The 132,500-nt window shown below is 42.0% G+C and overlaps 4 protein-coding genes across 4 annotated transcripts in view; 2 read left to right on the top strand and 2 right to left on the bottom strand.

Moving 5' to 3' along the window:
• smarcc1a (SWI/SNF related BAF chromatin remodeling complex subunit C1a) overlaps window positions 1-28,576 on the bottom strand; it is a 32,404-nt gene extending 3,828 nt beyond the window's left edge. Inside the window, exons 1-26 of the mRNA XM_071529496.1 lie at window positions 28,355-28,576; window positions 26,183-26,302; window positions 25,879-25,964; window positions 25,210-25,291; window positions 24,574-24,666; window positions 24,331-24,400; window positions 23,572-23,641; window positions 22,764-22,839; window positions 21,988-22,113; window positions 20,190-20,308; window positions 19,144-19,274; window positions 17,563-17,622; window positions 17,357-17,394; window positions 15,890-16,011; window positions 14,523-14,594; window positions 13,263-13,376; window positions 11,761-11,914; window positions 11,367-11,477; window positions 10,871-10,930; window positions 9,979-10,237; window positions 9,146-9,307; window positions 7,242-7,297; window positions 5,536-5,689; window positions 4,203-4,381; window positions 2,896-3,030; window positions 297-630 (exon numbers count right to left, since the gene is read on the bottom strand). Of these exons, the coding sequence (XP_071385597.1) occupies window positions 297-630; window positions 2,896-3,030; window positions 4,203-4,381; window positions 5,536-5,689; window positions 7,242-7,297; window positions 9,146-9,307; window positions 9,979-10,237; window positions 10,871-10,930; window positions 11,367-11,477; window positions 11,761-11,914; window positions 13,263-13,376; window positions 14,523-14,594; window positions 15,890-16,011; window positions 17,357-17,394; window positions 17,563-17,622; window positions 19,144-19,274; window positions 20,190-20,308; window positions 21,988-22,113; window positions 22,764-22,839; window positions 23,572-23,641; window positions 24,331-24,400; window positions 24,574-24,666; window positions 25,210-25,291; window positions 25,879-25,964; window positions 26,183-26,302; window positions 28,355-28,540 (3,169 nt within the window). The 5' untranslated portion in view covers window positions 28,541-28,576. The remainder of the gene's footprint in view (window positions 1-296; window positions 631-2,895; window positions 3,031-4,202; window positions 4,382-5,535; window positions 5,690-7,241; window positions 7,298-9,145; window positions 9,308-9,978; window positions 10,238-10,870; window positions 10,931-11,366; window positions 11,478-11,760; window positions 11,915-13,262; window positions 13,377-14,522; window positions 14,595-15,889; window positions 16,012-17,356; window positions 17,395-17,562; window positions 17,623-19,143; window positions 19,275-20,189; window positions 20,309-21,987; window positions 22,114-22,763; window positions 22,840-23,571; window positions 23,642-24,330; window positions 24,401-24,573; window positions 24,667-25,209; window positions 25,292-25,878; window positions 25,965-26,182; window positions 26,303-28,354) is intronic.
• Window positions 28,577-49,951: 21,375 nt separating this feature from the next.
• Window positions 49,952-55,688, top strand: LOC139652422 (fucolectin-1-like). Its single transcript, XM_071529499.1, has 5 exons — window positions 49,952-50,018; window positions 51,386-51,680; window positions 54,073-54,227; window positions 54,678-54,957; window positions 55,538-55,688. The coding sequence occupies exons 1-5, from the start codon at window positions 49,952-49,954 to the stop codon at window positions 55,686-55,688; spliced, it is 948 nt and encodes a 315-aa protein (XP_071385600.1).
• An 11,111-nt stretch (window positions 55,689-66,799) lies between these two features.
• Window positions 66,800-73,337, top strand: LOC139652421 (uncharacterized). The gene is made up of 5 exons (XM_071529498.1): window positions 66,800-66,866; window positions 68,468-68,762; window positions 70,290-70,444; window positions 70,889-71,168; window positions 73,187-73,337. The coding sequence occupies exons 1-5, from the start codon at window positions 66,800-66,802 to the stop codon at window positions 73,335-73,337; spliced, it is 948 nt and encodes a 315-aa protein (XP_071385599.1).
• A 6,460-nt stretch (window positions 73,338-79,797) lies between these two features.
• On the bottom strand, window positions 79,798-100,649 carry dpy19l1l (dpy-19-like 1, like (H. sapiens)). Its single transcript, XM_071529502.1, has 22 exons — window positions 100,360-100,649; window positions 99,849-99,873; window positions 99,640-99,727; window positions 98,879-99,016; window positions 98,082-98,202; window positions 95,905-95,998; window positions 95,468-95,525; window positions 94,468-94,559; window positions 93,096-93,195; window positions 90,546-90,623; window positions 88,730-88,816; window positions 88,310-88,369; window positions 87,770-87,850; window positions 86,782-86,883; window positions 86,160-86,231; window positions 84,491-84,570; window positions 83,471-83,495; window positions 82,264-82,383; window positions 81,461-81,635; window positions 81,202-81,305; window positions 80,384-80,505; window positions 79,798-80,200 (listed from the first exon to the last, which is right to left on the bottom strand). Exons 1-22 carry the CDS (start codon window positions 100,580-100,582, stop codon window positions 80,023-80,025), a joined length of 2,223 nt encoding a protein of 740 aa, XP_071385603.1. The 5' UTR covers window positions 100,583-100,649; the 3' UTR covers window positions 79,798-80,022.
• Between the last annotated feature and the right edge of the window lie 31,851 nt (window positions 100,650-132,500).

Genomic DNA, 132,500 nt, shown 5'->3' on the forward strand with positions numbered 1-132,500 from the left:
ACTGATCAGCACACCTTCAAACTGCTAAAACTAATCAGTGTAACCTGGTGTGTTTTTGTGTCTTTGGTTGGAATGAAAACCAGCAGACTCCCAGCCCTCCATGGCACACGATCGAGATATATGAGACCACAGATTTAAAATGTCATTACATACAAACATAAGACTAACAGTCACCAATGAAAGGTGTCGATACAGAGTTTCTGGCAGGCAGCAGAAGACAAAATCATCATCACCGTCATCTCTATCTCTTCTTCACCTCTCCACCTATATTTATGAACATCTCCCATCTCTCTCACCTGTCTGTCCTGGGTGGTGAGGGCCCATGGGGTGGTGGCCCATCGGGGGGTAGCCGGGGTGCAAGGCGGCGCCGGGCGGGGGTCCTCCGTGGTGGGGCGGGGGCCCTCCGTGGTGCATGCCCGGGGGAGGGGGCCCGTGGTGGGGTCCGGGGCCGGCGGCCTGTCCCTGTCCCTGTCCTTGTCCCTGTCCCTGTCCCTGGGCCTGGGCGGCGGCGGCAGCAGCGGCGGCGGCTTGCTGCTCCATCTGCTGCCTCGCCTTCATCTCGGCGTACTTCAGCTGCTCCATGTGGAACGCCTGCCGCTCCGTCAGCAGCTGCTGCCTCTGTAGCTCCAACTGGACAGAGGGAGGGAGGGAGGGACAGACAGGAGTTATTCAAAAGGTGAAATGAAAGAAAACAGAAAAACTGGTAATCACCCATTAATGGCGGGTGAGGTCAGTTTTGTGAAACAGTGGTTCCTAAAGAGGGTCTTTAGCAAAATGAAAGTTTAATGTCACAAGAGCTGCAACGATTAATCGATTAGTTGTCAACTATTAAATTAATCGCCAACTATTTTGATAATCGATTAATCGGTTTGAGTAATTGTTTAAGAAAATTAAGTCAAAATTCTCTGATTCCAGCTTCTTAAATGTGAATATTTTCTGGTTTCTTTACTCCTCTATGACAGTAAACTGAATATCTTTGGGTTGTGGACAAAACAAGACATTTGAGGACGTCATCTTGGGCTTTGGGAAACACTGATTGATATTTTTCACCATTTTCTGACATTTTATAGACCAAACAACTAATCGATTAATCGAGAAAATAATCTTCAGATTAATCGACAATGAAAATAATCGTTAGTTGCAGCCCTAAATGTCACCATTTCCACTATTTCATCCTCTAAAAGTTAGTACAATAACAGAATGTAGAAGAATGACGACTTTGATCATAGGTTTCACTCCATTCACTGTTATCTCCTTCAATCATAAGACGGTAAGTATTTCTTCTCTATGTCAGCAGTAACAAGAAAATATGTGGGATAAAATCTTATCATATGGGAGTGGAGATGAATGTAGTAACAATATTAATATTTGGGTGGCCCGCTTAGGTTAATTAATAGTCATCAATGTTTTTGTTAGGTTCGTTTTGGGTGCTTTGATGCACCAAGGTGGCATTCAAACATGAGTGTGAGTTACTGTTGTTCATTCTTTTTTTCTTCCTCCTTGAACTTAACTCCCATTGGCCGTTGCCAGGGTCTCTTCCACTTCTCAGTACTGGACCGACCAAATCAACGCATTTGAAAAAATACTGTTTGGCTCCAATTGATCTCCAGCCCGTTAACACTAAAGGATAGTCCAGTGGGTCGTAGACTCAGCGTTAAAAATCGCCTGGTGTCACCTAGCCTTTTGTGTGTGTTTGTGTTTTAGAAACCCGGTGTAGCAGCAGAAGCTCGGTCTCTCTCTCTCCAGTCTTCAGGCGGCTTATGTAAACCAAGGCCCTTTTCATACACTATTTACAGCTGTGAAACTGGGCTACATTCCCGATGCCTCCACCTCAAACACAGTTTTACACTCTCATTGGCATCTCCAAGGGCTGACCAGGGGCAGGGTACACACACACACACACACACACACACACAGCGCTGAGGGCTATTCAGTTGCCCTGTGGAGGCAGGTTAACTGTTTCACTTCCCTGACAACACAACTGCTTTGCTCTGGAAACTGTTTTATTTGCGCTACAACTCTTAGCGCCCTAAAAAGAATTAATTCTGTGTCTCCTCGCCCAGAAGGTCTATGTCAAGTCTCTGTGGAAAAGACTTGGACCAGGCTGGGAAACTAACTTCCTTGTCCACCGGCCAACAGTGGCTGATGGATTCAAAACATTTATCAACCACTTATGTCAGTTTACCAACCGCAGAACTAGGACTGGGTGACACTGATCACTGGTTTTGGATGCCAATCCCAAAACACCATCATACTTCAGTTCAAAAATGGATTTGTATGATTAAAAAACTGCACTTTTTTGGTGTCTTTCTTTGTTGAATCAAAGCACCTTTCACAATGTGATGATGCAAATCATTCTCTGTAACATTAATACACCCCAACTTTCATTTCCAAAAAGTGTTTAATTCTAAAATGAGATATCCATCATTTTAAAAAATCTCTTATCTAGCCTCGCAAAATGACTGCCGCCATGCAAGAAAAACTTAATATAGAAGTTATTAACTATCATGACCACTTAACTAACAAATTCGTATCATCTGAGAGGATGAATTCATATGGGATTTTTAAATATTGAGCAAGACATCAGGTGACTTTCTCCCTCAAATGGATATTGATTACCCATAATCTAACAGAGAAATTGACTTCTCATTTTAAGAATCCAACTTTGTGAAGCTTCCTTATACCTTTTGATACCTTTAACAGTACCAAAAATTGGTATTGAATCAGTAAGGCATTGTTGTGATGCACAGCTCTACACAGTCTTTACCATACAATGTTAATATTTGGGCGGTCAGCCCGGTAAATGGTGTGCAGGGTCGATGCTGGCCATTTACATTCCCGAACCAGTCTGCGACTCCATTTCCCATGGTGCATGACTCTTTCCCTTTGACTTACGGCCTCTTTCTCGCGGTCCATGATGGTCTCCAGCTCCTCAAAGTGCCTCAGCTTGATCTCCAGCTTCTTCATCTGCGTCTCCACCAGCAGAGCCACCAGGGACTTGATCTTCCTTTCCTCCACCGCCGCCAAGTGCTGGGAGGACAGAGGGAGGGGAGAGAGAGACCGAGACAGACAGTCAACATTTGGAAAAAAGGAAAAATCCACCCTCGGACACTGTTAAACTGCAAGGTATTAGGGACACACCAATACCATTTTAGGTAGCATATAGGTATATGCATAACCTACAGTATTGGCTCTCTTGGAACACTTCACCAAGTACTTACATTTTAGCCAACCCTACAAGATATCATCAATTTCAGTGCATTCCAGGAGTTTTGTATAGTAGTGTTGTAATGTACTTTTTTGGTGCATGCACTTTCCCTCAACCTGCACTGTCTACTCCAACTTCAGTTAGTGATTTCTAACATTTCCCAGAACAACTTTCAGCAACCAGAGAACAGGCCCCGAGCGCCAACGATACCCGAGTGACAGATTTTCTAGCTGAGACAAAGTAAGAGTCATGCCCCTTACTCACAGGATTTCTTCTAAGTGCATTGCATTATGGTCTATTGAGGCTACTGAAACTGGTATCTCTGCCTCCTCTACAATGGATTTCTCCCTGTAGGATTGTTGAAAAAATATTCTGCTATCCAACTCCACTGTAGCTGTGATGGAAATATCTTGAAGTGATGTCACGTTGTCTATGTTTGACCAGTTATCCGTGGAAATCAGAAAAATACACCACCAAACAACAAAATGGGCCCAGAAATGCAACGTACATCACCAATAGCTGTGTTTTAACAGAGTTTAAGTGTGTTAGGGTGGTTTTTTACTTTAAGGAGTAGCTTTTTTTCTCAGCGAGTGGGCAGTCCACTCACATGCAGTATTTCTTTTCTATATTTAAACAGTCGTAAAGCAGAGAGGGAGACAGTATGGCAAGCTGGTGGGATTTGATCCTCGGCCAGGGGGGAATATGCATTTCCAGAGGTGGGCGACTATAAACTACTGAGTAGCTTTTAATCCAAAATTATTCAAGACTGTACTGAAGCTTTGTGCTCCTCTTTTGGTGGTAATCTACTGACACCAAATAGGATCAAATCTATGTATTACAGGAAAATTATTAAAACGACAACCGAGGTAATTAACTCAATATCTGGTGGGTTTAACAGGCATTAGGTTTGCTTTAGTGTGTTTTGGATCAAGCCACTACTGCAACATTCCCCCGCTCTGCCCCACCACCGGGCCAATCAGTACTGGAGCCTCACCTTGGCCTTGGTGGCAGCAGATGCCAGGGCGGCGGCGGCCGCGGTGGCGATGTTTCCCTCTCCGACGTCAAGCTCCAGCTTCTTCCTCTTGTCGTCTCCCTCCTCTGTAGCTCCCTTCTCCTCCTTCTCCTTCTCCTGCTCCGAGGACGACGTCTCCATGGCCTCCTCCTTGTCTTTATCTGACGGGGAGGGGGGGAAGAGGGGAATTTAACAACCATGGGGGGAAAATAGAGTGATGCCCCGAGCACGCAAATTACTTGCACACACTGGAAAGTTTACTTATCCACAGCAGAGAAGGAAAACACTCACATACTGCATGACAACTAACACAGGTACTGAAAATAAAGACTTCTGATCTGAAAAATGACTTTAACACTAGAGGACAACAGCAAAAAAAATGTGCACAGACTTCAATTTCTATCATTGTGAGTGTCATTTTTTCAGTCCCTGTGCTTATTGTCATCCAGTGTTTGAGTGTTTTCCTTAGTGGCTGAGCAATGACTCAACTAGGCCACTCTGTTCTATAGCTGAAGATTATTCTTCACAAAAACAAATACCACAATATGTGGTGAAATGTTATTGGGTCTACAGCTGTATAAAATCTGTGATCGCGTGTATTGGCACTAAAGTTTTGTACAATTCCCAAACTTTCAGACCTTTTCAGAACCTGCCTAAGAACCCTGGTTTAGTCTCACTGCCTGGGCTGAAGACTGTGAATTCAAGTGTTGTGATAAGTGACCAATAAAAATGGCTTTTAGTGGGACAGGGGTGCCTGATAAAAATAATCAAATCTGCATATAAAATAATAATAAATCCGCCATGGTAGGAAGTAGCACGATATGTTTGAAATATCATATAAAAATATCGTGAAATATCATATATCATGATAATCATATGTTTTTCTTTCAATATCGATGTATATCACAATACGGCTTACATATGCAAAATCAAATTGATGTTCATCACATTGAACCGCATGGTAATGTTAGGTGTGACGTCAAACCAAAGTCTGAACTCTTGGTGTATGTTTTATACCTCAATTTGTCAGAGTTTTTAAATACAATTGTCTTGTTCTCATCAATTTAAACATAATTGTGTATCACGATATCATAACATCACCATATCATCACGATATTATTCCACTGAAAGACGATACATGATAATATTGAATTATCATACAGCCCAAGGAGGAAGACAGCAACTCCCAAGAAAGGACTGCAACCACAATCTTCTTTTCTAATGCGTAGAGTTCACTTTCAGCTCTGACAAGGAGACCGTGTTGGCAGTCTGCTCTTGGGAGTTTCTGTGTGTGTGTGATGAACCCCGGTGTTACCTGCTGCGGCCGTCTTGGCCTCGCCTCCCTCGGCGTCTCCCTCCTCGCGCTCCGACGGCTCCGCTCCCTCCTTCTTCACCTTCTCCCCTCCCTCCGTCTTCTCGCTCTTCTCTGCAGACTCGCTGGGCTTCTCTGCCTCGTCTTTAGACTCCGCCTGAAGGACGAGGACACACACACCCCCAATGACAAGAGGCCCAAGTCAATACCAGGGGCAGTAAGAATGAGAGTTGTGTTTTAATGAACTATGAGTTGAAGAGAGTTAAGTCTAGCTTTGACAATTACAGTTTTGTTGTATTAAAATGGGCAAAATAGGGGTTGGAAAAAGAGGAAAATGAGAAATTAAGGTTTGCAGGCTCTATAAAAGAGAAAAAATAAGAAAATTAGGGTTGCAGGCTCTATAATACAGAACTAAGAAAAGACACAAAAGGGACTTTACACCAGAAGCATAACACATCTAAAACAGCTAAATGTGGCTGGCAAGTTTTGTTACAATTGATCATTGGTTACTCTACTTTAAAAATCTAGCTGGCCAATAAAAAAGCTGGTGAATGTTGTGATGCACTAGGCACTGTGGGCAATGGAAAAATATTTAGTTTCCTGTCCTGCTCCTGTTCCACGAGTCACTTTTTGGGGACAATCAGTGATTTGTAGGAACTGTGTGGAACTAGCTAATGGACGCTAATGAAGAAGCAATCAGCCAGCACACCGGCCCAGTGGAGCGTGGTCAACGTTAATGATAGCCAACGTGTTACATTCGCCCCCCAGGCTTTCCCAAAACATGGGACATGGACGGACCAAATGTGGATGAGTGGAAAAATAAACTTGGAACAGAGAGAGGAAGAGAGAGGGGGAGGGAAGGAGGGAGGAGGAGAAACACAGCAGGAGTGAACACCGAAAGGATGAATGGTGGAATAAAAAAAAAAAGAGAGCTCCTATACTGTTTTGGTCACATTTTTGTCAGTATCAAAATATGTGAAATAATAGTGGGTCATGCGCATCTGGAGTGAACAACAATCATTTTCCCTCGTACAGTTTCACTCTGTTAGAAAATTATTTTCCTGGACATAATTGGACAAACTGGTTGATATATTCAAGCTCAACACTTTTATCGTTTCCACACACACATGCAGTCGTTTCAACTCCGAGACAAAGCTATAGTGACACAGCCATCCACAATATAGGACTGATGCTTAATATATTTAAATGCATTTTCTAACTGTTGATCCATCTGGAGAGCTCAGTTTTTTTCCCCCTCATTTCTGGTAGGATGCACAATTATGGCAAAAATGATAACTGTGATTATTTTGCTACATATTATCATCACAATGACTAATAACGATTATTAGTCTTGATGATTTCAGGGAAAAGGTCTGAGCTATTTTCAGCTACGGTGGAAGTTGTCAATGAAATTAAATTCTTCAATTCGTGCTGTTATGTCAAAATTAAATTCTTAATTAATGGAAAATTGTGCTATCTGATTATACATGATTAAGTGGCAATCATTTCTGTTGAAGAGGGGCATCTGACTTTCTGATGTTCAAGGAGTTATCAAAAGTCTCAGACAGACATTTCATTTCATTTCCTTCCTTTCCATGTCTCCTTTTTTCACAAATGTAAATGAAGGTAAAATCATCAGGGTGTGTGAGATCCCTGAAGAGCAGCACACATATGACCTTTGACCTTTCCTTTTCGGGTGGGGGCCTTACCTTATCGCCCTGCTGGGAGTCGGAGTCTGTGTCCATCTTCTCTGGCTCTGTGGTTTCTGCGAGTGACAGACAGGGTGACATCAGAGACATCAGAAACTGTCAGACTGAAACACTGATTACAGTGTTACAACCTCAGTTGTCATTGCAACTTTTAATTCACTGATGAAATGTTTCCGTTGCAGAAAAAATCCCCCCACCAGCAAAAATCGAGGCAAGACAACGTTTGGTTTAGCGCATGCATGCATGCATGCATAATCGACACACAAGCGGAATAAATCCAATACATTCAACACTTGCAAAGCTGCATGAGGCAGCAGTGACAGATTCTCCCATTTGAAATGAATTATATTTATGGATTCTCAGAAGTAAACACCATCAAAATGAGTGTTTGAGGGAGGGAAGTCAGGTAAAAAAGCTTTTTAAGTGAATAGCCCCACAGGGAGGGGTGTTAAGTGTGTGTGTGTTGAGTGTGTGTGTGTGTGTGTGTGTGCACGCGCTCACAAATGTGCACGTGACCGGGTGAATACATGTGTACGCTGAGTGTTAAAGCATGTCATGGGTGCAGTTGTGCGTGTGCTGAGTGTTTGAATATTGATTGCAGGATGTGTGTTGGCCGAGTGCTTCAGGGCGGGCGCTGAATGCATTTAAGCTTATTGATCGTGACTGTGGCTCTAGAACGCATTAATTCAGGTATAATAGATGTTTGTAGGAGTGAAGTGTGTGTGTGTGTGTGTGTGTGTGGGAGTGAGAGAGTGAGCAACAGTGAAAGAGAAGGTGAGACAAACAGCAAAAGAGAGAACAGAGCAAAATAGAGAGAGAGAGAGCGGCAGGGTAGTGTGCGATGACCCAGTTTTGAGCCCCTCCCCTCCTCCCCCTCCCTTGCCCCATCTGCCACCGCTGTTTTAATCCACTGGTTACCACGGTAGCGCACGCACACACACACACACCAACAATGTTGTATCGCCCGCCCGCCGGCCAAACCAAGAGGTGTATAGCCTTTAAATGCCAAGATGGGGCGCAATCATCTCTTGGCTTGATATTCAGGTGAGAACAGGCAGTCATCTTTATTCATGTTCAGAAGAAATCAACATAAAGATGAGAAATACGCCTCGCCCTGCCTGTTGGCTAGAAGACTATACTGCTGCCATCTGCTGCCCCCCAGTGGCTGCACACACAGTAACACACACACGTGAGTGGGTCAGAGCAAATTTTTACAGGTTTACAGGTTGTGGAGTGCATACCCCACTTTTGAATCCAATTAGGGCTGCAACTAACAATTATTTTCATTGTCGATTAATCTGTCGATTATTTTCTCGATTAATCGATTAGTTGTTTGGTCTATAAAATGTCAGAAAATGGTGAAAAACGTTGATCAGTGTTTCCCAAAGCCCAAGATGACGTCCTCAAATGTCTTGTTTTGTCCACAACCCAAAGATATTCAGTTTACTGTCATAGAGGAGTAAAGAAACCAGAAAATGTTCACATTTAAGAAGCTGGAATCAGAGAATTTTGAGTTATTTTTCTTTTAAAAAATTACTCAAACTGATTATCAAAATAGTTGGCGATTAATTTAATAGTTGACAACTAATCGATTAATCGATTAATCATTGCAGCTCTAAATCCAACTACCTGTCAAATAAAAGTGAGTCTGATTCAGAGTTGGTTATATAACATTTATATCACATTAGATAATTTTTTTAAAACCTTTATTTATCCAGGAAAAGTTAACTGAGCACACTTTTTTCCCCCAGCAAAGCCCTGTTTCACATTCACACAGTTACAGCCTTTCAAACCTGTGGTACTCCGCAGAGTACTAATCTGAGGATTTGAACCGGCGACCTTCCAGTCTCAAGCCCACTTCTCAAACGTCTATACTCCACCACCTGTTTTCACACATTACTCACCGGTCTTTTCGGGCTCCTCGGGGGCGGTCCCGGCGATGCCGCTGCTCTCCAGGCCGAAGGCGGGGTCCACCTTGCCGGTGCTCCTGGCCGCCTCCTGCACCTTCTTCACGTGCGCCTCCACCAGCTCTGCCGGCACCTCCTCACGCACACGGGAGAACTCCTCTGCAGGTGGGGACAGTGCGCTCTACTTTTACAATTTTGACATTGAGCTGTCATGCTTAACCAGAGTGACTTACAATGAGTGAGCAAGTAGGAGTTTTTACAATTAATTGTAGAATATTGGCATGTCAGCAATACTGAAATGTTTAATTTAGAGCTATCCCTAACTCAGTGTAGTTGAAAATAGTCAAGATGTTGATATGTCAAAAGTGCAATAAAATCATTTTGTTCCTCAAATTGTCAAGATTACGTATGTGATCACAATATCTATCAAAATAATTGTGATTATCATTGTAGCGCTAATCGTGCGGCCCTACCTAGCTGTTGCAGGGATTGAACCTGTGACTTTACATTTTCTTTCCTACATTTACAGGAGGATTTGTAACTACTAAGTCACAATGGCATCATACAGTAACACACACACTGGTGTATGTTGTTACACATTTTAGCGAGGACCAAGTGTGGTCCTAATGTTTATCATGAATACATTGATATTATCATGAAATGTCATCATAAAATACCTCATAAAAAAAACAGTACTGCAACCTGTACTAGAACCAAACCTAGCACCAAACAAAACAATGATGAACATGTAACCAAAAGTAAAAATGACCCCAAAGCCACTCTATAATTTCAAGAGAAAACACAGTCTCAGTCTCCCCCTCTGTCCTCACCCAGGGCCGCCTTGGCAGCGGCAGACGCCACTCTGGGGTCGACCACGGAGGCCAGGAAGGCCACGGTGCTCATGACGGGGTTGCCGGACTGGCTGAAGGGTACGGGCTGGTAGGCCAGCGGGCCCAGGGTGGCCTCGGTGCTCTCCAGGTAGGGATCCTCGATGGGCAGCCGCAGGAAGTGCAGGATGCACTCGTCTTGGGTCCGCGAGCCCACGTGCTCCGACACCTTGTTCCAGTCGTCTTTGTACATCTCCAGGGCCTGGTGGGGGGAGAGATGACATAAGTCTCACCTAATGTGCTTAACATTACCAGGACCGGAAACATTTGGGAATCGAACCCCTAACCCGTCAGTGTGAGCACCATTCATGGAGGAGTACAGGAACACAGCAGAGATGGAGGGGTGGAGGGACAGAGGTAGAGATGAAAGAGGTATGGGATGGGAAAAATGGAGGAATGAGGGGAGAGAGGGAGAGATGAAGGGATGAAGGGGAGGAAGAGATTTGAGCTGGGACAGAGGGAAGAAGGAGCGATTGGAAGGAGGCAGGCTAAAGAGGAAGGATGGGAAGAGATGGTAGTGAGGAAGAGAGAGATGGAAGAAAGGTTGGAGGGAGGGACGAGGGGAGAAGGAAAAGATGGGAGGATGGGTGGAGGAAAGAAGGAAGAGATAGATGATAGAGGGAGGAAAGGAAAGACATGGGGGACAGACAGAGGGACGGCGGGAGAGATGGAGGGGATGAAACGATGTGGCAACCATCTTGTATTGCCACCAGTATTTATGACCGCTGGATGAAGGAACAGACTTGAGTTTCTTCGCTCCATAAACCAAGCAAAACCACAATCCACAGCAGTCGTATTAAAAGGCTCCTGCTGTCCCGCGGCCGGTGGGACTCACCTCCAGCAGCAGCAGAGTCTCCTGCTCGGTCCATTCCCTAGTGGAGGTCGCCCCTTTAGCCTGTAGGGAACCAAAAACAGTCTAGTTTATGACAAGTCTATTTGTAGCTGGGGGACAATGTTTGTTCAGTAATCTATCACAGTATTCTCCCACCCCCAAAACAAAGTGCTGCCTTCTCACAACCTCTGTGTTGCAGGCATAAATGCACAAAATGTTGAACTTTGACACCAAATTATGATTTTTATTTTCCCTTTTTAGACTATTTTTCTTGAGTAATTACTGTAAGCAGCACAGAGGCTGCACGTATTCACTATTTCACAAGAATAAGCCATAATACATTTTTATTGGAGATCTTTTTCTTTTTACATTTACTATTCTGGCAACGCTCAAAAATCATCTTGTTTTGTGAACAACGGGTTGAGAACCACTGGTCAGAAAAACAAAAACTGAAACGGGGAAAATGTATGAAGGAAGACTGGGTGAGCTGTGTGCTGACCTTGGGGTTTTTCTTGTTGTAGAGGTCGGTGCGCAGGCCGAAGTTCTGCAGGTCGGTGGGCTTTTCTTTGCCTTTCTCTGGGAAGTTGAGCATCTGCTGAGGAGGGGGGATCTGGAGGGATGAAACACATGACATCAATCAACAACTCTTAATGGCTTTTATTTAGTATTGCTTTAATATCTGTAAAGCACTTTGTATCGGTTTTACGAATGAAGGTTATTATGAAAATACTACATGGGCATTTGCTGGGCTGGGGGGAATCTAGAGAGAAGTAGCACATTACATTATTGTACAATCATGATTTTCTCTCTCTCATTTCCCTTTGTCTTTTGTGTCTCCCTCTTTCTCTCTCTCTCCCTCCATCTCTCTCCCTGGTGATCTTATCTGTCTTTACCTGTGCAGGTCGGTGGTGTAGTGGCATGAGGCCGGAGGGCGTGTCGGCCAGCACGTTGAAGTGGGGGGTGGGTGGGGGGCCCATGGGTAACGGGCGACTCTCTGAGTCAACCTGGTAGTTCACCAAACCCCACTGCTCCAGGAATGCATGAACCCTAGAGACAGAGAGAGAGAGAAAGAGACACAGAGTGAGAGAGAGAGAGGTAAAGAGTAAGAAAAAGAAAAAGAGGGAGACAGAGACAAGACAACTTCCGTGAACTCTCATGCCAATAAAGCACATTGAATTGACAAGACAATTAGGAACATGGCAACAATAAACGTGTTATCCCCCAAGCAGGATGCCGTCCTCCTCTGGGCCAATCAGCAACCAATATGTCACTTAGTTTTGACTTTTACTTGTAGCGCCCTCCTTGGGACAAACAGTGTAATTTTAAAAATGCCACAACGCAGCGGTGTGATGCATAATTTCCTGAAGTTTTGTCAAAATCCGATCAGCGGTGTCTGAGATATTGTGTGTGACAGATTAACGGATGGACGAAACAATCCATAATCCTGACATATTTCTACCTTAATTTCATTTAACCAGGTAGTTCCACTGAGATTGAGAAATCTTTTTTTACAAGACAAACCTGGCCAAGAAAGCAAAACAAACCTTCAAGTTGCATTCAACAACATACAAAAATGTCAATTAGCAAAAATAAAACCAAAATCAAATAAGCAGCAGTTTGGTGAAAAGTGCTACTTCAGCAGTTAAAAGGTGGTAGTTACACAAATCTACATAATGACATCAGTATAAATGTAAATGCATAGGTTTGTCTCAGCTGTTGATCTGTCAAGATGTGATTAATATACAAAGCAAAAAGTGCTTGAACCCGCATTTCATCAAGAAAGAGTCTAGTTGCATCACATTCAGAGAGGAATGGATGATATGAAGCAATGTGATCAGAAACACAGAGCAGGAAAAATGCAAGAAAACGGTAATCTATTGGAAATGCACAAAAAAATAAATAAATAAATAAATAAATCATATTCCTGTAGGGCTGAACAATTATGGCAAAAATTATAATCTAAACTAATTTGCCAAATTTTGTGGTCACAATTTGCATCCATGTTTCTTACCTTGTTTTTATATTCTGGGGTGAGATGTTTAAATAAGCTCTTCGGTAAGTTATTTTCTTCTCTTTTTTTTTAACCAGCATTTTTATGATTTGTTTTTATCATTTGTGTATAAACCACCAACCACCAATAAAAATCAAAAACCTGTCATTCATGTAATACTCCAGCCAATCTGAGCTAGCCGATGGAGTTTCAGTAGTAGGCGGGACATATAGCAACACTAGAATGTGATTGGCTGGGTGATTGGATGACACTGTCTTCCAGTGACTAGTTCATCAAGTTGGTGATGGCACGTATGCATTGTGAGGTCCTTTGGATAACAGCACCCACTAAATGGCATGTTATGCAATGTGACCGGTTGAACTCTGACCCCGCCCCCCAGCTCACCTCATGACGGCGCAGACATCCCCGGTCAGGTTCCTGCGGCAGGAGGTGGAGGTGAGGTACTCCTGGGGGTTTAGCCGATACGTGTCGATCATGAAGTTACGGTAGGCCAGGTATCTGACGGAGAGTCGGGAAGAAGCACCAGAAGGTTAGCAGGGCAGGAAACTAACTTTTAGCCTGATGGGTACTGCACCGTATACAGTAACCTGCCTGGTGGCTGACAGAATGAAGAAATGTCATCATTATCAGAATCTGAATTATTAAATTCACCAAGTACAATGATTTATACTTGTTTTTTCTTTCTATTACCTCTTCTCTTTATTATCGTCTGTATTTATTTTTCCCTGGTACTGTTCTGCCAGTTGCTGCTGTGGCACCCGAATTTCCCCAAGGGGATTAATAAAGTGATATCTTATCTTATTGTTGCAGGCATGTCGACAATTAACTAACAGTTACTTTACATACTGGCACACTGTACAGATTAATCAGCAGCTCACATTCAGTGAAAAGGGGCAGTGTTAAGACATACACTCACCGAGCACTTTATTAGGAAGGCCTTACTAATACTGGGTAGATATCAACTTTTAGCTCAATGTAAACCGGCTACCAAAGTGACATCCGCCTCTAAGGTTCGATGTGTTGTGCATTCTGAGACGCTTTTCTGCTCACCACAGTAGTAAAGAGGTTATCTGAGTTACTGTAGCCTTTCTGTCAGCTCCAACCAGTCTGGCCGTTCTCCTCTGACCTCTCTCATCAGCAGAACTGCCACTCACTGGATGTTTTTTGTTTTTCGCACCATTCTGTGTAAACTCCAGAGACTGCTGTGCGTGAAAATCCCAGGAGATCAGCAGGTTCAGAAATACTCAAACCAGCCCGTCTGGCACCAACAGCCACGCCACGGTCAAAGTCGCTGAGATCACATTTTTTCCCCGTTCTGATGTTTGATGTGAACATGAACTGAAGCTGCTGACCTGTATCTGCATGATCTTATGCATTGCACTGCTGCCACATGATTGTCTGATTGGATAATTGCATGAATATGAATGGTGTACAGGTGTTCCTAATAAAGTGCATGTACAATACATATCAAATCAACATTATATACAGAGTTTCAGCTGTAGAAAGAGATGGTGAGTGTCCGGCTGGCCAATGGATCAGTGAATCATGGGACAGATGGGAGTTGGATGACAAGAGAGCAATAGATACTCGTCCAGTGTAATATGTAGGCATGCATGGACAGTTTGTGTGCGTGTGTAGACTCACATCTCTGGAGATTTGGACTTGTTCTTTCCGTTGAAGAACTCGGGCAGGGCTCGTCTCTCAATCTCATGGATACTAGGAAATTAGCAAATACAAATCATCATAATCAAAGCAGTAAATTACCAGCAACCACTTCAAATACTGGAAAATGGTGACTGTGGCTCTTTCGTTTATCTACTCTACCAGCCTCTTTGGCAAGTCATCAGACATTGTTCAAAGGTACAATGGAATCTAAAAGTCAGGCTTGACTGGCAAAGTAGCTCAAGCTTAATCTTCCAAATCTGCCATTGTGGCCAGTGGATGGAAAACCTATTTTCCTGCTCTGATAATTATATTACCTGGATTTGTACACCACCTTTCACATCACAAGTGTATCTCATCTCATCTAAAATAACTAGATGAAATAAAAAAATAAAAAACTCCTCAGCTCTTATTTCCTTTCCTTGCATTTGTCGACCACAAACGATGATCATTCTACGGTCACAGGAATATTTTGTTGCATCTATTGCAGGGAACTGTAGCTCTGACCCTGGTACTCCTGAAGTTTAATGCTTAAAATTTAAAGCGCAACTTAAAATAGAAAATAGATAGATCCTCCCGCTCCACACATGCAGGTCAGTTCTAGGACGCTCCAGTGTTTTTTAATCTTCATTTACTCAAGAAGGTCACTTGAGACGCTCATTGTCTGTCCGCTGTCTGTATGAGTGTGTATGTGGCTGAATCTATCCGCTTCGAGTGTGTGGGTTATGCTTAGTACGGCTGTGTGTGTGTGTGTGTGTGTGTGTTGCTGTCTCTTCCAGACACGTTGCACACAGTGATTTCATGTGGAAGAGATTTTACCTGGCAGCGGACGCCAGCGTTGGCCTAGCTGGCCGAAGTCCCATCTTTCTGCCTCATCATGTTTCTTTGTGTCCTATTTGTTTTCTTATCTCATTGTCTATGTTATTGTCTATATTATTATTTTGTCCTGGGACCTATCATACGCTCAGCCGACCTGTCCCTCTTTGCCGTCCAAGGGTTCTTCCATTTTGTCCTAGTAAGGTTTTCTTGGGAGTTTTTCCTCGTCTTCACTGAGGAAAGGCTCGGCTCTGGTAGGTTAGGTAGGCTTGTTATGTCTTTCCAACTACTATTTTGTGTCTTGTGCTTTGTTTCTTTGCATTTTGTTTTGCTGCATACTGTAGTGTATCAGTTTGCTTTGTGATTGATTGTTGATCAGTTAGATCTAGGTAGGCTCGCTCTCTGTAACGTCCTTTGAGACAGACTCTGTGATGGCCGGCTACATAAATAAACTTGACTTGAAAATAAACTTGACTGAGCAGATATGGGGTTTTTTTTAGCAACAGTCTGCTTCACATTCGTACAGCTCTTACCAGTTGTAGTCGAACCAGGCGGCGTAGCTGGGGATGATGATGTGGTGGGTCTGCTCTGTCACATTGTCCTCACCAGAGTCTATCAGCCGGTTGACTTCAGCCTTGCCCTGTTCCTCCTCGTCCTGCAGAGAGAGACAACAGGTCGGAGAGGCTGACTTGACTGTATGCACAGTTCTGTGTGCTCTGGTATGCATGAATTAAGAAATGAAAGGGCCCAATTTCCCAATAGCTGCTCAGCACTAAGAATGTCTTTGCCTGGTATGACGCTAAGATCATCTTGCAGATATTTCACTTTGGAAAAATTATTTTCACTTTTTAGCACGCATGCTTGACTAGGAGCTCAGGAGCATTCACCTCCAACACTAGCTGCCCTGCTGTCACTTCTTGCTAAATGGCTAAAGCCGCTAAAGTCAACAAACACAGATCCTGTAGAGACCCACGGCACGTATCCAATTAATTAGATTAAATTACCTAATCCCACTTACGTTACTTAAATACCAAAAGGTAACATTGAGGCACCTATCGTTAAAGTCTGTAGGGCAGCGAAGACAAGTTACTGTCTGCAAATCCCCGTTACTGACTGTGGAATGTTAAGTTTCACTTTTGTTTTCATACCGGGAGAATCTGTGGATTGAGTTCAATGCTGCTGGTCCGCTGTCTGTACATTACAGACAGGATGCGATGCGCACATCAGGCACATTAGAGATCAATTCAGATCCATTTATATACAGCGACCAACTTTTGATTTTTGTGCCTCAGCTGCGCCGTGGGGAAAAAAGGCAAAATTTCCTCTTGAAAACGGCAATCAAGGACAGAGGTTCCCAAACGTTTTCATGTGAAGGCAGCAGACACAGACCGAATTTAATACGATTCTGCCCGAGAGAAATTAATTCCTCATCCTGCGGGGACCCCCTGGAAGCCCTTAAGGACCTGTGGGGGCCCCCGGGCTGCGTTTTGGGAACCACTGATCTAGGATAAAGAATGACATTAACTAAACCCGTCTTTTCCTAATTTGTTGATGTGTTAGAAACACACTTTTTACAATAGGGTTTCAAACCGATTAAAGAAGCAGTGTTGACTACAGGCGCCCAGAATGGCTAATTTTGTTTGTTGTACACCAAGGAACTCATATAAAGCAAAGGGCGCTGAAGAAAAACAACTGTTCTGCAAATGTGAACCACTGATTTGAGACTAATTTCTGTAGTCAAGTCAAGGGGAGCTGATGTTAAATTTTTGCATTAGCAATAGAGGTATAATGACATTGTAGTTTGCTTGTAGTACAAGACTCAAGTGTGTTTAGGTTTAGCCTATGTGTTTGTATCTATCCGTCCGTGTGTGTGTGTGTGGGTCTCTCTCTCTTACACACACACACACACACACACACACACACGCACACACACGCACACACACGCACGCACACAGTGTACAGTTTCAAGAGGAGTGAGAGTTGGCCATCTATCATCTTACCTTGCCACCAGACAGCACAGAGTCATCCTCCATGTCATCTGGTAGAAATAAAACAAATGTCAGTTGAGATATACTATATTGTGACATGGCTTATATTCAAAAGCTATTTGGATCCTGATCAAAATTGGAGCATTTCTGATTGGCGGATTAACGTAATAAACACACAACTAAACAGATGAAGTCTAAATTCAGTCACAGGCACATACCCAAGTCAGCCACATTCCCTCCTTTTACCGGGGTATTCTCGCTGTCTTTCTTTGAATTCGCTGTGTATGGAAAAAAAGAAAAGAAAATGGTGATGAAGAGTGCAGTACTGAGAGAGAAGAAAAAAAATCAAAGAAAATACAAAGGCAGTTTTATTCAGCCGTGGGCAGGGAGGCATCATCCGGCACTCTGGTTTGCAAAAGAGGACACTAAAATAGATCGTGGGATGTGCGTGTGTGTGTGCGTGTGTGTGCGTGTGTGTGCGTGTGTGTGCGTGCGTGTGTGCGTGCGTGTGTGTGCGTGTGTGTGCGTGTGTGTGCGTGTGTGTGCGTGTGTGTTGGGGGAAAAGAGGGGTTGATAAAAGTGGGACATTGCAGATGGGACTTGGTCTAAAAAGAGAATTTTTACTCAGGATTGTGTTTTTGGTTTTAGAGAAATCTTTTAGGAGAATCAAGCTGGAGCTCCATTTAACTCTGGTTGCTAAAGAACACAACCTCAGGCTGTTCTCCTGCTTTTCATACTGGAACATGGAGTGTGTGTGTGTGTGTGTGTGTGTGTACACTGCATTATGTTTGTGGAGCGGAGTGGATTTTCTTGTCAGCCTAATGCCCCGGTGTACGATAAATACACAGAGAGACAAAGAAAGCCCACTAAAACATTTTTATTAAAATTAAAAATGAGCTCACAAACTGCATTTCTGTGACTCATTTGGTGTACAGCATGCCAGGGGAAAGAAAGCGGCACAAATTTGGCAGAGCAAATGGCAGGAAAGTGAGAGTGAAGAGGACAAAAAGGAAGAGAAATCAATATAAAAGATAAAGATAAAAAAATAATGTGTATTGGGAATAGGCTGATCAATTGATATTCATGTTTGTAAGGCTGAAACTGAAGAGTTTGTATCAAAATAGATACATACTCCAACAAAATAGTTAGTAGCACAAACATGAAAACAAATGATTACACTTTTTAATAAGTAGTAGGTAATTTGAGTAATTGATTGACAAAAGAAAAAACTATTTTCAAAAGATATCGAATGATGAACTTTCAGGTCATGATTTTTTCCCCTGAACATGGATCCATTGTTTTGGAAAACAACTTGTGCTACTTGTGATGGCAACTGACTCTTTTGCTGAATTCATATAAAATGAGAATTTAAACGCCTTAGTTTGATTGTCTTAATCAGACAGTGGGCAATGTGACCCAAAATTAATATCACGACATTTTTGGACAGTAATGGCAATCATGTCGTTGTTTATCTGGTAATGTAAAACATTTTTTATGACTACAAGAACCCTGTAGTAGGGCTGGGCGATAATTCAATATTATCGTTTATCGTCTTTCATTGGAATCATATCGTGATGATATGAAGATATTTTGATATCGTGACACACATTTCTTCTGTCTAAATTGAACATGACAAGCAAATTTTACTTAAAAACTCTGATAAAATGAGGTATGGTAGGAATATTATTTGAATATTTCTGTTTTGTTTGACACCACACCTTATCGCCCAGCTCTACCCTGTAGGAAAGCCTGTTTTTTGAAAGGACAAGCCCAGCTAAGCTCCGCCCCTCAGGTCATACCGTTCTTGGTCATGCTGCCCTCCTCCATGCCGGCTCCAGCCGAGGAGTCGTCCATGTCTTTGCTCAGGTCCTCCTCTGTGTCCTCCTCCTCGCCTCTGTGGCCCCGCCGCTTCCAGTAAGGCCCTGGGTTCCTGCCATGGAGAGGAGCGGGTCAGGGGTCAGATACACAAATGAGATGCAACCATCAATAATAAAAAAAAAAAAAAGATTCCATGATTTCTCCATGGCTTTAAAGACGTCTTTCAAGAATAAAATTTGTCAGTGTTCATGTTGTAACAGAGCTGCACAATCGATCAAAAAATATCCAAAATATCAAAATCAAATACTGCAAATCCCATAAATCCAAATCACACGTGGCTCTATCTTGGATGGACAGGTGTTTCAGACAGCTTCCTAAAGTTCTGGTGCTGTGGAGAATCGCTGGTCATCAATTTAAGTCACATTTTCAGAGAAGTGATGAAATTGTCTGTCAGCAGAGTCAGTGTGTTAGGACTTGATGAATTTTGCTGTTACCATTTTCCTCCTTGTGTTGTTGTGCTTTAGTTTCTGTTATCCAATTCAGTTACATCTTTCTTGGTTTGTTTGGGGGTTTTGCTTGTTTCTTTTAAAATGTGAGATATTAAAGTGAGAAAGCCTTACAGTAAGGTTGGTTCTTAAAATACTGGAGTACTAAGTAAAGACTAAAGCCCCACTTTTTACATAATGGATGGATTTATTGGTTAAAACAAGTTAATATGAAATTATGTTAACTAGGTTAGAGAATTATGATAAAGAAACAAGAAAGACATGGAAAAACTTGGCACATAAAGGGCCGTTTTCTTTTGTTGTTGTCGTCTGTCTTTATTGTCATGTATTTTGTATTGTATTTGTGTTTACTGTCATGTATTGTGTACTTACATATACTTATATGTTGTGCATATGATGGAAAATGAAAAGGCCTCTTGGGATTTTCCATCCCACCTGCACAAATATGTAACATTTTCCTCCTCCCCCTGCCTTTTAATAACCACATTTCTGTGTTTTACATAAGAACTCGGCTCCCTTACCCCTTCTTGCCTCCCTTCTTGCGGGACTCGACGGGGGTGCTGGGCGGCGAGGGCGAGCGCCTCCTCTTCTTGCCGGCGGAGTTGGCCTTGCGCTCCTTGCGATCGGGTGTACGGGAAGACTGATCAGACAAACCCCGTGCGGCGCAGGGAGTGAGGGATGGAGGATGAGAGAAAGAGCCGGAGAATGAGAGGATGGAACGGTTGCACACACAAGGAGGGGAAGCGGCGGGAGACGGAGGGAGGGAGGGAGGGAGGGGAGGAAGGATGCCGTGGTGGAGGAGGAGAAGACCAGGGTTCCTACACATTGTCCACTGTCAAAACTGCCATTTTCATTTTCTTTCACCCAAACATTCATTTCTTCATTTTAGTTGTTGTGCAATGTGTTGCAGGGTATGAAATGAACATCTGCCAAGCCACAAACGCTGATTAAATTTGTCTTTGTTCGATAAATCAGTAAGCGTCAACTAAATGATTTTTACTGAAAAAAACTTAACAGATGTATGTTATAGACACCAGGTAATTATATCAAATTGCTGAAAAAGCGAATGATACCCCTCCTTTAAATGAAGCTTAAAAGATATTCCCATGTGGGGACTCATAGCAGGTGTGAGGCCAGCTGTGTGTAAATTTGAGGTAACGCTTCTTTACAATGGCCTTATTCCAGTTATTAACCTATGAAAAAGTATTGTTGCAAGTACATTATGTATTAGGGAGATTTTCATCCACTACCTACACAGTAATATTGTGTACTTACAATACTTTTCCATAGGTTAATACACAAGTTAATACACTGGAATAAGGCCACTGTAAAGAAAGTGTTACCAAAAATGTAGTCCAAGACAAAAAAAAGATTGATTTAAAATGAAAACTTAATCTACTCTTGCCTCTTTACTGAATGTTTCACACAGCATGGAAAAGCATTTGGCCGGTAAAAACTATTTGGGGCAGGTAATCGTATCTTAGTTTACCAGCCCATGCCAGGTGAGCCAAAAAGTGAAATTTAGACACTGATGTGGTGTATGCTGATTGCGTGTACTAGGTCAACTAGGTCGTATCACTGTATAAACCTCAAGAGAAGTTCCTCTCCACACCAAATACAACAATACACGGAAATGGGTGTACAACTGAACAACATTTGCGACCATTTCATGTATATTTTGTCCGATTTCCAAACTTTTCAATGACCTGGTAACGATCAAATTCATTTTACAGACTTTACAGACCTACACAGGAACCCTGGAATATAGTAGAAGGAGAGACGGAGAGTGGAAAGAGTTTGGAAAGGATGGGTAACGGACAGATACAGGCCAGACGGCGACGGAGGAGGACAAAGCACATTCCACAGGGCATAACCACGCACAACAAATAGGAACTTGCAGCAAAAACAAACGCACACACGCCAGGATTCCCACACATTTTGTCCAGATCTTTCATGACCAAATTTTCCATATAGCACAATAGTCATGACTAATATTTCACCGCGCCTTATGTTCATACCTTACATTTTTTGCTGAATAGTTCATTTGAACATTCAAGGTCTTTTGTTGGTTAGCTACAGCTATCATTTGGGACTCATTTAATTTGGAAAACTGTTATCTGGAGCTACCAACAGCCAAGCCTGATCTGGAGCTACCAACAGCCAAGCCTGATCTGGAGCTACCAACAGCCAAGCCTGATGCTAAACATGGCTTCAAACAGTAAAGTGTTCCTGAACAAACTTCCATGAAATGTCTTAAACATGGAAGTTTTTAGGACACACACACACACACACACACGTACACAGTCACACATCACCTACCTCCTCCTCCCTGGGGAAGATCCTCTGGCGGAAGTTGACTGGCTTCTTGTTCTCGTCCACCTCGTAATCTTCCTCGTTCATCCACTCGTTGAAGGCATCTGTGTCCAAAACCCACTTAGCATGAACCTGAGAAAGAGAGAAAGAGAGAGAGAAATAAGGCAGGGGGGAAAGAGACGGAGCTTGTTCTCAGATTGGGTACATGTTTACCATTTTCTTAGCTTAGCCTACTAGTCGCCCTGGAAGCTCTCCTTACAGTGCTGACCTGATTTTTCCTCATCATTTTCCCAATGGAAAGGACTCGCTGTTGCATGTTCAATGCTGAGAAGTAGTGTATTTTTTAACATGGACAGCCCCAATGGCTAGAATTTTTAAAATATTTCAACTTTTAGCAAACAAACGCTGCAAATCACTTCTTAAAACCCGTTTTTATAGACTTGCTTTTATGTGATGTCAACTTTTTATCATCTTTTTATCTTATTTTATCCTTAGTATTTAGTATATTGCAGTTGTCCTAGTATTGGTCTGAACGTTGCTCTTCTCCACTTCTGTCCTCTCCTCCTCATTTCTCATTCACTCTGTCCTCACTTCTCTCATTTCCTCCTTCATGTAATCCCCGTTTCACAATGTTGCTTTTTGCTTTTTTTTAAAGCAAGGGAACATTGTAGTAGGGGAATAACTTTCTTTTCCCATGTCCATTCAAAGGATAAAGAAGTTGAGCGTTCCACCAGTAACCGCTACTTCTACATTGGTAAAGCTAAACTCAGGTCATCGCTCACCTTCCAAGGCCTCTCAGCACTCGGTGGCTCCTCCACGTCTCCGTCCACCTCGCTGGCCGACACCCAGGTGTCATAGCTAGCCGTGCAGAGAACAGCCATGGGTTAGCGCTCAGTACAACATGAATGAAAGTTACCTAGAGACTAGAGCAGGAGACGAGACTAGAGCAGGAGTCCCCCAAATGTCTTCATGTCAAGGACCCGCAAAACAGATAGGAATCAGGCCACGAACCCACGTTTGACAAGATTTTGTCTCACATACCCCTTATCTGAGAAGGCTTTTGTAATTAGACATGACTTACAAAAGAATTACACAACTGTTATAACATTATATAACAGTGGAGAGTAAAATCTATCATCAAAGCAGTCATTTTTATACATTCTCTCATTATACTAACTGTTAGTGAATACATTAATCCCACAACGACCCTTTCAAGGACCGTAGACCACACTTTGGGAAGCACTGGACTAACAGGAACAGCATCAGTGTCCCAACGGCCCTCCCTCTTCCAACCAGTTTCCCAAAGTTACACATTTCAACCATTTTGACGCAGAGACAGCCAAATATGTAAATGTGTACATCGGTGACATCATGACAGACTTAGAAACAAACAAAAGTAGATGTTTAGAGGTTGTTCACAATCTAAACTCACGTGGTTTGATTGGGAATCTACGAGTGGAGGGGGGGCAAGTGTGTACCCTCTTAGGACGATTTATGCTTTTCCTGCTTTGCCCGGCCTCTTCATGTCTATCTACCTCTCCTTGTCCATCTATTGGTCGTATTAAAGTTGCCGTCCTCCTCTCTGCTCACCTGTCTGGGTACAGACCCCAGTGCACCAGCACCTGCTTGTCCTTCCTCATGACAGGACGCAGCCACTCATCTGCAACACACACACCAACAATTACTGATATATATACACACACATCGACCAGTCATTATCAAGTACTATTGAGTATCATTTTAACAAAGTGACCCCCACTCTTATAAAATGATTGACAGCACCGATCATTATCCGATTCAGGCAAGTCTTTGCTTGTCATCTTGATTTGTTGGGTTTCTTTTTGTGTATGTTTTTAGGTGATTAATCGTCAATAAAATGACAAAAATAATGACAAATGCCCATCACAAGTGACCGGAGCCCAAAGTGATGGCTTACAGCAAGCAATTCATGGGATTTGTGAAGCTGTAACCACAAAATGTTTTGTATTTATACCTGATAAATGACTAAAGCAATTAGTTGATTATCATTTCAACTAAACGATTAATCAACTAATCGTTTCAGCACTAGGCAATTTTATTTTTAGTTTGTTTTGTTTTTAAATCTCACCTGTTCAATTTAGCCATTTCACCTTTGCGTTTTTAATCAATTTAGGTTTTATCATTGTGACAATAAATACAACAAATTCTGGTACTTTTAGAGCATAGCAGTAGACTTCCACACCCTCTATGTATTAGAGATAGTGAATGTGGGACTTCAGGTAATGATTTTTTTCCCCCATAACTGGATATAGAGTGTTTTGAAATAGACAGTCTCATATGCTCTGGGAGTCAAACAGCAGACTAACTTACCGTTGTCCTGTTGGGATGGAGAAGGGTAGATGTGGTGGGTGGCCTTTGACTTATCCTCAGTGATGGAGCCCTGAAGAGGGGGAAGGAAGAAAGGAAAGACAAAAAAATTAAACAACCAAAAAGGGAGCCACAGAGAGAAACAAAGAGACAGAGTTTACAGTGACAGACAAGCCTGCTCTACTTGAATGACAGCAGAGACAAATCCTGTCATTGGCCGGTCTGTCCTAGCAGGGCGGGACTCACCTGGTGCCTCTTGATGATGTCTTTGAGCTTATTGGCCTGTTTCTGCTCGATGTCCGCTGACAGGAAGACAGTGGGCCGAGTCAGACAGTTATTCTGGAAACAAAGAAACATTAGGTCAGACTGGGCCACAGGTAGCATTTCACCCCAAGGATTAATAAAAAATGTTGCCTAGGACTTTACATTTAAAATGTATACATTTAACCTTTTACCACACAGGTGTATTATATCGATACAATATATTGAAATTCAATATATCGCAATACAAAAATGTATCATGGGTCAGAAAAATAAATTGCAATATTAGCTACATTTTAGTAATCACAAATGAGATGATTTGGCCATCACAATTTCACAAACTCTCCATCCAAATTAGATTATCTGTACTTTGTAATGACATTTTTAAATTGTTGTTTACAATCTGGTAAATCAATCTGGCTCAGAAATAAACACAATTCTGCACAATAAGATTATGTTGTCTTTGAAGTTTTATTTATTACATCATATCATGGTTGTCTCGAATCATGAACCCCATATCACATATCGAATCATATTGTGAGATAAGCATATCGTCCCACCCCTAACTAAAGGTTATATAATGCTGAAAATAGAACTTAAGTGTATTTTGCAGATTCATACCTGGACCAGGGTCTTCTCTACATTTAAAAACATCTCAACGTTCCGGTCCATCCTGGACGGGTTCTGGAGGTCGAACCGACGCCTGGGGATGGAGGAGAGAAAGCAAACGCTCAGATGTGGTTGCAGGTTTCTGCTGATCAAATCCCATGACGTTCCCACAATTTTAAGCAAAATTTCCATCACCAGTACTTGCAAGCATCTGTGTTTAAATGTTCAATTTTTGGTTAAATAATGGAATTTAAGATGCCAAGTCTTGTTTTGGCTTGTTACAACTATCATTTGGGACCGACATAATCAGGAAAATTATTATTTAGGTTATTATTCTTTCCAAGCCAGACCTGACAACATAAATAAAAAGTATTATTACTACTAATATTATTACCACTACTGCTACCACTACTATAAAAATTCTGAACAAACTTCTATGACATTTCCAAAATGTTTTGGATATTTTTTCATTATTTTCCAGAACCATTCCTGCCGTGAATACCAAAGTCTTCAAATTCTATGACTTTTCCTGCTTTTATAAGAGCGTGACAACTCTGTAGCAAGAGGAGCAGCTACTGAGCCGTGACAGAGCCTGTTTGTTGACATGTCAGGAGTGTGTGAGGGAGTAAGTGAATGCCAACACCAGCCCTGTCTACGCAAGTTAAACACAACCCGACTCACCAGCCCTGCTCGCTCTTGAACTTGTAGACCGACCCCAGGATGTGACAGAGAGCACCTCCTGCCTTGAAATCCAGGAAACTCTTGGCCTGAGGAGAGGAAAGGGAACATCAAGCATTCAGTGTAAAAATAATTTAACTAATTATGAAAAGGTGTACAAGCGATAAGTTTCAATGAAAATCAGAAAGTATAAATGTTGTAGAGGACAAACACCACAAACCAAGACATTTCTAAATACTGTTATGTCACAAGTATGATGTGTGTGTGCGTGTGTGTGTGTGTATGTGGGTGTATCTAATGTCCTTACAGGTAGCTTGGTGAGAGCAGGGTTGTTGACCCTGCGTCCGAAGGCGTCCTCCTGGAACTGAAGCAGCTGTACCACCAGCCCACCCAGGGACTTACTGGAGGGGGAGTCGTTCTGGACATACTGGGACCAGACAGAGAGAACAGCATTAACACAGAGCAATGAACACAGTTACACACACATCTAGTCTGGGGCTGCCTTTTAATTAGTCCGATTTATCACAATTTTAGTTTGCACAACTGAAGGAAAGTTCGATCTACACTGTTAGATACCATCAATTAATGATATTCAAAGCATTCCGGGAGTTATTTTGTGGTGAAGCGTTATTTACTTTTTTGGTGAACTCACTTTCAATGCAACCTCTGCTTCTACTTCAGTTAGTGACTTTCTGCGTTTCTCAGAATGACTTTCGCCAACCCCGAGACAATGGGCCTGAACTTGCTGCATTCAGCTGTGTGTTTTACGTGTAGGTAGAGATGGCAAAATAGTGATGGCAGTAGCACAGGAAGACCAAGAGAGCGAGAGGTTTTCCAGCGGAGAAAAGGTCGGCCACGGTCCTCACTCAAACCACAACACTGTGTTACAGCTGCACTGCATTATGGTCTATTGAAGCTACTGTTGGTGGAGGAATTTGGTATCTCTGCCTCTTCAACGATGGATTTCTCCCTCTATGATTATTGAACATCAGTTCAAAATCACAGGAATAAGAAAAATACACCACCAAACAACAGAATGGACCCACTTTTTTAGGGTGGATTTTTCCTTGAATGTTGGCGTTATTGGCAATACTGAAGCATTTCATTTAGGCTGTCTGCTGTAGCTGAAATTAATCCCCCGAGCCCCTTCCACAGGGAGGTCAGAGGTCAGAGGTCAGGGCCAGCTACAGAACAGCACCCCTGGAGCTGTTAGGGTCTTGCTCAAGGACACTTCAGCAGGACGGATGCTTGCTGTCACAAGGCCTTTCAGTTGAAGGACCATCTCCCTGATCACTACACCACCCTGCTTCCCAATGATAATTTGGCTGCAGATAATTTTTCCTCCTCCTCTGGCACAGAGCTAGAATAACGTAAGTCTGGCTATGTGAAAATAGAACAGGCCACACTGAGGAAAAAAGGCTCACACACTAGTCTATTTATAACGAGGACAATATCAAGGAGACCCACTTCTAGCCTTGAACACACCCACACACAAACACACACACCTCTTACTGAAAGAATAAAAGGTTCACACACGCAGTTAGCGCCCTTCCAGCCACATGGCTTGATTCTATTTATATCCAGCCTCAGTAACTGAAACAGCTAGCCATGCTGGATAGGTAAACAATATACTTCCTAATTCCATCCAAGACACAGCGTTTATGCTAATTTTATTATAATTGATTACAGTCTCTTTTCTTCAACGTCACTTATACGAACATTAACGGACAGACAGAGGGCCAAAGTGTTTCAGAGACTTTGTAGTGAGAATGAAAACACAGTTAGCCAAGGATCATTCTTTGTTTGGCTAGTGGGCGAGAGTAGGCTGCACACTGTCTGGTATGCTGCTGTGTTGACAATACTCAACATTGCCTACTCCTCAGCAAAAATACACACTCCCCTTGCAAAACACACAGAGTTACGTTTTTTTTTAATCCGAACGGGACTGTAAACAGAAGCTATATATATTATAATAGTCGTTTAACTGCTTGGTGTCTCGTGACTAACGTTAAGCTACATCCATGGATTTTCCCTGGCCTCGGGCAATGCTCATAACTTAACCCACAGGGAAATTTCGCTGAAATTGTGCGCATTAAATAATGTTAAAATCTTTTATGTTGGATAACTACAGCCACTCTGAGCTGGCCCGCTCGTTTGTAAACATTACCCTAACATGTATTGGTGTCCTCGGCCCGTAACGTTACTGAATGGGCAGCTAGCTAACAGTTAGCTGACTGCTAGCTAACCAGGTTCACCCCGGTGATGTTTGAGCCCTTCAATTTTGTGATATTTCTTTACATGGATATGCACTTGCTTCATATCAGCGATCCCCCACAAACAAAACCACCCGTCTGAACCAACAACCAAGACATATAATTTGATTTGGCTAGCTGAGGCTAGCTAAGATAACAGCGCTCCATTGTGCCAGGGGACGCGGGCCTTCATAGAAATCAATGGAGGACCAGTGCTGCTTGCTAACCTTTTTGTAGTGCTTCCCGATCCACAACCGCACCGTCTCCAGTTGAGATACCGTTTCTGAACTCTCCCAGAATTTCGAGGACGGGCCCCCGTCTTTCTTGCGTCCCACTGCGGTACCGGCACCGACTGGGCCGGTTGCCGGTCCGCCTGAGCCCGTTCCGCCTGCTGTAGTCGCCGCTGTCGCCATTGTGTTTTGTCCGCTGCGTTTTCTTTCTCCTCAACGGCGTCCCTCACCGTGCAAGTTTTCGAATGATATTGCGCAGCCGCAAATGTGTTGATATTTTTCAACTCTCGCGATAAAAATGTGCTTATGGGAAAGGTAGTTTCTGTAGTCTCTAAAACCTCCTTGCTCTAAGCTCATCAAGCAAACCAAAGTAACCAAAGTAAGTTTTGTCATGTCTTTAATATTTCTACCTGCCACATTCTCGCCCTCTTTTTTCTCTGAACACACACATATGCACACACCCTCCCACTTATGTTTTTGTTATTTATGTTTTTATTGCTCTGTGCTCTTATTGAGTTTCTGAGGGATTTTTTCCCCAATTCACATCTCTCTTTGTCATCTTGATTTTGTTTTTGTTCTTAGACATTTTCATAAGCCTCTTGCAGTTTCTTTGTGTCATTCCACAGTTTGTAGTTTCTAGGTTTCTTATGTCCTTTTAAGCGTTTTATACTGTATCTGGATGTGCAAGTGAACTAAATCTATTAAACCTCTGGGCAGAGGGCAAGGTGTGGCAGCTGCAGCAGATTCATCCGGTGGGTCAGGTGTCAAATCTGTTGTATCTGTTTGTTGGCACTATTCACTCATCCTGGCTCAGTTCCACTGGGCTGCTTGCATCCAGTGATTGTCCTCATCTGGCTCCACACTTCATTAATGTTGTGCTGATGTGTTTTCCTTTTCAGCTTCATTGGTACATTCCTCAGTAGCCTCTGTCCTTGTCAGTGTCCCTGAAGGCTATTTATGCTTTATGCAGTGTCTGCACAATATGTCAAGGCCTTTGTATGAAGGGTTACAGTGCATGTCTGATAAAAAAAACAAACAAACAAACATCTAAAACATTTCTAGTTCCTGGTTGGCACGTCCTTTTCAGGAAATATAAATAACATTATTGTAGGTTCCCCACACTGTATCATTTATTGGGGCAATATTTATAATTGAAATTTCATAGGTTATCTTTAAGCGGATTAGGATCGAATATGTTCAGAAAGGGCATGTCATTGGGTCTATCTAATATAAACTGCACAGTTAACTACTTTCTTGGAATGACCTGAGCAACTCATGCAGCTTGTATGTGTTATTCGTCTTCATAATTATTGTGTGAATATTATCAGCTGGCGGTGACACAAGGATATTGATTTTTTTACCCATAATTCTTTCAACTAAGCATCAGTTGCAATAAAATGTAATGTTAGATGATCATAGGTAACTGAAAAGTTCCAGCAAGACTGACGAAACAACATGGTTTGAGCAATGGAAATTATTTAGAACAATGGAAATAATACTAAAAATGCTAGGGGTAAAGGTATTATGCACAGTATTGCATGGGTAATATCAAAAACAGTGTGCTCAAGACTGAATAAGGTGTGTACCACTGTATATAGAAAATCAATAGAAAAACTGAAAGATGTCTGACACTCACTCTTGTTACTGCAGAATATTTAATTGATCAGCATGAGGTTACAGATGTTTCAGCCTAAAGCTTTCAGTGTAAAGGTGAGAAGAGGCAACAACCTCTATGTGTAGAATCAGTTACACTCCTGATAATTGCCAGTCAGTGGAATAATGTATTGCATTGACTGATCCGGCAATCGTTGCATTTTTGGTTGCTACATGCCGCCATGTTGGAAGCGTGACAACAAAACAAAAGACAACAAAACTCCTTGAAAAACAAAGAATTATTGTTAGCATTGTTGGATTGTTTTTAGCATTGTACCGTCACACAGAAATTAGATATTTTCTTTGGTCAGGGATATGATTTACCTGGCACCTTATCATGCTCAGGTAATATACTATTCTCTATAATCTATCATAGTTTATCTTTATGATTATTGGGTGATCCGATCAGGAAGTGCATTGTGAAATGACTTGAGGATTTGAGTCTTATCTGTTGCCAACAACAGTCAGCACGTGAGACACGTTTCTCCAAACAAGAATAACACAAAAATAGCAGCCGTTTGCATGCTCAACTAACCTTACCTGTATAAATAAAGGTTTGCACACAGTGAAATGTTATTATTTAGTAAGGCTCACTTCTAACATACACAACCAAATAATATTTCTTGTTTCCTGGAGTCATATTTTGGTTTTGGAACTACAGTCTGTGTCAATGCTGGTAAACTGACAACCTCAGATTCATACCTACAACCTCACAGAAGTATTCAAAAAGTTAGTGTGATTCTGGGTAGTGACAGAAATGATCTGCAAATTTCTAATACATACAGCGCATGTAAAACAAAAAACACAAATTGTTTTGACTTTGGCAACACTGCTGAAAACAGCAAAGAAATGTATCAGTGCTAATTCTTGTAATTATTTCCTTTTGGCAGGAGAGAACCTGGCACTCCAAGGAAAAACCACACAGTCGTCACTGAAGGGAGTCGTGTCAGCAAATGGGCACGGGCCTCCTGCACTCACACACAAAGTGACGACAACCCCTGGTGGGGACTGGACCTGCACAAAACCCATAACGTTTTTTTACCATTTGCATAACAAACATTGCTGTTGCACCACAACAACTCAATGGATCTGAGATCCGCATTGGAAATTCCCTTGAAAACAATGGCAACACCAATCCCAGGTAGTTTATGGGTTTACACTGTCTGTGTTTACACTACATAGACATGTGAGACATCAAAACGTGTGGCTTATTGAGGGGAAGTGTGCTATTACTTTTCTAAGAGATTCGTCATGTAGTTTTTGCGATATTCGCGATTAAGTGCAATATTTTTGCCCCATTGACTTACATGGGATTTTGCATAAAAGTAGCTGTAGCTCAGAAACCATAAGAGCTACAGTTCCCAAACTGGGTAGATAGGTAAGTATCCCCTTCTACTCTGGTCTAAAAAACTACACCAATTGACCTAATGGTGGCGCTATAACAGCCCTCTTTATGTTTTGGTCCATAACTTTTGAACCGTAGTGTGTAGAATCAAAATTCCAATCAAAATTTTCCCTGGATTCCCTGGGTCATTACGCATCTACTCATATAGGCCATGCCCATTTCCGCCCAACTAGATTTTCCGCCATTTAGAATTTTGTCCAAAACAGTTTTTTCGCTACTCTTCCTACAAATTTTGTCCAATCTTCACCAAATGTGCCACACAACATGGCTGGACCATCCTGCACAAATGTGCCGATTTGTTTTTTGATATTCCGTAACCGTTTTGATGTTATTGGCTTCCAAAATTTGATCAAAAGTTGTAGGCGGGGCCTATGTTTTAAAAAATTGGTATAACTCATGAACGCATTATGCTATCCCATCTAAATTTGGTGCAATTGTGCACGTATCATGTCTCAGCCAACGTGTAAACTTTGGTGTCATTTTGCCAATTGGGGGCGCTACAGCAACCTTTTAAAATATAGCCGCAAGCGGCAATTGCAGGGTCCAAGCACAATTTGAAAAGACAGACAAAACAGAAGGTAGAAAGACACACAAAAGCTGACAGGTTGTGAAGATCGGACACACTATTAGTTAAGGCTTAGCACCAGCTTTTGTGTTGGCCTGTGACTTACGTAAAATTTCATTGCAATTTCGTGCAATTTCATTGCAACCACATTGTTGAAGTTATTCACAATGGCCAGACTTTCTATTAGAACACATACCGCTTGTTCTTGACAACTAATGACTTCAGAAAGGACAAGCCCACAACTTTGAACCCACAACTTTCCACACAAGAGGCAGACACTTTACTTACTGAGCTAATCTCCTGTTACAGGGTTACTGAGGAGAAAATAACTAAAGGGAGTGATAAAGTATTGTGATACTGCAGCCTATGATTGACAGCGCCTATCACTTTATAAAACATTGTAGTACTCTCCATTAACGAATAAAAGAATACTAAGTCACATGGGCCAGAAAGCCGCTGTTGCACTGATCTCTATGGGTTGAAAGGTCTGGCTACACCCCAATCAGTGATGCCAATCAGGTATTTTGCCATTTTGTCAACGCCTACACTCTCAAAATAAAAGTGACATAACTACTCCTCTGTGGTGCATTAATGTTCCTCACAGTACAACTTGAGTTGTTTAGGGATCAATAAGCAAAACTAGATAACTGTGTTCACTTACCCATAGTTAAACCCTAGTACACGCAGCAGGACAGGCCAACCGGACGAATAATAACCGAGGTGCTGTAGCAGTTTAAACTGCCGAGCTGCAACTGGACCGCAACAAGTCCGGATACGCAAACGGAGCGCGTGCTGCGGAGCTCTGGGGTGACTGTGCTGTCTGTCCAGCAGAGGAGTGACCAAGTCAACTTTGCTCGACTCCCAAGTCGACTCTCATGTTTTGAGGCACAAGTCTCAAGTCAAGTCCCAAGTCTAAATGTAGATTACCAAGTCAAGTCCAAGTCAAATCCATGTCATTAATGTCAAGTCTCAAGTCTAAATGTAGAACAGCAAGTCAAGTCAGAACAAATCAAGAGTCCAGTATCAATTTAATATCTTAAAGAAAACTAAATATCTAGGACTTTTCAATGCAATATGGTTTTAATAGGATAAAAACTTGGTAAGAGCATCATGAGTTTGATTTCTATAATCAGTTTCAACTTCAATAAATTCAATCATTCCATACAAATTCAGAAAACAGAATTTAAATTCAGTCGTCTGCTGGAACAAATCTCATCACTTTCAATCTAAGTCATTTACACAAATACAAGATCTCAAGTCAAGACTTTAGAAACCTTTTCAAGTCATCAAAGTACAAGTCTACGGAAGAGGATTAGGGCCACGTGAAAAATGTATTTGAGTTCTGACGTTAATCTCAGAATTCTGACTTTATTCTCAGAATTCTGACTTTAATCTCAGAATTCTGACTTTATTCTCAGAATTCTGACTTTAAACTCAGAACTCAAATAAATTTTTCACGTGGCCCTAATCCTCTTCCGTACAAGTCAGAGTCAAGTCCCAAGTCACCAGAACCCATGTTAAGTCAAGTCTCAAGTCTTCTCTTCATGCATCAAGTCAAGTCTTAAGCAATTCAAACTATGTGAGTCTGACTTGAGTCCAAGTCGTGTGACTCAAGTCCCCACCTCTGCTGTCCAGGACTTTACATGCCCCGTTTTTCCTGCTAGCTAAAGTTTGCTTCAGCAGCTGAGGCTTGTTGGTGATTTCCAGAAAACCTCACCATGCCACTTTGCTGTCAGGCTGCTCTGCACAGGATCGTCTTTTACAGATTTGGGGTGAAAAGTGCTGAGTGGGTGATAATTTGCTGTGATGTAGCTCATCATCTACAGAACACAAACAGTACGGCAAATCTTTAATGCTCAAACATTTCACAGAAGAAAAATCAATGTTGTCCTTTACAGAGATATCAAAATATAAATCATCATTATAAAGGAAACAGATTTGAATGATGAACCTATATGGCTATGCTGCAGGGAGTATGAGTGAGTTAAGGAGTGAGTGTGTGTGTGTACGTGTGTGTGTACATGTTCATGTGTGTGTGCGTGTTCCACAAATTGTGCAACATTCTAGCATCTACATTCAAGCAGAGAAATCAAAGATACATGTGATGATGTCATCAGTTAGTTGCAGGGTCCTTCGCTCACGACCGTAACGGGTTCGCCTGTCTCCCTGCAGAGAAATTACACACAACATATATATCAGTTGATGTGGATTCACTACAACTGTGTTTACATGTTATATGTAATGTAATTATGTAATATAATTTAGATATAGTTCAAGTTCAATACTTTATTGCCATTTCAACTTGGTTAAAACACTTAATACACATAGAACACAAAGCCATGAGGTAGAAGCAATACAATACCATAAGCAAAATAAAACACCACGACTAAAATACCATAAAAAGAGAAATATGTACCATGGGGACTAAAACACCCACTATACCCGTCATATTGCACACTCCCTTAGATCTGACAAACCGTCTGTAGTGCCTCAGTAGAAAAGTTCAGGAGGCGGACAGCCTCTGGGTAAGTGCTATTTCGGGGGAGCGTATCTATGTTCCCAGGGTCCTATGTTCCCCAGTTCAATATTCTGTTAACACACATTAACCCTCCTATTGTGTTCAGGTCAAATTTGACAAGTTAAAATATTTCAAAAATATTATCCAGTTTTTTTTATTGGAACAAGGTTTCAAAACAGCTATATAAACACAACAAAACCAATGGTTATCATTTTATTTGATTTTTAAGGTCTCTAACCCTAACCCTAGAACTGGGGAACAGAGGACCCTTTGTCATGTTCCCATTATGTGCCGTATAAATCTGGGGAACATAGGATCCTGGGAACATAGGACCCTGGGAACATAGGAATGACTCCCTATTGGGAAACCTACAAGTTCTGGTCTTAATGCTACTGAGTCTTTTAACCAATAACAGTGTCGCAGGACTTCAGTGCATAGGATTGAATTGAAGTGAATTGAATTGAACTGAATTGAATTGAACACGTGCCATGGGTGTGTACAGGATCTGTGCTTGTTGAGCATTGGCCCTGAGTCACACGGGCACAACAGCTCCTCTTGCATGCCCATATATTTATAGAGGATTGGAATGAAAAAAAAAATCCATTAACACCAAAAACCAAGCCGAGGACACTAAGGACGTTTTCACACCAAGTTTCAGCAGCTTTTCATTTTTTTTTTAAACCAGCTTGGCTCCTTTGCTGTTTAAAAGCGGCCTTCACCCCCTCCCACTCCTGAAAAAACCTCTCATAATGGCGATGAAGCTACCTTGTGAGTGAGAGCAGTGAATGATCTTAGTTATATCTAAGAGTTATATCTATCAGAAGAGAGTTAATAGAAAGCTCAGGATATTCTTCAGGACCCCCTGCACCTTCTCTTTTCTTCTCTCTCCCTGCTTCAGGTTCAGGTTCAGGCTCCCTAAACGTTGCAGTAACAGATTTCGGCGCTCTTTTATCCCTGAGGCAAATTCAGATTACATCTGTAACTGCAGTTTGGTGTGTGGAACAAGGGCCTGTTCCCTGCTTATGCATACTGAGGGGGAGGATGTAGGCCTACAGCTTTTTGTTGGATATAAACTGATATTGTGTGATACTGTCTGTGTTTTGTAATATGTGGATATGTTCCCTTGATGTTTCCGTGTATTGTAACTGCTTGCTGCGAATGGAATTGCCCCATTGGGGATAATAAAGATTTCTCTACTCTACACTTCTGCTGGACCAGCTTTGTCCGCTCAGCCTAGTCTTGTCCACTCTGGTCCATCATCCAAAATGCTCCAACATCCATTTCTCTTGGAGGCAGGAGTCTGTTTGAGTCTGCATGGAGTTTTTAGGCGAAAGAATTTAAGATGAACAATGGACTTTTCTATGTAAACAGTGTGGATTTGTTTACATTCATAATTTCACTTGTACAGACAGAATGTATGTTGTTAGACCCCAGTGACTCTGATGAATACTGTGAAAAGGCTTCTCCCCTACCTTTTCACCTGACCCTATTTTCCCCCAAATTACTGCATTCTAATGTAATATGTCCCCTTACCTGTGCAGAGTCTTACCTGTTCCTTGGGCTGGTTAGAGTAAAAGGGAGAGTGTGTGTCTGCATCCCTGTATTTAAGGTGTGGCCTGGGCCATACCAAGTCAATGGGGGAGGGACTTTCCCTGGCTAAAGCGTAATGTGGAAGTTAAATTGCCCACATAGAATGGTGACTGTTTATTGTTTTATTTAGATAGTCATCCTATATAATGTTTGAAAATATATGTTTCATTTATATTTTAAGAACATTTATGATAACCTCCTCTTGTATAGCCTACCCTATGTTTACCTAGGATAATAGTTCAGTCCAATCAAGGTGGGGCTGGGGAGGGTATATAAGCTGGTCATTCTGACCTTGGTAGAGAGAGTGTAACAGCTTGCTGTGAGGCTGTGGAAGTGTTTGATTTGAGTTGATATTTGTAGCATCCCGGGGCTGCGTCTTTTTGTTTCCTGATTTTTGGCTTATCATTTTTGGTTAATAAAACCACAACCTCGTTTGCATTATACCTCTGCCTCATGACTCCCTTCTTCAGCATATCAACATCTTTTTTTGAAGTTTTTCCAGTGCCAGTCAGCCACACTAGCATCCCTTTTAAGTAGTGGTACAAGCGGTAACTCTACAAGTGGTGGCAGCGGTGGGATGTTTTTGCGTCATTGACACTGGAGAGAAAAAAGAAGCAGGGGCGCTACAACACCAGGAGTGTGCAGAAGGCCATGCAGAGTGACGAGGAGAGAGCCTTCCACTATGACCCCGGTGCTCCGAGTAACCAGGGTGACATCGGATACCAGGCAACAGGAGGAACAGCCGGAGGAATCCCAAGGGGTCCAGACAATGGAGGATATGATCAACTGTATGCATTGATTACGAAGCAGATGCAGATCCAGGAGAGGGAGGCTTACAAGCAGGAGCAACGATGGAGGAGTGTCCAAGTGCAGCTGAACCAGGTCCGGGATGATATGGAAGCAGACCGACGGGACACCGGCAGGGGCAGGTTGGAGCCAGGCGGCAGCGAGGAGAGGGGTCCAGGACCAATGGCTCACCCGGAGGCAGCGTCCCCACCCCCTGGCCTGAACCTGTATGCTGGAGCTGGAACCTGGGCCAGAGCCACTATTCCTAAGTTAGAAGAGGGAGACGATATTGAACAATATCTGACAACATTCGAGCGACTGGCCACAGCTTATAGGTGGCCCAGAGCGGAATGGGCAGTGCATCTAGTACCTTATCTGACCGGTAAGGCAAGGAGTGCCTATGTAGCAATGGACATAGATGAGTCAATGGACTATGAACAGGTTAAAGAAGCTATTTTAGCTAAATATGAAATAAATGAAGAAGTCTATCGTCAAAGGTTCCGGGAGCCAGACCTCCGCCCAGGAGAGACCCCCCGCGAGCTTTACAACCGTCTTAAAGACCTCTACAGAAAGTGGCTGAGACCAGCAGAGAAGACAGTGGAAGAAGTGGGAGAAGTACTGATCTTGGAGCAGTACCTCCGAACTCTGTCTCCTGAAGTGAGAGTGTGGGTGAAGGAACACAACCCTCAGACAGGCCATCAGGCGGCAGAGTTGGTGGAGGCCTTCATCTCAGCTCGGAGGGGACCAAAGACCTTCCGATATGACAAGAGCTACCGGCCCTCCATGATGAAGGGTAAATCAGTTGGGTTTGGTGAGGGAGGTGGTCCAAGTTCTAGTGAGAGGGGTAGAAGTTCAGGTGTGAGGACATTTATATCTAGGCCCCCTGAGAGGCCAGCAGAAAGAGCAGAGAAAGCCCCACCGGTGTGTTATTTTTGTGGAAAGGAAGGTCACATAAAGCCAGAATGTCCAGCTTTTAAAGCTAAAGGAGCTAATACCATGTGTTGTGTGCCAAGACCCATTAGACACAGGGTGGGAGATCAGGAAGTTAGGGGTAAGATGCAAACCACCACCATTTCAGTGAATGGTACCCCTGTCACAGCTCTGCTAGACTCTGCCAGCACCCAAACCTTAGTCATGCCCTACCTCGTTGAGAATCCAAATCAGTTTGGGAATGGGGTTGTAGATGTTTGGTGTGTCCACGGGGACAAACGGCCTTATCCCACAGCCCATGTGTATCTAGAGGTGGAGGGCCAGACCTACTTTTTGGAAGTTGGAGTGGTGCCAGGCTTAACTCATCCAGTACTGTTGGGCCAGGATGTACCCATACTTCCGGAGTTGTTGCAGGCCAGTAAGCCAGTTAATATGGTTGTTACACGGTCGCAGGATAGAGATAAGGTCAGTCAGACTCCTAGTGTCTCCCCTCACTCCCAGTGGCTACAGCACCTGCCCTTCAGCCAGACTGAGCTTACAAGCGAGGGTAATGGCAAGGTTAAAAAGAGCAAGCAACAAAGGAGGAGGGAGAAATTAAAGGGCACAGCCAGAAAGGAGCAGTCTCAGTCACCAGAGCCAGGGAAATCAGACGAGGACACTTGGTGGGAGGTGCCAGGAGACTTGAGCAAGTTACAGAGTGAGGATTCAACTCTGCAAACCTCCTTCAGCAAGGTCACTGAGGTAGAGGGAGCGAAGACAGGGGTAGCCCCCTCCTTAACTGGGGAAAGTTACGTTGTACAGGATGGACTGCTATATCATCAGCCAGAAGGGGGTGCAGCTGAGCAGCTGGTAGTTCCACAGAGCCTAAGAGGGAAAGTCTTAACCCTGGGCCACAGCATTCCCTGGGCAGGTCACCTTGGTAGTGTTAAAACGTTAGATCGCATTGCCAGCAGATTCTTTTGGCCAGGATTGTACACAGATGTGCAAGAATTTTGCAAATCCTGTCCTGAGTGCCAGTTGACCAGTCAGAAGAGAGTCCAGAAGTTCCCTTTGCAGCCTATGCCCATTATTGATGTGCCCTTTTTAAGGATTGGCATGGACATTGTAGGGCCCTTAGAGAGAACCCAGTCGGGCTATAGGTATATACTGGTGGTGTGTGATTATGCTACTCGTTATCCAGAGGCTTTTCCCTTGCGTCGAATCACTGCCCGGGCCATAGCAAATGTCCTCCTACAGCTCTTCTCCAGGCTAGGGATTCCCCAGGAAATAGTCACTGACCAGGGTACAGCCTTTCTATCTCAGACCTTACGTCAGGTGTATAGTTTGCTAGGGATTAAGGGTATTAGGACCACCCCTTACCACCCACAAACTGATGGATTGGTGGAACGATACAACCAAACCCTGAAGGGCATGCTGAAGAAGTTTGTGGCTGAAAATGGAAAAGACTGGGATCGTTGGCTGCCATACTTGCTGTTCTCTTACAGAGAGGTGCCCCAAGCTTCAACCGGATATTCACCATTTGAACTCTTATATGGAAGGCAAGTGAGGGGACCCCTTGATGTACTGAGAGACACCTGGGAGAAGCCGAAGACCGCACAGCCTATCTCTGTCCTTCAGTATGTCCTACAGATGAGAGAGAAAATGGAGCGGATGTCGGAGCTGGTACGTGGGAACATGGAGCAAGCGCAGAAAAGGCAAAAAGACTGTTTTGACAAGAAAGCCAAGAACAGAACCTTCCAGCCAGGACAAGAGGTCCTGTTGCTCCTCCCTACCTCCGAGAGCAAGCTGTTAGCCCGATGGCAGGGGCCCTTTAAAGTCCTAAGAAAGATGGGGCCTGCCACTTATGAGATTGACACACCTCAGCACCGAAAGAAAAAACAGACTTTCCATGTGAACTTGCTTAAAGAATGGCAGTCCACAGCTGACTTAGCCAGTCAACAGCTCTTGGTGAGATCAGTCAAGACGGAAGAAGACCAAACTGACCAGTTCTTTCCCACCAAGGCAGGCGACACTCCTATCCACCTAGACCTGTCCCATTTGTCCCCAGAGATGCAGGGAGAGTTGCTGGCCATTGTTCCTCCAGATTTATGTCAAGATAAACCGGGTTATACCACCTTAGTGGAGCATCACATCCCACTCAAAGATCCTACTCCAGTTCGCCAGAGAATGTACAGGATCCCTGAGCGGCTGCTTCCTGCTCTGAAAGAGGAGCTGGAGCTCATGAAGTCTCTGGGAATCATCGAAAGGTCACACAGTGAGTGGAGTAATCCGGTAGTCCTTGTACTTAAGAAGGATGGCAGCATCAGATTTTGCATAGACTTCCGGAAGGTTAACTCCCAGTCAAGGTTCGATGCCTATCCCGCTCCCAGACTCGACGACCTCATTGAACGGGTTGGCAAGGCCCAGTACATCAGCACTCTTGACTTATGTAAAGGGTATTGGCAGGTACCCCTAGCTCCTGAAGCCAAGCAGTGCACCGCCTTTCGAACTCCTCAAGGCCTGTTCCAGTTTACAGTCATGCCTTTTGGTCTGCAGGGCGCACCAGCCACTTTCCAAAGACTTATGGATCAGGTCCTAGAAGGCATGGAGGCCTTTTCAGCGGCGTACCTAGATGATATCGTCATCTACAGTCTCACTTGGAAAGATCACCTGCAGCATCTTGGAGAAGTTCTACAGCGCCTTCACCAGGCAGGTCTGACTGTCCAGCCCAAGAAGTGTTCCCTGGCTAAGCAGGAGGCAAAGTATTTGGGCTATCTACTGGGCCGTGGAGTGATACGGCCCCAACAGAACAAAGTACAGGCAGTGAGGGACTGTCCTCGTCCCCTCACTAAGTCAAAGCTCAAGTCCTTCCTTGGTCTTGCTGGGTGGTACCGAAGATTCGTCCCCCATTTTGCCACACGTGCTGCCCCGTTGACTGATCTGACACGGAAATCAGCGCCCAACAAGTTGCCATGGAATGAAGAGCATGAAAAGGCATTCCTTGACTTGAAAAGGGCTCTCTGTAATGATCCAGTGGTGCAGAGCCCAGACTTTGACAAACCTTTTACCGTGCAGACAGATGCCTCAGGGGTGGGCCTGGGGGCTGTCTTGCTTCAGGGTGAAGAGGATGACCAGAAACCAGTGGCGTATGTCAGTCGGAAGTTATGGCCACGGGAGACCCGCTATTCTGCCGTCGAGTTGGAATGCTTGGCGGTGAGGTGGGCCTTGGAGACTTTCAAGTACTACCTACTGGGCAGAGACTTCGTCCTGGAAACAGACCACCGGGGTCTGCAATGGCTCCACAAGATGGGAGACGCCAACAACCGAATATCCAGATGGGTGCTGGAGATGCAGCCGTTCCGGTTCCAGGTCCGGTATCGAGCCGGAAAAATGAACACTGTGGCTGACTTCCTGTCTCGCCATCCAGAGGGCGAGCTTTCAGGGGAGGGGGAAATGTGAAAAGGCTTCTCCCCTACCTTTTCACCTGACCCTATTTTCCCCCAAATTACTGCATTCTAATGTAATATGTCCCCTTACCTGTGCAGAGTCTTACCTGTTCCTTGGGCTGGTTAGAGTAAAAGGGAGAGTGTGTGTCTGCATCCCTGTATTTAAGGTGTGGCCTGGGCCATACCAAGTCAATGGGGGAGGGACTTTCCCTGGCTAAAGCGTAATGTGGAAGTTAAATTGCCCACATAGAATGGTGACTGTTTATTGTTTTATTTAGATAGTCATCCTATATAATGTTTGAAAATATATGTTTCATTTATATTTTAAGAACATTTATGATAACCTCCTCTTGTATAGCCTACCCTATGTTTACCTAGGATAATAGTTCAGTCCAATCAAGGTGGGGCTGGGGAGGGTATATAAGCTGGTCATTCTGACCTTGGTAGAGAGAGTGTAACAGCTTGCTGTGAGGCTGTGGAAGTGTTTGATTTGAGTTGATATTTGTAGCATCCCGGGGCTGCGTCTTTTTGTTTCCTGATTTTTGGCTTATCATTTTTGGTTAATAAAACCACAACCTCGTTTGCATTATACCTCTGCCTCATGACTCCCTTCTTCAGCATATCAACATCTTTTTTTGAAGTTTTTCCAGTGCCAGTCAGCCACACTAGCATCCCTTTTAAGTAGTGGTACAAGCGGTAACTCTACAAATACATTTATTACCATCAAAAAAGTTCAGAAAGTCTTCATTTTTAATGTTTACAAGGCTACAATGTTTACATTACAGTGCAGCGGCTTGGAGAGGAAGCTCCGCCTTTTCATTTGATTGACAGTCAAAGTTGCAGCGTTTCAGGTAAACATAACAGCTGCTTCACCCATCAGCATCATTTACGAGAATTTCCAGCTCAATGTAGTAACATTGCTAGACTAGCTAGCAAGCTAACGTACCAGTTGAGTAAAAAAATGCCACAGAATATTTCCTCTGACTTCACTTTTCTCCACCGATCCAAAGCTTCTCCATTATTATACACTCTCCTTTATCCAGGAGTTTTCTCCACTCAACGTTACCATCGGGTTTTCCTTTCTCAGCTGTGTCTCTTTCTTCTGCCACTTCACCAGCTCTACTGGTGGCCAAAAACTCTGTTGTTCATTTTTAAGGATTTATCTAAGATTCTTCTTTGCTAAGAGTGAGCAATATGAACCGAATTATCACTGTAATGTTCCTTCATCTTCTCATGATTTCCCCTCAAATTTGGTTAATTCTAGTGGTCAGTTACTACTCAGTTGTATTCCCAGTCTCAGTAGTATACTTCCAGAACCAATTATCTGTCAGACTGAACCCTGCTCATTTTCCTAACCATTAACCATCTTACTGCTGTAACAGTAGTTGAAATGCTCTCTGTATTTGGTTTGGCTGCTCTACACAGGATCATGTTTTACAGATTTGGGGTGAAAAGTGCTGAGTGGGTGATAATCTGCTGTGATGTAGCTCAACATCTACAGAACACAAACAGTACGGCAAATCTTTAATGCTCAAAGATTTCACAGAAGAAAAATCAATATTGTCCTTTACAGAGATATCAAAAAATAAATCATTATATAAAGGAAATAGATTTCACTTATGAACCTATATGGCTATGCTGCAGTGAATATGAGTGAGTTAACAAGTGAGTGTGTATGTGTACATGTTCAGGTGTGTGTGTGTGTGTGTTCCACAAACCGCACTACATTCTAACATCTACATTCAAACAGAGAAATCAAAGATACATGTGATGATGTCATCAGCAATCCTCACAGGGTCCCTCTCTCACGATGGTAACATCGTTCCCCCTGCAGAGAAATTATACACAACATATCAGTTCTAAACAAGTTACAACAGGTCACAACGTCGAAGGACAGTGCAATGTTTTCTGTTGCTGGAGTGGAGTTTTTGGAGCCACACCCCACCAGGAGCCTCTGACCCCCAGGAGCCTCTGACCACCAGGAGCCCCTGACCCCCACAAGCCACTGACCACCAGGAGCCTCTGACCCCCCAGGAGCCTCTGACCCCCAGAAGCCTCTGACCCCCAGGAGCTTCTGACCCCCATGAGCCTCTGACCACCAGGGGCCTCTGACCCCCATGAGCTTCTGACCCCCAGGAGCCTCTGACCCCAGGGTCCACCGGGTCTCGCCCTCGGCCCCTGGGCACCGGGCAAATATGACTTATCTAAAATGCATGTGTATACAGTATGTAGCACTTGAATGAATGAAAGCACAAAGTGAAATAAATAAGGAATGTTGGGCTTGGTTCAGGCCACGAAGCGTAGCTTGCTTCCTTTCGAGCCGTGTTAATGTTAACTGGACTGTTCACACCGATCCGCATTCTGCATCAATAGTTTCGGCGTCTTGTCTATTTTCGCCGCACCCAAATTTCAGGGGAAAACACCATGGAAATACACTGTAGAAGATGATCAAATCTCCATTACATCACCACAGAAGCACAAAAATTAAATGATCAACTTACCAGTGTTGTACCACTGTTGTTCTTGATTAATCCATGAGCACTGATGCAAGTTTTAAATGCAACTTTATCTTATCTAGTTTTCAATTATCACTTGCTTTTTGAAAATTGGGTGTGTTATTGAATTGACACAAAAATAAGCAATAATACATGTTTAGGTTTGTTTATTTATAGGCTATGTAATTTATTTAAATAGAGAGAGAGAGTCCTATAGGTCCCATAGGCTCTCCTAACAATTGCCTGATCACAAGTCATGACTTTGTGAAGAAAGACAAAGTGAAGAAGATGGACGATAGAAAGTTAAGTTAGGGACTACAGATGTGAATTAGCTTGCAGCTATAATCTGGTACGGTGCATCAAATGGTGACATTTATGTTTGAACTGTACATTGTCCCTTTTAAATAAATAAAATAAATAAATAATCCCTGATGTGGAAACCTCAGCATTGTGTCTACATGGATAACAGTAAAACAGATGAGGTTTGGGATGTTGGAGCACAATGTTAGTAGCCTACAGCCTGTTTCCACTGGGTATTTCTTGGGAGGGGAGGGGAGGCTCAGTGGTCCAAGGCATGACATCCTGGGTTCGAATCCGGCCTGGGACCTTTGTCACATGTCATCCCCCTCTCTCTCTCCCAGTCTTTCTATACTTTCATCTGTCAAATAAAGGCAAATATGCAAAAAAAAAAAAAAAAATCTTTATTCACTTGCTCTGCCCAAATTTCCCCGGCTGGTCAGGGCTACAAACCGGTGACTTTCTGGTCGAGGGCCAGTTCTTGAACCTGCAGGCTGCCAACAGCCCATTGATCTGTCTGATGATAAGCACATACAGGTATGATTTCAGGTGCAGATGAATATAATATCCTGCTTGTACTCACTGGTTCTGGGCATTCAGATGACATGTGTTGGAGTAGGTGACTCCGTCGCTGCCGCACACCGGCTCGTAGAAGTCAGGGCAGAAAATGGCGGAGGGCTAGAAAACAACCAGTTACAATACACTCTCTATTACTGCAGTCACAACATTCAAGTTACCATAAATCAACAGATTCCACATGAATGTTCAACTTTGCAGATGAACTGCACTAGAAAGACATTTGTATGAAGGTTTCTTACCTCCATGTCCTCTGCAGCTGCAAGAGTGAGAGTAAAGTGTTAAAGGTCAGAGGAGCTCACCATGAACACTAATGCATTTCACTGTTATATCTGACAGTAGGATTCAGTGCGGAGCTTACCCACAGAGAGGAAAACCGCCACACACAGCAGCAGAACAGTCTTCCCAGTCATGCTGAGAGAAGCGGAGTTCAAAGCAGAGAGAAGAGAAGAGGCTGAAGTCTGCCGGTGTGTTTCTGCTCGGGCTGCGAAGCGTCTTGTGTCCTGTGTGTCTGTGCTGCCGCTCGGCGCTGTGGCGTCCTCATATACTGTAGAGGACGGAGCCCCTATTGTCGTCTCAAATAATGTGACCCTGATATCAATACAGCAGTTTTTTTTGGCTGTGATTTTGGCCGGGTCGCTCTATTGTTTCTTTCATAGGATCTCCCGACAGTGATCAACAGACTGCGCTCATATTCCATCACACAGCACTGGGCAACATGAGGAGATTTTGTGAAGAAGGAATCTGTTTACAGCCTCATTGTGACAACAATTTGTATCAATGAGAGGAAAGAACACTGTGTCTATCTATCTTTCTAGCTATCTATTTCAATTCAAAGGGGCTTTATTGGCATGGGAAACATACTATGAAGGTATTATTGGAGCAAAACAACTGAGCACCTGTGACAGTGGAATCACACGTGTATCAGTAAATTTGAAGTCACATAGAAAAATGCTTTAGGAGTTGCAAACTTGTAGAATTTTTTTCTCTCCCACAAACACAACAGTCTTCTCAGATTCTTCATTTACAGGTGCACAAATCCTATTCTACAAATCACAAATTAAGAAACCCATACGCTCACATTTTTGCTACAGTTGCTGCAGTGAATACGGTGCAAAACACATTCACACACCCGTAATGTGAAGTCATGGACAAAATTTGCACATCCGCAAATCAGTATGTGCAAATCATGCAATGAGAGCTGCACACCTGTAAAACTACTTTTCTTGGATATTTTTCTAGCACAAACACAAGTCAGTAACTACAACTACTTGAATCTGTCGCTACGAGTCTCAAATGCTGTTTTTTTGCTCACAAATGACAAGTTCTGTGCGCTCTGACTTTTGCACCATATATCTCAGTGAAATGTGGTACCTGTAGAGCCAGGGGCGGGCACTGTTCAGAGATCACAGAACCCTTTTGGCCAATCAAAGGAGCTCGTTTGGGCACCTGCGCAGTAGTGTCTTTCTTGGCCCCGCCTGGCCCACGTGAACGAGTCTTTTTTTTTTTTTTTTTTCACTTTCTTTATTGTACACAAGTTCATATACAAAGGTACAAACAGGTACATAGACAATAGAGACAAAGATAAAAAAAAAAAATAACAAAAAAAAGCAAACACATTTTACAATGCCAGAGTTTATGTTATTATATTCGCTTAATAACTTTAAGGTCTTAATAGCTTTTTTGTTTTTAACATTAGATAAAATGGTGCTATATTGTTTAAATTCATTAATAAAGTGCAGGAAAGTTGGCTTGGTTCCTGACCATTTTTTCTTATGAATATGGAATTTTCCAAAAATAATAAATAGTTGTATGATATACAGCATGTTATTTCCAATCTTATCCTGACTAAAATATAGCATTACATCAAACATATCTATTTCAACATTCATCTTAAGTTTCTTTTTTAGAAAGTTGGTCACATCAATCCAGAACATTCTTGTATATATACAGTGAAAAAATAGATGGGAAATACTCTCTTTTTCTAGTCCACAAAAATCACATTTATAATCAATATCCAGTTTGAATCTTTCTCTCGTAGCGACCTCGACGACGGCGCGTTCATCTGCAGCTTTCTAGGTTCTGATTGGCTGTTGCTGCTGCAGACTCGGCTCTTTGGGGAAACCATCGTCCAGGTATGACTCTATCATTTATTCAATCACAGAACATTTGCTTTATTTGTATAAATCTTACATCCGATGTGAAGTGATTCAGTCTGGATAAAATTGAGCTAAGCTAACGTTGGTAATAACGGTTAGCATAAGGAGACGGAGTCAGCTAACACATCCATGGGTTAACATCAGACAAGTTAACTTAAAGATAGAAATGTTCGCTAGATCATAGACTAAACTTTGCATTTGTGAATTATGCTCCACTCGTGTTGCTCCACTTGTTGTGTTGAACGTAGTCTTGTGTTTCTCACAGGAAGTCAAGTTCATGCCACACATCGCTAGCCAGGTCCATGTCAAGGGTTTACTCGTGCTTAACCAGGTGAGGAGATTTATTTTGGTATTTTCAGTGTGAGATGGTTCACATCGGTCACAGATAGTAATGACTTGGTAGCACCTTTTTCACCTCTACTGGAGCCAGTGCTTCACAAATTAAGTACTTTTCACCCTGTGCTGTAATCATCATCATGATGTATGCTAACTGTTTTCTGTCAGACACTGAGCCACAGATACTTACTGCAGTTTCTTCTGTTACAGAAACTCCTGCTCTTCAAGAACCACTGACACTTCTCTGAAACTTCTCTGGATTTTTTTTTTTAGGTAAAACACTACATGCTATTTACAATTTGCTGAGCTATGAATACTATTTCATTTAACAGGGAGCCAACAATGGTAGTGATAATGATGCTGTGCATGTATACAGTAGCCTTCTTGTGTTTGTTTGATTTATGTTTTTGTTCTGATGCTGCTGTCAAGTTGTCTTTTGATTAAGTTGACGATTTCTGTTTTTAATATTGAGCTTATCATTGTTCCTACACACTGTCTGCTGCGCAATAATATTTCATCTTCGCTGAAATAAAATACAATCATTAAAAGAGCCCGCCATGTTGTCCTTTTCATATCATATTGGTCTGGATCATAAATTGGAGCCATGTTTTTTGTCCTCAATAATGATTGTGCTTTATCTAAAAGAGCTGCAGATTTGCTTTAAATCTACAGTAGTTTGAATCTTTCACAATTACTGATTGAAAGGTTACCACTGCACAAGACTGAATAAGGTGTGTACCACTGTACAGAATGAAAATCTTGGTAAAAAATAAAGGCTTTACACACTAAAAGATGACTGACTATTGTGATTGAAGAATATTGATCAGCATGAGGGTGAGAAGAGCCAATATATATTCTATGTATAGAATCTAGTGTTACACTCCTTATATTTGCCAGTCAATGCAATAATGTATTGCATTATTATTATTACGTCTTAAGATGTTATTACATTATCCAGCAACAATTATATTAACAGGTTTATTTAAATTTGAACTCCTTTAGAGGGAGATTGTATTACATTTTGACTGATTATTACATTACCTGACTATTATAAAATTTTTGGTTGCTACATGCCACCATGTTGGAAAAGTGACAACAAAGCAAAAGACAACAAAACTCTTTCAAAAACAAAGAAAATGAACTAATTTTATGTGCAGTGCTGTGCTGGGTATTCATTGTAATGCTCCTCTTCCCTCTTTTATAGCATTGTTTTTAGCAGTGTACCATCACACAGGGATGTAGCGCCTTTACCTGGCACCTAATCATGTTCAGGTAATATTACTACTCTCAATCATAACTTATCTTTATGATTATTGGGTGATCTGATCAGGAAGTGCATTCTGAAATTACTTTTTTACTACTTCAGATTTTCAATACTGAGTCTTATCTGTTGTCACCAACAGCACGTGAGACACGTTTCTCCAAACAAGAAGTATAAGGCAAAAATACATTTGACATAAAGACATATTGAAAGTGTTTGTACCTTATATTGTTGCACTGTACATTGTACCAATGCCATATTGTACTGTGGGCAGAATAGCTTTCCTCTCGTTTGCTTGAGATGATATGGGACAAAAGATTGTTCTGCCTATTACAAAACTAACTGATGGTCTTTGTTTCAAAAAAACATGTTGTCACGTCATGTTGCAAGACACTTTCTTCTTACAGTGAATAGTAGAAATAATTTTGTAAATGTAAAAGTAGCCCACTCTGTAAATAGAAGGCCTACGTTTTATTCAATAAAATTATATTCAAGAGTATTTTGAATTGAGTCATTGTATTGGCAGTGGTAGCTGAAAGGTGAATGACGTAGAGGTTGAATTGGTTTGAATCCCAAAACGGCTGTCAAAATCTCAGAGGGTAAAGTGAATAAGAAATGGTTTCCCCTCCCTCAGCAATTAATGTGGTGAGATGCCCTTGAGCAAGGCACTCCACCTCCCAGTCTCCACAGCCATTCCTTTAGTATTTGTTGTTGAGAGTGATGGTGAGGTTGGAAATTACTGGGTGAGGAATAAGTGTAAACCTGAGTGTAAGTAGTTGCAGTACAGTATAGTGTACAGTAGTGTGGTGTAATGTAGTGTAATGCAGTGTAATTTAAGTGTAAGTCGAGTGGTTTATTCAATCTCTGGAGTGGTTACTCCTTTAGTTCAGTTTGTTTGGCCACGTGAGAACAATACCACTCAAACTCAGAGTTCTGGGATTTACTGTTGAGCCTTCTGGCGGTGTTGTGGACTCAGTTTATGATCTGTCTCACTATCATCAAAGTTGCCCATCCTTCATCTGGTTAATAACCAAAGTATGCCTTATCTAAATGCAGATAAAGCTCTCTGCTTTAATAAACAGCAGACGTCATGATGAGACTTGTGCATAAATACTCTTTGTGGTTGACATGGTTTGTCAAATTGTATTCATCAGGCTAAACAGTGGTCCTTACTCTTCTTAGAGTTCATTCATCGTGTCAAGGTAAGTGGTTGTAGCCTCGGGAATAGTTGCTTTCAAAACCACAATCTGGAGTTTTTTGTGCCTATTAGTTATAGCTACATACCCATAGATTGTTGTTTCTTGATGACCACTAGTTTGTAGTTCTTCACCTCAACAACTACTGCTGGGATGCCCCTGAGCAAGGCACTAAACAAAATGTTAAAACAACTGGCTTCAGTACTTACTCAGTAGTTACTGGATCTACGATCTTAGTTTAACCAGTTAATTTTCAATTTTTACTGATAATGTTGTAATTGACATTTGTGGTACCTATTTGCTAGTTTCTAGTAATTGTTTTCATTACAATAATAGATGAAAGTAAGTCAGTACTGTCTGTTACTGTGCTGACCCTCTGCCTTGTCTGTCTCAACTAGAATAATGAAACACAACACAGTTTTCATTTTGCTGCTTCTCCTGGGAACATGCATGGCTTCCATCACTTTAAGTAAGTTTGATCTTGTAATATGGTGTCTTTGCTATAAAATATCACCTGGTATAGCTTTCAGTACCAGAGAGCTCTAATCATGGCATGTGATTGATTAAAAAATACTATTATACCACTATGACATGGTATGCAGTTGCGTAAATCTCCTAGCAACTACAACTGGTGCTGTCATGGAGGTCAGTTACAGAATTGCCTGTGTGCAAATAATAGATAAATATATAATATGTAGGTTAGAAAAAGAGAGGGATATGATAAAGATTGTTGTGGGGTGGATGTAGGTCCATTCTGTCATGTTATAAGTAAAAGTGAAAGTCTATTAAGTAGAACCAAATTTTCCAAATTTAGGTTACTGTGGCCCAGTAAACTGTAACCCTAACCCATCTTTAGCTCTAGCCTGTAGGCCCTACACCAAAACTCTGAGTATTGGAGGAGGGTCGATTCCAAAAGACTCAACTCTTAGTCTCCAACAAGCTGAAGAGTTGGGGTCAGCTCTCAACCAATAAGTCTGTCGAAAATAAGCAGACTCGACTCTTGGTATCTGCTGATACTACTTTTTTAATTTGTCAAGAGACGTACCACTTGACCAATTATTCAGCTGCTTTAACATGAAGACGGGACTAGTCACGGTTTAGCCTTTTGGGTCGAGGAGTCGATTCCAATAAGTCCCACAATTAGAATCAGAGTCAGAATCAAAATTTGGGAATCGCGCACCACAAAGTTTGATTGTAGCTTGAGAAGAGTTGGCTCAGTTAACCTGAAAAACTGTTTTTTTGGCTTTGTTAGCTAGCTAACTACCAAGCAAGCTAATTAAGCAAAGCATGTTAATGTTAATGCAACTAGCACTACTACTAGCCATGTAATGTTTGCTATTGTGCAAATGAGATGTGTTAACAATAAAACTGTGAGTTTGTGTTAGGTGACAGATACTACTTTGATTAGCTAGATAGCTAACAAGCTGACATTATCTATACATAAAATTGATCAGATTTAAGCAGGATGAAGCAGGAGGCCCCTAGTGATCACAGTGCCCTAAGCAGCAGCTTATATTGTTTATCAGGCATCGCTAACTATGGCAATCTATGGAAAAAATGGTACTAAGGCAAATTATTTGTTGAAACACCCTTTTAATGATGTTAGAGTGAGAGTGCTGAAAGCTAAAACTGTAATATCCTGTTAGTCAAAGGAAGACAGCCTTAAGAAACCTTAATAATAATCAAGCTTTTGGCCTTAGACCAAGTTTTGCAATTATAAAGTGTGCTGAAGCTGTCTTCCTTTGACTAACAAGAAAAACACCAAAAACCCCGAAACACCGAAAACACCATTCCATTACTTTTTTATGTGTATTTCAACTTATGTCTCATTCACAGGAAATGTGGCCTTGCGTGGAAGAGCAACCCAGTCAGACCTCATCAATGAACCATGGGCAGCCTATGGTGCTGCCTCCAATGCCATTGATGGAAACCGTGAATCTAATTACTTGGCTGGATCATGCAGCTGTACTGACCAACAGACTGACCCCTGGTGGAGAGTGGACCTGCTGGACACCTACGTTGTCACCTCCATCACCATCACCAACAGAAGAGACTGCTGTGAGGAAAGGATCAACGGGGCAGAGGTCCACGTGGGGAACTCTTTATTCCAAAATGGTGCCGCAAACCCAGTGTAAGTGGATATGAAGACTTATGAGATATCCAGCATTTGAAAAAAGTGACAGCCATTCTTCAAAGTTTTTTTTTTACCTTTATTTATCCAGGGAAAGTTGACTGAGCTTAATGATCTTTTCTAGCAATGCCCTGACCCACATTCACACCTGGCAGCTGCCCAGCACAACCTTAGTCTTCTGCTGAGCAGCTCCATAGTAGAATTTGGCAGTAGAATTTGAGACAGTCGTAGTATTTTGTAAGGAAAATAGTCTAAATGATTAAAATGACAATCATTGTAACCCTTAATGTGTTTTACTTTCATGGCAGCAATAATTTGAGAATATGTGCTAATTTGTGAGCCTTGTGGTTGTGAATCTAGAACATTATTGATGTTTTCTGCTTAGATCTGCTTTGGGGATCTGAGGTAGCACAGCTAGTGCTGTTATACAATAAGTGGCTAAGGAACTATTCTCTGTTGTGCATCCATACATGTTCATTTTCAGCTCCGCCCTGCTCCATATTCATACAGATCCATACATTCACACCTGGGAGCCACACTTTATAACCTCAGTTTTCCACTGGAACTATTGAGGACTTTGTGTTTTGCTCATGGGTACAATGGCAGCTGTGGAGGAAGGAGAGACTGTTACTCACATTTCCTGTCCAGGTTTTCACAGTTCGTCTGAGGAATCAAACCTACAACCTTCCAGTCAAAATCCTGTTTCTTTAAAGGAATAGTTCACCCAAAAATGCTAATTTTCATTCTCTACTCACCCTCATGTCAGTTGGAACACTAGTGAAGTCTGTATGTCAGTATAACGCACAGGGAGTTTGCTAATGCTGCTCCGTTGCAGCATTCTCTAAAACAACGGTGAGTGAATGGAGGCAGTTTCTGTACAGTTCCAAAAAGAGCAAAAATGACCATAAAATTAAGCAGCATAATCCAAGTGTTCTGAAGCCAAAAGATTGCACTGTAGGTCCAAAAGTCCAATATTTACCTCATTAGCCTATCTTCTAGATTTTCCACACTTGTTCTGCACCATGCCAACCAGCACTACAGTAGTATACAGATGTTGTCTTCAAATGCTGTCAGAAATATTGTAATTATGGGTAAATTGTGCTTGAATGAGCCAATAAATACAAATGGGAAAGTCAAATTTTACGTGATGCCCAAGATGCCAAGCGGTGACATTCGCACTCTTTGTTAAACTTTTCGGTACCACGCAACTTTAGCCAATAAACCAGAGGTATTCAACTACAATTCAAAGAGGTCCAGTCACTAAAATTTCTTCCCATCAAAGGTCCTTAGTATCATAATGTCTAACTTGTGCTATGAGTCGGAGGCCTATATGTAGTTGTTGTAGGCTATGACTTTCTATCAAATAAAATAAACAATGTACATTTTGTTTCATAGTGGCGCCACTTTTTCCCACAGCGCAGCCGAGGGTATCACTAGGCAAATTCAGGTCAGGCAGTCAGACAGTCAGTCAGTCAGTCAGTCAGTCAGTCAGGTAACGCTTAGTGAGATGATGCACTTCGTCAGATGGCCTCTAGAGGGCATTTTTGACTGTGAGATGCAGTGTTTCCCATACAGAGGCACAAAATCAAAAGTTGGTAAATGTAGAAATGAAAGCATATGAAGTGAATGAAGGCATATTGGTCTGTCCATTCATCCTTGAAAGCTTGATTTTCTGCATTTACTTTTCTTACTTTGGAGCAAGACATGCTGTCATCTCTCTCTGTGTAGCTTTCGTCTCTCTCTCGCTCTCTGTGTGTTTCCCTAGCGATCTCTCAATGCACCGTAAACAATCGCTTTGATTGGTGAAGTAGGCACATGTGACTGGTCTGTGACCTCCTAGCTCCACTGAACGATTGCCATATGAGCTGAAATACCTGCGCCTAAGGTCTACAGCTGCGCCCATGGAAAAAAACGATCAGAAATGGGTCGCAGTCCGCACAGAACCGTCACTGGGTCCAGATCAAGCCAGGTGTCCGCCAGTTAGTGATGCCTGCAATAAACTATAAAATAAAATATAAATTACAAAGCTGATGCGAATATTCTGCTCTTCACTGTGCTGTTGTAGCACAAAGTAGCTCTGTACCACTTGGTTTCTAAAATAGCCACCAAAAAAGCTTATATTGATGACTGTAAAACTTGGAAGTACGAGCTGACGAGGAGCACATGAAGGCAGCGAGACTCTTCCACCAGATCGCTGTAGGGTCACCAGAGCTCTGCAAGTGGGGAAATCTAGGAGATAATGAGGTATATATTGGACTTTTGGACCCACAGTGCAATCGTTTGGCTTCAGAACACTTGGATTATGCTGTTTGATTTTGCTGTTTGGCCCCTCCCAAAATATACTGCAGGTATAACATTATTTCATGGACTGCTTCCTCTCTCTCCCTTTTAGGGTTGGTGTTATTTCTCAAATCCCAGCAGGCAGGTCTTTGACTCTGACTTGGAGCAGAGGTGTGGAGGGGCGTTATGTGACTGTGGTTCTGCCTGGTTTAAACAGGACGCTTACCCTCTGTGAAGTGGAGGTCTATGGGTACCGTGCCCCAACTGGTGAGAATTTGAACTGTAACATGTATGGACTATTAGTTAATGCAATTAGTATTGATTTTCTCCCAATCAGTAGATATAGATATAGAAGTCATAAGATGAAGTTATACAACTGAATCACAGTCAACTTTCATTCAAAATTTCATTTGTATTAGAAATTGTAGTTAATCCTACCTTTACTCTGCATCCTACATTATTATTGCAGGTGCAAAAGAAGCAAAATTTCTCCTTAAATGATTCATAGGAGGAATGAATTGCCATAGTGTAACTAAAAAATTGTATCTCCCTTCTATAGGAAATCAAAAGTTACTGGGATTCTGGAGAGCAACAGAAAAGGATTTGCAAGTTTCTAATACATACAGTGCATTTAAAAAGAAAATGCACAAACTGTCGCAACTGCAAAGAAAACTATGTATTTGTGCTGATTTTTTTGTAACTATTTCCTTTGTGCAGGAGAGAACCTGGCACTCCAAGGAAAAGCCACACAGTCATCATTGCATTCAATTGGCATTCCATATAATGCCATAGACGGGAATCGTGCCAACAACTGGGGACGGGCCTCCTGCACTCACACAGGAGCCGACTTGAACCCCTGGTGGCGACTGGACCTGCGCAAAACCCATAAGGTGTTTTCTGTCAGCATAACCAACAGAGATGCTGCACCACAACGACTCAATGGAGCTGAGATCCGCATTGGAAATTCCCTTGAAAACAATGGCAACAACAATCCCAGGTAGATTATGGGTGAATATATAATTAATGGGCATATGTCACTGGACATAGCTAATGGCTATACAAATAAATTGTATTATTATTGTTAGGAGTTTAGAAGCAAATTTAGAAACCAGAGAAGCCAAACAAGACCCATTCAATCAATCAAAACTAAAGTATTTACATGTTATATATTCGTTACAAACAGGGATGTAACTGAAAATAACTTCAGCTGGCAACAGGTCATTCCTGTTGCTAAACACAACTGAAAAACTTAAATGCCTATTTAGTTTAAGGACCAAGTTTAGGTTGATGACTAACCTGTCGGGCTCCTAATCTCTCCTCTTACGGGGGCGGGGGTGCGTGTCACTGTGTGTGTGTTTTAGCACCACTGCACCGTGATCTCACCTCCAAACGCTATGCGCGCTACACGCCTGCAAGTTCCAGTAGGACAGGACTAAACCATTTCACGGAAATGCACAATGTGTTGTGCCAAATTAGGCACATAGGTGTGTGGAAAATGAGACATCTTTCTTTTAATTTTTATCTATTCAACTGACCTATTGCTGAGTTGACTAAGTGATTTCTGCTTCCTCCGGTAGGTGTGCTGTCATCTCACACATCGCTGCAGGTTTTACCGACACCTTCCAGTGTTATGGGATGGAGGGTCGCTACGTCAACATAGTCATTCCAGGAAGAAGAGAGCACCTGACCTTGTGTGAGGTGGAGGTGTACGGCTCAAGTCTGGATTAGATATGAGGAGGTTCAGACATGTATTTAAGTATGTATATAAGGCAATTGTATTTTTACAGTTTGTAGCAAGAGCATTAGGCTTCATAATATTAGCTTCCTCATCTTTTACCTTTTTCACTGGGCTTCAATATAACATTACTTGGCCAGAAAAAGTGTGGTTCTTTGGCTCCGCCCATTGAAGTTTGACTCAACCAATCAGATTATTTCTGCTTCCAGAGCAGCTCTGCCTCCGAGAAATATTTGTAAAACTAAAACTGCAATCTGGCCAGAGTGATCATGTATGATATAGAAGGGATTGGTAAAAGAAATATGAGCCAGGGAGATTTTTTTTATTTTTTTTTAGGTAAACCACTAAATAATATTTATAATTTGTTCTATTTGTAAATAGAATACTATTTTAACAGGGAGCCAACAATGGTATAGTGATAATGATGCTGTGCATGTACATACTGTATGTCTACTTACTTATTGAACTTATTGTTCCTACACACTGTCTAGTGTTCAGTAATATTTCATCTTCGCTGAAATAAAATACAATCATTAAAAGAGCCTGCCATGTTGTCCTTTTTTTGTATCATCCTTATTGGTCTGGATCGTAACATGAATTGGAGCCATGTTATTTATGTCCTCAATCATGATTGTGCTTTATCTAAGAGAGCTGCAGATTTGCTTTAAATCTACAGTAGTTTGAATCCTTCACAATTACTGATTGAAAGGTTAACACTGCACAAGACTGAATAAGGTTTGTACCACTCACTGTACATAATGGAAAATCGTGGGAAAAACGAAAGGCTTTGCACACTGAAAGATGACTGACATCAATATTGAGTGATTGACGAATATTTAAAGCCCCTATGTGTAGAATTTGTATCTGATTGTATCATCCTCAAATTAATTTTGATACCATAAAGGTTTGTCAGTAGAAATATGAGACCATCGCGGAGAAAATTGGTTTAGTCTATGTGTTGCTTTCAGTCTGTTCATTCTCTGCGTCCCCAGACCCGGCAACTAGCCGTACTGACTTATGGCAGAAAGATGGCATTTCAGCCAAACCAGGTTAATATAGAACCTCCTTGAAGAAGAAGCAGTTTGAATGCAGACTAGTTGCTTAGATTAGTACCTGTTCCCAGCATCCTGGGTCGGGTTCATGTGTCCTGCATTCTGCCAGCTTGATCAGCCGTAATCACCACATTTAATACAACTCCATACTCAATGCGTGTACCTTCGTATCAAACGTTTTACTCATTTAAATGCAGTAAATAAAAAGGCGATCTTACTGCCGTTTTGCTTTTGTATTTGACTTGACACCACAGAAAGGGAAAGAGCGATGTGCAGTTTTCCTTTTTGCTTTTAGTTTGTCAACGCAGAAAAGGAGTGAAGTGTTGGGAGGTGTGGACAGGACACATTATACTCCTATTACGTTACTCGATTTGTGGTTTAGTCTAGTTTGTTAGCGGTAGCGTTTTCTATTAGCTGCAGCTCATAGCATCAGAATAGTAAATGTTGGATAGGCTGTTCACAACGACAGCGATCCCCCAAACATCTGTTACCTCGAATTGTCACAATTGCAAACTACTTCATAGTACAATGCTGTGATGAACTAATGTTTGAGCTACAGTTATCTGCAGCAGTATTTTGTTTACATATTCTACCTGTATGAAGTGGAGTAGCCTAGTGCAAACGCTGCTAAGAGGTTGCAAAGATGTTTGCGACAGACAGTGTTGTTTTTTGGCACTACCACAAGGAGTCGCCAAAATTCAACAATTTTCAAATCCTACTTTAATTGATCAGCATGAGGATATTCTATGTACAGAATCCAGTGTTACACTCCTGTAATTGCCAGTCAATGCAATAATGTATTGCATTATTATTACAAAATCAGTCTGAAGATGTTATTACATTATCCTGCAACATATTATATTGATAGGTCTATTTAAATTTGAACTAATTTAGAGGGAGATTGTATTATATTTTCACAGGATTATTACATTATCTGACAGTTATTACATTTTTGGTTGCTACATGCCACCATGCTGGAAAAGCAAAATATTGCACTGTTATCTTTGCTTCCTCCTTGAAAAACAAAGAAAATGCCTAATTTTCTGTGCAGTGCTGTGCAATGTACCATCACACAGAAATTTTCTTTGGTCAGGGACATATGGTCTAATATGATTTACCTGGCACCTGGCCATGCTCAGGTAATATACTATTTTCTATAATCAATCATAGCTTATCTTTATGATTATTGGGTGATACATTCTGAAATTACTTGGGGACTTTAAACACTGAGTCTTATCTGTTGCCAACAACAGTTGAGACACGTTTCTCCAAAGAAGAAGTAAAACAAAATAGTGTTTGCATGCAACTAACCTTCCCTGTATAAATAAAGGTTTGCACACAATGAAATTTGATCATTTAGTATGGATCAGTTCCTAATAACATACACAACCAAATATTTCTTTTTTCCTGGAGTCATGTTTTGGTTTTGCAACTACAGTCTGGGTCAGTGCTGGTAAACTGACAACTTCACAAATCCAAGGCCTACATGAATTTATTTTCTTTTGGACACTAATAGGCTCCAGCACTGAAACCAGTATTGGCTGCAATTTCAGGACCATAATAAACTTTCCATACATGTTTTTGATATTACTGGAAAAGTACCAGTCTCTGAAAAGGTTCCAATTGTTAGCACAACACCGTTTGTACTGCATTGTAGTGTAGTGTAATGTAGTGTGTAGTGTAATATAGTGTAGTATAGTGTAGTGTAATGTAGTGTAGTGTAATGTAGTGTGTAGTGTAATATAGTGTAGTATAGTGTAGTGTAATGTAGTGTAGTGTAATGTAGTGTGTAGTGTAGTGTAATATAATCTAGTATAGTGTAGTGTAATGTAGTGTGTAGTGTAATGTAGTGTAGGCCAGTGTAATGTAATGTAGTGTACCATCAGTTCAACCTTGCAACAGCAACTATTTTCTTAAAATTTCTCTAACAAATTTGCCTTCTCACCAAATTTTACACACAGCATATTTCAACCAATCGACCAAATCCTCAGGTGATTTTTGAAGCCAATAAGGAAGTGGTGGTAGGTGACAATTCCTCTACCGTCCACTAGGGGCCGGCTCCAAAAAGACTCCAAATCCTGCCCAACTCAAGTCAATGGAACCACAACCCAACTTCTCGCTCAAAATATATATTTTTTATATATATATGTATAACTCAATACATTTTTTCGACAAAAGGTTATGGTCTCAGTAGCTAATTTCACTTCTTCTAATGTGTGTCCTTATGGTGATTTTCAAAATAACTGTGTCAGTAATGGGACATAACAGATTTGTTTTACCAGGGTTGTTTTCCTGGTGATTGCCAGGTTGCCTGTCCCGTGATCGACAGGTCACCGATTATGGGCCAATAGTAGGCGACACTGCAGCTCTGCAGACGACCCTCAGCCTTGCTTTGGCTGCACTGGCTCCAAAAAATGTCAATATGGCAGCGACCATAAACCCAATTAATTTATTGATTCATTTGTCAATTAATTTACGCAGTAGGCTTGGACTCCAATAGTAATAATCCTAAATAAATAAATAATCCTATCCTGAGTTAATCATGTGAACATCCTGTTTCTCTGTTTCACTTGCATTTATGATATCTAGGATTACTGTTCCCACCAAAATTATGTTTGTTGTTTTTGCAAAGATAACTGATAGAACTTAAATCTTTGGCCTCAGAGAGAGGAGAGGGCGTTGAGATCAGATCCTGTTTACATGACAAGACCAGCATAAAGTTCTGCCAGAGTAGGCTTTGCAAAATCTGATTGTCCATGTCTGTTCTCCCTCGATCGTTGTAATAAAGGTGCTAGTAAATATTGGCAGAGGTTCCCAAATGGTAGTGAGCAAAACAAAGTGAACAGCCATTGCACACGCGCTGCGGAGATTTTTGCATTGAAAAACACAGGAGCGGGCCGAGGCTAATGTTTTTGTTGTTGTTTGAAGGCCTTCCTACCACGCCAGATTCTGTTCAAAAATCTGGGAATTTGTTTTTGCCTTAATTATCGGTAAAAACACACATCGGAAAATATAATTTGAGACTTTATTACTAATCGGAAGGGTGTTCTGGTAAATTCGGCATGTATATGATCCTCCAAACAGCTCGAATTTTAACGGACCGGCCTATTTATGCGCTGGGATGTGGTGTTACTTCACACAAAATATGACTCCTTACCTCCTATGTTCCAAAAATCCACAGAAAACATGAATCATAGTAATGTTAGTATGCTAATCATGCCAAGCGTCAATTGGACAAAAAAAAAGCGCTAACTCAGTGAAATAATGATAGAACGGTCATTGTTGATTCTGAAACAGTCCAACTGGCACCACCATGCTGATGACGGTCTCGCTCTACGGAGGGCAGAGTGTTGCTGCAATGACAACGCAAACAAATGGCCGTTAAGGCTAGTGGTCAAGTAAGTTATAGCATGCAATGCACCGCACATAAATAAGTGTCCACAAAGTAAGGCATAGCCCTAGCTCCGCCCACTGGCAGTCTACAGCCCCCCAGCAGCCCAGATCCTCTTTAGCCTATAATTAAAGAACTAGACATACAACAGACAAACGCAGCGCCCCCCTCCACCTGACGGCAGCGCTGGCAGGCACGACTGTCCTCCTGGCTCCTTGGCAGCCCGACAGGGAGGCAGGGACAGGACAGCTGTGCACAAAGTTCATTAAAGGCCCGAGCAACAATGGGCACCGTGTATGGCAATGTTCATCATGCAGCTACAGTTCACACGGGACACATTCGCCCCGAGTACGCAGCTGTTACAGCAGTCAGCTTTCGGCGGCAGTGGCGAACCAGACGATCTGCAGGGGGGAAAGAAGCACTCCTAAACAGAATCCCCACTAACTAACTATCCCAGCTCGCAGTCTAACTACTTATCTTCATCGCCGGTGGTCCTAGTGGCCGCAAACGACACCCTCCCCCCAGGATGAGTGCACAGACCACGATGTGAACAGGCTACCTGCCCCAAACTCAGCAAAGCTCCACTCCCCTGCAACAACCTGTGTGAGCTCTCGGCTCTGACTTAGGGCGTTTTCACACCTATAGTTTGTTTGCTCAGGTCTGAATCAGTTGATGAGTTTGTAAACTTGTAGCGTTTTCCCCTTGGTTCGGTTTCTTTTCACGCAGAGAAAAATCCAAGCGAACCAAAATGCATCACTACAAACAACGTGAGAATGTTCACTCTGCTTATTGGTCAGATGTGTCTGGGGCGGGAGCCAGAAAGTAAATACAGGAAGAAGGTCCTGTGTTCTGGACTAGCGCACATTGCTATGCAACATGGAGCAACGGCAGAGTTGGCATTTGCTCATAACTGTTTTATCATTATCTGGGCAATATACCAGGCAAAACTGTACCAGCAGAAATCCGAATGCAATTCGAGGAAACGTCTTGAAAATGCTATACTGGCTATACCTGGCTATACCTGGCTACAGGAGCCGTTTAGCTCAAACTTGCAGAGTAAATTGAGTACACCTGGTAGTTGGGTCGGATTGAGGTCGGATCACGTTCCCACCACAAACGAACCGCTCCAGAGTTCATTTGGGACCGGACCGAGACCACCTCCTCTAAAGGGTCTCGGTGCGGTTGTTTTGGTCCGCACCCGAGTGCGATTACTGTGTTCACACCTGCCCAAAGGAATCGCACCAAGGGGGGAAACAAACCAGAGTCAGATTTAACCGGACTAAAAGCGCAGGTGTGAAAACGCCCTTAGAATTCCCTCCCAGAGTCCAGACAGAGTCAATAAAACACAGGTGAGAGCAATCAATTCACTGTTCGACAGCATTCCTCCTGTGGGGCAAGGCAGTCCCCAGCTATTCACATCACAGTACTTACAAGCCACATTTGCATTTAAGTAACTTTATCGTAAAAAGTTACTTGGATGCAAATTCAAGTAAGTATTCAAAAAGTTACTGGGATTCTGGATACTGACAGAAATTATTTGCAAATTTCTAATACATACAGCACATTTTAAAAAAGCCACAAATTGTTTTGACTTTGGCAACACTGCTGAAAACAGCAAAGAAATGTATCCGTGCTAATTTTTGTAATTATTTCCTTTTGGCAGGAAAGAACCTGCCACTCCAAGGAAAAACCACACAGTCATCATTGTATTCAGTTGGCATTCCACATAATGTCACTGAAGGGAGTCATGTCAGCAAATGGGCACAGGCCTCCTGCACTCACACACAAAGTGACGACAACCCCTGGTGGTGACTGGACCTGCGCAAAACCCATAACGTGTTTTCCATTAGCATAACCAACAATGCTGTTGCACCACAACAACTCAATGGATCTGAGATCCGCATTGGAAATTCCTTTGAAAACAATGGCAACACCAATCCCAGGTAGTTTATGGGTGAATCAATAACTAGTCACTTGTATTTTGTGTATGAAAAAAAGTTTATTAGCCTAACTTGCTCTTTGATAACATGTCATGGCTGATAATGGAAGTTACCCTTGACATTTGTTTTCATAGTTTATAAAATGACAAAATGACAAACTTGGCTTTCATTTGTGCTTCTTTTCAACACAACATATCTTCATCATTCAAAATGGCGACGTCCTGGTCACAAGCCCCACTTCCCTAACTTATAGGCGACTGCCGATTGTAGAAAATGTAAACAAATTGCATTTCCCTTTTTATTGTTAACCTCAAGGGTACCATGCCCCAACATTAAAATCACAAAACACCTCAATTCAAAAGTCTAGAACAGCATTTTAGAGATTGAGATATATGGTGTTACTAATGAATGCTGTGTTGAAAAGTAACACAACTGTGTGTTGTGCCAAATTACACACACTGGTGTGTTGAAAATGAGACATCTGCTGTCCATTTATTCAACTAACCTATTAATGAGTGATTTCTGCGTCCTCCGGTAGGTGTGTTGTGATGTCACACATCGCTGCAGATTTTACCAACACCTTCGAGTGTAATGGGATGGAAGGTCGCTATGTCAATATAGTCATGCCAGGAGAAGAACAGGCTTGCCTGACCCTGTATGAGGTGGAGATGTACAGCTCAAGCCTGGAGCCTGGTCTGAGGAGGTTCAGAAATGTATTACAATCACATTTTACATTGTACGTATTTAGCTGATGCTCTTATATAGACTCACACTAATTGCAATACTAGATTAAGCTTCAATTCCTACATTGTCAACATTAGAAACAGTCAATAATAAGGAGTGTGACGGTCAGAGCACCTTGACAGTAGATGTATGGTGTAGTATGGCTAGTTTGAACTTGGAAGGTAGCTATGCTAACTCAACCAATCACATCTTCTCTGCTGCCAGAGCAGCTCTGCCACCGAGAAATATTTGTAGTACTAAAACCCTCTGAAAAAAATCTGCCCAGTGTGATCATATATGATATAGAAGGGATAGGGAAAAGAAATATGAGCCATAAAACCACATGTATACAGTAGCCTACTTGTGTTTTGCATTTGTTTGGTTTATGTTTTTGTGTTCTAATACTGTTGTTGAGTTGTCTTTTGATTCAGTTGAAGATTTTTGTTTTTAATATTGAACTTATTGTTTCTACACACTGACTGCTGCTCAGTAATATTTATTAGCTGAAATAAAATACAATCATTGAAAGAGCCTGCCATGTTATCATAATTATTGGTCTGGGTCATTGGAGCCATGTTTTTTTTATGTCCTCAATCAACCTGGGTAATGATTGAGCTTTCTAAGAGAGCTGTAGATTTGCTTTAAATCTACAGTAGTTTAAATCCTTCAAAATTACTATTTGAAAGGTTAACATTGTGCACAAGACTGAATAAGGTGTGGATCACTGTATACAATGAAAATCTTGGAAAAAAAGAAAGGCTTGGCACACTGAAAAATGACTGACACTATTGTGATTGAGGAATATTTAACTGATCAGCATGAGGATACAGATGTTTCAGCATAAAGCTTTCATCAGTGTAAAGGTGAGAAGAGGCAACAACCTCTATGTATAGAAGCTAGTGTTACACTCCTAATTGCCAGTCAGTGCAATAATGTATTTCATTATTACAAAATCTGAAGATGTTATTACATTATACTTATTATGTTAACAGTTTTTATTTTCTTTTGGACTAATTTAGAGGGAGATTTATTACATTTTGACGGATTATTATAGTATACGGCAATCATTACATTTTTGGTTGCTACATGCCGCAATGTTGGAAGAGAGACAACAAAGCAAAAGATTGCAATGTTATCTTTGCTTCCTCCTTGAAAAAATGAAGAAAATGCCTATTTTTCTGTGCAGTGCTGTGTTGAGTATTCATTGAAATGATCCTCTTCCCTCTTTTATAGCATTGTTTTTAGCATTGTACCATCACACAGAAATTATACATTTTCTTTGGTCAGGGACATATTGTGTATATGATTTGCCTGGCACCTTATCATGTTATCATGTTCCGGTAATACACTATTCTCTATAATCAATCATAGCTTATCTTTATGATTATTGGTTGATCCGATCAGGAAGTGCATTCTGAAATTTCTTGGAGATTTTCAATACTGAGTCTTATCTGTTGTCAACAACAGCACGTGAGACATGTTTCTCCAAACAAGAAGTATAAGGCAAAAATAAATTTCACATACAGACATATTGAAAGTGTTTGCACCATATGTATTACATTTTGATGGATTATTATATTATAAGGCAATCACTACATTTTTGATTGCTACATGTTGGAAGAGACAAAACAAAAATAAAGTTTATAAATAAATAAAGCACTGTTATCTTTTCTTCCTCCTTGAAAAAATGAAGAAAATGCCTAATTTTCTGTGCAGTGCTGTGCTGGGTATTCATTGAAATTATCCTTTCCCCTCTTTTATAGCATTGTTTTTAGCATTGTACCATCACACAGAAATGATACATTTTCTTTGGTCAGGGATACAGGGCCTTATATGATTTACCTGGCACCTAATCATGTTTAGGTAATATTACTACTCTCTTATCAATCATAGCTTATCTTTATGATTACTGGGTGATCTGATCAGGAAGTGCATTCTGAAATTACTCGGGAATCTGTTGTCAACAGCAGCACGTGAGACACGTTTCTCCAAACAGGAAGTATAAAGCAAAAATAAATTTGACATAAAGACATATTGAAAGTGTTTGTACCTTATATTGTTGCAATGTACATTGTACCAATGCCATATTGTACTGTGGGCAGAATAGCTTTCCTCTCTTGTTTGCTTGTGATGATATAGGACAAAAGATTGTTCTGCCTATTACAAAACTAACTGATGGTACTGACTGGTCTTTGTTTCAAAACACTGTCATGTTGCAAGACACTTTCTTCTTACAGTGAATAGTAGAAATAATTTTGTTCATGTAAAAGTAGCCCACTTTGTAAATAGAAGGCCTAGGTTTTATTCTATAAAATGTTATTCCAGAGTATTTTGAATTGAGTCATTGTATTGGCAGTGGTAGCTGAAAGGTTAATGACGGAGAGGTTGAATTGGTTTGAATCCCAGAACGGCTGTCAAAGTCCCTTGAGCAAGGCATTCAGCCTCCCAATGCTGCACAGTGGATTTACTGGTGTGAGTCTAAAGCAGGAGTCTGCATGCTCAACTAACCATCCCTGTATAAATAAAGCTTTGCACACAATGAAATTGCATCATTTAGTATGGATCAGTATACTAACATCTACAACTAAATAATATTTCTTGTTTCCTGGAGTCATGTTTTGATTTTGCAACAACCCCTCAGCCCTTAAATGTCATACCTTTAGCCTTTGGTATTTGTTGTTGAGAGTGATGGTGAGGTTGGAAATTACTGGGTGAGGAATAAGTGTAAGCCTGAGTGTAAGTAGTTGCAGTGTCATTTAGTGTACAGTAGTGTGGTGTAATGTAGTGTAATGCAGTGAATTTAAGTATAAATGGAGTGGTTTATTCAAACTCTGGAGCGGTTACTCCTTTAGTTTGGTTTGTTTGGCCACGTGAGAACAATACCACTCAAACTCAGAGTTCTGGGATTTACTGTTGAGCCTTCGGGCGGTGTTGTGGACTCAATTTATGATCTGTCTCACTATCATCAAAGTTGCCTATCCCTCATCTGGTTAACAACCAAAGTATGCCTTATCTAAATGCAGATAAAGCTCTCTGTCGTCATGATGAGACTTGCGCATAAATACTCTTTGTGGTTGACATGGTTTGTCAAATTGCATTCATCAGACTAAACAGTGGTCCTTACTCTTCTTAGAGTTCATTCAGCGTGTCAAGGTAAGTGTTTGTAGCCTTGGGAATAGTTTTGTCTGAACTTGCTTTCAAAACCACAATCTGGAGGTTTTTGTGCCTATTAGTTATAGCTACATACCCGTAGATTGTTGTTCCTTGTTGACCAGTAGATTGTAGTTCTTTACATCAACAACTACTGCTGGGATGCCCCTGAGCAAGGCACTAAACAAAGGTTAAAACAACTCAGTAGTTACTGGATCTATATCTTACTTTAACCAGTCAATTTTCTATTTTTACAGATAATGTTGTAATTGACATTTATGGTACCTATTCGCTAGTTTCTCGTAATTGTTTTTATTTACACTAAGAGATATAAGTAAGTCAGTGCTGTCTGTTAACTGTGTTGTTCTGCTACCCAAAGTATTAGTGCCATATGCAATGCTGGGAAAACAAGCACTCAGTATCACTACAAATCACTATATATCCGTTAACAAATTCTTACCTGAAGTTCATCATTCAATATAGCCATTAGCCAATATATAGAGGATCCAATACTGAGACCCGTAAGCTTTATATATACTGTATATACTGTATATGATTAGGTTTGTGCTGTAAAAAAAAAAGTATGATTTAATTTTCTAATCTAAACTGTCATTCATTTTGCAGCAGTAGGCCTATGTGTCTTTTTTTTTGTTTGTTTTGTTTTTTTCATTTTCATGCCCTTTGGACATCTGATTTTTGGAACAACACCTTATTGATGAGAGGAACCATTAGTCCCCAGATGTGTTGCTAACCCAGGATAAATTTAACACGCTATAATGATTACAATGTAAATTTCTTCAGTGTAAGTCTTCTAATGACCCTCTGCCTTGTCTGTCTCAACCAGAATAATGAAACACACCACAGCTTTCGTTTTGCTGCTTCTCCTGGGAACATGCATGGGTTCCATCAGTTCAAGTAAGTATGATCTTGTAATATTTATGATGTCTTTGCTATAAAATATCACCTTGTGTAGCTTTCAGTACCAGAGAGCTCTAATCATGGCATGTGATTGATTAAAAAATACTATTATACTACTATGACATGCTATGCAGTTGTGTAAATCTCCTAGCAACTACAACTGGTGCTGTCATGGAGGTCAGTTACAGAATTGCCTGTGTGCATATAATGGCTAAGTATATAATATACAGGTTAGAAAAAGAGAGGGATATGATAAAGATTGTTGTGGTGTAGATGTAGGTCCATTCTGTCATGTTATAAGTAAAAGTGAATGTCTGATATGGTAGAACTGTTTCCAGTAAACTGTCTTTAGCTCTAGCCTGTACTCCAAAACTCTTTGAGTATTGGTGGGGGGACTGGACTGCCCATTGTTACGACGGCCCATTATTCCGAAACCCCAATAGTCCGAAAAATGTCCACCCCATTGGACCGAAAGCCCATTTGTCTGACAGCCCATTATCCCGGAGGTGGTTGGGTTGAGGCATGGGGTCATTGAGGTTAGGGTTAGAGCAAGCTTATGGTCAAGGCTGTCAGAAGCCACGGTTGTGGATGGAGCCAGGCATGGAGTTTTTGGACTATTGGGGTTTCGGAATAATGGGCCGTCGGAACAATGGCATGGCACCATTGGTGAAGGGTCGCTTCCAGAAGACTCGACACTTAAGACTCCAACAAGCTCAAAAGTCGGGTCGCCTCTAAACCAATAACAAAAATAAGCAAACTCGAATCTTGGCATCTGTTGATACTACTTTTTAGACATAATATTTTTGTCTGTGTCACATATTCCTCATGCCTTTATTGGTAGACAAAGTTGAATTTATTTAGAAATGAAAAAAAAATTACAAAAATCTGCGGGTTCTGTCTAAAAAAGAAACAGCCCCTCGAGTAGGGATGGAATCAGTACATCACTTTGAGCATTAGCTGGTCTTCAGATGAAAGCATGAGGTGTGTAGAATGTGTTTGTGAACCTCCATGTGTCTGGTAGCTATCTCTTGTCTTGAATTTTGATTCCTTTTGCCAGTCATAAATTTTGCCTTCCTTGTAGTCACGGATGTCCCTTTCATATTTCTTTCGCTGTACTCACTGAGATGATTTCTGAAGTTATCAATTGAGGAGGCAAGTTTAGCTTGCAGCTGGGCATACTCATCAGTTTACTCATTCTCATCAGAGAGCCCTTGTGACTAACTACTAAAACTACTAAAAACAGTATATTAAGAAAAACTTGCGCTGTGGCCAATTTTAAAAATTCCAACGGATTTGTGCTAGCTATTACTCTTATTCTAGCTATTACTTTGAGTGCTCCAAAGGAAATTTTTAATTTCCGCGGATATTAATGGGTTAAGGATCTTAGTGGGAGTGCTGAAAGCTAAAACTGTAATATCCTGTTAGTCAAAGGAAGACCACTTCCACACACTTTATTATGGCAAAACTTGGTCTTACACCAAGTTTTACAATTATAAAGTGTGCTGAAGCTGTCTTCCTTTGACTAACAAGCATCTTAACTCAGAAAACAACCTTCCATTACTTTTTTACGTGTATTTCAACTTATGTCTCATTCACAGGAAATGTGGCCTTGCGTGGAAGAGCAACCCAGTCAGACCTCATCAATGAACCATGGGCAGCCTATGGTGCTGCCTCCAATGCCATTGATGGAAACCGTGAATCTAATTACTTGGCTGGATCATGCAGCTGTACTGACCAACAGACCGACCCCTGGTGGAGAGTGGACCTGCTGGACACCTACGTTGTCACCTCCATCACCATCACCAACAGAAGAGACTGCTGTGAGGAAAGGATCAACGGGGCAGAGGTCCACGTAGGGAACTCTTTATTCGCAAATGGTGCCGCAAACCCAGTGTAAGTGGATATGAAGACTTATGAGATATCCAGCATTTGAAAAAAGTGATAGCTACTCTTCAAAGTTTTTTTTTTTACCTTTATTTATCCAGGGAAAGTTGACTGAGCATCATTATCTTTTTTAGCAATGCCCTGACCCACATTCACACCTGGCCAGTACAACCGTCTGCTGCTGAGCAGCTCCATAGTATAAATGACTAAAATGACAATCATTGTAACCCTTAATGTGTTTTACTTTCATGGCAGCAATAATTTGAGAATATGTGCTAATTTTTGAGCCTTGTGGTTGTGAATCTAGAACATTATTGATGTTGTCTGCTTAGATCTGCTTTGGGGATCTGAGGTAGCACAGCTAGTGCTGTTATACAATAAGTGGCTAAGGAGCTATTCTCCGTTCATCCATACATGTTCATTTTCAACTCCGTCCTGCTCCATATTCACACAGATCCATACACTCACACCTGGGAGCTGCCCAGTATAACCTCAGTTTTCCACTGGAACTATTGAGGGCTTTGTGTTTTGCTCATGGGTACAATGGCAGCTGTGGAGGAAGGAGAGACTGTTACTCACATTTCCTGTCCAGGTTTTCACAGTTCGTCTGAGGAATCAAACCTACAACCTTCCCGTCAAAACCCTGTTTCTTTAAAGGAAGTTCACCCAAAAATGCAAATTTTGTCATTCTCTACTCACCCTCATGTCAGTTGGAACACTAGTGAAGTCTGTATGTCAATATAACGCACAGGGAGTTTGCTAGTGCTGCTCTGTAGCAGCATTCTCCAAAACAACCGTGATTGGAGACAGTTTCTGTACAGTTCCAAAAAGGGCAAAAATGACCATAAAATTAAGCAGCATAATCCAAGTGTTTTGAAGCCAAAAGATTGCACTGTAGGTCCAAAAGTCCAATATTTACCTCATTAGCCTATCTCCTAGATTTTCCACAATTGTTCTACACCATGCCAACCAGCACTACAGTAGTATACAGATGTTGTTTTCAAATGCTGTCAGAAATATTGTAATTACAGGTAAATTGTGCTCGAATTACCCAATAAATACAAATGGGAAAGTCAAATTTTACGTGATGCCCAAGATGCCAAGCGGTGACATTCTCATCTTTCTTTAACCTGTCGGTGCCACGCAACTTTAGCCAATAAACTATAAATTAAAATATCAATTACAAAGCTCTCCAAGTGGGGAAATCTAGGAGATAATGAGGTATATATTGGACTTTTGGACCCACAGTGCAATCGTTTGGCTTCAGAACACTTGGATTATGCTGTTTGATTTTGCTGTTTGTTTATGGTCATTTTTTGCTCTTTTTGGAACTCTACTCCACTCCAGGAGTTTTGGAGAAGGCTGGTACAGAGCTGTGCCACTTAACTCGCTAAGCTATACTGACAACAAAATTCACCAGTGTTTCAACTGGCATAAAGGTGAGTAGATAATGACAACCTTTTGACGACTGTTGACCCCCCAAGTACTGCAGGTATAACATTAATTCATGGACTGCTTCCTCTCTCTCTCTTTTAGGGTTGGTGTTATTTCTCAAATCCCAGCAGGCAGGTCTTTGACTCTGACTTGGAGCAGAGGTGTGGAGGGGCGTTATGTGACTGTGGTTCTGCCTGGTTTAAACAGGATGCTTACCCTCTGTGAAGTGGAGGTCTATGGGTACCGTGCCCCAACTGGTGAGAATTTGAGCTGTAACATGTATAGACTATTAGTTAATGCAATTAGTATTGATTTTCTGCCAATCAGTAGATATAGATATAGAAGTCATAAGATGAAGTTATACAACTGAATCACAGTCAACTTTAAAAAATTTCATTTGTATTAGAAATTGTAGTTAATCCTACCTTTACTCTGCATCCTACATTATTATTGCAGGTGCAAAATAAGCAAAATTTCTTCTTAAATGATTCATAGGAGAAATGAATTGCCATATTGTAACTAAAAAATTGTATCTCCCTTCTATGGGAAATTAAAAGTTACTGGATTCTGGAGAGTGACAGAAAAGGATTTGCAAGTTTCTAATACATACAGTGCATTTAAAAAGAAAATGCACAAACTGTCACGACTGCAAAGAAAACGATGTATTTGTGCTGATTTTTGTAACTATTTCCTTTGTGCAGGAGAGAACTTGGCACTCCAAGGAAAAGCCACACAGTCATCATTGCATTCAATTGGCATTCCATATAATGCCATAGACGGGAATCGTGCCAGCAGCTGGGGACGGGGCTCCTGCACTCACACAGGAGCCGACTTGAACCCCTGGTGGCGACTGGACCTGCGCAAAACCCATAAGGTGTTTTCTGTTAGCATAACCAACATGGATTCTTCACCACAACGACTCAATGGAGCTGAGATCCGCATAGGAAATTCCCTTGAAAACAATGGCAACAACAATCTCAGGTATGGGTGAATATATAATGAATGGACTCATGTCACTTGTTTTTTGTGTGTGAAAAAAAAGTTAATTAGCCTAACTTGCTCTTTGATAACATGTCAAGGCCGATAATGAAGTCACCCTTGACATTTGTTTTCAAGACATAGTTTACAAAATGCCTATCACATTTTTAACACACCTGTGTGTCTAGTTTGGGACAACACATCTGTGCTACTTTTCAATACAACATATCTTAATGATAACATGTATAGACATCTGAAATACTCACAGTCACAGGGTTAAGTGCTTACTGAAGAGCACCCCAACTGTTAAGGGAGGGGAGAACTCTTTCACTTTTTCCTTCCAAATTTTCCCAGCCAGTGTGAGGATTCAAAATGGCGATGTCCTGGTAACAAGAGTACTTCTCTGACCTCTAAGCTACTGCCAACTGCACAAAATGCAAATTGAAGTACTTTAAAAAAAAAAAAAAAAAAAATACCAACTTTACTTTTCATTGTTAACCTCAAGTCTACTCCACCCCAACATTAAAATCACAAAACACTTCAATTCAGAGGAACATTTTAGAGAATAAAACCTATAGGCCTTTCAAACATAATGTTGTTATCAGGGCCGTGCACAGACTTTTAGGAGGGCAGGTGCCCAACTGTGATAAAAAAAAAGAAAAAAAAAGGGCACCCCCCTTCTGCCCCCCGGAAAAAAAATCCACCACAAGTATCAACTCAATTTAACTTATTATTTTAGAACTTTTAGAACTTTCTAAACGTTCACAAAAACTGAATTTAGATTAAATAAAATGAAAGATGCCTTCATCCTCCCATTTCTCTCTGACTCTCATCCTCCTCTCTTCTACTGCTGGTGATCCAGCTAGATAATGTTCTGCTGCCTCTTGCTGAAGCCTGAAGTTCCCTTCCTTTCTGCCTTTTTATTCTTTCTTTTCTTGGCATACTGTGACCAGAAAATAAGTTAATGTCAGATTAAATCATTTTTATTATGCAACAAGCCACATGCAACATCCTGTATGAAGCTAACTATCTAACAATGTTTCAGTTTTACTGACATCCATCCACCCATGTATTCATTAATTTCAGCACCTTGAGATTACATTGTATTTAAATTTTTTTGGATCTACAAATAAAATTAGTTATTATTATCATCATCATTATTATTATTATTATTATTATTATTAGGTATTTAGCTATGTATTCATGTGACAGGGATAATGTAGAGTAGGCCTACTAGTTCTATTTTAACGTTTGGCATGTTTGCTAATGGCTATACAAATAAATTGTATTATTATTGTTAGGAGTTTAGAAGCAAATTTAGAAACCAGAGAAGCCCAATAAGACCCATTCAGTCAATCAAAACTAAAGTATTTACATGTTATATATTTGTTACAAACAGGGATGTAACTGAAAATAACTTAAAGTTACTTTCAGTTGCTTTTCAGCTGGCAACAGGTAATTCTGGTCTGTTGCTAAACAAAATAAAGTTAATTGAAAACTAGGGCTGAACAATTAATCAAAAATTTTAACGAAATCGCAATATGGCCTAGTACAATTTTTAAATCGCAGGAGGCGCAATATTTGTGAAAGGCGAAATGTATGTCAAAATACCATTATAAAATAAGATCCCTGCAAAAATCACACCATAATCATTTTAATATGTTTTTCAATGAAAATGAGAATAATGATGTAAAAATACGCTATGCGCCCCCAAGTTCGAGTAGGAAAGGACCAAACCATTTCACAGAAATAGGAGGGGGGGCTGTCTGGGTGGTTACTTTTATTTTTTTACATAAGCAGTTTTGAACTGACAGCTATGCCAGTGTTTTTTGTGTCAAGGGCTGGCTGGGGGCACAAACTTAAAATTTAGACTTGGCCAAAAAGGGCAGTTGCAATGGAAACCACAAGGGGAGGTGCCCAAGCCCTTGAGCAACCCCCTCCCACATCTTTCTTTTAGAGTGTCTATTTATTCAACTGACCTATTGCTGAGTTGACTAAGTGATTTCTGCTTCCTCCGGTAGGTGTGCTGTCATCTCACACATCACTGCAGGTTTTACCAACACCTTCCAGTGTAATGGGATGGAGGGTCGCTACGTCAACATAGTCATTCCAGGAAGACACGAGTACCTGCACCTGTGTGAGGTGGAGGTGTACGGCTCAAGTCTGGATTAGATATTAGGAGGTTCAGAAATGTATTTAAGTATGTATGTAAGGCAATTGCAGCTCTGCCTGTGAGAAATGTTTGTAGAATTAAATTCCAATCTGTCCAGAGTGATCATGTATGATATAGAAGGGATCGTTTTTTTTGTTTTTTTTGTAGATAAACCACTAAATAATATTTGCAATTTGTTCTGTTTAAGTAGAATACTATTTTATTCAACAGGGAGCCAACAATGGTATAGTGATAATGATGCTGTGCATGTACATACTGTATGTCTACTTGTGTTTTGTATTTGTTTGGTTTATACCTTATTTTATAATGCTGCTGTAGAGTTGGCTTTTGATTCAGTTGAAGATTTCTGTTTTTAATATTGAACTTATTGTTCCTACACTTCTGTTGCTCAGTAATATTTTATTTTTGCTGAAATAAAATACAATCATTAAAAGAGCCTGCCATGTTTTCCTTTTCGTATCATCCTTATTGGTCTGGATCGTAACATGAATTGGAGCCATGTTTTTTATGTCCTCAATAATGATTGTGCTTTATCTAAGAGAGCTGCAGATTTGCTTTAAATCTACAGTAGTTTGAATCCTTCACAATTACTGATTGAAAGGTTAACACTGCACAAGACTGAATAAGGTGTGTACCACTGTACAGAATGGAAAATCGTGGGGAAAAAAGAAAGGTTAATCTAACACGACTGAAGTAAAGTGTATGAACAGGACACAGTCAAGGATGTGTTATTTTCAACATATTTGTGTGTGCGTCATCCACCATATCTGTCTCCACAGCTGACACCATACTGAATTCCATGCTGGCTGACAGCACATTGTGACTGAATACTGAATTCATATTAGTAGTTAATTTGTATAAGTAGACACGGGTTATGATTGTAACGTTAACGCCTCTTCCTCTCTGATCTTTTCCCCCTCTTTTATAACTTGATTTGTACAGAAAAGATGCATTTAATGTGTTTACTTGGCATCGACTTGGAGGAAGGGCTGATAACATTGCAATATTTCCTTATAAGCTTATCCTACTGTTACATTTATCCCAAGTCACTCTGGAGGAGAGTGCCAGCAAAATGCCTTAGAAGGTAAATATAAAGTGTAAAATCTGCAGCCACACTTCCCTCCAACCCACATTGGATTAACACTGAGACAAAACCAATTTTTTCCAACCTCATGTCATCATATCTTTTCACTGGTGGATTAAGAAAAAAACAAAACATCTGGGTCACATATTGATAAAGGAAAATTCTTTTGGTGATGGAGGTTTCCTGTGTGAAAGCTTCTACACTGAGGACGGCCTCAGTGCAAAATGATTATGCAGAGTTTAGAATCCACATGTTCATATGTCAGACTTTAGGATATTGATCAAATCACTGTTGAACTGCACATCTGATTTGCAAAGGATTTGCAAGTTTTATATACCTCTCTTTCTGTAAAGGATTCACTTTCATGATGTGTTAAAATGGTAAAGATTAACTACAGCAATGGACTGTACAATGTCTAACGATAATACAAATTTGTCATTTATTTGCATGATTTCATGATAAAAAATAAAGAGGAATTATCTTTATTCCCTGTACTTGATATTGATAAGGAATCATGGGTAGTTCTACACAGAGAAACTCCTTGGGATTGATTGTGTTGGGATTGATGTTGTGACTGTGGTTGAGATAGTGTGAACAAGTTTAAGATTTTGTATATTTTTTGGATTGTACATTGGGATGGTTATCTGATGAGGTAAGCACTTGAATATGGGAACCATGTTGTCTTATGTTTGTTTTTCTAATAGATATAGTCACTGGTCAAAAATGGCTTTGGCTTGGATAGATTTGCAACACTGTGAGTAGAAATATGTTACTTGATTAGTTGGTATTCATATTCATTGGTATTCAGTAGTAGTTGTAACAATTGGTTGTAGTAGCAGGCTAGTAGTAGCAACAGCAGCAGGTAATAGTAGCAGCAGAAATAGTAGTAGTAGTAGAAGTAGTAATAGTAATAGAAGCTGTAGAAACAGCAACACAAACAATTCAGTTCACATAGGCACAAGACAGGCCTTTTAGAACAACACAGACAGTATGACACAACACAGTGTTTCAGCAGCATCACCACAAATGAACAGCGACCAACGAAACAGAATATGGTCTAGTATAGACAAGGTGGTCATTGTACCATGCACAAGTAGGCCTACAGGTACAACGAAACTTGGACTTGCGAGGTCCCAAGAGTACAATGCACAGGTAAAGAAAATAGGCATGTAGAATAACAGAATATATACCAAATAGACAAATAGCATCACCCTGTAGCAGTAGCTCGCCCATGTAGCTAACGTTATATGTGTGAATGGAAACTTGAATACTAATTTAATGATAAAACACTGATCTGATAACAAGCTAGCGATGCTCAGGGGTGAATTAACTGGCAAATCGGGAAGTGGTCAGCGTTGTTCAATGCTATATTATGCTATATTACCACAGCTGTGAAGAATGTAGCTAGGAGTACTTCTCAGTTGTTTAGGTAACATTAGCTAGCTAGCAGCTAATGTTAACAAGCTAGCTAAGTTAGTTGCCTCCAGTTAAAGCCACATAGCTAGCTAAGTGAATGGAAACTTCAATGGTAATGTTACCATCAATGGTTTGACTAATTAGCTAGATAGCTTAAGCTAGCCCGTTTGCCAGGTAACTCAAAAACACTATAATTTGATCAGTAACTAATATTTAACAGATCCACGCAATATAATGCTATATAACAAATCACATCAATAGTTAGGTAACAGTTCAGGTTACATTGGCGTAACGTTATATAACTAATCACAGTTCGCTAACAGTTAAGGTTACATTGAAGATACTATCAATGTTTTGACTAGTTAGCTAGCTAGCGTTAGTTTGCCAGGTAACTCAAAAACACTATCATTTGATCTGTAACGTTAACTCCAATTTAACAGATAATGTGTAATGTAATAATGCTGTGTAATAGCTAATCACATCACTAGTTAGCTAGCTAAGTTAAGGTTAGCTAACGATATGCTAGCGTTAGCTAACATTAGCTAGCTAACAGGTAACTGAAAAGCAACAAACATTTATTTTTCTTTTTTTTTATCTGATAATGTGATGCTCAGCTAGCGCGACACCGTTATTGGTTAAACTTCCACTAACAATACTTAAATACCACAAGGTAATAACATTACCTACCGTTAACGTGTGTAGGGCAGCAGATGTGGATGTTTGTAAATTAACAGCAGAGAATGGGACTCCGTGTGTGGGAGTCAGTGTGGCATTTAGCCTATTCATAGTATTCCCATGATGTCACATGCATTTCCTACCAATATGGCGCTTTACAATACATACAGCTCATTGTGTTTGTCATTTGATAATCACCTGTTATTTTCCTACCAAGATGGCCGTGTAGTGATGTAACAGAATAGGTGAGAGGCATCGCAGCCAAAGACGCCCCCTACAGGCCATCTCATTTAAGCTCTATTAACAAAGTTGGATAGGCTAATTTCTGGAATACACTTGCAGGATACAGTATGTGATAGGTGAGATGCCCTCTTGAGTAAGTGTTGATGACCGACTGCCTCCCTGTCTGACCTAAATGAGCCCTGGGGAAAAGACTGTAAACACAGCACAAATGCTCAAACAAAGCACAAAAAGGTAAACATGTCTGACCCATAGACTGTAGGTCTTAACCTTTACCTTTAGCTATAAAGTGTTACTTACTTAAGATCCATTGGTCTTCACCTTGGCTAGGGCTAGGGCATGGTAAGCTAACGCTAGAGCTAGCCAACTGCTATTAAACATAGTTTTATTTTTAAGCTTTAATGATATCATTAAAGAATTGAAATATAATGGGTGTGACGGCAGCCTAAAAGGTAGCAAAACGTTCTCTGGATAAATAAGTTAAAAATCACTACAATTCTTCTTCAAGACAATTCAAGACAAAATATGCTACGCTGCTGATAAGAAACTTTTATTTTATAATTTTTTTTAAAATACAGACAAAATAGACAAATATTATAAAAGACATCTGAAACAAAGCTAGGTCTGCCACAGGAATAAACTATTTACGTCAAAATGTATCAGGAAGTGTGGCTACAGCCCCACTCCTTAAAAACGGGCACTTGACTTTCAAGAACACTTCGACACCACAGATCCCCCAGTAATCATACCAGTGGTACATAACATAAACAGCTCCGAAATGGAATGCACAAAATATAAATGATTTATACATGAACACAAACTGTATGATTTGTTCAACAGCTCGCTCTGGCACATTTGATATTCTCTCAGGTTACTAACATGTCGACCATGCTTATAGTGAATGAGTATAAACCTTAAAGAAAGACAGTAATCATCTCATTCTACAGCCCATCAATGAGATCACCACTAAGCTGTGCTCTACCTCCATGTCATTTACAACCTGTCAGAAGTTCACACACAACAAAAGAAAATTAACCTCAAGAGTAAACTTGCAGCATTTACAGATTCGAAGCGCATCACAGAATATTGGATCAGTGGTCACCAGTGATCAAGAGGCCCTGCCGCCATGTTGGAGGAGTCAGCATGCAAGAGAAGATTCGTTAACATCTCTTTGACAAATAAACTGACAAATGAGTGTAGTGGTGTTGAGTTCAATTTACACTGTAATGGGAGGGAAAGGGATCAGTGAGGAGGTGGTGATGTTACAGTCTGTCCTGTTGGTGTCACTCCTGCAACATGGTGGCATCTCTCTCTTAAAGTCAGGTAACTATTCAAAACAATCTATGACAAACCTCTATTGGCTCATTCTGGTCATTGCAGAGCCGTGGTGTGAACCATATGAGTGATGAATCCCTTAAATACAAAAAACATCCTGTGTGCTGTAATGCCGACAGCCCAGCTGACCGCTGCCCTCGTTCTGCAGAGTGGCTCAGGGCTTTTGGAGCAGCAGGACTGAAGCAAAGAAAAGTGGTTTGACGTGAGAAGAGCACTGTGTTTTCTGAGCAGATATTTCACATTTAAAACACTGTACATACGAATAAAGCAGGAAGGGAACTGACTGCAAGATCACTGCAATTAAAACAGCCCTGTGGGTCGGATTATTTTAGCTCTAACCGTGACTACAACATGCAGCTATGGTGCCAAAATCCATTGCTAATTTTACCTAGGTGTAAAGGCCACTTTTGGACAGTACAAGCTACAAATTTAAGCAAAAGGGTTCCTCCTTTTTGAAAGAGTGTTGTAACTTTCAAAGTTTATTTAAATTCCAGATCTACCAAAAAATGCCTCCAAACTGAATTTAAATAGTCATCGACGTGGTTTAAAGACTGCTACCAAGAAAATTCACTGCTACCAACAGTTTGGATTGACTGTTTAAAGAACTCCGGTCACAAAACTACCACTGTTTCTCTGACGGCTCTCAATCACTACAAAAACATGTTGCACGTGCTACAGTACCCTGAAATGCGCAGCTTTAATAACAGACTTGCTTTGGCAATAAATAATAATTTAAAGAACAAAAACAACCTTTAAAAGGCTGTACATTGGTGTATTAGAAAATAACTGTTTGCGTACCCACAAAACTGCTGATAATAGGAAATGTAACAGGGCGGAGTTGGGGGCAATCCACTTTCAGTAGGAAGTTGGATTTACTTGAAACTCAAAAATTGTACATCTTCTGCCATAAAAAACCTCTTATATCCAGTTTATAGATAAATTAAGAACAGAGGCTCTGCTATTATGTGAATTGCCATTAAAATTCATATTCTGAATTGAGTGAATTCCATCTTGACCCCAACAGAGAATGATATGTATTGAAAGATTATAAAAAAGCTTCAAAACACAAGAACATAATTTGCCTGTGAGATTCCCAAGACTTTGAAACACCGTTTTCTTCTGAAATAAAAATCAGTTGAAATACCCTTCAGCACAAGTTTGCATAAAAATGCTAACACAAATAAATTATAAAAAATATATTGTACTACTGAAAATCTTTTCAAAGATCAACACTGTGCATAACAATAGAATGAATACAGCTGTTGTCAAGGGCAAAGGGTATTGCTTCACAGTACGTGGACATATTTGATTGGTCCTGGCAGACAAAATTGACTTCTACAGCGAAAGCCAAAGACAATTAGATATATATAGTAATAAAAAAAAATACTGATATCTGAATTCAGCGTCTTGTACAGCTGCATTGCAAACCAAGCAAACATTGTCTTAAAATAAGAATTCCATGTAACAGAACCAAGGCAACGAACTAAACACAGAACTGCGACGCCTCACGGCCTCTGACATCGCTTAGGAATCAACTGGAACAGGAGCGGGAACGTGGAGCGGGAACGTGGCCGGGCGGCGGGAAGCAGCAACAGGGACGATTAGCAAACTGCGGGGACCTTCCTAAAGTTTCCTGAAGTCACAAACACAACAGAGAACCTTGAGGCCGTCATGATTCGTATTTTAGGGAAATTATCTTTGCGTCCGACTTATTATTGGTCCACTGCTCAGTGAATCAGAGCACCGCAAGAAAGGGCAGCTGTGAGGGTTTTGGGGAGTAAAAAGCAGCAATGGCAGTGGCTTCTCCAACAGAGAGACTGACCAAAAAACAAGGTAATCCTTTTTAAAAAAAAACAAAACAAAAACAAAACAAAACAAAACAAAAATGATAGAAATAGCTAGAGGGTTCTGCTAAACCAGTCCGACCCCGGCTGTTATCTGAGATCTTTGGCAACTTTGGCTTTGGGGACTTTGAGAACTTTGTAAATGTTGTTAGAGAACACCGTGGTGAAGTGAGGCCCCGGGTTCCTGGACATGTGGGAGCACAGGGGGATTTTGCCGGCGTTTTGCGGATCCTCCACATCCCAGATCTCTGGCATACTGCATCCTGGCCTGGAAGAGAGAGAGGAGGAAAAAGATGTGTGAGTGAGTGAGAGAGGGAGGACAAATTCATTCAGAATAATAAACTATAAGTACCTAAACAGCTCGCTCTTTTTGGATAAGAGCATCAGCTAAAATGCGTATGTAACCTGTAAATAAGTTTATAAAAGGTAACAGAGTGTGGTGCTGAGTTACCTGGTTCGCCTGGTGCACCAGGAGTCCTCCAGGACGAAGTAGTCCACCCCCAGCTTCATCAGGTTCCTCTTCACCGTCTCTCCAGACATGCGACTGTACATGGAGTACACCAGCTTGGTTCTCTCCCTGGGAGGAAACAACACAACAATGTTTTCACAACACTGTCAGAACGTACAAGGTGGATGACAAGTTTAGTAACATAAACAGAAGCAAAACAATTAAAAAAACAGAGATGATGATAAAACAAAAACAATGCATGCAAATTGCTATTTTGTGCAGATGAGAAAGAAACCCCAAGGGGTTAAAGGAAAAAAAACACAAGAAAAACAGCAACAACATCATCAAGATTACAAGCAAAGCGACAACTGGATTGGATGAACAAAAACAAACAAGTGCCTGAAAACTCTCCGTTTTCTATGTGGAACTTTGAAACTGTAAATATTTGGACAGCATCAGCTGGTCCAGAACATGAGTTACCAGAGAAGAGTGTTTGCCGTTTCCTTAGAGAGTCTTTATTTTAAAGGCTCCCTGCATATTTCCCATTTCAAATTTCCACACCTTTTCCAACCTTAATTTGGTGATTTCATCTGAATATTTAGTTTAGTCAGTATTTAATATAACGTATACTGATAGTGTATATGTATTGTAATATTTTATGTCCACTAGGCTACTACACTCTGTTCAGGACTGGAAATTGCCGCCAGCCAAATACTGTTACGTTCTTGATAAAATTCATTCACCAGACTTTTCCCACACCTGCGTGGGAAACCTGATGTTAGTGTAATAGCAGTTCTGCTGCAGTGTGCTGGGAGCTCTACTGACCTCAGACCTGCGTCTTCGTAGTGGGGATGGTTGACAATGGGCCGACTGGTGGACAGCTTCACACTGGCCATGGTGGGCATGGCTCCGGCAAACACAGAATCTGCATCACACACACACACACACAATCGTATTTGTGATTATAGTTTCCACAATTCATAATTGTAATGTAGTATTTTGGCAGTACTGCATTGTGTCATTTGATTTTGAATGTCTGTTGTGTGTCAGTCGCAGGTTGATGACATCACCACCACTCACTGGGACTGGTGTTCTCGTGGATCCAGTCCAGCAGCTCCTCCTGGGGCAGGTTGCTGAACTCTCCCATGATGCCCCACTGGGCCTGCAGGTTGGCCAGGCCCTGTATGGCCATGACAGCCATGACGACAAACACTGCCATCTGGAGCTTCAACTTCTCCCCTATCCAGCCAAACAACTGACGCACCAACGAGGGTGAGAGAGAGCGAGAGAAAAAGAGAGAGAGGGGAAGAGAGACAGAGTGTGAATGACAGAGAGAGAGATAAGAGAAACAATAAAACATGACGAAGGTATCAGCTTAGGGAGGGATTACTGTGTGAGTACTACCAAACATTTGAGAACCTAAAATATTGATTTTGTGTAATGCATGGTGATGCGGTGTATCTAGTTATACTTCCTATTGATACTGTATGTATCATTATTGTCTGTGTGACTGTGAAGCAGGGCATTGCTGAAGAACAGCATGCAGGCTCAGCAAACCTTCCCATAGCAAAAAAACTAAACTAAAATTAAACAGGATAAATCAATAGAGAAGTTTAGTAGAGAGAAGTTTCTCTCCAAAATTAGATGCTCACTGTTAAAGGAAAAAAAGCTGATACCTTCTCTTAGAAAATGATTGGTGGCATAAAAGTGCAACATCTTATGGACTACTGTCTAGCTATGAGCTAACCTTTGCTTACTAAAATACTAACACAAAATTACTCAATCTTTCCTTGAGAAACACTAACTAATGAGATTCAGTATATACAGTATATAATGTTATGGAATTACACCCTTTACTTGTGCAATAAGACAGACTGCCGGACCTGTTTGGAGCAGATGAGGGAGGCCATGATGCACATGTGGGGCGTGAGGAAGAGCTTCAGACGCATGATGAGGATCGCCAGGACGGCAAACGCCACTAGCTGGAGACTGTGGTACACCAGCTACAGAGAGGGGTAAGTTCACAGAGGGAGTCACAACAGAAGCAACGGGGTGCAGAGGAACAGGAACAGGAGTGAGGAGGTGGAGAGATCAGGCTGGAGAAGTAACACCAGCTACCAGGAGAATCTACCAGCCACTATGACTATAAGAGCAGCATTTTTCTTTAAAATCACACTGTTGCTTCAGTGATCAGGTGAAGTTTGACAGTCAATTAGACTCACTATACATGTTGCTCAACACAGTGTACACCCCCACCAGCTGAGGAACACGCACATCAGACTAGACCATCTGATCCGAAAACTGCATCTGGATTCACTTTACAGGAAGATTGGGCAGCTGTGCTCCCTTTGGAGTTCCACATTATTTTATCTTGTTGCAACATTAATCACTGAATACAAAGTACTGAAATAAGTGAGAGAATGATAGTTGATTATATTTATTAGCGGCCCTCCCCTGAATTTAAACTGTTATTACTTCCAAGGGAGCTAAGCTTCCCCTGGCTCCCCTGTAATTCAAACCCTGGCTGGACATATAATGACATTTGTTCAATGCTCTGATCCAAAGTGGAGACATTTTTTTGCATGAGCAGCCCTACGGGGAATGGAGCCCCTCACCCTGGCAGCATTAGTGCCATGCTCTGTCCATTGAGCCATACAGGAACACGAAAGCAATTAAGTGTAAATTTTGGAAGCTCCCAGCCACTGTGGCTGGTGGATGAAACTCTCAAATGTTCCAGCCGTGGGAGAGACAGAAGAGAGAATAACATGAGACGGCTAGGAGGAAGCTGAGAACGGGCAACAGAGTGAGAGAGATTTCATAGCAGAAAGGAAATTGCCTTTCATTTCCCAGTAATGAGGCAGGGGATGAAAATCACTTAGGGACATATTACTGCGCTTGTTGCAGCAGGGGCAGGTGGACATTACGGCACTGGAGGAGGAAAATGAACCCTCCAATCAAATAAAACAGGTTTAGAAAAATGGAATGACAACGTGAAAATGCCCGAGAGTGCACACAGAGGTGTTACTGCGATAATGCTTGTGTATACACTCTGCAATAATGGTAGGGATGTGAAAATGAATGTTTTCTCACCTCTCCTTTCGCTACCATTTCAGGCCTGCAAAATAAAACAGAAATGGCAGTTACAGCAATGTCAAGCTCAGCTGGCGACAAAACAATTTGAGAAAAATATTAAGATGATTAATAAATAACTTAATAAATTAGTATTCATCATTTATTAAGATATTGCTCATTTGAGTTCTGAAAACCTATGATTAGAAAATAAGTCTCATTTGCATGTTAACATTTGAAAAAGATTGTAAAGGGTTAATCTCAAAGCAGGTGAAATTTAAACCTGAAGTTTGACCTATTTATTTAACCAGGCCAGTGACAAAGTACACATTGCTTACAGCCACAAACTGAGGAGAAAATAGAGGACTGAATTCAGCCCCTTAATCGCTCATTTTTCTTTCCGTTCTATATTCTCTTGTCCACCACAGCAACAGTTACGAATTTTATGCTTATTTAATGCATCATTTTGTCGTCACTATGACTACTTTGTGGTATGCTGGGCCAGTGCACTCACTTACATCCTCTACATCTATAACCATACTGTATGCCATGCTCAATATACATTTCCATTGTGATATATATGATCTATTGTCTGTTGTACACCTTGCACTGTTGCACTGCATTGTATGCACTGTAGGTTAAGTCCTGTTGTCTCCATTGGGGTGTGTACTGTGCTCTATGTAGCCAAGCTATTGTAGATTTATTGTACTTTGTGAATCACGTGTTTCCTCTGAGGAAAGGAGTGCTGTATTGGATTCACAGCTTGTGGCACGGTTCCTGAACATTTTCCATTTCTAAAATTCCAGATGTTTTCAGCCTAACGTCTTGACTGCATTTGAAGATTTTGGTCAGTGTTCAAAATAATGTACAGTATGCTGCTAGTGGCTGGGCAACAGGAATACAGTCTCAAATGTAGTCTAATCAGAATAATGAATCATCAAATTCAAAACCGTAGGTGAGGTAAACGAGTGAATATGAATAAAACAAAAATGAGCGATGAGACAACCGAGGCCCGGCCACCAGAAGGCCCCGGTCACTCACCCTTCAGCCTCCTCATCATCCTCGGTCTTAACAGACGCCTTCCCTCCTTCCCTCAGGAACCGGACTATATCCTGGACAGTCTAGACAGGAACAAACAGTTACGATGAAATGCAAAGGAATATTCCTTTGGGTATGCATATTGTGTTTCCAACAGATGGCACACAGTGTACAAAGATTTTTTTAATTTGATTATTTTATACCACACGTACAGCAAGCCATGCTTTGTCAAAATGACTTGTGTCTTCTTAGCTCAGCGTGGGGCAGGCATAATGAGATCAAACTGTCAGGTTTGGACAAACCGGGGGTATTTTTTCACCTTAAATGTTTGGAACAATTCTCCCCAGTCACTTCTGAAAGCTAGCCGTAACAATCTGAACCTGAAGTGTGTGCCTCATGCAGAGCGAATACGACAACTGCAACTTCCAGGCTGACAGACTCTTCCCAGACTTACAAAAGCCTCTTTATACAAATATACATATGTGGGTGTGTGTCTGAGTGTGTGTATGTGTGTGTGCATGTTAGTATGTGTTCAAAAAGGAACATTTGGTACTTCCTCGTTGTAGTTAAAACTGGCAGTTAGTGACTACCACAATGCCAGGTATCAACAGAGCATGACAGGAGGAAGATAGATGACACAACTATTATGATTTCAGGTCAGATTACACACAATCCTCAATAAAAAATAAGGCTAAGAGGTGGTTTTGGTGTCAATTTACACAACGCTGCAGCACTACCATGGTACAGCAGTACAGGAGATAAGTCAGAGATGAAAATCACTCCAGTGAGTTTTAGAGTCTTATGTAGAGGCACTGCGCAATGCGAACTGCACACCTGTAGCCATCCATCTCATGTTTGTGCCAGCAATCAGAGCAGACAGCCTGCCCACTCTGTCTTCCTGCTGCACTGAAGCAGCCTGCCACAAGACTATAAAGTGATGCCAACTGCCAATTACATTATTCTGAAGGCTGAGATGAAAAGCTTCGTGCTGCAGGACAACCAATTTATCAACCAACCAACTAATCACACATGCGCCCGTCTGGTGAGGTCCAAAACCACAACAACAGACTGGGCCAAAACCTTGAATTTCCGATTCAACTAAAGCACGCAGAGTTTGAGTGAAAGAAACTAATGTACTGATGGAGACATCAGTACAACATTGTAGCCAGACAACATGTTGTGCATTCATGTGCTATCGGATATATTGGAAAAACAAATTACCAATGAGTTTCAAAATTATGACTCTATGGTGACCTTGACCTTCACTACAAGATAAAAAAAAGTAATCAAGTTCTGTGTCAGTCAACAGTAAGAAAACATACAAATGCACCTTCTTGTCAGCCAGACTAACCTAACATTCGTTTGAATGAAGTTCATCAAAATAGCTTGTTAAGCTGCAGGAGTCCATGTTTATTTATCATTTGTCTTCCGGGTTTGATTCCCCCCCCAAAAAAAGCATATTAATGCAACGCTGTTTAGCAGCCGACTTGGAAGCCCTGGATGTCGCACTTTCCCATCAGCACATGAATGCACAAATACACCTTGGTTAGTTATCATGCTTCTTTTGTTGAATAAATGCTGTTCTGAAATCATACCAAACTGTTACCTTATTGCTGAGGTATGTTAAAAAAAAAGGTGTGTATGTGTGTGTGGGATTGTGTGTAAGAGTTACCCGTCCAGCGATGAGAGCAACCACCAGCACGTTGATGGGGAGCAGCAACGTTTTGAGGTAACGTACTGGGGTCTGAGAGAGAGACAGAGAGACTGAGCAGTCATCTAATGCTGTTCAAAACACACACACACATACACACACACACACACACACACACACACACAAACAAAAACAGACACAGAATAGGCACAAGACTAGACTGCTGTCTAGACCATAACCCATCCAAAATGAGCTGCCAGCAGGTTGTGCTCATTAGGCCTCTGACCATTTCCCCTCAAACACAGAGCACAGATCTGTGGCTCTCTAAACTCTGTCCTGCTGTGCGCTGATAATAACCACTTTGATACAAAACAGCAGGCATTTTGTTTGAAATCCCTGACATTTTCACAGGAAACTGGGTGACATTTTGAAAGCGAAAGTTTGGTGAGATTTTCACACCGTTCCTCACCACCTAAGACTTTCCTTTTATCACTAAACAAGGTTGCAGCACACAGGTTCACACTCTTCAATTATCGCCATTTTGTGTCTGCTTTGATATGAGGAAGATAAATGTCAACTTTGATGCAAGACCTAATTTTTCAGTTTGTTAAAACAGAAGCCAAAGCGTTCAGCTGAGCCGTACCTCGATCTCCATGAAGTCGAATTCGGCAGCGCATGTGTACATCAGGGTGTGGAAGTCCTTGTAGCTGGTGAACTTAGACTTGATCAGGCCGCTGATGTGAGCCTGGAAGAGAAAAAAAGCAGAGTAGACAAACTTTCTATACATTCTGTACTTCAATATTCCATCCTTATTCTTTATTCTAGACATTAATTGCTTGACTGCATTTGAGATTGTTGGTCATAGTTCCAATATGACCTATACTGACAGTGGCAGTGGACAATATGACTGTCAGCTAGGTCATAAGACTCTGCAGAATAAGACTGTTTGTCTTGTACTACAAATAGTACAATGTGTGAACTAACACAGGTTCTACATTAAATGTGTAGTCATAGATTTCTGGGGACTGAACAATATTTTTCCAGACTTTTCTGTCTAATTGTCTGTCTAATTACCAAACTTTTCTAGATCTGTAGATCAGTGGTTCTAAACGTGGGGTCCGGGGACCACCAGGGGTCCTTGAGGGAGTTCCAGGGGGTTCCCAGCAAATTGATGAATTGTTAAACTTCAGCATTATTTAATTTATAAGAAGTTGACTCAGTTAGAGAATGTAGAAGAATTACTGTTTTGATCATAGTTTCTCTGTTATCTCTCTACATACAGTACAGATAGTCTTGGAATTCTGGAGTCATATCTAGCAATAAAAATATTCTCAGATTTGGGTCTGAGAGACAAAATCTCATCAAATGGGGGTCTGTGGCTCTAATGTGGACTAAAGTAAGGGTCCTTGATATGAAAAAGGTTGAGAATCACTGCTGTAGATGATCAAATTCCTTTTCCATATGCTTCTAGACTTTTCAGACCTTTTCAGACAGGAGCCCTGTGTAGTCATGAACTTTGATTGATGCCTTAGGCTATTTTACATGCATATCATTTAAACAGATTTCGAACAGAATATTTCAGGTTTTTCCAGATATGAGATTCTCAGAAAGGTGACTTTGGAGTAGCTTACGTCATCGGAGGCACCGAGGATGGTGGACAGCATGAATTTGAGCAGAACTGTGGAGGCGACCCAAGCCAGACCCTGCATGGCCTGAGAGGGAGGAGAGGGAGGTCAGATAAACACAAACCTCAAACAGGAAGCTGCAGTCAAAGCCCTCAGGTGCTGTGGGGCTGGGAGCAAGGCGGATAACTATTCTGTTGACTGGGCACAATGGCCGATTAATCCCAAAATTCATTAGCCGCTTTCATTATTTTACCTCTTTTAGCTCACTAGTATAATAGTACATCTAAATAATGGTTGGTTACCTGCGAAAGTAGCAGAAGCCAAATTTACAACCTAGGGCTGCATAATTAATCATGTATGATCATATTTACCATTTTGTGATTTCAGTTTCCACAAATAATTGTACAATATTGACATACAGACAATATAACATTGGATTTCACATAGAATGGCTGCATTTTAGCCACAATCACAGTCAACATTTACCAGCGTTAACATCTCCCCACCCCACACACACATGTGCACGCAAAAACAATTTTTTCATACCCATGTGACGATGCCAGGTTTGAAAGCTTCAGCAAATCGATCCCTCAGCGCGATGATTGCCTGAGAAATGACCAAACCAGAATTTAGAACCACAAAAACACAAGATAATCCATACCCACCCCACATGATAAAGCACATTCATACAGTACATCATCTTAACCATGGTTTTCCATTTCCAGTCCATTCCCCACTGCCATTCCAACCTGACCTGGTCCAGTGATATCATTTGCTATTATTTTATACATTATTTGAGCCCTTTGCCCTCAGCCTTTCTGGACTGGCAGCCAAGGTTTGCACTTCTGACGATTTCTTACGTTTTCCAGTCTGTTACACTGACCAATTTATCTTGTCTGGCACATTCAACCCCAGAACATTCAATGAATTCATATCAGATGCTAACTCATCCAAGGTGCAACTCACCCAGATGGAGACGAGGGAGGAGGCGTAGAAGGAAGTGAGCAGCATGGAGTTGCCGAACATCAGGACGAAGCAGACGCCGAGTGTGATCTGCAGGAGGTGGACAGCAAGAGAGGAGGCGTCATTCATCACAATCTTGCTTTCATACTGTGGCTGTGCACTGTGCAGCACAAGCCGCCGGCTGTTTCCCCTTTACAGAGGCGCTGAATCCAGCCGAGTGCCGTGTACAGTAGCTTGATGTGCGTGACCTGTCTGTGTAATTACAGCGATGCTTAGCATGCAGGCTTAGCACTGGGGGTCAGAAAGCCAGTCTTCACAAGTTTCCCGTGGTCACATAAAAGCACTGTTCCCTGCAAGAAAATACAAAATCTCTCTGGTGAGTCAGTCAGTAGTAGGAGGTTGGTCCAGTACAAATTGTATTAAGTGTCAATAATATGTCTTCTGAGTGGCAGTATTGTCAAGTACACTCTAGAGATTAAATGGGGTGTAATAAACTTTGAATACACTGCCACTATCCAACATAATCCTCATTCAGTGGAACTCTTGATGCTTAATCCCGTACTGAAAAGTGAAAATGTGTGTATGAATGCTCCACTCTGCATATGGAGACAGTGCAGTGACCGAAAATGCACATTACTCAGCCCAGAAGCAACAGACCTCACTGAAGCTAATTAACAATGCTGTAGGTCATGGAGGACACACACGCCAGTTTGTGTGTGTATGTATTCTCTTCTCACACACACATACACAAAATCATCTTTGCCAAGAGGTTTGAATTATGCAGAGCCATATGCTCTCCTCTGACACAAATCTCCACCATCTCACCACAAAGGGCCTTCTCCTTATCTGTGGAGCACACAGGCCTTGGCTAACAGCCTGGCATGCTGAGGGGATTAGGGGGAAAGAATGTGGAGGAGAGGGATGGAACGGCCAGAATAACAAACACACACACACACACACACACACACACACACACACACACACACACACACAGACAAACACCCCTGCACACCCACACAAACATACTTTTGTCCTTGGCAGAATAAACCAAGTTCCTCCGCATGCCCACCTCTCCTCCCTCTTTCATGCTAAAACAGACTTTGTGAGAGCTTGCGAACACACACACACACACACGGCACACACACACACATGACACACACACGGCACAATTGTTCATGCTAAAAAAAGCCACCCATATCTCCTCTGGTGTTGTCCTTGCAGCTCGGTGTAAAGACGCATGTGAAATTCCCCCGAATGGAGTGAAGAGGAGGAGAGTGAGATAAGGAGACTGAGGAGTGATGCAGAACACATTACAACTGAGAGGACAGCAGCTGGAAAGCAGGGAATGACTACAGCCTTTCACTTACAACCTGGGTACAACCTGGGTACAACCTGTGGTACGTACACACACACACACACACACACACGCACACTGAGAGGCAAATTCCACCTGTGCTGCAGTAAACTACAGAGCTAAATGTCTTTTTGTGAAACACCCAAATCTCCACCATCTTTTCATCTTATTTTTTTTTGTTTCTTTTGAGGTGAGGTGTTTTTATAAGCTGCTCGATTTTTTTTCCTTTATCTCATCTGCACAACTTTCTAATTTGCATCTCCTCTTTCTGTGTTTTTAAATCACTTTATCACCGTTTCATGTAATCTCTTTGTTTCCGTTTTATCACCGTGCAGCCAAACTAAACTGAAGCAGTGCCGCTGCACGATGCACCGCTGACAAGCAAATCAATAGACCGAGCTGAGAAAAAGAGACATTCTAACATTCTGATGGATTTTTCATGGAGGGTTTAGGAAGGTCGTCTACCATGTGAGTGACCAGGATGGACTGCATCTTGGTGGCACCGAGGTAGCCCAGGATGTATGAAGCAAACAGAGAGGCCACCTGAAATAAAAAAACAGAACAAACAACTTCAGCTGTAAGCTCCAGACAAATATTGACTCCAAATAATAATGTACAAACAGCTATTCTCCCTCCTGGTTCCCCCAATGGTAAGATGACCCTCCCCATCCTCTGTTGTAGACTGAAAACTACAACAAGCACCTCTCCCCTCTGATTCCCCTCTCCAATATCTAGATTCAGGTCTATACTGCCATTACAGCTGTGGGCCAGTTTCTCACACACACACACACTGCCTACATCCACAGGTCACCAGAGGCTTCCTGCATATTAACCATTTCATTCCATATTTTTCCAGATCTTAATTTCTTGGTGGGATTTGAAGGTTATTGTTGTGTTCCTAACGGGGATGGGACGATATATAGAAATCCAATATATCACAATACAAAAATGTAAACAATACGTATTGTGAGGCAGAAAAATGAATTGTGATATTAGCTACGTTTTATTCTGCTGTAGTAATCACAAATGAGACGGCTTGACCATCACAATTTCATAAGCACTTCATCCAAATTATATTATTTACACTTTGTAATGACATTTTAAAATTGTTGTTTGTCAGACTTTGTTGTCACTGCACTTTTATTGTATCGTGGTTGTATCGAACCATGAACCCCATATCACGTATTGATTCGTATCGTCAGATAAGCAGATCGTCCCATCTCTAGTTCTTAATATATGAAGATAGTTGCTGATAGTGGCTGGGCAGTATGCCCATCAACTAGGTCATGTCACTGTACAGCTGAGGATTATTCTTCACAACAACATATAGCACAATAAGTGAAAAGACAGTCGATCTACAGCTACTTCCAACAGCTAAAAATGTGGAGTCATGTTATTTCAAGACCTGGAATGTATCCAACTTATTTTCCAGACTTTTCCCCACTCCTTCCCACTCACTGCATATGGGCCCAGTTAGCACTTTGCAAATATTTAAAAATGATCATGGCAGTTTTATTAGCCCCCTTTCTACTGAGGGCCAAACCTGGTGCTTGAACTTAGTTCCAGAGTTCCTGACCCCTTTCCACTGGGTTGGCCTGGGCCAAAACAGGGCTAGTCCAGGAACTCAAGCCCCACTACTTGGGCCTTCCAGATCCTCAGGGCCAAAGCTGTTAGCCCTGATGCTTATACATCATCACATTCTATATGTTTTCAAATAGGGGGTGTTGCTTTGTAACGTCTGTAACTGAGTGCAGTCATTCCTACATTAATGAGCATCTACCTGTTAGAAACTAGGTATGTTAATTCTTAAATCTGCATTACTTTCAGCTGCTATCTTCGAAAAACAACAACCAAAAAATACATCTTGCTACACATAGAAAAATAAGACTGTTACGAGTTGGAAACAGCTTTTTAGCCTGATACCGTATATTAACACCAACATTGGCCTTATTTAGCTGTCTAGAAATTACCCCAATTACTATCACTCACTTTCCAAGGTTGACACACACAGTAGTAAAGGACTAATGTTAAAGGGAAAAAAATTCCTTTGTTTACGCAGGCAAGGCAGTTTTTTTTTTACTTTAACGCCTTCAGTAGACGTTTAAATCACTGCCCACCGATGACGCTTTGTTTTTTTATGTGAGTGATGTTAGCCTCATCCTGCAACCTTCTTCTATTTTAAAACTTCCCACAAAGTAATTAAAACTAATGTTAACAATTATACAGTACATTTGACAGCAGCGTTGTCTGCCATGTTTGATGACAAGCAGTTGTGTAAGTTAGTTGTCATGGTTACGCAGGGACCAGGTTGTTAAGTGGAAACACTTTAACAAGTTTAGCCCAGTGCTTAAGTTCCAGGCCAAAGTACTTGGGCTTTTGGCCTTCAGTGGAAAGGGGGCTATTGACACCTTGTGTTGTGTTATATTCCCATACATAAAACTGCAACGCCCTGAGGCAGCTCTCAACAGTGTGAGACAAACTGTTGCTAAGCAGAGACGCTCACAGCGCAGACCCTCGATACGACCTTCGGCTCTTTTGTCTGCCAGCCCACGCCGTTTAACTCGCTGTTTCTTTCTTTAGCTTGCTGCTCTCCATCGCTCAAGTGTTTTCTCCTTCTCACAGTCTCCAGTTTAAACCCCCCTCAGAACATTCTCAGGATTTTTATGATGAATTAAAATGATTTTTCTAATAGTTAACATTATGACTTAGAAAAACAACTCCACATCAAAAAAGGAAAGGACACAGGTTGGAGAACGCTTTCATTAAATGAGGATGTAAATCGTGTATTTTTTCAACTTGTTCCTTCAATTAGGTTCCATCCCACACTCTCCCACTCACTCTTTCCCTGCCCCTTCCTTTCTTCGCGATACTGAACAACTTCTGCCCCCTCTCCTTCCTCGCCGCAGTCCACAGTTCACGCCAAGTCTCTATTTTCTCCCTAGTCTCTCCGCCCCCTCTCCTTCCTTCCCATCTTCCCTCTCTCTTTAATCTCTGTTTCTCTTGCTCTCTGTTTACCTGAGTGAGCAGCACAAACTGGGCGAACTGCCAAGGCAGCATAAAGCACAAATTGGAGACGCCCAGGGCGACCATGGCCATCCTGCTGGGGTTCCGCGTCCTGGGGAGAAAAGAGAGGCAGAGGGGAAATAAGAGGGTGGTGAGAGCGTGGGTGTAGGGGAGATAAGGGAAGATGCATTAAGACTGCTGAGAACACACGCACACACACACACACACACACACACACACACACACACACACACACACACACTCAATTTCAGTCCGACTATCCTGGTGTACAAAGACCCAGTCATGTACCAAGGCAGCCTCAGAAATAAGACATGGAGTTCATTCGGAGCAATTTAAAGCTGGCGGTGGAAGAAATAGCAGTTTATTGACTGCAGCCGTACGACACAAGGCGGCGTCACGCTCAATTAAAGGAGTACATCCATCAGGAAGCTCTCAACTTACAACTTCTCAACTAGCCGGTGTGCAATGAGAAGATTAGTGGCAGTTTTCCCTCTGTGTGTGCCAACTGTCAAGTGTTTATTTAGCTCGCCACAGTGGCTGCTTCAGCACACTGTACATGTTTAGTGGACGGCACAAGCTAGCTTTGCATCACCTCAGAAAGCACCGCAGCGAACTAAACATAAAAAGAAAAACGCACACACACACACACACACACACACACACACACACACACACACACACACACACACACACTACCAACCGGCACATAACACTGACTTGATCAAAGAGCTTATTTTTGCAAAAAATTCTGCACTGCTTTTAGGTAACAGAAACAGCCTTTCGGTGGTGTCTTGCTTTCATAATTCAATGTATTTCCAGTTAAAGCAGGATGTTGGGGTGGGACATAACGCGGGGAGAGACTTCAAAAGTGGGCGGGTGGGTTGGACCATAACAAAGGCAGTGAAGCCCATGGAATTGGTGTAGTTGGTGACACAATCAACTGTGAAATGCTTTGCGCATGATCTTGTGCTGTAACAAATGCTGGATTTTTCAAAATGAATAAATTTGAGCAAACCATGGGAAATAGGGTTTCCGGGGGCAAACACCCAAAAATGCACTGCACCATGTTGCCACTTGTCTCACTTTGAAAGTTGCAGTCTATAACGGGTGGGGCGGAGGGCAGACTGCTCAAAAATCTGTGATGTTATTTTTGGTTGGAATTTTTATGTACGACCACTAAAAATATGGCATTTTCTAGGACATACTGGGATTCTGATATAAAAATAAAAGAAAATAAAGCATTTCAATTTTTTTTTATAGCATTTATTGTTAAATAGGTGTTAAATACGGTATAACACGGAGATGTCAGTGGAGAGTGAGAGAGAAAAAAAGGAAGAAGAGAAAGGAGAGATGGCAAGTTTACCGTAGGATGTAGGTGAGCAGCAGCATCTGCAGGACTAGGAAGGGGTAGGCAAAGCTCTCCCTCAGGGGCGGGGTCCACATAACACGAGTGCTCTGGGAACACACACACACACACACACACACACACACAGGTTTGATCCCCATTAAAGCCAAAGTATCCATCAACAGCCAAGTGTCCTGTCAAAGCATCTTTGAGCAAGACGCTGAACCCCTACTTGCCCCTTATAAGTCACTCAGGATGGGAGCATCACCTAAATGCCAAAAAATGTAAATGCAGAAAATACATCAAAAAGCACGCACGCGCCATGCTGAGTCACTGAGTCACTGCACCGCTGACAGAAACAAACAAGGGAGGGGTTTCTTTTGCACCGGCACGCAACAGATGACAAAACCCCACGCTATTTATACACAATCCCACAGTTCACACTCCAGTCTCGCACATGTATTCATCACCTCAGGACACACAGCCGTGATACAATCCCGTCAATCCGGTTCCCAAAATACCAAAATCACAGACACTCCCAAAAAAAACAAAAAACGCCACCATACATAGGGAGGGGAAGGAAAGACGAGAAACGGCAGGGGATGCATGGGAGGAGAGAGGAGCCTGCGTGAGAGTGTGTGTGATTGCAATGCCAGCGCATCGATCTGGATGAGGAATAGAGAGACTCGCCGTTTGTTTTGAAGGCAACTGGGGAGGAGGAGGTTGCGGGAGTTCAGCCTCGACTGCCAGCCGGCTCAAAATGAACTCTGAGCTGCTTTGAGGGCTGCAATGAGTCCCTATCCACCATCCTCTGCTTCCCTAAGACCATTCGCATTTCACATTTCAGAAGCCCCATACCCAGAGTGACTTGCCAGAAGTGCAGCAGTACCAAAAGCTTAAATCTCCTGGCTCACTGTCAGTAAAAGAAACTGATAATAAGGAGTGAAAGAGCAAAAACAAGGTGCGTGGACAGTATTTCCACAGAGGAGGATCTTGTGTGGGAGTGCGCGGCACTCACCTCGCCGTGATTGAAGAAAAAACACAGGGTGGTAACCAGGCCGCCCAGCCGACTGCCGCTAGAAAACAAAAGTTGGAAAGAGATGAGGGGATCCAGACATAGAGAGGCAGAGAAAAACAGAGGGAGATACAGACAGAGAGAGATGGGCAGAGGCGGAGAGAGAGAGAGAGACACAAAGAAACAAAAGTGAGAGTTAGAGGAGGCAGAGAGAAAAAGGTCAACCTCCATTTCAAATACATACACTTTTAGTAGAGACGGGAGATCACAGACCAACCACAAAACCTCTTCACCCTCTGCTGAATCTCATATTATTTTATTTTCTCTCTCCATTTCGTCTAGCTGCGGCTGCTGACTGAGAGATGAGTTGCCCTTTGCAGACCGTAAAACTTCCTCTACTCTCCTCTAATGTCCGTCTGACCGTGACAGAGCGGAGTTACCTGAGGTAGGCGCCGTAAATGAAGAACAGGCTCATCATCAGGCCATTCAGCAGGAACACAAAGGTCACGTAGAAGTATGCCGGGTCTCCCAGGCCTATCACGCACCACACACACATACACACACACACACAGGCAGACAGACACAGACAGACAAGACAAGGTGTTAAGACCAGTGTAAGTTTCTATCATGTATTGTTCTTGAGTAATTGGATTCACAAGAATTTGTTACACACTGACGCCACCATGAACATAAAAACCGAAATAGGGCCGACAACAACCTCAGTGAAGTCAGTTTGGATGGGACTAGTCTTACCTCAGGTTATTTTTATTGGAAATTTTACAGGAGGTAAAAGAGGCCAGAATTTTTACTGGTGTAAGCGCACAGTCTGTAAACGTTACTGACATGGCAGATTCGGCTGGGACTAAAATTACAGACATGCTCAGGTAATGATCACGTTACCCCACCTCCCCCCTGTAAAACTAATCCCGTCCAAATAGGGCTTAAGACTGTCATTGAAAGCATGGGTGACAACTGGGTTTGGGAAGGTAGGGCACATTTCACATCTGGGGAGCATTCAGGACCAATGTTCCCTCTGAGCTAAGTGTTTGGTGACCTGCCTGCGTCTAATAATATCAAACAAATCCCTACGTGTAATAATCTATCACACAGACCAAGCAGTAATATGCCTATTTATTATACAGAAACATGAGTTCCTCCACTTGTTCCCAGAGATTTAATGGACATGATAAGCAGGTTTGGAAGTTTTGCTGGCAAATGACATTAGATGCAGGGACTTTGGCATACCTGCTTTAGTGAATCGACACTCCTGATTGAAACTCCTTATTGCTACCACCATAAAGTAATTTCCTATTAGCAAGGCTGCCAGGAAAATTAGCCAGTATGAGGAACAGATTGACTGGACCGTGATGAATAACAAGTGACTTGTAAATGTATGCATGTTACTAAGAGCCGCTACATCACCATAAAGTGACGGTAAATCATGGGCCAAACAGAAACGGGAGATCGTTCCAACAGCAGGCTCAATGTGAAAATGTGATGCAGCTGAAACGGCTCCCTGGTCCCTACTGTGTCATTCTGCATCTCACTTACATTGTGTATGGGGTGACAGCTACAGGAGGAGTTCCCACTTCCTCACTGTTAGCTCTTATGCAACTTAACTTGCGTCAAGTTTATGTAAACACTGTGAAAACAGCCTGTGTACATCAACGCCAGGCTGCCAGGCTTTGCTAATGAGACTGATAGAGAGGGCGAGAATACACGCCCAACAAATGAAAGCTGACAATTTGTTCCCCTTTAGCGTCAGGGCCTTTCTGAGAAATGTTCATGTATGAATATACAAAGGGAAAAAAACATTGTATGTGTAATAGATTAAAAGCTTCATTTTCTCCATCAGGGCTATTTTAATTTATTTGATTTCCCTTGCCATTTTATACCTCTCGTTCTAGCATTGTGTCCACCATGTTGTTTAGCTGTCATTTAGATTATTACCATGTCTTCGCTTGAGATGCCTGAGATGATTTTATAAACCTTGTTTTGTATCTCACCTTTCTACCTCAGCGCAATTTCTCTCGTTTTGGTTTTTTACCTTTCAGAGAAATGTTTATGTACAGGCTGCTGCTGTGAAGAGTTCGCTTACACCCTCCCCACCACCTCCCCACCCTCAGACACCATGTGTCTAAAATATACAAACAATATCTCAAAACATTAAATGAATGAATAGATGCAGTAATAAGAAATTCTATTCAATTAACTCTACAATATTTTTTTGAGGAAAAAAAGTAGTTCTCATCTGTATAGATAGAGTGTTGAAATTCAAAATTAAGAATCAAGAGAACTTTGTAATGGGCCAGCAGTGTGCAGCTCTTCCCGTAAAATTAATATATTTCCTGTGGACTGCCGTCTCCCTGCAGGGCAGGTTTGATTGCGTCCAGCCAGGAGTGAGGAAAACCATCAAGGCCCGTAAAGCAATTAGTCATGCAATCATTCAGAGTGAGACTGCATGAGTATATATTAAGTGTATGCATAGCTCCAGGATATTACTGTGAGACTATCTGTCTGTGTAACTATCATTCAACCTATTGAATGTGTGTGTGTGTGTACGCATGCACACAAACGAGTGTATTTGCAGCACCAGCACCATGGCGACCGCCTGTACCTTCACAGCTATCCACGGGGGCGAGCCCCTCTCCTCTGTTGATGGACCAGCACATCTTAGTGGGAACCCCAAAGTAGTCCATTGTACCTGTGTACATCCGGTACCAGCTGGCCAGGACCACCTAGGGAGCAGAGGGGGGGCAGGGGGGGTGTTAGCCTGTTTCAACATGTCTGGACTGGCCTTTCTGTTCCCATCGCCGCCCTGATGTAAAACTCGACCATGACTTTTCCATGTCGTTCCATAACTAAGTCAGAGTGCTTCCATGACCTGAAAATGTTATTCCTTCCTGATTTATGAATGTGGTTTCCCTAAAGGGGTAAACAATGTTATTTCTACTACAGTTGGGCTTGCTGTGGAGAAGTGAGCACGAAATATATCTCAGCAGCTGAAAACCACCAGCTAAAACGATGTATGAGAGAAACAAGTTGTAAAACACATTCTGGTATACTCCTGTAAAGTGACCCACTGGTAAAATTCCCTGATATTCCCCAACTTCCCCAGAAGATTTTGCAAAGTCCCTGACTTTCCCTGGCTGGAATACACCTCCCATGGACCCATGATATTCCAGAAATGTATTGACCGGTAGGAATCCCAACACACAACTTGCCCAGATGCTTGCAGTGCCACTAATCTCACTTCATGCCTCACATTGGTATTATGATGTTATTAATTTTCATATGATTTTACAGTCTGTTGACAGCAAAGAGAGTCAAATATGTAAATGCTGACATACCTAACACCTCCATACTACAAGCATGGCTGTCAACATTAGAATAGCATGCCAGTATCAAGATTACCTCTGGATAGAGATTGAATCTCTTCAGCGTGTTAATAACCAGGGGGTATTCTGTCAGCCGATCATTCATGACCATGTAGAGGCCATTCAGGAAGGAGGGAGCCTCGATGATGGTCTTGTAGTATGAGTAGTACAGGCCCTGGAACAAAAGGGAGATGCATACTGGTTATATCTCACACAGAAAAACAAAAAAAAGTTGGAAACAAAAGTTGGAAAGGGACATGACGATGCAGAGTGACAGAGACAGAGAGAGACAGAAATAGAATAAAAAGCTAAAAAAAACAGACAGAGAAAGTGAAACTTGGAGAGAGACAGAGCAGAGTGACACAGAAAAAAGGGACAGAAGGTGAGAGACAGAGAATGAGACAGAGACACTAAATATAACTCCACAACATACAACTCAGACAGAAGAACTAGGAATGAGTTACACAGGCTGAGCAGATGGCAATGGCTCACAGCCCATTTGGTACCAGACAGCACGGTGATGCAAGATAAATATCTGGTTAGCATACGATTAATCGTCACCTCCAATGTCATCCTTCAAAATGGCACAAAGCTCATTCTGCATCTCAAACATCACCAGCTCTTTGCACAGCACCAGCTACGGTCAGATAAATGATGTATAGACGTAAGCTATGTTGCATGACACACTTTCGGCTGATTTTGCCATTGCAAGATTGCCTGACAGCAGTGCCCAAGGACCAAAGGACAGTGAACAACAAGACAAGCAGACAGACACCATAGAAAATATGTCCCATTTACCATTTCAGTCCGAAAAGCCATTTCCTTCTCCAGGTTAGACAAGTGTGAGAAGTGTCTGTCATTCTCAAAGAGGTGTGTGAGATGATACCTAAACACGGGAGAAGAAATATGTAAGCCACGACTAAGTTGATCCCCAAAAATGTTAACATTGCTAGTTCACTACAATAATGCATATGTAATCACAGCATAATGCTAGTAGAACAACTTACCAGTGGAGATACCCAGCCAGAGCAGCTGTGAATAGAGAGAATTAACTTTCAGTCCAGCTGAAAAATACATAAAACGAGTCTGACAAACTGCAGTGACCTCCAAAGAGAAGGTTAGCAGCGACAATGCCACAAACACTGAACCAGCTGAACCATAGGGTTAAATATTTGGACTATGAATCGATATAGGGGTGGCTGTGTTGCAATTTGAGGAGATAACACACGAACGTTAGCTTGAACTTTGTCAGAAAACCTGTTAACAAGCTTGGAGCTGACGTGTAACAAAAGCAGAGAAGCACAGGTTACTTAGATAGGGTTTGGCTTTTAACTGATAGCGACAATAGATAGCTAACGCTAGTGAGCTAACATTTAGGGTAGCTAACGTTAGCCAACTCGTGAGCGACGAAGATACTGTAACTTAATTTAGCGGGTCAGCTAACGCTACTGGTGAACAGAACGTTAGCAGTCGTTAGCTAGGATTCAGCAAGCTAACTGGCTAACGTTTCTAACTTACCAAGCAGAAGAGTAATTCCCAGCTTTACGAATGCAGAGGGAGTGAGCCCAAGCTTGCTCCTGATGCCCGAAAGCCCATTGGGAAGAAAGCTGTTGAAACCTTTCCCATCTCTGCCTGTTCGTCTGGCGTTACTTTTACCAGGGGGCGAAACAAGCGGGCTCCTGTCTCGGTCAACCTGGGTTGCTTGAGACTTCCCGGTCTGTTTTCTGCTTTTAGCCACCATGTTTCTCAGGCAGTCCGACGTTAGGCAGTGGGGACCCGCTGAAAAGCCGAGGAGGGTGAGCTAACCAGCCCCTCCGTTCCTCGTATCAACTGCTCAGATCTGCTTCTGTACCTGAGTGATGCTTTCACTGGTCCCTCGTTGAGACACTCGTACAAATCTTATGAAACTCCGCCCCCAACTGGAACTTGAGCGCTACTACAAACCGCTTCTGTCGGTAACCATGGCAACGTGAGTAGTGGGTACCATAGGCTGCTGTACCTGGTTAGGTTATCAAATAGCAAGCTAGTTAGCAAAACCTTACCATGTTTTCATACGCCCCCCAACATACTGACATTGAATCCTGCGAAAGGCTGTTGGAAACCCCAAAAACCTAAACAAACAAACAAACAAACAAACAAACAAACCAATTCAAACATTTAGGCTAGCCTACACCTATTTACAGTTGGAAATATGCAGTATGTAAAATATGTATGTAATAGTAAGTAGCCTATGGAAAATACATCAAGCAGATAATCACAAATCTTCCATATTGAACATCTCTCTCTCTCTCTCTCTCTCTCTCTCTCTCTCTCTCTCTCTGTGAGATCCGAATTGCTTTATTGCCTTTCTTACATTGCTCCATATCATTTCACATAATTAAAATATAAAAGTCAACTTTACTGAAGCATGGTTTGATGAGTGGGCTATTTTGGGTTTGATGTTATTATGTTGTTTGTTATGATGATCTGTCTTTCCTCCTATTGTCTCTTGGTTTAGGGGTTTCTGTAGGCTACTTTTTATATCAGCCTCCATTTGTTTCTACAATAAGTTGGTGTGGAGAGAGAGAAACCTAAGATCAGAACAGACATTATTAGGCTACACATTCTGCCATTGTGCTGTTAACGTACAACCTATCTAACGAAACAACAGTGAAATTAAACCATTCCACACTGAAGTACCCCTGGGGGTCCGTGGACCTCATTTTGGGAACCACTACCTCCTGTTACAGACACACACACATTTTTCCACACACTTTTCCACAGACTGGTGTTAGAACACAAAGCGGGGATCATACTAGGAGAAAACAGGGAGGGAACAGCAGTTTAAAACCAGTAGATGTCACTAAAGAGCCACATATGAGCTCTAAAATGATTGTAACAATGCATCCCATCCTATAACTATGGCTATTGTAATGATTTGCTTATGAAGGGTCTAGTTTACAACATTTTTTAAGACAGCGAAAAAATCACAATGGGCTTCATAACTGCAAATAATACTTTCATAATAACTTGCCAATTGATTACTCTGTAGTAGAAATTGAGGTGCTGCCCATTGTGTATCCACTTGCAAATGGTAAGACATTGTGATGCTGAGCTATTTTTTCAGCCTAAGGCACTGGAAGTCCGTCAGCACCAAAACACGGCTGCCACAGTTGCAGATGATCCTCTATCTGGCGACAGAGACGGGAACATCAGGAAAGATGAGTTGATCTCATCTGTTTAGCTTGGAGAGGGACGGGGAGAGAACGAGGGGAAAACTGCCTTTCTGGTGGTGACATCATGACAGCTTCCCTCCATCTCCACAAACAAACTCCCCGGGGGGAATCCGCACGCCGCTTCCCGCTCGGGGCGACGCGGCGGTGGGCAGCGGGAGGAGTGGGAGGGCAGGGCGGTGTGGGTGAGAAGACGAGGAGGCGGGGTGAGAGGTTTTTTTAGGAGACGCCGTGTTTGTTTTCTCCGTCGGCCCGGCGCTGGGAGCCAAGGGCCGCGTGTTTTCTGTGGGAACCGCGGGTGAGGAGGAGGGAGCAGGACCCCGGGGTCAAAGCTGCCCACGCTCAGGTCTGGACAGCCAGCCAGGTGCTGCTGGGTGAAGAATCTGGACAACGCCCTTCCAGGATATTACTGTTACTGTTATAAATCACAGTCGCTCAATAAACTCCAGGCTTATTCCACTGTTATATGGTAAAACAAGTTTGTGAAAGGGGATTAACCTCGGTGGTTGTTTAAAAAAGCCTTTTCTGCCTTGTGCCTGTCTTTGGAGGGACAGATTTGTTGCATCTGTTGTCCGGATGCTGCACTCCTTACTGTTGGTTGCAATGATGTTCATCCAGGCATTTAAGCTTATTCTACTGTTGCACTCTTTCCAAGTCTTGTTGATTTATTTATTTTATTTATTTGGATCCCCATTAGTTGTTACCAAGGCAACAGCTAAGTCTTCCTGTAGTTCCCATATAAAAAATACATAAAACAATTACAACAACCAGCCCACTCTCCCTCCGCTCCCATTAAAACAAGTGTAAACATTTCAGTGAGACAACCAAGCCTTGTGCAAGTGCATGACTCAGTCTATCATCAAAGGCCTCCATTCACCAGTGGCTTCATTTTGAAATATCAAGTATCTGACAATGTTTACCCACAACACATCCATGATAACTAACACTATAAGCTACCAAATTCACAAATAAATATGGAGAAAAAAGTTACAGAATGATACATTTATGGGCCTTTTCTGAAGAATGACATCTGTAATTGCTTTACTTATTTTCTAAAAAGTCCCAAGTCACTCTGGATAAGAGAGCTAAATGCCTAAAATGAGAGGAAAATTCAGTATAAATATTCTTGCTCTAAAGTAGGTCACACTGTCACATTTGCCTCATTCACTATCATAATTACACTGATAGTTAAATGTAATATTCACTGAATGGGGATACAGATTCCACACTGTGCCGCTTCACATACTGCTGTAATATTTCAGTCATGTATTCCTCCCACTCCCTTACTCTAACACGCTTTCTCACCGACCTTCACATACACACACATGACAGGATGCTTATTGTTACACCACCCTGGAGCAGTTGATGTTGGAGCGCCACGCATTCGTGCATCACCACCCTCCGCCCCTCCGCCCCTCCGCCCCGGTCCCGGTCCCTTCCCCGTTTAGCCTGTCCAAAGCCACGCCTGAAACCGCCGCCACATGTGGACATCACATGGGGAAAAGAAAAGACCCTCCTCTGCGTGCCAAAGTGCTCATCATCAACCCCAATATCCAATCCACCGGAGCCCCCTCCTCCTCCTCCTCCCTGCCTCCCCTCTGCCAAGCTCAGGGCGGCGTTTTCTCAACCTCCCGGCTGATTCATGGCTGCCAGGCCGAGCCGGAATACAATAACTGAGGCTGAGTGGCGGTCAGGGCTGTCAGAGAACGCCGAGGCGTCGGCGGAGGGGACGACGGCGAAGGACGAGCTATTGAAAACTGCTGCACTGTTAGCTCAGCTTGCGGCTGCACTGAGGGAATTTGTTTTTACACCAAACACAGCGTGGCAGAGGCTGTGGCTTGGTCTGAGGAGGAGGACATGGTGAAAGACAGAGAGAGAGAGAGAGAGAGAGAGAGAGAGAGAGAGAGAGAGAGAGAGAGAGAGAGAGAGACAGTGTGTGGGTACAGCCGGGGGTGTTTTGGCCCAGTGGGTGTTGTGGCTGGGGGTCCAGGAGGCTCGGTGGGGAGCGTTGCTGTAGAGACCCCCTGGTAATTAAAGACAGCCGGCCAGGCTGCTACCCCAAGCTGAGAGAAAATCGCCTGATGGGAAGAAGACGGCAGCCTGGAGGGCAGAGTGAGGCTGCGTTCACACCAAGCATGTTTGGAGACTTTACTCCTTTAGCTCGGTTCATTTGGCCAGTTGAGAACAATGTCAGTCGAACTCAGGTGCACACCAAATAACCAAACTTATTCTTGGAAAGCCTAGTATAGCAAAATGATCCAAGGGCAAACTGCAGTCTGGACTGATGCTTATATTCAGCTATTTCTTCATGTGTTCTTAACTGGTACGAACAGCAGAGAGGGTCAGTTATGGTGAAGAGTGCTGATGTGACAAGTCAGTCTTCCTGGTGTCAGCCTGTTGCTGAAGTTCAGTAGTTGGCAACCTCGGATCTGAAGCATATTCTACTGTGTCGCTCATTTTAAGTTGCTCTGGCAGCAAATGAATGAAAAATAACCTTTTCACCTTGTTATCTAATACTCCATATCATGATCACTGGGTGTTCACCCCAAAACCTTGTTTCTTCTTCCTAAGACACCATGGTTGTGTCCAGGTGGCTGGAAGAATCAGACATTTTTGACAGCTCAAGATGATGCACAATGCGTTTTTTAAGTTTTGAAGACTTTTGAACAGCAACATGCAACATCCAACATCCTGTTTCAACCAGAAATATGTTGAATTATGGAAGAAAGACACCATTGTAATGCTATTTGCTTGTGACTTTAATGCCTAAAATGTATTCTCTTTTATAACAACATGCAGCCTTGTCCCCATGTGTGCTACTGTACCTGATGGAATATACTGTAGGTCTTCACTGAAATAATTTATCACCTAATACTAATTTCAAAACTTTGTCTTCTCACAAAATAGCGCATCCAAGTATTGAATTGTGAGTGGTGTGTGTGTGTGTCTCTGTGTGTGTGTGTGTGTGTGTGTGTGTGTGTGTGTGTGTGTGTGTGTGTGTGAGAGCAGGCCGAGGTGTGAATCAGTGAGCGGTGTTTATACACTGAGCTTTCAGAGCGCTGAAGCCGTCCCAACTCTCTGCTGCACAAACATCTCCCAGATGGAAGCAGAGGAGGCATCTGGCCCGGACAGCAACGGGACCCGACGCTGCCAAAGTAACCAGGGGACAGTGGGAAGAGGGCTTTGTGTGTGTGTGTGTGTGTGTGTGTGTGTGTGTGTGTGTGTTTGAGCCTGTGTGTAAGTTTTCTTCAATCTTGAAATACAATATTTAGTTATTACAAAATTGCTATATCTTTGTTTTATGACTATGAAAATACAATTAATATTTTACAAAAGAAAATAATACAGACATGAACAATCTGCATGCATGCGCCACACGTACACACACACACACACACACACACACACACACATCACAACAAGGGGGTTATTTAGTCATATTTGATTATATATATCCACCTTATTGTAATCATAAGGCTGTGTGTGTGTGTGTGTGTGTGTGTGTGTGTGTGTGTGCTCACTAGTATGCACCCCTACTGATTTCTGTGTTTGGTTAATGTGTCTGTCTCAGTGTGTGTGTGTGTGTGTGTGTGTGTGTGGCACGGGACGGGGGAGGGGGGGGGAGGAATTAATTACGGGCCAACTGGCTCCCTCTGTTGCTGTGACATGTTTATTACTGGCCAGAAACACATGCTGTCAATGATCACTCATTGTTTGAGTATCAGTTATCTCAACATTAAGGCCCATTAGTATTCTCTGGAAAGCAATTCAATTAGCGCTCTCCAGGGGCCCGGGGCCAGCAGGAGAGAGTGGCAGTCACAACTAGGCTGCGTGTGTGTGTGTGTGTGTGTGTGTGTGTGTGTGTTCTTGTACTTCTGTCCTTATGAGATCCAGTTTAAGTTTTAGAGCTTCAGCGTGAGGATATTTTAGCTGGTTGTCACTTCTTCAAGGGTTAGGAAAAAATTAGAATTAGGATTAGGTTTAGCGTTAAGGTAATTGGGATTCCTACATTTCCCAGAATGCCTTTCAACAACCTCCAGACAAGGAGCATGAACTTGTTCCATTCAGCTGTGGGTTATGCATGTAAATGGAGAGAGTGATAGCAGAGCGAGAGTTTTTCCATTTAAGAAAAAGTCACAAGAAAGAGTCACGCTCCTGACTTCAAGTCCAACAATGTCTCGTGGCTGCATTGCATTCTGGTCTCTCTCCTGCTCCTGTGGGTGGAGAAACTGGTCTCTCTCCTCTTCTACAATGGATTTCTCCCTGTATGATTGTTGAACATCTTTTGGTGCAAAATGGCGGCTCTAGAAAGCTGCTGGAAATATCTGGACCGGACATGACGTTGTCTACGTTTGGCCAGTTATCCACAAAGAAGAAAAATACACCAAACAAAATGGACCCAGAGATGAGTTTTTTAGGGTGGATTTTTACTTTAAGGTGACAGTTTGTTAACAGTTAGGACTTGGGTTTAGAGTTAAGATTAGGATTCAAATTAAGCTAAAATAAGGGTTAAGATTAGTTTAGGGTTAAGGAATGAATGTAGTCAATGGAGCGTCCTCACAAGTATAGTAAGATAAATGTATGTGTATGTGTTTGTGAGACAGGTAGAAAGAGTGTGTGTGTGTGTATGTGTGTATGCACATGTATGTTTAAGTGTGATATCACCCATAAATTATTATTTCAATCTTATTTTATTCTCATTTCCCAGTGTTTCCATCCAGCACTGTCTCTCCTGAAACCTCAGCAGGTGCTGCAGCTGCAGTGTTTTTTTTCCCGGGTCGTCGTCGTGGCAACACCTGTTTTAGGTGGACGGAGCGATGCCCTCGGCCTCGTCTTAATCCTGGTAACACAGCTGGCCGGATTACCGGCGCGCCTTGACCTCGAGCGGTTGAATCCCTCTCTTCCCGGGACAAAGCTGCGGGTCGGCTCACCTGCCGCTCGGCTGATGGACAGATAAACAGACGGAGCGTCAGCCGCTGATACACATCAGTGCCGTCCGCTGGTTTCATTACAGGAGAGATACTGAGATCAGCACAATGTCAGCGTTCGGGTTCAAGCTGCTTTGTGAAGGTTGAAACTGGGGTTAGATATACCGATATCTATATGTATGGCTTTGCTGAGGCCGATACTGTCTTTTTATCAGAGGATATCAGCCAGTCAGTGTCGTCTGCCTCAGATAAGATGGGTATGATGTAGTTTGATTACAGATTTATTGTAGAATTAATCAATACCACACTGGTTTTCTATGGGAAGCTCTTTACCTGAATTAATTCTAATGTCACATTTTGATTGGATTCCACACAAGTATGCAAGCATTTCATTCAGCCATGCATTCCTTTCATTATTAGTTTTAATTAAAGTTTTAGTGGCCTAGTGGTCTAAATGTTGTTTCAAAGGTTTCCCCACAACACTGAATATTTTGCATGGACATGGTCAAATTTAAAGATTGAATATCAGCTCAAAATATTGGCTATCAGCAGTAAAAATATCAGTATTGGTATTGGCTTTCAAGAACTATTGGCTGAACTTTAGTTGAATCACAGCAAAGATAAACTGTCATGTCAAGGCTCTCTGTGCCAGGCTGGCAAAGCTGTGAGGATTACACTGAATTACTCTACACCATTTTCCTTATCCACTTTCACAATGACATGAGGAAATGAAAGATTTTCTCTTGCACTTAGTTTTATGATGTAACATGAGAAGAAGCAGATTTAGTAATTTAACAACTTGTAGTAGAAGTTGAGGCGAGGCTCCACAGGTGAATATCTTCGCTGGATTGGTCAATTTTGAGATATAATATTTTACTGAAAACTGCTGCAGTTTCATAAAAATACAGAACAATCATCAAAAACAACTATAGACAGTTAATTTATATGTTTTACACTAGATATGTTAAGCATACATGGGATATTTTACATGAAAAAAACATAGTATACATACACATAGTATACAAAAACATAGTATTTTGTAAATAATCCATGAAAAAACATTTTTAGAAATCCTGTGAATTACCAACCATTCAGTTATTCATCAGAATGGAAAAAATAGACTTTTTCCCTCTCTGTCCTGTAGTCTTTTTTAGAAGAAAAAAAAAGTGAATTGAAAATTTGAATATGGTAAAAGTCACAACACATAAAGTGTTTTTATTTGTGCCCATATTCAACATATAAAATATTCTGAACTATAACTGAACTACTGAATAATTTGTCAAGTTTCAAGTTCAGCCAAACTTGACATGGAGGACTGTAACTGCACCACACAAAGCAGAGCTACAAGAAGAAGAAAGGAGCAAGAAAGAGAGAGAGAGACAGAGAGAGAGGAGAGAAAGAAAGAGAGAGAGAGAGAGAGAGAGAGAGAGAGAGAGAGACGGAGGGCAAGCGAGGGGCCAAGCGGCGAGTTGAGAGAGAGGACATGATTGGCTTAAGCCGGTGCAGAAAGATTGTTTCCTTTGGCCCTGTGCTGCGATTTCCTGCCCTGTGATCATCTCTTCCATATGATTAGGCCGATGTGCAGAGCATGCAGTCATATGATGGGCTCCGCTCCACCGGCCCACGCTGCTGCCGAGACACATGAAGCCCGGCGGCGGCGGCGGCAGCGGCGGGACGGGACGGGTCGGGTCGGGCCGGCCGGCGGCTAACTGGGGATTAGATTTGGAAAAAAACAAGACACACAACTAATGTGCTTTAGCTGCTGTGGCTACGTGTTAGCACTGGCCCCCTAGCCGCCCGACCGCTAACCTGTTAGCTCTGTCAGTAACACATGATGTTTGATGGAGGGTTAGGGGAGTGTGTGTGTGTGTGTGTGTGTGTGTGTGTGTGTGTGTGAAACTCACATTTGCAACTGCCTTATCTTTCTCGACGCTCTCTGTCTCTCTTTGTCTTTCTCTCTTTCTCCCCCTCTCTCCCTCACACACACACTTTCTCCCCTTCTCACACACACTTTCTCTTCCTCTCTCTCTCTCACACACACACACACACACACGCACACACATTAATGCAGACCTAACTAGCCCTGAGTAGGGTCCATGTAATATAATTAGCCCAAATCAGTGACCTCTCTTTCAGACCCTACACAATGCCAGGGGGGGCCCTACCTCCCTCCACCCCTCCACCCCCCTCACCCACCCCACAGTCCCCAGAGTCACCCAGCTGGGACCTTCTGGCTAATGGAGACTGGACCAGTACAGCACTATGGAACTCAAAAAGAGAGAGAGAGAGAGAGAGAGAGAGAGAGAGAGAGAGAGAGAGATACACACACACTCAGAGTATGTGTTTGAGAGAGAGTGTTGTGTATGAACGAGAGAGAGAGAGAGACAGAGAGAGAGAAAGAGAGAGAGACGTAAATGTGAATATTGCACAATAATCTCACTGTGCATGGTCCATATTTCATGTATTTCATGTTGCTGCGAATGAATTGCCTATTCATTCTCAGATTTCCACATCTCTCTTCACACACCCTCTCATTCTAATCTCTTTGTCTGCCTCCGTGTCTGTATTTCTCTCTCTCTCTCTCTCTCTCTCTCTCTCCCCCCCCACACACCTCCAGAACGTGCCCTCTCCCTCTCATTACCCGAACGATTTTGACTAAGCCTCTTACTGCTACAGACGTACCTGATCAAGTATTGGGGAAGCAATCTGGAAAGCCAATTACTTTAATTAAGGTGAAGAGTCCCTGACCACTAAGGGGGGAGGAAAGACCCTGTGGTGTGTGTGTGTGTGTGTGTGTGTGTGTGTGTGTGTGTGTGTGTGCGACTGTGTGTGTGTGTGCGCGACTCCTCCGCGGCGTCTTACACACTCGACGAGGTTCTCCTGTCACTTGTCAACACCCTGACGGTTTAATCTTTCCTGCCTGTGCACGTATTAAAAGATTATGAGCGTTCTGCACGGCTTCATGCATGCCGCATAAGGGGCTGTTCTCTGTTCTCCTGGGGCCCTCGGTTCACTGAGGGGGGACAGGCATGGGGAAGTCGGTGGAGCCGGTGGTGTTTGTGGGCATTTTTTTTTTTACAGTTTCCTCAAATTGCTGATGCATGTGAAATATTAGAAGTTTTGTTCTAGTGCCTTGGTCATTTTGTTGTGTCTGTTTTCAGCCTGTAACAGCGGTGGTTTTTCAAATGTTTTCAGATGTGCCATTGGGTCCCAAAGAGTGTGCAAGTTTTCATGCTGCGTTTCATTCAAAGTTGGACGTCAGAAATTCCGATCCATTTTTCCTACTCGGAAAAATGCAGTGGAGCGGCCCTTCGAGTCAGAATTCCAAGTCGGAAACTCGGGGCAAGATTTCTCAACCCCGAGTTTTCCGAGATGCAGTTATCTGACGTCATATCAGCATGGCGGCATACACTGTAAACGTTGATAAAACATAGTAAATGTTACTTTTATATATCCTCGAAATATGCTTAAGTACAATTTCCAGCATTGGATGACTGTAAATCTATGAAAACACCCGTGTGGTAAAGGGTTAAACATCCTAACCCTAACCTGTAAAGTTGCAGTTACAGTTGCTAACATTCTATGCTAACTAGCTAGCTAATGAAACGCCAAATATCACTGACATAACATTAGCTGTTGTACGGGGAACAGGATTTTTTGCGTTCACTGCGAGCAACACAGTCAACGAGTCACTGGAAGTTCATTCATTTCCTATAGAGCAGAGCAACGAGGGAAACTCAGTCTGGACGCTCAACAAGTTTGTCCACTGAGACTGAAATTTTCATGGTCATCAGCCGTCAACAGTCAATTTGATTTCTGTGCTTCCTTTATTCCCTACCAATGTGGTTTAGTTTCATGAACAATACTTTCTGAATACGACTTCACGAACAATACATTTTGCAAGTGCAAAATGGCCGAGAAGTTGATTCCAGCCATTGAAATCTTCCCAGTTCTCTACAACTTTTATTTGAGAGATGACAGGAATAAACGTCTCAAAAACGAAGCTTGGAGAATGGTTGCATCCATTGCGTGGGTTGATGGTAAGCTTAAGTAATTTTTTTTTTTTCTGTTTTTATTTTCAATTAATGCTACATAATTAGCACTTGCCAGCTAGCTATGTTAACTTGCTAAAACAATGTAACGTTATGAAAGGCAGTACCAAAGCAGCAAAAAATACACGATTTCACCGTTCAAAACATCAGTGTTAAAGCCTTGTTAGAGCTAGATAGTCCAATAAACCACACACTTCTGAAAAGAATCTAACTTTTGCCAGAAATATCCCCAGAAATAACTTAGCTGAAATGTCGTAAACATTCAGAAAAACCAATACTTTTCAAAACATCCGCTACCATCCCAGCCACCATCTTGGAGAGACACAACTGCAGAGTTTTGGTTTTGTCTGAAGGAGCTGCTGCTCTGGTCGGAGCTCTTCCTTGGCTCCCAGCTCAGGCCGATCCGATCGTAACCTGCTGACATTTTGGACTGGACCTTGTTGTTCTCTTCAGCGTTTCGACCACAGCCCGGTCTGTGTGTCGCGCTCTGCAGTCTGCCTGGCAAACTTCCAAGATTTCTGATCCTGGGTGGAAATTTGTTCATGCTTTGGACAAACATGTTCTTTGTATCAATGATAGAAAACAATGAAACCTGTGTAACCATGAAACAAACGCTCATACAGTAGCTATGAACTTCTGTATGAAAATCAGCCAGTAGCTCTATGTGTGTGTGTGTGTGTGTGTGTGTGTGCATGCGAGTAAGTAAGTTAATTCCATTACAGCAATCTGTTCTTACCAGTATAATAAGCAAAATTTCTCGTATATTGACAATCCTCATCTTTCCATGATCCATCATTTCTCAACACACACAACACTTGCTGTCTGTCTGACAGACTTTTTCAAGGCATTTGAAAATTGCTCTTGCTTTCACAAAATGATTGGTGACATGAAAATAAAACTCATTTTGGAAAAGCACTTAAGTTATGATCTAATACTTTAGCCTACCGAATGGTAGCATTGTTGAGGGGAAGCATCTATATTTTTGAACTATTGGGTGATGAAATTCAAGTTGTAACTTCAAAAAAGAATATACAGAGTGTTTAAAAAGTATTATACAGACTTCACAAAGGTACATATTTTTACCACTATTTAACACATCAGTCCCACTGAGATTAAAAACACTTTCTGCAGGGACCTAGCCAAGATGTTAGATTGTTTTAGATTGATTAGATTTAAAGGATAATACTGGTGTTTTTTAAGTTTCTGCCAATCGTCCTGGTTCCTCTCTCCTTTCCCCTTTTGCTGCTGGCTTCTGCACACGGTCAGCATAGTTGGAGATATCAGGGCTCATTTTCCTCCTTCCACTTCCACTTCAATATTCCATCACAGTAAACATGAAGCCAAACTTTCTGTTTTCTCCTCATTTCATTGAGCTGAGTCGAGTGTTTTCATCTCAACGCTGCGTTACCCTCCCCTCTGCCTCCTGTCAGTCAGCTGACACCCACAGGAAGAAATGGAAGTCTCCTCCAGGAAATAATCCCTAAAAAAAAAAATGTTGCCTCTAAAACTTTACTGTCACATCAGTCACTTTTTTATTTTATTTATCAGTTCATTTCAAGATAGGGTTTGACACCATAAAGATTGTATTTTAAAAACGTTGAAAAACAAGTTAAAGAAAATCTAACTACCTAGAGCAGTGGTTCTCAAACTTTTTCACGTCAAGGACCCCTAAACTGACACAAATTAGACCACAGATTTGATAAGATTTTGTCCCAGGGTTCCCCATCTGATAAGATTTTTGCTTTCAGATGTTTTATTACAGAAAGTGTATGAAACCCATGACCAAAATAGTCATACATTCTGTCATTGTGTTACTTATGGATGGAATTATAGTGAAAATAATTTATTCACCTTTTTGCTGGGGACCCCCTGGAACCCCCTCAAGGACCCCTGGGGGTCGGACCCCACTTTGAGAACCACTGACCTAGAGCATGCATTGCAGAATGATTGGGGGAAACTAGACACAGACAGAAATAAATAGGCAATAACTCTAAATGACACTGGTATTTTGTCTGTGGTACACACATAAACTATTTCAATACCTTACTGCCTCTTCATATCAAGTTTTATCAAGATGCATGGAGTTTTCATGTGACCATCTTTAGTGCATAAACATCAGAGTAAAAGTGTATTTACTGTGTGTAGTGCAGATAAACAGCCGGCCTCCCTGCCTGCCTGTCCGTCTGTATGCTTGTCCAACAGGCCAGGTCAAGTGTGGCTGTATAGCTTGTGTATGTTCCTCCCAGGCAAAGTGTGTGTGTGTGTGTGTGTGTGTGAGTTTACAGGTACAGAGGCGAGGTGTAATAGGCTCTTTCAGCACCTCGGCTGGCCGGCGTGCTGCAGTGATCTTTCAGCGGCCGGGCGTCCCGCTAACACCTCTCCGCTCACTGCTGCCCTTCAATTAGCAGTTTATTATTGCAGGGGCCTCGGCATCGGCCCCCAGGCGCTGAGAGCCGCATGCCAATACCGCTACTGACAGTTTGGGAGTTTTGTGAGTGTGTGTGTGTGCGTGTGTGTGTGTGTGTGTGTGTGTGTGTGAAGGGGTGCCAAAGTGCAGAGTGACACCTTTCACCAACAGTCACTGAGGTTTTTGATGAAACGTTGACCGAAAACGTTGCGTGTGTGTGTCTGTGTATGAGCTCTGTAGTATATACCAATGCATTTTTGTGTGTGTGTGTGTGTGTGTGTGTGTTTTGTGTGTGTTGGTGCCTCCTCATGAAGCCTGCTCCTATATGAGATGTGTGTTCTGTGCTGTTTGGTAAAAGAGGCTAACTTCTGTAGAATAAACAGCCTTTTCTCATAAATAATACATTTCAAGGTTTCGAGGTTTGCATTATGGTTCCTTCTGGGAAATTTTGTTGGTCGAGTAAAAATAGGACACATGGATCATAAAATGGAATAAGACAGGAGGTAATACAATAAAACAGATAATGCTGTAGTACGGTAATCTGCACTCACCCTCATGTACTAAAGTCACACACACACACATTAACGCAGGCCATCAGTTCCCCAACACACACTCACACACTAATCCACTTGCATTAAATCCAAATGAATCAGAAAACAAAAAGACTCAAACATCACATTACGTTACGTGACATAATTACAAACTAGTCCAAAAACAGCATTTTAAACATTTATTAAATGTCTTGGTAACACTTTACAATAAGGGTCACTAAGTTAAGGGTTAGTTAATGCTTAATAAGCATTAACTAACCCTTAATTAACAGTTAACTAATGTGTAATTTAATAATAGTGTTCATGTTAGCTAAGGTATTCATTTATACATTATTTAATAGTTTATAAAGATGACTATTAAATAATGTATAAATTAATACCTTAGTTAACATGAACACCATTATTAAATGATTACCAGAGACATTATTTAACTGTTAATTAAGGGTTAGTTAATGCTTATTAAACATTAACTAACCCTTAATTAATGTACCCTTATTGTAAAGTGTTACCTCTTTTTATTATAAAAAGTAATTTAGAAGCAATGCTTTATGCTCACATTTAGTATAAAATCATCTGTCACCATCTCCATCGAATTAACTATCATCATCTAAAATGCAAAGCTCCATTATCATCTATATGAAACCACCTATCATCATCTGCACCAAGCTGTATAATGACCTATAGAAAGTCCTACAGAGAGTGTTTCACAGGGTTTTGGACAGGAACAAACACACAGTGCTGCAGTCCTATTTGCTGTTTCTTGTCCAGTCAGGACAGACGAGCAGAGTGAGACAGGCTGCAGGTGCTTCAGCCTGTTCCCTGGGTCCAGAGATACAGACGTTAAAAATAGGTTGAGCTATCACTGTCTCACACCTCTGATACAGCAGAGGAGGACGAGCTAACGTGTGTGTGTGTGTGTGTGTGTGTGTGTGTGTGTGTGTGTGTGTGTGTGTGTTTGTTACTGGGTGGGAGTGGGTTAAGACATGCTACTGGCAAATTGTAGACTTCTCTCTCTTGTTTTTGCCTGATCAGAAACTATACACACACACACACACACACACACACACACACTCACACACACACACACACACACAGCCCAGCCCTCTCCCAGCCTCTCTGCCAATGCGCTGCCGGAGAATATTGTTAGCATTCCATTTGCCATTTACATTTTCTCTGCTTGACATAATTGAGGAATGGATGCTCTTATGAAAATTAAACTCGCGGTCCTCCTGGGTTACTGTAACCCTGTTAAAATGTAATGAGATTCTTTATGCGTCTTCTCGTGATTTTTTTATTAAATAGAATATCAGTATGACTAATTCCCCGGGCCCAAATGCGGACTGGGACACCGCATTATTGATAGGCTAGTGCATAAGTGGTCTCTCTTGGCCTGCCTCTAATGGCCTAATAATGCATTATACCAGTATCAGTGGGCCTGCGGCTCGCGGTGCTTATTGTCGTTATTGAAAACACCTGGGCGGACCATTCATCAAGGTTAAATCAGCAGGGCCCATCCGTTCATTAGGCTGTCAGTAAACATCTTTATTTAGTTTCGCCCGCCGATGCCGAGCGAGCGGAGGCAGGGGGAGGCCGACGAGCAGCTGGGGCCCCGAGCGGCCGGCCGGGACGAGGGCCCCCGTCCCGCCGCTGGCCCCCGGCCCGCCGCTGGCCGCCGGACCCGGCCTCCCTGTCATGTTGGACGGATGATGAGGCGGAACGGATTAGGTCGGCCGTTCCCGGAATAGAGGCAATTTTACGATAGCTCTGCATTCTCGGTGCATATTTATCTTCTCTGATGATTGTTTTGAGTGTAAGCAGAGGGAGAGGCTGAAAAACTGTTGGGCAATCTCAGAGAATTTGGAGGCTTTTTCTCCTCGTGACTGATGGCTCAGGGCCTTAACGAAGAAAGATTGGCCGGGCCGAGGAGCCAGTGGAGAGATGATTAACCTCATTGGCCCCCATCTTTACTTAAAGAGCAACTTGACAAATCATCACTGCAAAGGCTGCAGGCAGCGATATTAACATATTCATATGGATACTAAATGGCTCTAGACTACTGCACTTTAAATCCTGATTAGTGCAATTAAATTCAAAAGTTAATTGACACTTGTAAAAGATCAATTCCATCAGCAAATGCATGAGTTGTGTTTTGAAAATTAACTTATTTAAGTTTTGATTAGTTTAACTTTGTATGATTCATTGTACACTCTGGTAATTACAGTTTTGGGGATTTATGTTGACTCAGACAAGATATTATTCATATTTGACCAGACCCATGTCTGTTAAATATGACGCCAGAAAGCCAGAAAATCATCTTTCATAACCCTGTCAGAGATTATCTGTCCATCAGTAACAATACAACACCTTTAGTGGGAAGATGGTTAACTGACACAAAAAAATTATAAGGAAGGCAAATTTGAACTAAATATTCTTTGCAGCTGTGAACTGATGGGATTAAAGATTGCTTGCATAAACTTAAAAAAAAATATATATAGATAAAAGAATATAAACAAACATTTTACACATCCTGTTTGTTTAAGCACAGTCAATTTACTTTAGGTTGATATCAATTTGTATTTTCTTTAGTCAATTCACAAACTAATATTATATTTATATTATTTGTATTAAATAAAACTTTTGGGTTTACAGTGTATAACATTTACACTTGTGGTTTGCAAGTTGCTCATTGTTTGACTAGTTTGTATGGGCTTTGCGCCCCAATAAGGGTTAAATAATTTATTTCTTCATAGCCGTTGGCTCCATGCACCAGCAACGGACAATTTAATGAATAAATTAGGCATATCTTAGAGAATTAGTAACATCTACTGCTGTGTGCTGTAACACAAATGGAACCTAATATGGTTGACCATGACATTAACGATTAATTCAGAGAAAATTGCGACAAATTAAGCAGATGGGATGAAGTTTCAGGAACTTAATTTTTTATAAAAACAGAACCCAGTCTCTGCTTTATTGGTTTGGATTCTAATCTGGAAAATGGGCTAAAAATCAAATGGTGCAGTCACTGGCTTTTAGTTGCTTTGAAATAAATGATGTGGGAGACTTCTGAGTCAGTTGGAATGAAGATTACAATAGCATGGTGGTGAATAATTTGCTGACTGGTGGCCCAGCGAAAAAATGACCAGTTGGTTCATCACTTTATCACTGACTCCGTGCAAATGCACATATTTAATCATCAGGGGATTCGTTTAAAATGTGATTTTCTTTTGTCTCGTGTCTTTTTGTAATCATTCTGTTCCTTAAGTCAAATAGAAAACCAACCAACCTTTATTTACTCATGACAGACTTGCTGATCACATAATGCTCTTTTTCAGTAACACCCTGCTTCACTGGTTTTTCCCAGCATGGATTTAAACCGGCAACTCTGCTGTCACAAGCTTCTAAACATGAAGTTACTGCCACTCCAATAGTTTTTAGGAAATTGGAGGGTGTGAATGGTGAAACAGCCGGCACCAAACCAACTGCAACAAATTTGGGTGTCTATGGCATTAGGCAAGACATTAAATCTGTCACTGTCTGTGTGATTACTTAACATACTGTCTGCTGCAGAGTGAGCATGCACACCAGACAGAGCAGACAGACTCACAGGGATGATTTTGCTGCCAATCCTCTGGTCACATATTGGGGAAGGTGACCAGTGGGTTCAACTCCCAAAAAGGTGGGGCAGTCCTTTAAGTTTTCCAGACAGTCAGCTACAAATCCACCTGATATCCAGGTCTGGCAACACGCGTAATGTAAACTCTGTCTCTTTGAAAGACTTGTGACATTATGAGCTGCTCACACAACTGCGACTAGTATACTCTAGAGCAGTGGTTCTCAACGTGGGGTCCGGGGACCACCAGGGGTCCTTGGGGGGGTTCCAGGGGGTCCCCAGCAAATTGATGAATTGTTAAACTTCAGCATTATTTCATTTACAAGAAGTTAACACAATTATAGAATGTAGAAGAATGACTATTTTGATCATAGTTTCTCTGTTATCTCTCTACCTACAATACAGATAGTCATGGAATTCTGGACAAAATCAGATCTAACAATAAAAATATTCTCAGATTTGGGAGACAAAATCTCATCAAATGGGGGTCCATGGCCCTAATGTGGACTAAATTAGGGTGATATTGATATGAAAAAGGTTGAGAATCACTGCTCTAGAGTACTCTGCACATGTTATTGCAAGTATGCTTATTTTGATTAAGAACATAATCAAATATAATCAGTCGGGTATGGTGTATGGTGTTTACATGGGTGCTGACTTGCTCACATTATTGTCTTAATCGCATTATTAATCGCATTTTTGATGTGCATGTAAACGTGGCTGATGAAACAGATAGAAAGGGAGAGTTGGGAGGAGATATGCAAGACAAAAGAGCTGTGTGTTCAGGGGCGATATGTATGTACACACACACACACACACACACACACACACACACACACACACACCTCTGGCACACTTGGAAGAGATGGCCACATGTGAGCTGGGCGGCCGGTGGCGTTGATGAATTGATGTGCCAGGCAGCGTTTCCCCTGCCAGCCTGGGACACACAGCGCGGATTCATGGGAACCAAAAGTTCCAGGGAACCATATATCTCTCAGAGGCGGGGAGGTGGGGGGGCATTACAGACCCGCGCACGTCTGTCACTGCGCTGGCCGGGCCGCGGGCCTCAGACCAAACACAAACAAACTGCAACAGCCGGCCCAGGGAGCTGAGCCGCTCACTCACTATCACACACACACACACACTCATAATACACCCACCCACCCACACACACACAAACAGAATACTAACTCACACTCATAATGTACCATTAATGTACCATGACACGTGCACACACATTCACGCGCACACACACACACACACACACAATCATTGAGAAAAACACAAACAGCTCAGACGATCTACAACAGACTCCTAACTTAAACACACACACACCTTGAGGAAAACAAACACCTTAGAAGGCCTATATATTTTTCTCCACTACACATTTTTCTTTTTGCAACTTTTGCAATTATGGGTTTTATGTTCATGCCAGATATTATTTGTTCAGACTGTCACAGTTTTGAAATCGTGGACACCTCATTTTAGGGATAAAACCCTTCAGTTATTCCCTTGACAAGACTACGACACCAGCAGACCTACACAATCATCCAGTATAGTTAAGTTCAGTTTGTTTTTACATTTGCACGTTTTATACCATCAGTTGGTATAAATCATACCAACTAAAACACAGTAAAACACTGATAAATATACACGCTAAAACACTGATAAAATACAATAATAAGAGCACAGGAAGAAGAGATGCATTTACTACCTTCTGGATGTGAAGTAGAAAACCCAAAGGGCCTCATGAAGACATTTCCAATAAAATCAAAGCTAACAACAGAAACTACAAACAAACAAATAAAAAAACAACAAAATCAAATTATAAAAATAAAACCAGCAGAGTCTGGATGAGTCTTGTTGACTCCACCTCTCCTCGTCTCCTCTCCTTTTCCTCCTCTCCTTGTCTCCTTACCCCCAAATCACCGAGCCAAGTGACCTGCCAGCCTCATGCTCTTTTATTTCATCCTTTTCTCACTCATTGCAGTTAAATATTATTTTATTACCATCTCCTGCTGGTAGTAAAGGAATTCTATTCTACCTCACACGCCTTGATATTCAGACCTAGTGTGGATTTGTTGCAGTTGTTATTCCTCCATATAACTCTGGGGGGCGATAGCAGCATAAAAAGCATCCTGACCTTACAGTCAGGAGGAGGTAATGCAGAGAGGTGGAGAAATCATTTTTCGGGTCGAGAAAACATGAAGAGGCCTGATGAAGAGTCAGGAGGCTTCAGGAGACAGACAGAAAACAGATCACTTGGCAAATTCCCTAATTTTAAAAAGACAGCTGTTGTTTTTTGTCACACTTGGTGCCTTTTTTTTTTTTTTGCCTTTTGGATGAAATGAAACGTTTCGTAAATTGACCCGCTGTCTTAGGCCAAACCTGTTTTAGTAATGGCTGCTCAGGTGCGAAAATATGTAGGAATTTTTGGCTCAGAATTCAGATGTAATTGCTAAACCATAAATCCTTTATTTTTTTTTACTGCGGCACTAGGAAGGATCATACCAAAATAGAATGTAAAAATTAAAATGAAAACAGAAAAGGGAAATTGTAAAAAAGAAAAGAAATGTAAAGGACTAAATAGTAATACAAAAGAGCGAAAAAAAAGAAAGTGAAACGTGAAATCAAAAAATGGAAATGGCCATTTCTTTTTCCATATTGCTGCCTCTCATCTCCATTTGGCTTTTTCCACTTTGCCATTTTCATTTTCCATTTTTCAAGCTGTAACCTTCCTTAACTTATTACTGCCTCTGTCACTTCCCAATCCTTCAAACGATCCGCTGCACAGTAGCCGCAGTATCACCTGCTGCAGTCAGCCTACAAACTCACTGAAACCATTCCTCTCTCTTAAAGCAGCGCCGACACATTTCTGCAGACAGACAGAAACAATTAAAAGCTGTTAAGTGAGCTTGTTTGGCAGCGGCGGGCCGGCCGGCCGGCGGCAGGCGGGCAGCTTCAGCGCTCCTGGCAGGCGGAGAGGAGGAAAAGTGAAGCGCTCTCGACAGCGTTCGTCATCCCGGCCCCGGCCCCCGAGAACTTCTGAATGAGTAAAATGATTTGATTATGTTGAAGCTAATGACGAGGGGCATACTTAAATCCATCTCCACGGTTTTCTCTGCTTCTGCCCCTGATTCAGCGCCCTGTCAGCAGCTTGTTAGAGGGTTTTTACTGCGGTATTTCAGCCTTGATCGGCCTCGTCGGACCGATACTGAGAGAGAGAGAGAGAGAGAGAGAGGGGGAAGAGAGAGAGAGACAGAAAGACAGTGAGAGAGAAGGAGAAAGAGAAAACCCAGACACAAAAGAGGAGAGACAGAAAGAGAGGGAAGGAGAAAGAGAAAATGAGACAAAAAAGGAGAGAGAAAGACAGACAGAGAGAAATAGAGTATGTGTGTTTGAGAGAGACTATTTACCTTTGTGCGATAGAGGTATAGATAGATATAGATAGATAGATAGATAGATAGAGAGAGAGAGAAACAGAAAGACAGTGAAAGAGAAGGAGAAAGAGAAAACCCAGACACAAAAGAGACAGAAAAAGACAGAGAGAAATAGAGAGTATGTGTGTTTGAGAGAGAGACTATTCACCTTTGTGAGATAAAGAGAGAGACAGAGAGAGAGAGAGAGAGGGGGAAGGAGAAAGAGAAAACGAGACAGAAAAGGAGAGAGAAAAAGACAGACAGAGAGAAATAGAGTATGTGTGTTTGAGAGTCTAGAGGCTATTTACCATTGTGAGATAGAGGTATAGATAGATAGATAGATAGATAGACAGATGGAGAGAGAGACAGAGAGAGAGAGAGAGAGAGAAACAGAAAGAGAGGGAAGGAGAAAGAGAAAATGAGACAAAAAGAGAGAGAACGACAGAGAGAAATAGAGTATGTGTGTTTGAAAGTCTAGAGAGAGACTATTTACCTTTGTGAGATAGAGGTATTGAGAGATAGATAGATAGATAGATAGATAGAGAGAGACAGAGAGAGAGAGAGAGAGAGAGAGAGAGAGAGAGAGAGAGAGAGAGACCCTGATTTGGATAAAATATGACAATGGAAGAACAGCTGGTTTGACTTGATGTGATGGTGGTGTCACAGTGTCATGGTGGTGACATAGTGAAAACCAGGGTGAGACTGATATATTATGGAAGCCCAAATTACTCAAAATGAAATTATTGTATCAATAAATAACTAAATTAGACTAGATTAGATCAAGATCAACAAAAAAACTGGCAGATCAGAATAAAGAAGCCAGCGTGTTTCCTGAAAAGTTCTTTTAATATTTCTTATTTTGAATATTTCAGGCATTCTTAAATTGTTCTTTGCAGCACCATAAAGCTCCTGCATAGAACCTGGTGAACTTTGTGCTATAGATTATTATTATTCACCCGGTGGTTCTTAAACTGGGGGCCGTGGACCTCCAGATGGTTCGCTATGGCAGTGATTCTCAAACTTTTTCATATCAAGGACCCTAATTTAGTCCACATTAGATCCACATCCATTAGATCTTTGATGAGATTTTGTCTCTCGGACCCAAATCTGAGAATATTTTTATTGTCAGATATGATTTTGTCCAGAATCCCATGACTGTCTGTATTGTAGGTAAAGAGATAACAGAGAAACTATGATCAGAACAGTCATTCTTCTACATTCTCTAATTGTGTTAACTTCTTGTAAATGAAAGGTGAGGTTTCATAATTTCACCATTAATCAATTTGCTGGGGACCCCCTGGAATCCCCTCAAGGACCCCTGGTGGTCCCCGGACCCCACGTTGAGAACCACTGCGCTATGGTACAAGCCTGCAGAGACATTTTCTGGTACTGTGTAGAACTCTTCTTTTCAAGAGTGCAGGTGTCATAACTTCTCCCGACAAATCACAACAGATCTCTCATGATAAAAGCAGGTATGTGAGGAAAAAAAAAAAAATCACACTGTTGAAAGCAGATGTTTGGCTGGAGACGGTGCAAGCTATTTTTTATGTGATAGATGTGTGTGTGTGTGCAGTGACTTTCTTTACCGCCACTATAAAGCTACAGTATAGTCTGTATCTGTCACAGCAGGGTGTTGCATTACTGTGGGATTACAACTGAAGAGTCTGGTTCCAACATGAGGTATCCTCCGTTTGAAAGAGCGACAAATTCTTACAAAATGAGCGATAATGCAAAATTATAGCAAATTATGGCACTTTTTAAAGGATCATAGACAACTTAAGTCTTCGATTGATCAAACACACTTTTCACACTTTTCCAGACTGGATCCTCTATATTCCAATTGGGAAATGAATTCTTCAATTCAGTCAGATTTGAACACATGAGGCTTTGAGCTCACAGCATGCACCGCCAGTCTGCAGGCCACAGGGCTTACAAGGTTTGGAAGAATTGAAGAGTTCATTTTCCAAAATGCTATATATCCATTTAAAAAAAAAAAAAAAATCATCACGAAGTTCATTCAATATTTCTAAAATATAGAGGATCCATTTTGAAAACCTGGTTTCATTTTGCCAACAAAACACTTACATTATCTACTATTCTTAAACAGAAATTGTTTGATTTTGTGCTATTAATCATTTTGTAAGACTAGGTGTCACATTTTTCAAAATGATGGATGTGTCAGTTCCAGGCAAAACTCAATTCAGTTGGTCTGCAAGTCAAACTACAGTACAAAGTAATCTTTCTTCACATTTTGGACAGTGCAGGTGAGTCAGTTTGTTCCAGATTTTGTGTGTGTGTGTGTGTATGTGTGTGTGTGTGTGTGTGTATTTCTATACTTATGAGGACCAAATGTCTTCACAGGGATAGAGAAATGTGAAATGCAACTATTTTAAGGTAAGGGTTTGGGTTTAGGGTAAAGATTAGTTTTAGGGTTCGGTAAAGTAAGGGTTAAGGGTTAGAGGTTAGGGAATAACTGTAGTCAATGAAGGTCCTCCCAAGTACAGTACTACAACTGTTTGCGTGTGTGTGTGCATGTGTATGAGCACAAGTGTGCCTCAGTGCCTGTGTGTGTGTGTGTCTGTGCATGTGTGTGTGTGTGTGAGAGAGTGTGTGTCTGTTTGCAAGTGTGTTTCCTGCTTGTCAGGATACACCGCATTCATTTAGACAAAAAACAACAACAACAAGGCAACAGTAGACATGTTGTCCCATTTCTGTCAATCAGTGCAGTTTAACAAATGTCAGAATGAAGCAACAAGACTCATCATTCTCTTAAGATTTGTGAAAATCTGAGCTATTGTGTGTGGTGTACAGACAATTAAACGAACACTATCAATCAGTGTAATTTTGAAAATGGCATAACGGGACAATGACACGCATCATTCACAGAAGTTTCGTCAAAATCTGATGATTTGGTGTCAGAGATATTGTGCGTGATGGACAGACGGACCGGGGGCGATTCATAGTCCCTTCCCCCAATTTCATCATGAGGGACAAAAACCACGTTAACATACCGACATTCATTCGTGTCCCCAGAAGTCAATACAGCACCATATGGAGACATGGAATAACCTCCTCTTTAATTGACAGAAATTTTAATACCAGGACCGAAACACAACAATAAGCAGCGTGCCGAGCGTCTCCCGCCCCGCACTTTAATTGACGTATCAAAAGGGCCCGAAACAAAAAGAGCGACCGACAAAGAGTGACCTCTCTCTCCTCTCCTCTCCTCCTCTCCTTTCTGCCAGTCGGGACACAACAAAGAGACTCGCTGCCCATTTAGCCAGCTGCTGCTGCTGCTGCTGCTGCTTCTCCGGACACAACAGGCAGACAAATTACTGTAAAGCCGAGGAAATCACGTTAGGGCGATCGCTAACGCACGAGAGTGAAGAGGAATCTGTTGTTCTAATATTAGGGATGCTATTGTAGGTAAAGCCAGGTCTGTGGGGAGCGCTGTGAATAGTAATAATACGCAAGCAGTTGTGTGGCTGTGATTCAATTTTGTGCTCAGAACAATGTTCAGAATAATTTGTGTGTGTGTGTGTGTTCCTCCAGATGCATTAGGTCCAATCAGTGGTCGTCAGTTGTCCTGTTACTGTCTCATCTACTACTGATGTGTGTGTGTGTAATAGGATTAGACCGATATATATGGGGACGATATTGGGCTTTTATTAAATAGCAAGATATCGGTCTGTCAGTGTTGTAAACGACCGACAGGATGGAGGTTCCTCTCTGACCGCAGCTACAGAAAAACAGGACATGATATTTCAATTTTTGCATTTAATTGTTCAATTAGGATTTTTATAAATTAGTTCTTCATTTAAAGGCAGTAATGTCTCCCAGAGTTTCCCTACAATTGAATAGGTGTGGTGGGTCATCCTGCTGTAAAGAAAACATCAGTCTGGGTTTCAGTGGAGAGTTTTAGTGTCCCATGATGGTCTAAATGCTGTTTCAGAGGCTTTTCCACCCTGACAAGAAGAAAAATGTGGTGGAAACACTGAATACTTGTATCTGTTTTGGCATAAAAATAGTTCAATTTAAAGATATTGAGTACTGGCACAAAATATCAGGTATCTTCAGTGCGAAAATATCTGTATCGGCCTTCAGAAACCTATATCAATCGAACCCTAAGATGTATATATGTCTGTTGGGGTGTGTGTGTCTGTGTGTGTGTGTGTGTGCATGCGTGCATCACAACCTGTTAGTCTCTCAGTGTTATCGTCACTTGCTCGTCCGCCGCGGGTCACGCCAGCAGGGGGGGAGACGGCAAACGGCGCAAAAGACAAAAGAGCGAGCAGGGAGAGAGAGAGAGAGAGAGAGAGAGCGACGGAAGAAAGGAAGGAGGAAAAAAAAGAAACGTTTCACCGCTTTCAGAGAAACTCCATCGGCGAGAAGCCCCCCCCCCCCTGCCCCCCCGCTCTAATCACATTACCCAAGAAAACTTTTACTTATGGCTAATGGAATTCGCTTAAAATTGAACCGCTGGGGCGTAAGTAGATTTGCATTGATCCAGATATGTATAGAGCCAAAGTCAGTCTATCTATTCTGTGAGGGAATTAAAGGCCGCTAAGCCTATAGAGCCAGACTGTATAATCCTATGTTAAAAGATCAATACTGGCTGGAACCCGCATGAGCTCTTCCACTGTGTGTGTTTCTCTGTGTGTGTTTCTCTCTCTCTCTGTGTGTATGTGTGTGTGTGTATGAGAATATACCCACATTATATACAACTGTGTGTGTGTGTGTATTTGTCCAGAATGTATATTTTGCCTGCAAATTCTTCAGTTTGTGGGACTCCTCAGCTCTCACCTGGCCTATCATGAAGGAAGGACTCTTTGGGGTTTTTTTTATTTTTTTTTTGCAGCCGAACTGTTAACACCGTCCAAATAATCCCGGCTGCCCGGCGTTTGTTTAGTCTGCCGGCGGTGACACCCGTCGTCTCGCCCGCCCTCTGACAGCTTTAACCCCCCCGGGGAGGAGCGGGACTGACCGCTCCGTCTTCCAACGACAAAAAACACACACCGGATCTGACGAAGATGCCGGGAGAATACAGCAAATATACAAGCAGTGGAGAGAGAGTCTGAAGCGTTTTATTACTCCGACCGAACACCACAGCAGCTGATTCCACTGACTAACACGCTTTCAGTCAGAGAGAGAGAGAGATAATCAGTGAAATCAGGGCCACTGATTTTGAGAGCTGTTCGTTTGATTCTGCATTTTCATTGGTTACGTACAATGCCGATAGACGGTTCTGTACCCTATGTCATAATGGTTCTGTTGAATCAGAAGCCCATGTACTCTTACACTGTGAACTCTATACAGACATTCGTTCTGAATTATTTTTTCAACTTTCAAACCATGTTGCAAATTTTAATGAGTACGACGATTTAAATAAATTGTGTGTAGTTTTAGCTGGTAAATACTGTATCCACGAATGTGCCAAAGCTTGCCACCTCGTTCATTCATGAGTGTATAAATTTTACAATGCAATATTAAGATTTTTTTTATATCCTTTGTGTTTGTGTGTGTGTAATATGACCTCTATTTTTTTTTCGTGTGTCTCAGTGTATTTGTACGAATGTATTGTTTTTAGCCTGTGTCCCCGTAACTCTTGATGAGTGCTCCTCAACTTCCTTTTTTTGGGGGGGTTATTGTGTTTGTTGCTTTGTTTGTTTGTTTGTTGAGGAGTGACACATTAATACAATTATATCTATCTATCTATCTATCTACAAACGGCTGTCACGTGGATCCACAGTCGGCGGGAGGAGGACGCACAGAATTGCCGTCTCAGCCGGTAACAACCAGCAGCAAAGGCAACAGGACGCTCAACACATTGCCGTTTCCTTTTAAACTTGTTTGCTGTGTGTTGGGGCTTTTGAACGCCACCCAGCTGCTGGAGTGTTTGGTTGGAATGAAAACCTGCAGGGCCTCGATGGTACATGACTGAGAATTAGTGAAATACAATGTGCTCAGTGAACTTAGGAGTGCTCTTAATGTTCCCATGACACGATTTTATCTATAGATTTTTTTAAAGGTGAATTATCCAGGTTGTGTTTTGCTAAGCACATTATGCTTTTACATTTTCACACACATTCATTCACATTTTTGGCACTGAGCTTCCTATCCAGAGGGTCCTACTATGATTGATGGCATCTTGCTCAGTGTCACTTTGACAGGACATGTGGCTGTTGATGAACACATGGTGGGGATCAAACCTGTGACAGTGCAGTGCCTCTAACCTCTTCCACTACCAAGTGAACTCTGGAGCGGTTCCTTTCTGGTGAGAGCAACATTCGAACCAATTGTAGGAATCATTTTCGCTGCATTTTATTGGTTAAAAACAACGTCTTCACATCCTGTTTTGGTAAATGCCTGAATTATTAAATTATTTAACACCTGCATTCTTAACAGACATTCATATTCGTGGTCCACTACAGTCTGCTGATATGCCTTCAAATCAAGACCAACATGAACAGAACCAGATGCTCCATGATGTCAGATATAATACAGGCAGAATTTGCGAGGGTTTTGTTGTATTTTTCACCGTAGGTCCGAACCAAGGAAGCGGACTATCAGGTGTGAAAGCTTAGATCCTTGCTCAAGAGATCCTTGGCAGCAGTTATTGAAGGAGGGGAGAGCGATACTCACTCACTCCCACCTCCAGCAGTTTCCCAGCAAGGGATTCAAACTAGCGACTTTCTGGCACTAGTAAATGTTGACTAATTTTGAGACAAAACGCACTACTTTCTCAATTTGTCTAAAATCTATTCACAGCAATATCATAGCATAATTTTGGGGGGAATTTGTTCTTTCTTTGCATTAACATGAAATCAAAGGCAGAGATTAGTTGAGTGGTCAAGCCTAATCTAATCACACGGCTTTAACTGGGTGACATTGATCAGCCCGGGCAAATAATTGATCCTGGCAGTCCATCAGTCTCATCCATATTCACTTCCCCTCTCCACCTCCTCCACCGCCCCCCCGCAGACCCTGAGAATGTGCTAAATGACCTCACACACCGACGGCACCGCCCGCACACACACTCGATAGTGACCTCATTGATGAGCCGACTCCCGCCAATACTCGAATACACTCACACACACACACACACATACACACACTCATCAGTCAGGGAGGTCAGAGCGACCCCATCATCATCACACCGGCTGCAATGGGCAGCAGCAGCAGTGCAGCAGTGACATTGGTCGTCGGCAGCGGCACGCGGACGAATCTGATGACTAAGAACCCCAAATATGAGATTAGTCCCTCTGACTATCCTGCTTCTAAGTGCCACTCGGCACAAATGGGGCCCTAAGAAGATAATAACCGTACAATTGCTTTTATAGGGATGGAGTTATTCAATTACAAGCCCCCGGAGTGAAATGTTGCTATAACTACACCGCTGCTGGACATGAGGATATGAGCCATTTCTGCAACCTTTAGGGAGAGAGGATGAGTAGGAATGTGAGGGCAAACTGTGTGTGTGTGTGTGTGTGTGTGTGGGGGTGAGAGAGAGAAAGTACATGTATTAGCATGTGTGTGGGAAGTGATGGTGGGAGGGCAAAATTCAGCCTATCACTGTATGAATTTTTAAGGGTGCGATCACACCTGCAGTTAGGTTTCTTTGGTGTGGACCAAGGTGGAAATGTTTATTTTGTTGCATTTTCTGTATTTGGTTTGTTTAGGTTCACATTGACCAATGACAACTGAACACCAGGGCTTGTAAACAAAAGTCACATGACTCACCAGCATCTTGTTTATTGGACAGAGTTTTGGTGATCTGTCATCCTGCCAGGTTAGAGATTTTGGCAACAGAGGGAGTCAAAACAAAGCTGATTCCAGTCCCTGTAACTTCAGTATAATGGACTTGTCTGTGCTTTTTGCTGTAATTTCCCTTCTCTGGTGTTTATACCTGTAAAGAACCCATAAAGAAATAATTTAATATGAGCGTCTCCTTCTACCCATAAACCCTTGCATTTTAGTTTCATTTCATTTGGTGCCATCGAATTCGAATGCCGTTGTTCTCACCTGCTAAAACAAACCAAACTAAAGAAGTAAAATGCTCCAGAGTTTGAATAAACTGCTCCAAACATGCTTGATGTGAACCTTTAGAAAATGTTTTAATATTCTGCACTATAACCCACCGTCTCCCAACAGTCACATTTGGTTTTAATCCACATTTCAAGAGAGCCTTTTTAATGTCAGTTTAAAATACAAGCCTTAATTGAACTAAATCTTTATGCTGCTAAATCTTCATACTGCTACATCCCTATGGATCTACAAGTAATAGAAATAAATTACCACAATCTCTCCTAAAACCCTCTATTGCTGGTAGAGCTGCAATATCCTCAATGTACATCCAGCTCTATACTTACTCCTCTAGTGGTATTCATCTAGCTGTCCCCATCCACCAATGAGAATTAACTGCTGCCCTTTGGCGTACTGAATAGGTGTGTTTGACCATTCTTCCTCGTCTCTTTGGCAGCATCCGCTCCCATGATGGCGGAGCTGTTGAAAGTCCCAAGGCAAGCGCGCCCTCTCCCCAACCCGCTAGCTCCAAGCTAATCCTGTTTGTCCCCGTTTACCAGGATTGAAGTGGAGAGGCCTCTCTGAATCCCAACCCCCCCCCTCCCGCCTCCCCCGTTTAAAAACATTTCCTGGACCATATCTATGTGCCCTTATCCAGGACAACTTCTATTACTTACAAATTACAGGCTCGGTAACCCAGTTACCCAGCGAGGCTCCCGTTCTTCTAGAAATCGACAGGGTTTCCAGGGGACAGAGCTGCAGCCAAGGGCAAACCACAGCTGAGCCGGGAGTCTTCAGAGAGGAAAACGTTGGAGCAGGACAGAAGGATATTTTTAACAGTCAAGCGGTTTTTCCAGAGCATTGGGCTTGACTTGGAAAGATCTGAGCACCTTCGCTGTTGTTCAAAATGAGGGATCAGTGCGTTTTCTGTTGCTACAATGCATCTACAAAACACTCTTTACTGCATTGTTTTCTTCTGCAAAGTGTCTTTGTGTACACTGAAAAGCCAGAAGAAAATATTAAGAAATGCAAATAAACTGTGAAATAATGACTTGATCATAGTATTTTATGGCGCTCGTTGCCACATCACATGATGATCGATGATCGCACGCCCTCCAGCCTCCCAAGAGAGACTTAGATCCCGAATGAGACTTACAACAGCCATCAAAATTATTGATTAATCATCCACAGACAGTGTCCCAGTATCTGAGGGGTGACAGGAGGAGACGTGCCTGTGGATAATAATTGGCCATCAGCCTCTGAGGGGGGGGGGGGGGGGGGCGGTCCTACTAGATATCCGAGATCCTGTTGCACTACAGTGGAGGTTAAAGGAAAAATCATCCATCATCAAACTGTTTTGTTCAACTCATTCCAGGAGTTATTTTGTGATGAAGTGTTGTAATTTACTTTTTTGGTGAACCCACTTTCCCTCAACCTGCCTCGTCTACTTCTACTGCAGTTAGTGCTTTCCTACGTTTCCCAGAATGCCTTACAACAAACCCCCAGAGAACAGGTGTGAGCTTGTTGTTTCAATCAAAGGTGTAGGAGTGTATGGGAATATAAATAGCTTGAAAATGTGATCATTCAGCTGTGGGTTACATATGTCTATGATCGTAGCTGCATCTCTTACTCAAAACACAACCTGTATTGTAGCTGCATTGCATTCTGGTCTCTCTCCTGCTCCTGTGGGTGGAGAAATTGGTCTCTCTCCTCTTCTACAATGGATTCCTCCCTATATGATTGTTGAACGTCTCTCGGTGTAAAATGGCGGCTCTAGAAAGAAGCCCTCGCTCTTTGATTCTGAGGGACTGACACCAAAAACCTGACGTTCACCGCTGATGTTTTAGATCGCTGAAACATTTTCTGCCGTCAAACTCCATTGTAGCTGCTGGAAAAATATCTTGAGGTATGGAGGGAATATTTTTTTTTCTCCAACATGGCATTTTTGGGAAGCGATCTCTTCAAATAAACAGTCCCTCCACCACACTACATCCGAGCTGTCCTCACCAGACCGGGCGACCACACACCGCGGTCGTCCATCTCTCAGACGCGTCTGGGAGCGGAGGTTCGTCTCACCGCCGTCCGTTCCTCACCGCAGACTGAGCCTCGGCTTGATCCCGCAGCACAATACCTGGATGCTGCGCTGTTTTCTTAGTAAACAGGGCCGTGAATCAGCAGCGGGGAGAGAGACAGCCCGGCTTAGTGAGCGGAGAGACACACGTTTTTTTTCCTAAAGCCGCTATTTTTATCCCGTGTGCAGTCCATGAGCGGATGATAAGGGAACGCTGTGGAGGAATACACACTAGAGTGAAGAATGCAAACATACACACACACACACACACAAACATGTTCACACACACATTACCACAGTTGGATACACACATGCAGGGTACTGACTTTCTATTATGACTGCAGAAACAACTGGTGGTCAATTCTGTTAAAATGCTTGTGCACATGTTAAAGGGAAAATAATAATAATCTATAATAAACTTTATTTATAGAGCACTTTTCAGAGTTGCGTCACAACAAGGAACAAGTGCAATAATAAAAACTGAAGGTACTGTAAAAATAAACATAGCAAAGAGATAAAAAGACAAGCAAATGACAATAAATCAATCAAAATCTTACAGAAAAATCAACTCTCAGATCCTCTCACACTGTTAGATAGCTTCAATCTGTTATTTTGTGATTAAGTGTTGAAATTTACTTCTTTGTTGTACCCACTTTCCTTCAGCCTGCCTCGTCTATTTCTACTTCAGCTAGTAAATTTCCCAGAATGCCTTTCGACAAGCCCTGAGAATGGGTGCGAACTTGTTGCATTCAGCTGTGAGTTATACTGCATGTGTAGGTGGAGAGAGCGGAGCGAGAGTTTTTCCAGTCGAGAAAAAAAACGAGAGTCACGCCTCTTACTCAAAACGCAACATTGTCTTGTGACTGCATTGCATTCTGGTCTCTCTCCTGCTCCTGTGGGTGGAGAAATTGGTCTCTCTCCTCTTGAACGTCTCTTGGTGCAGAATGGCGGCTGTAGAAAGAAGCCTGCACTCTTTGATTCTGACACCAAAACCTGACGTTTACCGCTGATGTTTTAGATCCTGAAACATTTTCTGATATCAAACTCCATTGTAGCTGCACTGGAAGTATCCTGACATGACATCACATCGTCTACATTTGACGAGTTGTCTGTGGGAATAAGAAAAATACACCACCATAGAGTTAAAGTGTTTTAGGGTGGATTTTTCCTTTAAATGCTCCATCAGCTCTGTTGTTAATCATCAAATCTATCTGAATTTCCTGGAAGCAGCTCCTGCAAAGTAAATCTGAGGTCAGAGCAACAGCAGAATCAGTGTCATAAAGCATGATTTTTAGGAAGAACATATTGCAGACACACATTGTGATTCAGGCTGATAAGACGGGGGCATTTTTACATTAAAATCTTGCCAAGTGCAGCTTTAACG

The sequence above is a fragment of the Centroberyx affinis genome, unplaced genomic scaffold, assembly GCF_046629955.1.
Source record: "Centroberyx affinis isolate AG114_WGS23_722 - 3 ecotype Tasmania unplaced genomic scaffold, CSIRO-AGI_Caff_v1 ptg001796l_1, whole genome shotgun sequence".
Classification (NCBI taxonomy): domain Eukaryota; kingdom Metazoa; phylum Chordata; class Actinopteri; order Beryciformes; family Berycidae; genus Centroberyx; species Centroberyx affinis.

Bases quoted from the DNA above. Each gene is read 5' to 3' on its own strand.
- LOC139652422 (XM_071529499.1), top strand. From the start codon at position 49,952: ATGAAACACAACACAGTTTTCATTTTGCTGCTTCTCCTGGGAACATGC. The intron at 50,019-51,385 runs GTAAGTTTGATC...TCTCATTCACAG, and splicing joins CATGGCTTCCATCACTTTAA to GAAATGTGGCCTTGCGTGGA. The intron at 54,228-54,677 runs GTGAGAATTTGA...TCCTTTGTGCAG, and splicing joins TGGGTACCGTGCCCCAACTG to GAGAGAACCTGGCACTCCAA.
- LOC139652421 (XM_071529498.1), top strand. From the start codon at position 66,800: ATGAAACACACCACAGCTTTCGTTTTGCTGCTTCTCCTGGGAACATGC. The intron at 70,445-70,888 runs GTGAGAATTTGA...TCCTTTGTGCAG, and splicing joins TGGGTACCGTGCCCCAACTG to GAGAGAACTTGGCACTCCAA. The intron at 71,169-73,186 runs GTATGGGTGAAT...TTCCTCCGGTAG, and splicing joins AATGGCAACAACAATCTCAG to GTGTGCTGTCATCTCACACA.
- dpy19l1l (XM_071529502.1), bottom strand. From the start codon at position 100,582: ATGGTGGCTAAAAGCAGAAAACAGACCGGGAAGTCTCAAGCAACCCAG. The intron at 94,560-95,467 runs GTGAGTGCCGCG...GTGTGTTCCCAG, and splicing joins TTTTCTTCAATCACGGCGAG to AGCACTCGTGTTATGTGGAC. The intron at 86,232-86,781 runs GTACGGCTCAGC...TCTCTCTCTCAG, and splicing joins TCGACTTCATGGAGATCGAG to ACCCCAGTACGTTACCTCAA.